This window comes from Mixia osmundae, assembly GCF_000708205.1.
Source record: "Mixia osmundae IAM 14324 unplaced genomic scaffold scaffold_6, whole genome shotgun sequence".
Lineage (NCBI taxonomy): Eukaryota > Fungi > Basidiomycota > Mixiomycetes > Mixiales > Mixiaceae > Mixia > Mixia osmundae.
Genome location: NW_014575558.1, coordinates 1 through 121802, shown reverse-complemented (window position 1 = coordinate 121802; position 121802 = coordinate 1). Strand labels below are relative to the sequence as shown.

The window sequence follows — 121802 nt, the reverse complement described above, 5'->3', positions numbered from 1 at the left end:
CTGCCAACGCCGAGAATGATGCCAAGGAGACTGACTGACATGTCCTCAAACCCGACGCCGAGGGCGAAGCCAATGCAGACGACGCCAATAGACGCGATGGTGGCCTTGCTCGGGACAACTGTCAGAAAGTGGTATGACAGGATAGCCGTGAAGGGCAAAACGAGGCCCCGGGCGATCTGATAGAACGAAGCGTCCACATACTGCAGCGTGAACGTGTTGAGTGCCAGTCCGAGCGTGTTGATGGTCAGAAAGGGCGCGAGACCGCGGAGGACTTTCTTGTTCCACGTCGCCGGGAGATCGTAGTAGCCAAAGAGGGCGGTCATCCAGAGCAAGATGACTGCCACCACGAGCTGGAGGAAGAGGAAGTAGAGGGGCAGTGCGACGGCGTTGAGGACCCACTTGTTGGCGACAATCATCGTCAACGCGGCCACCATGTAGAACGTCACCGCGCCGGCCACCTGCAGGTTCGTGCTCTCCCTGGCCGGCGGACCTGCCTTGATGGAGGAGAAGCCATTTGCAGATCCGTTGGCTAGCTCGGCCTCTCGCAAGCCAGCAGGCGAGCGCGAGGGTGAACGAGACAGTGAACTTGACAGCCTGCCAAGATTGTCGACCTCGTCCACATCGTGATTGGCCGGGCTGAGGAGAGGGATGGCAGCCTCCGTGCCATCACCGGACGGTCTCTGCCGCATCGTCGTCATACTCGTCTGGCGAGCAGCAAGCAGTCGGAGCTCAGCCAGAAAGCTGGGCTCCTCAGCGCGTAGAACCGCGTGCACCGCGCCACAAACAAAAGTCAAGGGTGACAACAATTAGAGCTATACATCTGCCACTTCGGGGAAGGCAGCATGGATGACCTTGGAGCTGATCAGTCGTGTTCGACCAACGCGTGAAGCAGCGACTCACATCGTCCAGGATAGAGTAGATCAGATGCTGATTGAGGCGCCGATATTGGACGGCGGCGAAGACGCGCCTCGCTCCCCTCCGAGCATTCGACCTTCCAATGACGTTAGCCGCCACGTCTGCGCTCGCATCGTCAGCCATGATACACACGCGCATCAGCGCTCCACTGACCCGGCATGAGAGTGGAGAGCTTCCGGTAGGCGGCGTCGCGTGTAGCAAGCCGTTCGCTTGGCGTCCGCGGTACGCCTGGTGCTTTGAGCACGCCGCCCGGCCACATCATTGACTTGACTAGTCCGATCGTTGCCAACAGACTGTCTTCGCGTACAAGCGCAGCGACGGCTTCGCGAAATTTCCTGCGCTCATGTCAGACTTGCGCTGGGTTCTCAAATTGACGACATACCGCTCGATGGTCCCGCCAAGCACCTGCTGGAGTAAGATAAGGATAGCCTGTCGCCTCAGCCAGCTATTCTTCTCCTTCAGATCAAAGACCTCGATGAGGAGATCGCAGATTGGCGCGGTGAAATACGTCAGGCCTTCGCCATTGCTGCTTGCAAGGCCGACAGTGTTGCTGCTCTGCGTGACTTGCAAAGCATGTGCAATCATGCCATCTTCGTCTGCTGCAGATCCGCTCAAGCCCGCAAAGTCGGCTGCCTGTTGACTGAGACGATGGACGATCATGTCGATCATTGACGGGCCACTGAACAGTTCGTCGATGCCGGTCGTCACTGTCCGCACGATCTGTCTCACAACGCCTTGGCTTGCTGCACGCACCGGTACAGCCGCCCCTTTCTCCAGGTTCGGCAAGCTGATATGCTGACGAGAAAGGAAAGACTGCAGCTCGGGACTCTGACTGACCTGCTCATCACAGACGAGCGCTTTGAGGTATTTCTCTAGACCCGCCCGTCTCGTCTCGACAAAGGCGTCAGTCGCAGCGAGCGAGGAAACGACTTTCTTGCTCGGAAGCTCGATACCGCGCGCGGACGCATACTTCGCTCTGAGCGTGGCATGGAGCGTGACGAATTCACTGTATCGCCGAGTGCACAGCCAGCCCGATTCGAAAGATCCATCATTGGCTAGCTGTCGTACCTCGATAAGGTACAGTACGAATGTGCTGCCGTTAGCTTGGCCTTGCGTCACGCTGCCAATGCTTATGCTCGTCCGATCTGGTCTGATCCGGCTCTGCGAGCGCTGATTCTCAATCTGCTGAAGGCGATAGTTGAGTTCGCGGAGCTCACGACGAAGTGCGTCGCCCGAACGTGAAAGTATCTTCATTTCGGATTGATTCCCGGTCAGCTCTGCACGCGCCAATAATGTCTCGATGAGGCCGGATTGGCTTTGGAGCTCTTCAATTCGGGCCGTGATGCGATTGACATCGGGTGACGAGGCCGCTGTGTCGTCTGCCGAATTCACGAGCACAGCTTCCTGGCTGGCATCCGCCTCTTCGCCGTCTTCCAGATCGCTATCAAAGTCTTCAAAGACTGCTTTGCGTCGTGCCGGCGCCGATGCTGCTTCTGCATCGCGCCTAGACATCATATTGGTCGTATCGGAGATAGTCCGCTTCTCAGCAGGTCGAGTTGGTATGCTGCCAGGCAAGCCAGCGACGAGGAAAGTGTCTGGTCGGCTGAGAACTGATTCCGTCGATGCGTGACTGCGTACCGATGCTGGTCGTCCGCGCCCACGCTCGGCTTGTTTGGAAGACTCTGAGGAGGCTAGGATACTTGTGAGGGCATCTTGCACATCGCGCATTGTCTGTGCTTCCGCTGCAGCCTGTTCTGCCTTCTCGTCAGTAAAGAGCGGCGGTCGTTGCTGAGTCTCGGCCGATTCGCTGGATCCGATCAAGAAATCGATGCTGTCCGACATGCGTGGCGGTAAAACTGCTGCCGACAAGCGCGTAGGTGAGGTATCAGGCCTAGCAAGTCCGTCACGGCGTTCGTCGCGCTTTGCATGTTCGCTATCTGGACGGTTGGTGAGAGGTTGCGAGACCGCTCGGGCTTGCACTGTTTGCTGCAGCATCGATAGGGGCAGCGTGGACGCGGAGAGGGCGCGTAGAATGGGTGTACGGATGCCCGTTGATGGTTGCGATAGCTCCGCACTCGCTTCTGTCGGAAGAACGAGCTTGACGTCGGGCGTGGTCGGCTGTGCAGCCGACAGAGCGTCGAGGGCTTTGTAGTAGAGCTCTGAGCGCTGAAAGTCGGACAGGTCAGACTCTTCCATCTGCGAGAGCACGTCCACCTGCAAGCCCACGACAGCGTCGCGAACCTTGAGGAGGCGAGATGAATCTGCGAGGGTGGTCTCGCTGTTCGCAAACGCCTCGAGCAGATAAAGCTTCTGGATGTCGTCCGAGCGCACTTGGTCATTCGCGAAATAGGTTCTATATATCATCTCGAGATCCTCTGCGAGCGTGCTAGATTCTTCGCCGTTGACGTGTGCAACATCGACCTCGGACAGTGGATCTTTCAGGCCCTCGACAGATAGCCAAAACTGAACGAGCAGGGCGCGATGTCGACGATCCATGAACTCCATGAAGTACGAGACGGCTGATGCTGAGCCAAGTATTTGCCTGAGCCGCGGACGAGCTGCGTCATTGAACGCAGCACTGTGCGTATTCGAGATCGCGCGAGCCAGAGTATCGCCTCTGTGACCTTCCACGCCACGAACGGCATCATCAACTTTGACCTTGACCTGGTATAGACGGTCGATGTGGGAGCGTAAGAGGTCGATCTCGGATTTGTCCGTGCTGCTCTGTAGCAGTAGTTGTGATCGTCGCAGACCTAGAGCGACATCATTACGCAATCGCTTGAGTTCTGAGAGCTGCTTGATACGCCCAGCACTGCGCGCAAAGGCGTCGAATTGAGCCTGATTTGTGAGATGGGATATCTCATCAGCTGCCACGCGATGACCGATAGGAGCCGCATCGAGGGCTTGTCGAAGTTGTGAGACCATCTTTTGCTCGCGCAGTGCCGCGCCAGCACGATCGTCGATGAGCCTATTCCATAAATCTGGGTCTGCAAGCATCTCGAGCACCGGCAAGACGATCGAGCATGCTACGATCTCTCTGGCCATGATGCGCACTGTAGGCGATTGATTCGCTCTGTTGACGTATCAGCTTCGCTATACGGTCGCGCGTGAGGTGACTGACGAGTCTGGCAGGATGCTCCTTAGCAAACGCCCAACGACATCACGCAAGTGAGCTTCCTCGGAGGGTCGCGTATTAGTCGCAGCGACATCGATGGCTTTGTGAAGCCCTTTGATGCTATTGTGAGAGTGGGCGCGCGTCGTATTCAGATGACTCGCGTAGCGTTTGGCCATCAAAAGCTCAATATCCTCGCTGCCCGAGTCAGAGGTATTGAGCGTGAAAGCTTCGGCATGCTTGATGTTTCGCTTGCGAGTGCGAGTATCCGATACATCTCTGAGGTCGCGCTCGGCCGCCTTGCAGGCCTCGATATGATCTGTCGTGCGCTGTACGACGGTGCTTGCGATGAGCTTGGTGATGTTGATGGTGTCTATTCGCTGCAGTATGCTCGTCAGGCTGTGTCGAATGATGTCCTCTATGATGCGTGGGAATGTCCTGCCGGGTGCAGAGGCGGGCACAATGTCGTCGTACCATTTGAGGACGAAATCGCGTATGACGAGCTTGATGACGGTATCGATCTCCTCAGAGACTTTGCTCGACAGCTGCGGATGGAGCGGTCTTCTCGTCTCATCCGGGTCTGCCCATGCTAAGCGTGTCTGGAGGGCAGACCAAGCGGCCGGTGTGGTGAATGCTAGCGGCGGGATGTCGTATCTGCCATCCGTGCTGGCCTTGAGTCCTCTGGCGACTGCTTGCTGCCTGACCTGCGTTCGTCTGTACTGTAGCAGTATGATGGCAAGACCATTGAGGAGCAGCCAGCTCAATGCGGCAAACGTCGACCAGCGCAAGAGGGCAAAGAGGAGTTTGAAGGGCCCCAGCAATGCTGCAAGCACTGCGAGCAGGCTCGCCGCAGCCGCCAGTGCTTGCGTCGGACGCATCACATGGTAGACCGGAGATGGACAGACTAGTTGTGAGACATCTCGACGCTACGCCACGCTCAGTCCGGTGACCATGACCACAGACACGGACCGGTCGGTACCAGCGCGTCGTCGAGCTCGTCGAAAGTCGACATTCTAGCGATGCATATGCCTCGATACGTGACGCATTCTGCCCTTCCTGAACATTATCCCTTCATCTCATTAGTATCTCTCACGATGACGATTGCTGCTCGTCGATCATCCAGCCGCCTGTATTCTTATACCGTGTTCCCACTCCGTCATCAGCTTTGTTCGACAACAATGCTGATCACCCTCTGATACAACGATACAAAGCTCTCGTTGACCGGTTGGCTTGCTAAGCCTGTCAAATGAGCGGTATCAGCGCTCCAGTCTCCGCGCAACTCGAGATCAACTGACTGTGACACACATTTCATGCGTGCAATGCGCTCGCAATCGCCGTTAGATGCATCACACTCGGTGAGTCTCCTCATCATACTGTCCAGACAGGCAATCATACCTTACATCTGCGATGGATGTAACAAAGCAAATCGTCACTCGCACGTTACGCCTGCATCTGTCGATGCACCGACTACTGCTTATGTCGTTCCAGATTCGCTGTCGCTCATACTTTCGACCTCTCGTTGAGTACGACTATCGTCAAAGCTGCCGGCGGTAACTGTTGACGTATGCAGGGCCCCATTGCCGCATCTGATCGATCTTGGCACGCAGCAATCGCTAGTCTTCGCTGTAACATGCTGCGACTACTGTAGCAGCGATAAACAAATGAAGCAGACGAGAAAGAATTAGCGAGAATCATGTCTGCAACATCGTTCCTCTTGCTCTCTCTTGCTGGGCTCACGTTGGAAAGCAAGTTGTCTGATAAGTGAGACAGACCATTGAGCAGCGCAGACGCAATGTCATTTCGAGAGTGAACTGCAAGGAAGCCCGGGGTTTCATAGCACAAATCAGTTCGATCTGTCCCATCAGGCAGATATACAGCTATCTCGAAGCAAAATAGAACGGTCCTGCCGCAAGAACGCCCGCGGCAAAAAACGTCTGACGTTGACGTGATTTGAACACGTGAGGGATCGCTCCCAAGAGAAAGGCACAAAAAGCCTAAGCTTTAAAACTTGAACCTCTCGCCATAACCGCTCGGCCACAACGCCACCTGAGGAGCGCGACTCAAACTGTACTAGATAAACGCCACTAGCCAGCCCTGCATAAATGGCCTCTGTGCGAACGCAGAAGCCGCATGAGCGCAGAAGACCGTGGCAAGATCAAGCCGCTGTTTTATCAGCGATGGCTAGGTCAGATAGAGATCGATAATGAAGGGTCGACCGCAAGGGACTACCTCGGTATGACTTTCTCACTCGTTGACACTCTCGCTTACTGTACTGCTAGCCCGAGAGCGAAACTTCCTCGGCTGGCTCAAGCTCAGCGTGACACTCGTCGTCATCGGTACTGCATTCATCTTGCACTTCAACCTCGGCGGCTACTCGAGCGATGGCGGCGTGATGCTCTCTCGAGCAGAAGGCAAAGTCGTGAGCCGCGTGCTCCGTCCCTGTCGGCAGTACTGATGATGGGAACAGCTGAGTATCCTGTTCTATGTGCTTGCCTTCGTCTGCGTCGTCGCCGGGGTCAGCGGACATCTCAAGATCACGAGCGATCTTCGAGCGCACAAGGGCTTTGCACAGAGCGGCGCACTTGCGCACCTTGTCTTTGTTGCCGTCGTCGTCGCTGTGGCTACAGCGTCCATCTTGATCATCGTGCGCAATCAAGGCTCAATCTGATTGTCAATGTAAAGTGGATGCATCGAGGTGTCAACAATACTACAACGTGAGGCAGACAGATGTTACACAAACAGAGAATTCCCGAAGAATCTATGCTGCAGGGGTGGGCTTGCGTTTGGGCGTAAAGTCGGGACCATTGCCGAAACTCCACTTGAAGCAATCGACACAGTCATGCTCAGTGACAGGCTTGGGCACGCCTTGGCTCTGCTTGTGATCTCCCTCGCTGCCATTGCCACGACGACCCCATCCTGGCCAAAAGGATCGCCAAAAGGACCGCTCGCTGTCGAGGTGGACTTCCTCCGTCTGGATGTCCCAGTCTGGCCGGAGTAGCTTGTCGATGACCTGACCTATCGAGTGAGTCCGGATATCAACGCTCCAACCCAGCTCGCCGACGGTATCGTATACGACCTGTTGACCGGTATGACATTTGCTCTCCAGGGCAAAACCTGCCAATGCGCACGACGCCAGAGAGCCAGTGCAAACCCCTTCAGGTATAGGATCAGCTGTGTGGAAGACGTGCGTCGTTGCAACGCCTGAAGGATTGCTCGGATCGGGTGACGAAGGCAGAGCAGGTGGCAGAGGCAGATGAAGTCGCTTAGCGGCCATGAGATCACCTGGCGCTTCGAAGGTGACGCACGGCGTGCCAAATGTGATTGAGAGCAGTGACGCGAGGCTGCCTCCCAGCGAATGACCTGTCAGCCATATCTGAGAGTTGGGATAGATCTTGGTGACATTGTTGTATAGATCCTGCGCGAGCATGAGCCAATCCGCATGTACTTACGATTTATCTGACGTACAGTAGCAAGCGGGAAGTATACACTCTTGTCGGTCAGGGCCTGCTCCACGCAGTCCTGATTACACTTGTATGCGCCCGCAAAGCAGTCACACACGGTCGCCCATGACCAATCGACTCGGGCGCAGCAGCATGAGAAAAGTAGATTGTCCTGCGAGAGATTTAGCTTGAGCTGGCGTCGGGGAACGGTCGACCTACATTGAGCTTATCGTTGCGACCAGTATTGCCGCCTCCGCCCACGAGACCCGCAGACGTGCCCTTGAGCGCGACGACGACCGTAGCATTATCAGGCGTAGCGAATACGTGACCTCGCAGTCCATCTTGCTCCCATCCAAACGAGTTGCTCTGAGGCCGGGGTGTCAGCTCGGTCACGCGCCCACAGAGCAAGGGCTTACGAGATTCCAATGCATGCCGGGATCGATCCAGCCGGAAGTATCTTTAGGCTGAGTGTAAGCGTTGCTTGACATCTTGCCCAAGCTATTGAGGGTCTCCCAATCGCTTGTATCGGGCCCTTGCACGGTAACAATATCCCAGCCCATGACTTCTATCTCGTGCTCTTTGCCTTGTCGCCTTGCTTGTGCGAGTGCTCGCCTTGCTCGATCGTAGGCGGGCGTGCCACCCTTGATGAGCGGCTTGTAGACAAGCTGAGGTGTCGATCGTAGTACAAGATTGGAGACATCGTACGGTGCCTCATCGCTCGATCGAACGTCTATGCGATCCTTTCCGCTGAATTGGCGCTCAAGATGCAGGCCAGGATAGGCGTGGCCACCAAGATGAATGCCGTGGCTAAGCGAGAATGTCTGTACATTTGGCCGGTGGGGCGCCTTGAAGGCGATCTGATCCCTGGCTTTGACAACTGGCGAGAGTAGTAGAGCAAGCCACCAGCCACAAAGGGTCAGCATCCTGAGCACCATCGTAGGTCAAGGTCACTTGCTTGGTCGGTTGCCGCGTGTCATTTATCATGCCAGTGACGCGGCGCCGACGTTCATCGCGCATCCACGTTGGCCGATGTCAAAGCAGCACACAAGACTTGATGCATGTCATGCCGAGACACTTGAGAACAGATGCATCGACTCGGGGTATTCCTGATCCTACATGACTGCTGGTAAGGGTTGCTCAGATGTCCATTCATCGACTGCCTAGCCTGGTCTGCTTGAATGATCATTTTGACTTGCCACTGCCGAACAGCTTCTTGAGGAAGCTAGGCTTCTTCTCACCGCTCGAGGGACTGGTATGGGCAGCCGAAGTCGTTGGTTTGTCGGGCACTTTGCCATCGGGAGGTCCAGCGAATTTGGGTGTCGGCCCTGTCTTGTTCTTGCCCCCGTAGTTTGTACCTGCGGTCGAGGCGCGCTTGCTCGGATCAGCACGATTGTTCTGGACGCGCGGAGATGCCGGCTTAGGTGAAGTGGGCTCTGCACGCGAGCTGCGCTTGCCCTCATTTGTCGATGTGCGATGCTTCGACTTGCGTGCCTTATCCGACTCGGCGGTAGCGAGTGCAGCCGAGCTTGTCTTGATCGCTGCGGGCTGGTCCTGGCTGGCATGAACGACTGATCCTGGCAATGCTGGGTGTGCATGAGCCTGCTTGACAGCTTCGGGCGGTGTCGCCACCTGAGCTTCGAATGCGTCAGGATGAGCATGGCGAGGACTAAAGTCAAGGCTCTTCTTAGGTGCAGAGTCTTGCGCTAGGCCACTGACGGGCGCGGACTCTTGCTGAAAGCTTTCGTGCTGAACGGATCCACCAGGTACGCTGGAGTGGGTGGCAACAACGGCGGCAACGCCTCCAGTACCGGCAGCGAGAGCAGCAGCGGCCTCTGCTGCGTGCCTGGCTTCATGGTCCGGTCCAGCTGTCAGGCCCTCGACATGACCCGGCTCAGCCGCTGAACTCGGTGCAGCAATAGCGATAGCCTCCGGCTCTCGTGCAGTCAGCTGCTCTGGCCTTGGCTCCGACGTCACCGGTTCAGATGCGACGCTGTGTCGTGCCAGCTCGTCGTTCGGGATGTCGACGTCGTTCGAAACGTCGTTCGCAACAAGAGGCGAGGCTTCCGTCAAGGGAAGGCCTGTGGCTTCGACTGAGGATGAAGCACCGAGCGGCGCCTGATAGGGTGCGTCGGCGAGTGCATCCTGGATGTTGACGTCCTCGGACTCTGGTACCGGATGGGCTTGCATCGCTTCGACCGTTGTGGGATCGGCGCGCGCAGTGGGAAGGGCGCTGAACATGCCGATAGCACGAGGGAGCTGGCGCGGTTGTGCTGGCGACGAGGTTGGGTTGGCCGCTGCAGCGCCGGTCGCGAGTTGAGCGGGCTCGCTTGCTGCAAGAGCAGCGGGCTCGACGGAGGACGTAGGCTCATCGATAGCATCAGTTGCAAAAGGCGCCCCTCTTACGGCTTGTACAGATGTCGCAGGTTCTGTTTGATTACCTTGAGACTTGAGGTCCGATAGTAAAGCGCCATGTGGGGACGTCGGTTCTCGTGCATCACCGTCGAAAAGCTGATTGGTCGTAAGACCGCCTCCCACGACAGCGGCAGACGCTCCTGCAGCCATCAACCCACGCTTCGCATCATGCGAAGCATCCTCGGTCTCGACAACTGGCCCAGGTGCGGTTGCAGCATTGCTGAGCGGCGACTCATCTGCGGTGCGGGCTGATTCGCCCAAGACATTGCCAGTATGACCGGGCGAGCGAACATGCTCTCCTAGACTGTCATCATGCTCATCGATCTGGGCAGGTAGACCTCGCTGGGCTGATGTTGCCTGAAACATGCCGAGACCCTCCGCGGCAGGCTCAGGGACGCCTTCAACGCCCGGCACAGCACCATCCGTGTTAGGGGTATGCCCAAGCGTACTTGTCTGGCCCAGATCTTCAACGTTGCCAGCATGTCCCTCTGGCTGCACGCTGTCCGTCTTGAGTCCATGATCACTCGTGAGGGCAGGCAGTCCCCTGCGGTCTGGAGTGGCCTGAAAGACGCCAAGGCCCTCTGCAGCGGCATTGGGCGTTCCGTCAACGCCAGATATAGCAGTGGCATTGGACTCCTCTTCGAGAAGGGGCGCATTGATGACTGAACGGCCTGCACCCTCCAGAGGACCCTCATTTTGGCTGTAAGGTGCGGATGAGCCAAATCCTGGCGTGTCTGGAAATGCGCCCGGTGGATGCGGCTACTCGGCATGTCAGCACCACGCAGACAGGTCACGAGCAGCACTTGCAGTCGGAGGTACGGCGGCCATTGTTGTATGGGTCCGTGTTCGCTTGACGCTGTGCGCACGCGATCGATGACATCACCGCGTCATCACTCCCACTCGCAAGCTCAATATGGGGTCGTCGCATTTCCAGCGCATTGTCCAGGTCCCGCTGCAATGTCCTACAGGCTGTGATGGTAGTGCACAAAGGGACTGCTGTCGAGACAGATTAGTGAAGGGCATGTTCGCATTGTTGAAATTCAGGTCTTCGAGAATCAAGATTGGTATCGTCTACTTGGCTTCTGCGGGCGCAGTTGCGTCCTTGAGCGCATCCCCACCGAGCGCAGCTGGTACATAGTCGGCGGCTGTTTCGCTGACTGTCAGCATGTTTACTGTCACGGGGATCGGAACAGACCTTTGTTAGCGAGCGGACTGAGTACTTCTGTCGCCTTCGTGGCAGCGCCATTGACAGCGCTTTGCGTCTTGGCAATGTAGCTGGCATTGGCTTGCTGCTGCTGCTCTTCCTCTTCGCGCTTCTTAGCAGCCTCTTCTTCTTCCTTCTTCTTCTGCGCGGCAGCCTCTTCCTTCTTGCGCTTCTCTTCAGCGGCCTTCTGCTTCTCCTCAGCAACTCTCTTCGCTTCGGCTTCCTTTTCTGCATTTGAAGGTCCAGGCGTGACGATGCTGACCGCGTTAGCTGTCTTCGATTTAACCTTGGCAAGCGTGCCATTCGGCTTGGACGCAGCAGCACCTCCCGCGCCTGCAGCTGCCGCGGCGGCACCGCCTTCGCCAGACGTAGCGGAATCACCGGTGTCTCCTTCTTTGCCACCATTGCGTGGGCACTTGCCCTCAATGCCGAGATCTTTGCGCCAGTCGTCCGCGCTTGTGCCCGCTTCCTCTGTCTTGCCATTATAGACCCATTTGACTCGCCCGTCGCCTACCTCGGTTCCGTCTCGACTGTATGTCGTGCGGCCGCGCACATATGGATCGGCTTCAAGACATCGGATAGTGTAGAGCTTGGTCAGAGCGCCACTGCGTTTCTCGCCCGCCTTTTCGTCGCCGTCGATCCACTTCTGGGTGGTCTCTTCCCACTCCTGTATCGAAGTGAGAGCAGTATTTAGTAGAGTGGGATGCACGCACCTTACAAATCTCTTTCCATTTGCCAACGCGCTCTTTCTTTCCAGTCTCATCTGACTGGGCTTTGTTCTCATCTGGCAGAGGCGGATTGAAGTGCCAATCCCAATCCAGCTGCCCGCCCATGGCAGTCTTGAGATGGTCAGCATCAACATATTTCTCGAGCGCTGCCTCGTTCTGCAGACTATGTAAGCATGACCCTGATCCAGTGCGGCAAAGTGACTAGCCTTGGTAAAATCGATCTTTGATCGTACGACTGGATCAAGCAAAGGTCCTAGAATCTTCCAGATGCCTTGGAATACCCACGGTGCTTTGTGGATGAGCGCGAGACCCAGTGTCTCCTGCGTAAAGCGACCGGTAATTCGAATGCGCGAAATGACGAAGGAAAGAAAGGATTGCTGATTCAGCTTTGAACCAATACTCGATGCAAGCTACGCACTGGATAGTACGCTTCGAAGCATTTGACGATGAACGACACGCATGCTGCGGATCAATTGAGTGAGCACCGACGGAGCTGAAAGCAAACAACGATGTGCGCACCCCAATCCATGTTGGACAGGCCAAAGCCTGTCATATCGAAGATGAGCGTGCCCTGGAAAGTCTCGCTCGATGCCATCAGAGTTCTGCCAGCAACACTTCAGTTCGTGATGGCTGTCGTTGCTAGGTTGTACCTTGCAGTCTCCATATTGAAGATCTGTAGCCAAAACATCAGCTAAAGCGCAGTGTCGAGAAATGGCAGACTGACCGTAAATCGTTCCAGCGATTTTTGTGACTGTTCAGAAGGCTTATGCTTGGCGACATGGATGAACACGACAGGTCGGCCTAATACCATCGTCAATACTACCCAGCGTGAAGTGTGAAAACTTGCCGTTCTTGTCTGTGCCGTGTATGTACGACTTTCCTTTGTCGTATTGCAGCTGGAAGCCATCTTCCTTGCAAAGTCCCTCCTCGCCAAGACGTCGGATTTCCTCGACGCCTTCTTCGATGCGCCATTTGACGGCAGCCGCCATCATCATAAAGGCGCGATCAACATCCCACTTCCTTGCACGAAGAAAACGGAGGCAAAGGGCGTCCGGATTTTCACTGAAGTAATCGGGCATCATCAGCAATAAACAGCGTGTCAATGCGATCTGGACATACCCTCGAGCAAACTCCCAGAAGGCGTCGTGGAATTTCTCGGATCCGTGCTTGCCAATGAGTGCCGAGAGCTCCTTCTTCTCCTTTTCGGCAGCCTGCGCGTCCTTCGCCTTGTCATCCTTGGCCTTGCCCCCGAACGCTGCGGCGCCACCCTTCTTCTCATCACCCTGCCCATCTTCGGCGCCTTGCTTGCTGGCCTTGACGCCGGCAATGGGCGACTCGCCTTCTTTTGCTAACTTGAGGAACTTGCTCCAGAACTGATCCCGGGACATGAGCTACGGTAGGGAAAACACGTGCACATGTGCGTACCTCTTTGAGACACTTTGTCTGTAGCCGGCATGCCAGGCTCAGCAAAGCGCGTGCAGGCGAATGTCAGGCTTACCTGTTTCTCATCCAGATGACCGAGACGGCCCTCCATGCTGACTTCGCCTGGGCCTGACATGATGTGCTATATATGAGTGCAGTCAGGCGATGGTTATTTGACGCTGCGCTTCGAGATCAGGCACCCTGTTCAAGTCTGCTGCTCAAAACGGCAAGGCAATGGCGGCGTCGGCGAGTCGCTTTCAAATGACGCAGTCGCGCTAGGCCAGGTAGATCTATATCTTGCGGGGTTCGTCGACGGGAAGATCATTCGATCGGCGGTCGGCGAACAGATCGGAAAGGCTAATGCCGCGTCGCCGCCGCGCGTACGTGGAAGCTGATGGCGGAACATGACATGCAATGTGCTACTTACAATGTATCGCTGCACGAAACGTGACTGTCTACTGTGCAAGGCAGGACGCTCTGTGTGCGCGCATGTCGATCTTGCGTGGTAGTTTAGCGAAGGAGCGGTGACCATTCCCACTCGTACGCAGATTTTCCAGGCTATGGGCTGCGTAGGCCGCGACCGCGGAGCACGAGAGCCAGTGGACGGCATCACACTCCGATGTCTTCATTCCAGACATCAGGGTGAGCCTTGATGAATGCGGCCATGATGTCTTTGCACCTCTGATCATCTGACAGATCAACGATCAGCGTGGACCACTCTTTCGGAAGTGGACCACTTGCTTGCGTTGACGAGAGAGACCCCCGCTTGCTCGAGAGTCTTCTCGCCCCCCATGAAGGTCTCGTTCTCGCCGAGAACGCAGATTTTGATGCCAAAGAGGATGATTGCCCCTGAACACATTGGGCAGGGCGACAGCGTCGTAAACATGGTGCAATCTCTGTATACGGAAGCAGTCAAACGACCGGCTCTCTCCAGACAGTCTATTTCGCCATGTCGGGTAGCGCTACCGAGTTGGACACGCTGATTTCTGCCTTTGCTGATAATCTCGCCGTCTGAACGGATCAACGCGGCGCCGATCGGGATACCACCTTCATCGAAGCCGGCTCGAGCTTCGGCGAGCGCGACCGAGAGTCCGAACTCGTTGAAGGTCTCTTTGCTCTTATCCCAGCTCGTCATCTCTTTTCCAAACAACGCAAAGCAGGCCACGCGCCCTCTGGAAAAATCCGTCTGCCTGCCTGGCTTGCTGCAGTCAAACGGGCCAGCGCATGACGGCAGGCATACGTCTCATCCTGTTTGACGCCTTTGGAACACTGCTCAAGCCTCGTACTGCGCCCCACTCACAATATGTCAGCGGTACACTGCTACTACCGCACCGAGCAATGCTCATCTGTGCACTCGTCAGGCGGACGAAGCACGTCGGCAGAATCTCGTTGTGAAGGATAACGATGTGCAGAGGACTTTCAAGCAAGCTTTCCGTCGCACGAATGCCGAATATCCAAATTACGGGCAGCCGCAACTCGATCCCTCCAGATGGTGGTCGCTCGTCATAGAGCGCACTTTTGAGGATCTGGTGACCGGGAACGAGCTTCAGACGGCTTTGCCGGGTCTCACATCTGCTCTCATCCAGCGATTCTCATCATCACGAGCTTACGAACTGTATGAGGATGTTCGACCCGCGCTCGCTACAGTCAAGTCTGGATGGCCAGGCATCGAGCTGGGCGTGCTGTCGAATACGGATCCTTGCCTACATGATGTTCTCAAGTCGCTTGGTTTGTCGGACGAGTTCCTTGCTGTTCAAACGTCCTGGGCACTCCGGGTCGCAAAGCCAGATCCGCTCATCTTTTTGCGTGCGATTCAAGACAGCTTCAGGCCCGATCAAGTACTCTACGTGGGCGACGATCCTGAGGAAGACTATGACGCTGCTTGCAAAGCAGGTCTTCGGTCAGTCTGGCTCAAGAGGCCGGGCCTTGGCGCGAAAGGCTGGGACGATCAATTCGACGAAGAATGTGCTCGTGAGACCATCGCGAGCCTGGCTGATCTGTCTGACTGGCTTCGTCAACATTCGAGCTGACGCTCGCTCGATGGGGAAGCGTCATTTCCGGATCGGCGCTGCTTCAGGTTGGGGCCTCTCTGCAATTGCGGCTCCAAGCGGATCCGGCTCGGTGCGAGCTCGTGCCTGATGCTGACGATGTCTGGCACATGCACACTCCGTTGTGCTAAGGCATCGCTCGACGAATACTCAGCTGACTGTCTCGCCTGGAGGTACAATGAGTGACTCTGCGGAGCCGCTCACGATGTTCGCATCTCGCTCTCAGGTGTCGCGTTGTTGCATGCGCTCGTTGATGGGTGCAGACCTGCATCGACGGACAGAGCACAATGGCATACACTGGTCGCTCACTGTGCCCAGTAGCTATGATGATGTCTGTGACTAGCAATGACGATGACCATGACTTATTGACCATGACTGTGACTTTCGCGTGCGTCGAACAATTTTGATATCTCGGTCTCGCCGCCGCCCGACCGTCGGAATCGTGAGTGGTCGCATGCGGCGATCTGTCGGCAGACCGGTGCCAATATGCGACTGCCTGATGTCCCAACCGTCTGCTGCCGTGCTTGCTAGGCAGCGGCGACGACTGGCTGCTCGGAGGAAAGACTTGTCCACGAGCTCTTCACGATATGCGAGCAGATCAGCCTGGACGAGCGCATGGCAGGCCATCGGACTCGCTGGTGCAGACGGCAACAGGGACGGCCAATTCACGGCGCAAGTGCGAGAGAAGGCAGCTTTCGTCGATCCTCTCAAACTCGTTGGACATGAGCTAGGCTCTTTGCGGTCGAGCATCAAGCAGTTGCTCGGCTCTGGCCATCCAGCGCTCGACACAATCGCAAAGTACTACTTTCAGGTCAGTATCGGGTCATTGCACCCACTTTGAAAGCTCAAGTCCCGCCCACAGGCCGAGGGCAAACACGTGCGACCGCTGATCGTCTTGCTCATGTCCCAGGCTATGAATGGCTTGTCGCCCGTCTACGAGGAGCGGCGGCAGACAGCGATATCGACAGCTCATTCTCCAGGAGGTGCTCAAGGTATCAATGAGCCTCTCTCGCCTTCAGACATCTTGAACGATTATAACCCCGATGAAAGCGAGTCTATACCCAGCGCGACTCATGGCGCAATCCTACCCACACAGCGACGCCTGGCAGAGATCACTGAGATGATTCACGTCGCTTCTTTACTGCATGACGATGTCATCGACGAGGCGAACATGCGCCGTAACGCTCCTTCAGCTCCGTCACTGTTCGGCAATAAGCTCTCCATTCTCGCAGGCGATTTCCTGCTTGCCCGCGCTTCCGTCGCATTGAGTCGACTAGGTAGCAACGAAGCCGTCGAGCTCGTCGCCAGCGTTCTCGCCAACCTCGTCGAAGGCGAGGTCATGCAAATGAAAGGAGCCTCATCAGGCTCGAGAATGTCGCCGGAGCTTTTCGAGCACTACATGCAAAAGACATATCTCAAAACTGCAAGCTTGATTGCAAAATCTGCCAGAGCGACTGCTATACTCGGTGGCGCTGGCACACGTCAAGGCTGGCCAGAAGGCGAGTACATCAAGGATCTGGCCTATTCTTATGGTCGCAACCTGGGTATCGCTTTCCAGGTGAGATTTTTCGCCTGCCGAGGGACGGCACCTAGAGCTGACATCTACACAGCTCGTGGACGATATGCTGGACTATACCGCGCAGGATTCCATCTTAGGCAAGCCAGGCCAAGGCGCGGACCTCAAGCTCGGGCTGGCCACAGCACCGGCTCTCCTTGCGTGGGAAGAATTCCCGGAGATGGGCGAGCTTATCAAGCGCAAGTTCGAGCATGATGGTGACATCGACCTCGTGAGTCCCCTTTGTGTCTCTGCCGAACGCGTCCTGATGCGAAATGATAGGCAAAGCATCTTGTTGGAAAGTCATCAGGACTCGCAAGGACAGCCTCGCTCGCAGCAGAATATGCAGCAACAGCCAAAGGAGCGCTCGCTCGTCTACCTGATTCAGAAGCGCGTCAAAGTTTAGAGACGCTCACGGATCAGGTTCTGCATAGAGCGAAATGATGTACGGCGCAGCGCAATGCACGAGCGTGCGCATACTCTCCACATACTCGTCAGCTCCCCGGCGATAGCTACATCGGGTCTGGCTGTCGGCCACGTCGCTAGCCAACTTTCAGACCGGGCTCGACTCAGCCTGTGAGTCCGTCGTATGAGACTGCGGTTGGGCAAGACGTCGCATCATTGGTCATTGCTCTGCGCATTGTAGATCTCTTGCAGACTCCTCTGGGCTTGCTGGAGCTCTCTATCGAGGTACTGCCCTCGGTGGTCAAAGGAGTCCGCTTGACGAGAGCCTGCTACATACAGCTTGTCGCTTTCGCAAGGCAGCCGTCTCTGACTCGGCCTCTTTCGATCTGGTCGCTAGATTCTGGTCGATTGCTTTGCGCGGCTCCTGCATGAACCTACTCGGCAGTCAGCACAAGTCATGTCATACTGCATAGGCGCACATCTTGCCCACTCCCTTGTAGTAACGCGTGCCCTCGTCGCTCAAAGGTATAGTCGCTAGCTCGCGTTGAGTGAGGGAGACGAGCTTGGTCTCTCTGCCAGCACTGTCAGCTCCACTGCGGCGGCTGAAGTGCCGAATCGTACTTTTCGAGAGACTGGATCGTTCCCCGGACGACTTTGAGCTGTCGACCTGTCGACTGAGTGGTCGTGTGGAGCTGCTCGAGCATCTGTGAAACGCCGTCAGCAACGCCCTCTGGCCACCACTTCGCTCGCACATTGCGCAGTGCATCGTTGTCGGCCATCATGGAGCGTCACTGCGTCGATTGGAGTCCACTGGCGTACTTGCAAGGCACGCAGAGCTGTCGGGAGCTGTCGCGAACGAAACGATCTCTCTCGCTTCCTCGCCACACTGCCAAAACCCCCGAGTCTATGGCTACTCCCTCTCTTGCTCAGTGCAGCTCTGCTAACCGATTGCAGTCGCCATCCGCCTCTCATCAACATGCCGATGTGTACTCGCCCTGCGCAAGACTGTTCGCGATTCAGATCTGACTCCTGCCCTAGGATCTGCCTGCCTGGCATGCGCTTCATCTCGTGAATCGAAGCAAAAGATCCGCTGGGACGTACTCGTTCCCACCAGTAGCACGTCAAGCGGAGATGAAGCGCTCGGCTCGACGCACCCACAGATAGAGTGAGTAGTGGTGACTGAGCACGTCCTTGAATCGTCCTTCATTGGAGGCAACAGTCACACCGCAATCCGCCTGAACCGTCAGTTGACGACGGAACGCTTTCTGCGAGCGAATACTCGCTTGTACGAGTGCAGCAGGCATGCTCGTTTGCCGCAGCTGAATTTTCAAGGCCTCGACGATGCGAGGCTGGTGCCCGCTCCTGAGGGTCATTCGCAGGCTGCCGTCTGAACGAAACTCCTTCCACAAACCAGCTGATTCTCTGCTGTGCTACGCTCGCTCGAATGTTCTGCCTTTCGTTGGAGATGACTTCGTCAAACAAAAGGGGACCAGTCAGGCGACAAGGCGAACGCAACGAGGGCACAGTAAGGAAGCGGCTGGCTCAGAGCTCGCCCGAAGCAAGCGTGAGAGGTCCAACCCATTCGCCGCGAGCTGCCGTTCCACATGCCTTACACACACCTTGCCTTACTGATCTTATCGACTAATGTCATCGACATCAGACCGAGTCCCGCCTCAGACAGTCTCTGGTTCCGCGACGGTCCGAGCAAGCGAGGGTGATCAGGACAAGACCGGATGGTGCGTCATCCGGACTATCTTAGCAGCGCTCGTCAGGACTCATCTCCAAGGTGTGTACAATCATCATCAGCAACGCATCTTCCAATCTTCGTAGCTTTGTCCGGTCCCTCGCATGCGTCAGCCAGGCTCTCTGTTGACTTTACACCATCATTGAGCAACGATGTCTCTGACGGCGTGTCATGCTCCTACGAATATGACATGACATTCGAGCTTAAGCAGGAGCATCATGATCGTCAGTGATGGATTCCTAGACCCGACAGTCGGGCCTTTTCGATCGGTTCACGAAACATTCCTGATGATGAGCAATAGCGGCCCCTCGCCTGACCTCTTCACGCATGCATGAAGACCACTTGAAAGTCTTCACACAGCTTTGAAATCCGACGTAGTCTCCTCCGGCTAGCATCACTAGCACTTCTACAATCCCGCTCGCAATCCCTACCCAAGGCGAAGTCACGCAGCGCAGGCTGTCAAGATCAAAGTTGTCCGAGCGCAAAATTGCCGAGCTTGGAAAGCGTTTGGACTGCCATGAAGACCAACTACGAGGCATTGTTTTATCAGCACGCTCTTCGACTTCGACTCTAGGCCGCTCGTCACCGTGTCCTCAATGACCAAGAGATGCGCCTTCGTCGCGAGCATCGTCAAGAACTTGACCCTGCTATCGCTGCTGCCCACGAAGAGGCCGAAAGAAGTCAAGGAAGAGCTCGTTGCAGGCTGAGAAGTCGTCGCAGAGCTCATGAAACGATCGCACACCTTACGGAACAACGCGAGAATCTGCAAACTTATGACCGACAGGCCCCCATTTCATCGCCAACTGACTCTTGCGCACGCCCGGACCACAATGAAACCGCATCGCAGCGACAGCCAGCTAGTGCACCATACCGAGAACGACCTCGCCTTCTACCTCCTCCTGATCCCGTCAAGCCTTCGACATAAGGATATTGCCTGTGCGCTGATTCTGGCTGATGCGTTTCCACAGTGCCGGGGCAGAAAAGAACGCATCAATAGCTGCTCAGATCGTCGTCCGAGGCCAGATGAAAGGCTACGCCCACGCTAGTCATGGTAGCGATCCAGACGCCGCAGCCAACGCCGTCCATGCATGGTTTGCTCATCAACAGATGCCTCGCGGATCCAGTGAAAGCGACAATTCTTGGTAAGGGAGTATGTGATAATGAACAAAGAGATTTGTGTGTTTCCTTGCATGCAATCCGGCGATGCACAGCAAGCAATATGAGACGAGGTTGTTTAGCGTGTGGTGTGTAGCAGCTCAACCGAGATGGACCGAGGGTGAAACCAAGTCGCGCGAAGGCAATTCCGCCCGCTTGCGTGAGTAGGCGCTCGCAAGGATGGACAACATAGATGCGCAGACGCTGAGCGCAGCGCAGAGCATGCTCACCTCTGCGGGCGTGCTCAGAGCAGGCGAAGACCTGAGCGCAGCAGGGCACGGCGAGCGAGTGCGAACGCATAGCTCGACAGATGCCAATGGAGCGCCAGTGCTCGGCGAGCATGCCGAGGCAGAGCACATCTTCTTCAACCCTGCTCATGGTCTGTGCTGTGCGCTTCAGAGCACTTGAGGAGCTCATGTGACCGGCTACAATAGGGAGTGAAGAGATGGACGATCCTTCGATAGCAATGGCAGGTGTCGTCGGCCTAGGCCCAAACTATCGTCCGCTCAACGTCAAGGATGCGCTGAGCTATCTCGATGAAGTCAAGCTACGCTTCAGGTAAATCGATCTGCTGACCAGATCGCCTTGTCTAACTTGAGCCATGGCAGGGATGCGCCCGAAGTCTACAACCGCTTTCTCGACGTCATGAAAGGTACGTACGCCCTGGATATAGGCCGGACAGCGCTGACATCAGGAGCTCGCAGACTTCAAGACGCAGGCGTCAGTGCTGCTGGCAGGTCAAGTATAGGCCGGGCTGACGAGCTCGCAGAATCGACACACCAGGCGTGATTGACCGTGTTTCGTCGCTCTTTCGGGGCCATCCTGCACTGATACAAGGCTTCAACACCTTTCTACCACCTGGCTATAGAATAGAATGCTCTGCGGCCGATCCCTCTGCAGGTCAGGGCGCCAACCTCATCACGGTCACCACACCGACGGGCACAACCACCCGCACACAAATCGGTGGAGGTCCTATCTTTGGCGAGACTTCCGGGGGAAGCTCGCCCCTCGAAGCTGGCAAGAAGCAAGAAGATGCAGCAATACCGCCAAGTGGACTCATGTCTTACGCACAGCGGCCTGTGCTCCTCCCGCCGCTGCCCCAGAATCAGCTCACAGCTGGATTGCATCTTAATCAGCTACCGATGCCAGGCCCGATGGACGCAATGGGCATCATGGATCCCGCCATTGCTACTCCTGGAGCTGCCAGCGTGTTGGGCATACATGATCCCAAGCGCCCTCCTGTCGAATTCAATCACGCTATCAATTATGTCAACAAGATTAAGAATCGCTTCACTGGCGATCCGGAAACATACAAGACCTTTCTCGAGATCTTACAGACCTATCAAAAGGAGCAGCGCCCGATACAGGATGTGAGCCACGTCGAGAGCCACCTGCGCCAGGAGCTGACATCCAGGCAGGTATACGCTTCTGTGACCATTCTATTCAAGCATGCGCCAGACTTACTAGATGAATTTAAACAATTCCTACCCGATACCAGTCAGCCCGGCACAACGTCGTCTGGCTTATTCGGCATGCTCAACGCCCCTGGCGGCATGCTCAATGCGCCTGGCATGCTTGACGGACCAGCCAGCGATCCTTACGGCAACACAGGCTACGGTCAAGGGTTTGGAAACAGCGCCTATCCCGGCGATACGTACAACAGTGCCAGCTTCTCGCCTTCGAAACGATCCTCGAAAAATGCGACCGGATCTGCATCTCGATCTGATCCGTCTCGTTCAAAGAAGCGGAGGCACCCTGCATATGATATGGATGGCATGCCGGTATCGCACGAGCCTCGGTCAAAGAGCGGAAAAAGTCGACGGCCGAAGCAACGTTTGCAAAGTCCCCGAAGCACGTCGCCCATCCAGCAGCAGCTCGATGTAGATTATGCGGCGCAGCCGTTTGACCCTTACGGTACCTACTTGCAGCCCGTACAGCCTCCGCCTCCACCTACAATCCCTCCAGCACCACCGTTGCTATTCCCAAATGGTTTCCCAGGTCAAGCCCTTGTCAGCGCCGAAGAGCTAAGCTTTTTCGACAAAGTCAAAAAGTTCATCGACGATCGACAGACTTATCACGAGTTCTTAAAGACACTCAACCTCTACTCGCAAGAGATTGTCGACGAAGAGACCCTCGTGTCGAAAGTCTTCGAATTCATCGGCAGAGACGAAGATCTGTTCGACTCGTTCAAGGAGCTTGTCGGATGGGATCCTGTCAAAAGTGGCTATGTCAACGGAGAGGAATGGTTCATAGACAATTGCGCTGCTCTCGAGAGACCGAAGTTAGATCTGCAGTCGCTCGAGTCATTCGGCCCGAGCTATCGCAAGTTGCCACGCGACGAGATCGAGCTTGCTTGCTCCGGTCGAGATGCGCACTGCTGGAGTGTCCTCAACGATCACTATGTCGTCTTTGCGACGTGGGCATCAGAGGGCACAGGCGGTCACAAGAGCAATATGTATGAGACAGCTCTAGCGAACTCAGAGCAGGAAAGACATTGGTATTCCGTCCAGGCAAGTCAATCTGGCTCGATACACCGGTAATATGGCTGACCTGCACGAGCAGATCGAATCGCTCCAGCGCGTGATCGCGTTATTGGAGCCCATCAACGACCGCATCACGACAATGAACGCGGACGAGCGATCCCGGCTCAGATTGCCACCCGGCCTGGGTAGCACAGGACGTAGCATCGTCGAGCGAATCGTAAAGAAGATCTACGGCGGCGATATGCCGCAGACTCGCAACGAGCACGGCACGGAGGTGCTACGCGCTCTGTCAGACAATCCTGCCGTTGCAGTGCCCATTGTACTTGCCCGACTGAAGCAGAAGGACGAAGATTGGAAGAAGGCTCTGCGCGAGTGGAATCGAGTATGGCGCGAGGTCGATGTCAAAAATCATTACAGAGCACTTGATCATCAGGGGGTCGGCTTCAAGACAAATGACAAGCGAAATATCAATCCTAAGGCGCTCATCACCGAGATAGAAGTCTTGCGACGTGATAGGCAGCAGAAACGAGTGCTCATACCGGCCGAGACTTCCAGTCTGCGACCAAACCATCAGTTCGAGCTGGGCATGTCTGATCGCGCCGTGCTGTTTGATGTGTTCAAATTGGCTTTCTCGTACCTCGATCGAGCTCAAAGCGGCTTTAGCGGGCCCGAGAAAGAACGAGTCGAGAGTACGATGCGCATACTTATGCCAATGCTCTTCGATATCGATGATGAAGAAATGACGCTCAACGTAGCGCCTGCGCCTGCTACGGAATCTAGACAAGAAGATGACGGCGACGAGGATCTCGATTCGGATGTTGGAGAGGGCACTAACGGTTCGGGCGCTGAGGAGGCAACTCGCCGTGCACTCGTTACCTCTCGCAGCAAAGCGAACGTTGGTCTGCGTCGTAAGCTGCTCGAGCAACATGTCGCCATGGAACGGAGGGCTGCAGGTAGTCGTGCGGTCACCCCGCAGCCTACCGAGTCTCGAGAAGGTTCTCCAGACGATGTTGATAAGCGCAAAGCGTTCTATGGCGCATCAGGCGACGCGACTTGGATCACGGCAAGTCTAGCGCCGGTGCCGCTGTCCCCTACAGCTCAAGGCAAGCGGCCTGCTGTTAGTAGAGACATCGTTGGCGAGGCCAAGATGGACAGCGCGCTGGCGACCCAGGGAGCAGACACAGGCAAGCGCCCACTCTGCTGTTACGGCAATTCTGTCTTCTACTGCCTGCTTCGGCTCGTCAACCTGCTCTATTTCCGCCTGACAAGCTTGAAGCAGACCGCGGCTGCGCTGGCTGATGCGCCGAAGCACGAGAGGCTGAATCCATTGGCTGTCGACCTCGGACTAGCTACGCCTGTGCCTCAGATTGACGAAGGCGAGAATCCTGCGGTCAACTTCTATGGCCTGTTGCTCGAGTGCTGCGAGCGTCTCTTCGATGGGGAGATTGACCAATCGACTTTTGAAGAATCTTTGAGATACATGTGGGGCATCAAGGCATATCTCCTCTTCACAGTCGACAAAGTTGTAAGCGGGATCATCAAGCAGGTACACGCCATCAACTCGGAGCCCAAATGTCAGGAGCTTGTGGCGCTCATGCAGCGAGATCGCCGGGCGACACAGACCACCCGGCGTCAGCAAATCGCTTATCGCATGGAAGCCCAGAGCATCATCGGTACTGAAGAAGACGTGTACAAGTTTGAATGGGTATGTTCTCTGCATACAGGCCTGTACAGCAGGATGGTTGAGTCAGCGGAGCGCAGATTTCTGATCCGGGCGTTCTGACCGTTCAGCTACTCGATCCGGTAGAGACGACGGTGGACAGCGCTGCTTCTGCCGAGGCGCAATTCGAGCATTACGTGGACTCGTTCGTGCTCGTTAACGCAACCGAAGGTGTACCAAGGGACGTCAAGTTGCCCTTCCTCAAGCGGTGCGCGCACAGCCTTGTTGCACTACAAGCTCTGATGATGCTTCTGCAGGAACCTATCGCGCTCGCCGCTCAAGGAAGTCAAAATAAAGCAATCAGGCGGGCTTGAAGCGCGAGTTGACCCGCAGTCTTATGCACTGGCTTTTGTCAGCGACACTGGCGATTCAATCGTACGAACGTCTCCCACACGCTACGCCCAACATGATGGCTCACCTGCCGAATCCAAGAAGGCCGCTTTCGACAGCTGGCTGACCGAACGCGTACAGTAAGACAGTGTAGCTATCGGACTCTGTTGCTTTTGTTCGTACAAGCATGGGACAACACGTGACAGTCGCCAAATTCTTGACTGGCTCAGCGGGCGCTGAGCTCCTCGCGCCCCTCCTAGCCGTCGAGATGCGACACATGTCGTCGCAAGGCTCCTGTCGAGCCCCTTCCTCCTACTGTTGCTTCCTCTTCTGCTCAACAACGTGCAAAGCTGATCAAGATGGGCAAGATGATCAAGTCTGTACTCGCCTCGATCGCCTTGGCAAGCGTGGCGGTCGCCGTCAGCCTTCCCCAGCAGGTGAACGAGCGAGACCTCTTCGAGCGTGCGCCCGCCGACCAAGACATCCCTTGGGAGCTGCCCGCTGCACCTATCATCCATCGCGATGCGAATGGCATGATCACCGGAGGAGTGACGACATGTTTTCTCAACCTGACCGACCCTGCGATCACACGAGACACTGGCTTTGTTGGTGGCTTCAAGACGATGGTAAGTCTGAGCCTTAGCAACTGCAGACGAATGCTGAAGAAGGGTCGGCCTCGCTCAGTTCAACTTGATCTGGGATGGCGTACGTGCCACTTGCCTTGTCGGTACGAGCGTGTGTTGACATAGCGAACGACCTGGCAGAGCGCCTTTATGGGCATGTTTGGCATCAAGCCTTTTGCCGTCGCTCAGATTTTCCCTCTTGGCGGTGACTTTGACGCAACTTGGACCGACTTTATGGGTAAGAGATTCTGCGTCTGCAGAGCGCCAATAACAGTAGTGACAACGGCTTCCCGCGCATATAGTGACCAACTCGGCCTCCGGTTCCCATCCTCAGTTTCCGTACCTCTTCAATTTCATCGCAGCTTCCGGTAAGGGCCCTCAGGCCGCTATGGTGACCAACTACACCGTTGAGATGCTCACCCTCGGCGGCACGGGCTACCAAACTTACCAGCCCTCCAAAGATGGCAAGACAGCGCTAAAGAACTACTAGTGCGTTTCTCCTGTCCTGGATCACCAGAACGACACAGACTGATCTTCTCGCTTGTCGTTAGCTCGCTCGTCTGCAGCGGCCAGCCTGATCCCACCCAGATCCCAAGCTTCAACCGAGTTTACGGTCAGGATGACTAAAGAGAGTGGCCACGAGTCCGTGCATATAGTGTCGACGGAGATTGCAATTTTGCTCGAACCTCCTCCTGCTTCGCAACTGCGCCTCTTGGGCATGGCAGGCTCCGAACGTATGAGCACGAACGCATCATCGTGATCAACCATGATCATGTGTAATGTGCCACGTCAGCACGTCAGCGCGCGACCGAGCAAGCTCGAGCAAGACTTGATCGAGTGATCATCAACCGAGCTATGACAGGTGGCATGTCTCTTCGTCTGACTGGGGATCTCACTCCAACGTCTTGAGTCAGAGTCGCATAATTCAGAGCTGCTGAGCTTGCAGCACACATGGATGACGCCGGAGAAGGAGCCTCCGGATTGCCTACCAAATTGTCAGGCAGTCATGCGACTGCATTCGCCCCTGTGCGAGACTACGAGCCCATGATCCGACCTCAGTGGAAGTACCATGCTCGTCTACCCATCGACACTGAAGCAGACGACGATGACTGGGAGTGGCAGACAGAGGAAGTCAGCTTCGTCATCATGGACAATGAGACTGCTCAAGGCAAGGACGCCGTTGGACGATCCGAAGAGCTCCAGATCTATGTCCGTCCCTGGCCACTCATGACAGCTCATGCGGACTCAAGAGCGACCCCGCGCAGGATTTTGATCGAAAGGAACCGCTCGTCGTTGTCGGAGAGGACCGCTACCTTGCTATACACGAAGAGCTTACAGGCGATGAGATTTTGTTGAGAGAGCTCCCAGGCAAGTCGACAGCACGTTTGACGCGCTCAGTTGATCACACCATACCTTACTGCAGTCGGACCGGGTAGAAAACCGGACCAGAGCGAAGATGACGATCACGATCTGCCGAAGCATCTCAGACGGACCGCAAAACGCAAGACGCGCCTGCCCACGACATCACTTCCAGCTCGACCGACTCATAATGAGCCCATGCTCATTCCCGCTGCAGTCACGCTGGCTCGGTTCAGACTGGTCCCGACTGAAGCCTCTGCTCGACCTATCGTCAAGAAGGTATCCACAGAAGCGCCGCAATCGACTCCTGCACCCGCCAGGACAAAGCCAGGGACAAAGCGCAATCGGAGAGCACGCGATAGCTCGCCCGGACTGGACTGAGATCAGCCGACGAATCATTGCATCTGCAAGCGAGCCGCTAAGCTCTGTCACGACCCGTGTTGAAGACCATGTACGGGTCCTGAGTCCGGCCGAGCATGTCGACCCACCTGCTGTCTGCGATCGACTTGTCGAAGCCGAGCTGGATTGCCGCAAGCTTACACAGATCCCCTTCCTGTCGACACAGTACTGCCTCCGGACTCGGTCTACTCGCATCCCGTTTCTCTCGATAATACTGGTGACCTCCCGCCTCGTGCGCAATCTCGAGCAGCCTGTCCGTCCCGGTCTCCATCTCGACTCGCTGCGCACGACCGACGCCGAAGCCGCCAGCCAGCATCGCCTGGTCGAGCATCAGTCCGACGAGCGTGCGATTTTCGCTCAGACCGCGCAGATCCTCGTCATGTGATTGCGTGAGCGAGAACCGTCGAGTGTTGTTGCAAGCGACTTCGAACTCAACGATCGCTCTCTGGCTGCCAGCAAGCCATCTGCGCTCCGCAATGAGGGTTGCCCTCAATTTTCAATAGTGCAGGCTTACAGCACAGGTTCCGGCGAAAGATCTTCGAAATCTTCTTCTCTGAGATTAGCCCACAAATCTCTGATGCGATGACAGGTCAACTCTGGCGAATTCCACACGCGTCGTTGGCCAGTCGTCTGATGCTCGTCGAGCAAAACGCCCAAATACGGTCGATACAGCTTGCCGTGATGACCCATCTCGGCTGTTGCCTTCGACACAAGCCTTTGCAACTCTCGAGAGGGCTGCAAGACGGTGTCCATACTCGAAAAGGCGCGCTCTGCGATGGGCCTGAATCGGTACGCGCCGCGTGCGTCAGGCCTGCCGAACCGTCTGATGTACTCGTCGCCAAAGTACCAGTCCAGGCTTTCTGGCGTCAGCATCAGATGTCGTGATGCGCTCGGACAGCCCTGCATCTCTTCTGATGGAGGTGGAGCGCACGTGGGCAACCAGTCCACCTCGAAGAGCGTCGACCAATTCGAGCGATGGCTCTGCGACTCGTCAATAAAGAACGCCCTGTCCGTCTCTTCTGCATACGCAAAGGCCTGTAGGACGGCATTGACATTCATGGCAAAGTCGAAGCTGTCGTCGAGCAAGAATGTCAGACTGCGATCGCAGATTGTTCGGCCAGCCACGTCGACGTCAGTCGTGTTCTTCCGACCGCGTAGATAGGCCTCCTTGCTCGGCCAGTGCTCATTTGCCTCGATCGCATTTTCACACTGTTCTCTGACCGCGACCGGCCATTCCGGAAAGATCGAGTTGTCACGCATGACGGTCAAGCGCGGATGGAGCGGCCGATCGTCTGCGTCTTCGGGTCCATTGAGAGCCAGACTTAGGAACAGCATCCCGGCAAGCGTAGTGATCAAGAGGATCGTCAGCCATGTCAGCTTTGCTGGATCACGGTACGGCGTCGAGAGATCAAGATCCCACTGGGCCTCTTCCGTCTTGAGCGGCACATTCTCTTCGATGTTAGCCGTCATCTGGCTGTAGGCAAGGCCAGCAGCGATGCAGTTATTCCGCTACAGAAGGCTCTCAATGTCTGTGCGCGACAAGTGCGCGGTAGCCTCTCGGCTCATCGACCGTAAAAAGCGCGCGCGTGCGATCTCGCAGCACCAATACGTCAGAGACCTTCTTCCTGACCTTACACCGAGGCGCCCCCATCGAGCAGTACACTCGCTAGCTTCGTTGACAGACTATGCATTCCTTCCGCGGAGCTGATGAAGGGGGATGCGCTTTGACCCCGAAGACGCGAAAATGCATCTTTGGCGCCGTCGACAACGCTCGCGGCCAGTCTTGCTTCCCGTGCTAGCGTCGGACTGCACGTGGAAAGAGGGAGAGGAAGGAGACCATGGTGTGTGGTGGTGCTCATCCACACGTTTGCCCTGCCGTGCCGTGAAAAGATCGCTGACAATTCGCGGTGAGTTTGTCTTGGCCTGTCAGAGCAGACAACCTCCCTCCCTGTCCTTGGCGGCATCTCTTCACGGACTGACTCTGCGGACTCCTCCTTGTCTGTACATGACAGGCTACTCGATCTCGCTAGATGTCCAGTCAGATGACGAGCTGGATGAAATCTTTCAAGCCAAACCAGAGAGAGCCAGACAGCGTGCGTGCCTCCCAAACAAGGTCGCACGATCATTCGTACGATTGCACGCCGTCTGCATGGCAGAAGCAGTCCGCACGAGCCGAGTGCAGATCGAGCTCTCGAACGCACACTCTGACTGCACCGCAGCAAAGGGGTGCAAGCAAAAGTGGCACGACAGCTAAGCCTCAGCTCGGATTGGCCATCACACAAGAAAGTCCTATCTATACGGCCATGATGAGCTCGGCACGCACTCCACAGAGCCCGCCAGAACTGCACGTTAGGATGCCTCTGACCTGTTCGAACGCAAACGATCGCATTGGCTCGGTCCAGGTGCCGCGAGCGCCTTCACGGAGTAGTACGAGGACAGCAGAGCAGGAACGTCAGCGGTCCTTAAGCAACAATGATGCCGTGCTCCTGTTCGGACGTGGACAGACAGCGACCGGACGCTCTGACTTGCTCCAACAGAGCAACCGATTGGCCTCTCGAAGCTATACCGACTTGCGTGCTGCCTTGGATCAGCCTGCGTCTGCCTATCGGCCCAGGAAGCCTCTGCCGCCTATCCCGATGACACAGTCGCGTGCCGTCGTGATCAGATCGAGCGTCTCGAGAGATCTGCCGCCTCTGCCCGTCGAGCTGCCTGTCCTGCCTCGAAGTAGGCGACACTACGACTCACTCGCGACGCGCCTTACCAGCGCTGTCTCTCACGCGGACCAGATAGCAGCTTCTCGTCCCTTGCTCGAGCAAGGACTGTCTGGGGCCGATCGCGCAATGCAGGCCGCACGCTCGCCCAGCGTCACTACGATCAGACAAGCTTCGACCTCGAGCACTGCGTCGCGTGCAACCACGACGAGCACGGCAGCCACCTCGACACGCTCCGTCAAGCTGACGAACCACGCTGCTGCCTCTGCGATAGACGACATGGTGCAAGCTCTCGATAGTATCCTTCCGGTCTACGCCCAGGATGATACCGTGCTCGCGTCCAGCAGCTGCAGCTGGTCTTCCAAGCATCCCGCCAAGCTCAAACGACGTACCAAGTCAACAAGCAGCGCTTCCTATAGAACACCGACAGTCGCGTCCAGCCTCTACTCGTCCAGCGACCGTCAGAGCCAGACTACCGTGTCACCCGGAGGACCCTTTCGTCACGCGCGCAGGCTCAGTACGCTTCTCTTGACATCGCCCGAGCAGGCTCTAGCGACTTCGCCTGAGAGGACGCCCCGGGTTCGCAAGGTTCAAAATGCTGGGCTGGCCGGCAGCATGATATCTGCCACTGCGCGAAGCACGCAGATGCACGACGATTGCGACAGCTTGGACGTCACAGCGCATGCTGGGAATGCAAACAATCTGGCGCCGCATCGGACGCGATCACTGCGTTGCAAGCCTGACCGCGTACGAGCTGTGTTGCGCAACTCCTTCTTCTTGCCGCCCGCGCCAGCTGTTAGCACAGGTCCGTCCGGTCAAGCTGCTCTGACGAGCGCAGCGCCGCTCGAGGCTGCCATCGGGTTCAGGGAGCAGACTGATCTGCCTGGTACTGTCGCGCCGCAGGCGTACGCCGATACTGCTACGATCATACTCGCCAGGCGCCCGCAGGACAAGGGATCCCCTTCGCCTGGCCCACAGATACCGTGCACCATCAACGGCCGCCGAAGGAGTTTCCTGGCTGGGCTGCGAAGGACACGCACAGCATCAAGCGATCCTGCCCCGCCGACTGCTGCACTCCTCAGTAGCGTCGCTAGCGAAGTTCCCAGTCCTGAAATTGCGCACGAGTCGTCCGATGTCTCGACAGCGCAGGTGCAGATGATCCCAGCAGTGGCTGAGAAGTATTTCGCTGCGCCTCTCTCAGCAGAGAGCACACAGAACCCTTTCGAGCGGGGCAGCCTCTCGAGTATTGCTCCGGCACAGCGGCCATATGTTCTGGGCGCGCTCATGTGCATCAAAGACGACCAAGACTTTGCAGAGGCAGTCGAGCAGCTCGGTCAGAAGTTCGCGATCAACGAGACACCCGATGTCGACGACTGGCGAATGCACATGCGCGTCCTCTTTGTCTTACGCGAGCTGCGAGAATCGGAGCGCACGTACGCTATGCATCTCAACTCTATGATCAAGGTACTTGCTAGCACAATTGGCACGGTCTTTGCTCATGCTCGCCTGTAGCTACTCGACAGCAATACTGCAGCACTCAATGATGCGGCCGAACATGTTCAGATCGACTCTGAAGACGCGGTGCTACTCGACCAGTGCAAGTTCCTCCGGCAGTACCTTGCACCCTTGCACAGAGTCTCTGTGCGCTTCTCCCGTCTGCTTGCTGCCAATCCGACCGCAAGCGGCGCTGCCGGTGCGCTGTTTGCATCACAGGCGGAGCTCCAGACCGCCTACAATGTGTGGTCGCACGTTGCAGAAGAAGCAATGCAAGCAGCTCGCTCCGTCACCTTTCACACCGCTACCACTCTTGGCGAGCGGTCTGGTACACACGTAGCGGGACGCAATAACTCGAAACGGCTCAGCAAGCTCACTTCGGTCCTGTCGCCCAGAGCACGCAGCAGACGCTACGAGAAGATCGGTGCGACTGCCGGTCTGTCACGTCTAGCAATGACAGACGTGGTCATTATGCCCATTCAGCGTATCACGCGCCTCGCGCTTTTCTACAAAGGTGCGCGTGCAATCTGCTCATCGGCCTGGCCTGACGTGCCTCTCAGAGCTCCGCGCGCTCCTTGGTCCAGACGATGAAGCCGCGGCTGTGCTGCAGGAGGCTCTCGTCGCAGCTCGGTCCCTCGCGAGCATATGTAACGAGGCCAGGCACTCGCTAAGCAGGCCGTCTTCGACTCAGTCCACACACTAATGCAGCGTCATCGTAACACTCTTTTCTGTTGTACAACATGTACAGGTCAACTGACTGTCCGGCTTCTGCACAGTAGATGAGTACACGCCTAGGCGCCCTCTATGACAGCGACTCACTCATTCCTGCACTTCTGTCCAGCGAGTAAAGTCGTAGCCCGAGCTTGCATCAGCAGGCGTAGATTCTCCTGCGAGGTGCTCGACCACGCGCTGCCGGATCTGCTTGATGTTCTGTAGGCGATGACGCCAGTTGGACACATACTCGATCTTGTGCGTCGCGCCGGAGCCAGGCACGCCGTGGGTCTCAAGGAAGATCTGAGCAAACATGTCTGCGTGCAGGCTCAAGTGCCTGACGAACTGCGCCAGTGCGTCGGCAGAGACCATCTTGTATTGACCGAGTGGCCCGAAATCGGGCATGTCTTCGCGACGCTGTATAGACACCTTGAAATACTCGGCGTTGCTCGACATGCCGGGTCGACGCCAAGGAACACCCTGTGGGGTGTGAGGTACAATGACGACATTAATGAGGTTGAACTGTCCGTCAATGGTGTCGAAGCTGTATGGTTCACCAGACTCGTTGAAGATGATCTTGACAAAGTCGTTGCCGACGTGTCGCTTCTTGAGCGTACATTGAGGGTCCCGCTCGCGATCTGTCGGCATCATTGTTGTGACATGATACGCTATCTGTGTGCCAGAGTTGCCCCAAGCGTACGCATACTGGCCGTCAATGTCATGCTCAACGTCGAGTCCCCCAACGTAGGCGTCTCCACGATCTTTGAGATGAATGAGATCGCCGAGCTCAGACAGAAAGCGATGGTAAGACTTTGAGCCGCGAACGTTCTGCAGAATCTCGGCTTCTCGCGTCTGGCGAGGCGCGACATAGACAACGCCAACCTTGTGGAAATCGACGACAGGGATGCTGTCTAGCACACTCAGCGCCCGTTTGAAGCGATCATGCTTCGGTACGCCCAGAGGTGGCGTGGACTGGTCTACAGATGGCGAACCAGAGATCTGAAGCATCAGAAAAGCCGGCAAGAGAGCCTCAGCAGTATTGTCTCGTGTGGGCACGTGGACCGTCAGCGACAGATTGCCGGAAGGGCGCCGCAGAATTATCTCAGCCGTGCTTGCTTGTTGAAGCTGGTCGATTGTGAGGAGCGTGTTACCAATCAGCCAAGTCTGAGATAGCGAGTCCGCGTTCGGAACAGACCCGCGCGTCAGTCGAGCATCGGCTGAGTGGTGAGCATAGCGAGCAAGCATGTCCATGCAAACTTGAGAGGCCTCGTCGAGCTCTGGCCCATCTTGATTAGCTCGATAGAGCCTGCCCACGATGAATGCCACGAAGAGAGGTCGCATGCTAAGCCGGATCGACATGAACCATAGGTCGATGACATAGAACGCTAGATGGAAAACATATTGAGAAAAAGCATTGACGAGGCCATCGCGGAGGCTGTCTAGATGCTGCGGCGATGGAACTGCATCCCGCTGACTCTGCATGTGCGTGGCAATGTACTGCAAGCTGATCGCGAACACTAGCCGGTAATCGGTCTCCGTCAAGTTGGCGTATAGACTCGGGATAAGGCCGATGGAGGCGATGAGCTCGAGTATATGTACGGCCATATCGGTTGTGGACATGATGCGTGACAAGAGTTCGAGGATCTTTGGCATCGCCTTTGTCACAGCGATCTGCATCTCATGGCAGGCCACCGCGAGCGCATGGATGCATGGCAGCGCAACGTCTTTTCCGCCACCGAGCCCATTGCAGAACGCCAGAACGAGTTCATCACGCTGAGCTTGGCTCCAGATGCTTTTGTACGCGACCAAGACGGACAATGAGTGAAAACCGAGCGCACGTATCTCTCGCCGTTTGACAGTGCTTGGCAGGTCAACGCCTTCCAGAAATGCGTCCTTCGTCAGGCTTTCGCATAGGTATTTACGTAAGGCGTTGAGCTGTACCGATACTCGGGGACCGCATAGGAGATGCTTGTTCGCTAGCTGTACTGGCAGGTGAGACAGGACAAGCGCCAGTATTTCAAAGTCGGATTCCGTCTTGAGCAATCGCACCACCGCTCGTAGATACAGTGAGACTTGGAGCACAGAGACCCGTTTACTGAAGTTTCTACGCTCTGCATCTTCGGGGACCAGCCCGGCAGTATCGTGATCGAATGAAAGCAAGCTGTCCGGACCAAGCCCGCCAAGCACTTCGGGCGTCGTGAACGCCAATTCTTCGGGATACAGCCAAAGCCTTTCTTGCGACTCTGCGACTTCTCGACCGCGACTTGTGCTCCTTCCAGAGCGTCTCATGCGGCTCGCTGCACGTGCGTCGCTCCCAGAAGTCTGAGACTGCCTTTCTCGTCGATCCGGCGAGACAGCATCCCGTCGAGCCGTACGGCCTCGAGTCTCACGTCGAGCGAGCGGCGAATCCGTCTGGATAGCGGGCAAAGCCTCGGCTTTGTTGTCATCGAAACCTCGATGTAGCAATGGCAGCGCATAGTGAGCATTGCGTGGCATGCGACGCAGAAATATGCGATGATTCTGATCGGCACGCAGCCGGACAAGCCATTGTGCAATGACCAGACGTCCACGTCGAGATGCGAGTAGCTCCTTCTGCATACCTCTGCCTTGTGTATCGGGCAGATCTTCCGGCTGAGCAGATGGCGAGGGCGCGAGCAGCTCAACAAGATCTCGGAAGAGCGCTCGGCAGATCTGACTGGCGTTATACGTCGGGCTGACGAGCAGTCGATTGAAGCAAGTGATCAAAGCGCAAGGTGCGAGATCGATCGCGTCAGAGCCACAGAGATATCGCATGTCACATGCAGAGATCATAGGCTGCTCGGTTGTAGACAGCTGAGGAGCTTCCTCGCTTTCGAGCTCGCCTCTCACACTCAGCGGGGACGGTTGGACTGCAAGATTGACAAGCCAAGTCTGAATGACCTGTACCGTCAGAAGAGAACCTGGCAGAAGCAAATTGCCGGCCTCGTCAACTTTGACATCTGGCGATGGCTTCACGCTATCGCAAAAGGCATCGATGAGCAAGCGCATAAGTACCAGTGCAGCTGCTGATGGTAGCTGGACACCATCGATAGCTTTGATGACGGGCAGGATGACTTCGCTGACATATTCTGATCGCTCATCGTCTGTCTCTCGGAGATGGCTGTACGTATCTGCACAGACCCGCAGAATAGCAATCTGGCCTTCGGGATCCGCTTGATGGCGAATATCAAGAGTCTGACACAGTCGCTGAGTAAGGTCGAGCCATCGTATACTTGCCGGATTGAGGCTTGTCAGCTCAGTGATGGCAGAAGCACGGGAAAAGGGGGAGCGGCCGGCGGTTGTGGGCAGCGATAGTGCAGAAATAGAGCACTGCTTGAGCTTGTCTAGAGGCCCGTCGAACTGCCCTCTCTTGAGAGCGGCTGCCATTTGCGCGAGCAACGAGTGGGTCGCTGCTAGTACAGCTGATAAGGATGCAGCATCTGCAACAGCCGGGATAAGCATCAAGTATATCACAGGCATGAAAGTACACTTGCCAGCGCCATGTTGTCGCGTATAGTGCACTTTGCAAGACGCAATGATCGACTCAAGCAAGTCGAGAGCTTGATCGGCATCGTCATAGCTCGCAGGCGCCTTTCCTTCAGACGGAAATAGGCAGTCACGGAGCAAGCCGACGATCTCGAACAGGACAACTGGACCACAGCGCTCGACTACGAGGACCAGGTTTGCGACTACGAGCTGCAGGCCGACACCAAGCAGACTTGGCAATCCACCTGTTGGTCGTGGGTGACCATTCTGAATGTCTTGGGATTGCGTGGAAGCATCGAAATCAGAGAATGCGTGCCTGAGCGAGGCGATGGCGCCGGCAACGAGGACGTCATCGCAACCGGTCAAGGAGACAGCGGGCGTGGACAAGATAGAAGAGTGTGGCGTGTTGGGCGAAATGGCGTCGCATAAGAAGCGTAGTGTTTGATTGTGAGGCGACCGAAGTAGATCGCTGATGATCTGGCGAGCTCTGGAAGGCAGATCAAAGCTCGGCAACGATGAGCAAGGCTGGACTACGATTTCAGTAGCGTTCGAGAGCAAGGACTTGCGTTTTGTGGCCAAAGAGGTAGATGGCGCACTGGCAATGGCGATGCGGCCATCAAGAGCCACAACGCGGGCAACGAGCGAGACGACTTCTGCGCGGTATCGGGTAGGCACGTAGCCGTATCGATTGACAGTGTCCACATATGCCAGTCCTTGTTCAATATCGGCAGGAGACGTCGTTATATGACAGAGTGCCATGAGGAAAGCGCAGGCGCGATCAATTGACGCCTGCGTCAGTCGAGGAAATGACATCTTATGAAGAGTCACCAGCAATCGGAGTGCGGCCGTCGGGCCAAGCTTGCTGGTTTCTACAAATGGTGTAGCGAGATGTGGGTCTGTGAGCGGTGAAAGCGGGTCTTCAACGTTTGCACTGACGAGTGTGGCACGCGCAATCTGAGCTCGTCTGAACATCTCACCGGCCCACTCGCAGACAAGATCGGGTACGTCTGTAAGTGCCGATACATCCCGTCCGCCACGAGTGAGACTACTGAGAGCATCGGTCAGCAGGTCGAGTTCTCTGTCCGTTCGGTTTTCGAGGGGCACGTCGTAATCCCGCATGACGAGATAGTAGAATGCCCTGTCGACGGCACCCGTGCTGTGACCGAGGCTTGACATTGAGGAGACGATGCAAGCGTCTAGCACTTGCAGTGCAGCGCAGCGTACATCGTCTGGCTCACTAGGGATTATCGAGGGACTGCAGGCGTGCCAATATGAGATCTCTTCGTCCGACAGTCCATCGTGCACTAGGATGGACTGTGCGATCCGGATGAGCTCACTTGCACGAGCCGCGCCACTGAGTCTGCCGGCATGACGCTGATAGTCAGAGATGAGCACCGCGGGCGGCATGGCGTCGTAGGGACCTATGGCAACCTCGTCCGATGCAGCGACAAGCATACCCATTGTCGGCGTCTTGGGGCCTGGCGTCGTTGCGGGCGAAAATGCAACTTTGCCGTTGGGCGAAGAGAGGATGGAGCCCGTGCCGCTGGCGCCCGCTGCGGGCGTGCTAGGGGCAGATTGCATTGGACCGAGCGAGGGAGTGGGTAGACTGCTCAAGACGGGATGCGCGTGCGTACTGCCGCTTGCAGATCGTAAGGCAAGAGTCGAGCTCTTGTCAGCTCTGTAAATGCGCTCTGTCTGGGCACTCGCAGCCGTGATGGACGTAGATCTTGCGCGGGCGGCGACGGGCGACGTTGCTGATGATGTGGATGGTGCAAGCGGCCCTGAAGAAGCGCTTCCTGGCTTGGCGAAGGTGTTTTGACCGCTCAGCAAGCCGGACAGACTGTCGGAAGCCGTGAGAGCGGGCTTGGAGAGCGTAGGCATGGGCAACGCAGACGATGTCTTACGGCCTGTGATGCTCTTTAGAAAGCCGAGGGGAGTGCGTATGCCGAGTGAGGAGGCGGTGGCTTCACTCAGCTCGCCTGCGGCTGTCGTTGTCGTCGAGCTGGCAGGAACAGCAGCCACAGCGGGGGCAACTGTGAGGGAGGCACCAAGCGAGCTCTCTCGCTGCTGGACATGCTGCGAGCCATCTTGCATCTGCGAGCGTGGGGTAATCATCACGATCTGGTTCAGTCTTACGCTCAGCGATTGCTCTGACCTTGCTGAAGGCTTCGCTGTCGGATCCGCCAACTGATGTCAGACCGTCCACGGCGATTCCTCAAAATAGCTCGAGCGGGAGATGGCAGTGAGAATGAAGGGCGAGCTGTGCGACGACATGAATGCTGCTCCGAGCGCTTCAGTCTGACATGCTCTGCTTGCGAGATGACCTCTCTGGCTTGTGACAACGTGGCTCGTGACTCGTCGACGTTGCAAGGTCAGACGGACGCGACGATGTCAAAGGGCAGCTTCAACCGCTCAGCGCTCAGCTGGCGAGCTCCTGGATCATGACCAGCAGACCGCACAGAGACAAAGAACATGCAATTCCGGAAGAGCGTTGAAGCTCTGGCTAAGCTCACAGTCCTTGCCGATCTACGCTTGTCGTTCTTGCGTGATCTCTTCTCTTTGTTCGTCAGTGTTGAACTTGGGTCGGACCGGGCTGTCAGACGAGCTTAGTAGGTCTCGTAGGCAGCCTCGGCCTTCTTCTTGGCGTCATACTTGAGCTTCTCGCGGTCGTAAGCGTCCAGGCCCTTTGTCTCAACGAGGCCATCGACAGCAGCAGCGGCGAGAGCGGCAAGGGCGGCGACTGCCTTTTCGTGCTTGATCGGCTCNCCCTTTGCGGCTTGGTGCTTCTCGTAGCTACGTGTAGCTTCGTAGGCAGCCGCGGCAGCGATACCTTCGTGGGTCAGGCTCGCCTTGTGCTCGTGGAACTNATCACCGTACACCTTGGAGTGTGCNTGAGCTTCCTGTCGAGATGGCGTCAGGTCAGCGACTGCGCAAGTGCGCTGNATATAGAGCNGGNGAGGCTTGCTGAGGCACCCAGAGAGATAGNAGANAGTCTTGCTGCTCACGGCAGGCGGCAGCCGCNGGGCCCGACGAGGGACCAAACGAGTGAACGAGAGCCATTGGTCGGCTTGAGCATGCTGGACAGACGAAACAGCACGGTGAGGCCAAGAACGAAGACAAGGAGAGATCAGGGTAGAATGACAGCCGTGAAAAGACTTGCATCAGAGTCGGACGAGAAGAATCCCTGCCAAACACGGGTCAGCGATCGATTTGACGCTTCATGAGAGCAGCGTACCATGGTTGGATGAGTGCTTGCTAGAAGAGATGAGAGACGCTCTGCTGTGCTTGTCTGAGTCGTTGGCTGTCGAACGAAGCGGTCAAGTGACCCCAACGAACCTCGTTCGGGTTCAGCACGCCACAGGGGCAAAGCGGTGCCTGAAGCATAGCAACGGAGCCATCCTCGAGACGCGCGCGCACAGAGGAGATGTTCCCTGGCAAACGGTCTGCAGAACGAGGCTGCAGGGATCATTCGAGGATCATATGCGAGCAGTGATGACATCGGCGGACCTCATTCGGGCATCGGTCGTGACAGATTGACTCTTATTTCTTGATTGGGGCGGAGAGCCCGGCGATGAGCAGACCTTCTCATAGCACCCGACAGCGGAGCCCACGGCCTGATGGCTCTTGTGAGTAATTGTCCGAATGCTCGCACTGTTGGCGAGATTGTACGGTCGCTATCCAATGCAAAGCTGGTATTGTCGGAAGAGACCTTGCTGCGTGATGAAGCTACCCAGTCAGAGGAGGATGGACTGCATGTAGCGGTGTTGTGGAAGAGCTGGGTCGGCAGGTATGAGTCAGGAAGTGGAAGTCATGCAGGCCATGAGGAGCCCGACACGCTCGCGATAAAGAGATTGCGCGAGATTGGCGGATCAGCTCAAGCGGTCAAACATGGCGAGTCGCTGCTCAAGCTTAGCCACGAACTGGCTGACATGATCAGGTACACAGTCGCTCTCGAACAAGCTCTCGATCAGCGACGTTGATCTCAAGGGCAAGCGAGTCCTCATCAGGTGGGCTCTTCTCTTTGCCTGAGCTGCTTGCCTGTTTCCTCAACCTTGCACGCCCCTTCAGAGTCGACTTCAACGTCCCTTTCGGTGACGGCAAGATCACCAACAACGCAGTACGTCCCTGCGCTCGCCAATTCGGGCTCAATCTCATCCAACTTTGCAGCGAATCGTCGCTGCTTTGCCCACCATCAAGTATGCCATCCAGAAGGGCGAGCCGGCAGCGTCATCAGGCTTGCAGACCGCTGACTTGTACATGCAGAGGCAAAGGCGGTCATATTGATGTCACATCTCGGCCGTCCGGACGGCAAGGTACAGTCAAAGTACTCGCTCAAGCCTGTCGCAGACGAGCTCAGCAAGCGTAAGTGAAAGCAAGGCTCGCGTATAATTGACGATGCTCAACTAGCCATGCAGTTCTCGACGGCAAGCATGTCAAGTTTCTCGACGACTGCGTTGGCGACAAGGTCGAACAGGAATGCGCGTCCGCCCAAGGCGGCGAAATGTTAGCGTCGCCCGCATTTGTTCGTAGCCTGTTCGCGCTGACCAATTACAACTGCAGCATCTTACTTGAAAATTTGCGCTTTCACATCGAGGAAGAAGGCTCATCCAAAGACAAGGACGGCAAGAAGACAAAAGCTGATCCCGAAAAGGTCAAGGAATTCCGCAAGTCTCTCACTGTGAGTCTTCATCGCCTGGCACAGCGCATCAGCTAACATCTCCGCTCGACCTCATCAGGCTCTTGCGGATGTCTGTCAGTACAGCTCAGGACTAGCCGCTAAGCGTGCTGACACTGCGCAGATGTCAACGATGCTTTCGGCACAGCTCACCGTGCCCATTCGTCCATGGTAGGCGTCGAGCTGCCCCAACGCGCATCCGGCTTCCTCGTCAAGAAGGAGCTTGAATTTTTCGCAAAGTCAGTAACAACTTGCCTTCGCTCTTCAAAGCTGACACAGCATCGTCCAGAGCGCTAGAGAAGCCAGACAGACCCTTCCTGGCCATTTTAGGCGGTGCAAAGGTGTCCGATAAGATTCAGCTCATCGAGAACTTGCTCGACAAGGTCAATTCGCTCATCATCTGCGGCGGCATGGCTTTCACTTTCAAGAAGACACTCGACGGCGTGAGGCAAGGCTTTGCCTGATCCTCAAAAGTTCCGGCTGAACCGTGTGTTCAGCATCGGCAAATCACTCTTTGACGAGGATGGATCGCAAAAGGTCAAGGCACTCGTCGAGAAGGCAAAGAAGAACAACGTCAAGCTCGTCTTTCCCGTGGACTACATCACTGCGGATGATTTCAAGAAGGACGCCAAGGTTGGCAAAGCGACAGACCAGGAAGGCATTCCAGATGGTTGGATGGGTCTCGATGCGTAAGCTCTACTCTGCCTCCCATGCTATAGCATCTGATCGCGCAAGCTGTCGGCAGGGGTGAGAAGTCACGCGAGCTGTTCAAAACGACGATTCTCGAGAGCAAGACCATCCTCTGGCAAGTTTTCTCTCGGCTCGAATGTCACGCAGAGAATGACGCAGCGTCGCAGGAACGGTCCAGCAGGCGTTTTTGAGTTTGACAACTTCGCCGGCGGCTCCAGAGCGACATTGGATGCTTGTATCGAAGCGCAAAAGAACGGCGCAACTGTCATCATTGGGGGCGGCGATACTGCGACGGTCGTTGCTAGTCAGTACAGCGTGCGCTCTCACAGGACACGTCTGATCGCTCTGTGCAGAATACGATGCCGAGGACAAGCTTGCTCACGTCTCCACAGGCGGTGGCGCGAGTCTCGAGCTGCTCGAGGGTAAAGATCTGCCGGGAGTCGCGGCACTCTCCTCAAAGTAAGGTCTGTTGCGGTCTAGCCAGCTAGTCTCGCTAGCTAACCGCCGCACTGTCTCAGGAGCGGAAGCAGACTGTAGAAATACAATGCAGTTTGACACAATCTAATATGCTGCCGGTCATGAGAGCAACGTGCGTGCTACAAGGGACGTCTCCTTGGGTAATGTGCAATATGAGTGACTATGCCCGTGCTTCTCCGACTACTCTCGCGATTCGAAACGTCTTTGCCTTTTCGCGTGCGCTCCATTGATGATCGTTCAGACCGCCATGGAAGGCTTTGCTTGCATCCATATAGCGACCCCTGTCGCCAGGCAATTCCAGATCGCGACCTTTGATGGCATGTGATCGCAGGACTGCGAAGCCTCCGGGATGCAGCGAGGCATATGACGCAACGTCGAGCGCATAGCTATCGACGATAATGACGAGCGGTCTCTTCAGCGAACCTCTGGCCATCTTGTCGGCGGTGAGAAGCCTGACGTGCTCGGTGACTTCGTCGACTCGCCAGATTGGCAGGCTGTCGTCACTCGGTATGCGCGAATTTGGCGCTTCTGAATCACTGCTGAGATCTTGCAATCGCGATGCTTTGGAATGCAAGACGTGAGCGCGCGCTTCGAGGATCTCATGCTCTGGCGTGGCGTAGATGACAGGCACCAGAGAGGTAAAGCGATGTAACATCCAGATCACCCACTTGGTAGGATCGTAGTCAGCAATGCCGGGTCCGTTCCGAAAATCTTTAGGAAAGGCTGTACAGCGCACTTAGCCTTCAGCGTCAAACAGAACGCAAAATTGACAGCTCCTACCATGGTGATAATCATGATTGCCCTCGCCAGCAGTTAGTATAGCAAGAATCTGAATAGCACATCAGCGGGACCTCTGCGATCTGCGATACCTTACCAGCGTCGTTCTCGCAGTGACCTCCTCAGAATAATTCTGCTCACCAATGTAATGCGCAAAACTGCAAGGCCACTTTGAGCTAAGCGGGCAACATGGGAGATAAGACGGACCTGTTGATGAGAAAGGTGGTATGCCAGATCATGATGCGTGCTAGGACGCCGCCGTATATGTAGCCACCCATCGCATCGCCTGTGAGATCATCTCAGCCCTGCCGGGTAGTCGAGCCAACGAGCTTACCCCAAGACGCGCCGAGTAGTGTCGGAAGGGCGAGACCGAAGAACAGGGTCAGTGGCAAGTAGTATTTGTGCTGGAATCGTACGACTTGAAGAAAGCCAGGCATGAGTCGAGCCGCGCAGGATCGGGTAGGGGCATACCAGGATCTGAGTCGAGGTCGCGGCGCTCAATGAGCGGCATCTTAGGATAGCTCGGCTTGCGAAAGATCCATCCCATGTGACTGAAGAAGAGGCCCTTTTGCGCGTCGTATCTGCGCAGGCAGCTCAGCCGGGCGTCTTTCGAGATGTTCGAGCACGTACGGGTCGTCATCGCTGTCCGTCCAGCGGTGATGTAGACGATGACGCAAAACCCACCAGCGGATGCTGCCTTGGAAGCCGAGACATCCCATGCCGGCTAGCACGATTCGCAAAGGCAGACGAGCTTCGTATGCCTTGTGAGACCACAGACGGCTGCAGAGGTTCATTGTTTAGCCTGTAGCATGTCTTCTTTGGATCCAGACTGACTGATAGCCCATGGTGATGCCGTAGATCGCAAGCTGCCACGAGAAGAAGCACAACCTGTTCGTGGTCTTGAGTAGGAGGCACGGGACAGCCGGACGAGCTCACATGGCCGTCTTGAGCTTGAGCTCCCATACTGGCGAGAGTACAAGGATGCCGACGAGCGCAAAGAGATGCAGGCCCCAGAAGAGGATACAGTTGGCCCACCAGATGGGTGCTGTGTTGCTCGAAGAAGACTGCCGAGCTTGCCGACGATGATCGTTGGGCTCTTCACATTCCGATGCGCGATCCTCCTCTGACCCGGAGCTTGAAGATGTGAGCTCGGGCGAGTCCACTAGCGATGTCGGAGTCGAAGCTGACAAGGCCGCATGGAGTAGCTCCATTGCCGCCATCGCGTGCTGTTGAGGCGGCAGGAGCAGTCTAGCGCACGGCAGGTCAAGGACGATCGGAGTTGCCGCGCGCGCTTCGGCATATCAACGAGCATCAACGCGTCAAAAGTTATGTCTAATGTCTGCGTGAACAGCATGAAAGTGCATGAATATGCATCGAATGTGGAGAGCTTTCATGAGAGTGTGTTACTTGTGCTTTCGTTGTCTGTCGCCCTTTTGTAGCTCGCTAGGCTTTTATTGTCGTTTATGTGACGGAAGCAAAGAGTGACCGCTCAGTAGTTGTCGTACTGACGCTCAGCACGGTTGCGTGCCTCATACTTGACTTTCTCACGGTCAAACTCGTTGAGGCCCTGCAGGGAGACGCGTCAAGCAGACATTGCAGCTTGGTCGCATAAGGGCTTACCTTGGTCTCGAAAAGCTTGTCAGTCTCGGCGCCAACGATACCGCCAATCATCTCCTTAGCACTGTTCGTCTGTGTCAGACTATACGTCATGTGGACGAGAAAGGTCCGGACAATTCGTGCTTGACGGGCTTGCCCTCCTACAAAGGTAAGCGATCAGCGCTCGCTTGACATACAGGCAGGCCAGACTGGATTGACCTTCTTCTGGCGTTCCTCGTATTCGTGAACAGCTGCAAAGCTGACGGCCGAAGCGAGCAGCTCGTGCGAGAACTTCGACTTGTGCTGCTCGCCGCCTTGGTAAACCTCTTGGTGAGCGCGCTCTGCGCACGTTTGTACCAGTCAGTAGCGGATCTGTGAAGCTCATATGGGCCAAGCGCTACAATCAGGTGGTGGATCGCGTGTCTCGCCCCTCGCCTGTGCCGTATGACTCGACGGGCGATGCGGCAGCGCAGGAATGTATCTTTGGGGGCTCGAGGGAGGGAATGAAAGGGGGTCACCTACGCTCATCGCTGTCGTGGCTGAAGAATCCCTGCAAGACATCGTGACTCGTCAGCATACTCCAGCGGAGCTCGCGACAGACAGCAGCACCATTGTAGCTTCTGTTCTCTTGTTGAAGTCGATACGTCGAGTGGACCGCGGTGCCGACGACTGCGCGCCTAGTATCGTCCTATTAATAGCCGCGCGCTGGGCGCTGCGGGCCACCGGCCCCGCTACGCCACAACGCTCACACAGTAGCATCATAAATCACGCGGACATTGCAATCGCTTGGTCCAATCAAACCGCAAGCCCTTCCTCGAACATGTCTCCTCTTCATCTTGACTTCGGCTGAACTTTGCATCTGCTGCGCTGTGCTTGCAATCGTCGAAGGAGCCCTTGGCCTCTGCCATCATCAAATCCACAACTGTGTTCGATCTTGCTTCCCGCGCGGATCCGATCTGTCCTTGGTTCTCCTCTTCATTCTGCAAAGGGAAACCCCCTGTGCGCGCGCGTCTCGAGGATGGCTCCGTTGCTATGCTTCAGGCACCGCTTTGCCCCTGTGGCGTGCTCAACCCGAACGAGGTTCGTTGGGGTCACTTGACCGCTTCATTCGACAGCCAACGACTCAGACAAGCACAGCAGAGCGTCTCTCATCTCTTCCAGCAAGCACTCTTCTAATAATGGTACGCTGCTCTCATGAAGCGTCAAATCGATCGCTGACACGTGTTTGGCAGGGATTCTTCTCGTCCGACTCTGATGCAAGTCTTTTCACGGCTGTCATTCTACCCTGATCTCTCCTTGTCTTCGTTCTTGGCCTCACCGTGCTGTTTCGTCTGTCCAGCATGCTCAAGCCGACCAATGGCTCTCGTTCACTCGTTTGGTCCCTCGTCGGGCCCCGCGGCTGCCGCCTGCCGTGAGCAGCAAGACTTTCTTCTATCTCTCTGGGTGCCTCAGCAAGCCTCGCCGGCTCTATATTCAGCGCACTTGCGCAGTCGCTGACCTGACGCCATCTCGACAGGAAGCTCAGGCACACTCCAAGGTGTACGGTGATAAGTTCCACGAGCACAAGGCGAGCCTGACCCACGAAGGTATCGCTGCCGCGGCTGCCTACGAAGCTACACGTAGCTACGAGAAGCACCAAGCCGCAAAGGGNGAGCCGATCAAGCACGAAAAGGCAGTCGCCGCCCTTGCCGCTCTCGCCGCTGCTGCTGTCGATGGCCTCGTTGAGACAAAGGGCCTGGACGCTTACGACCGCGAGAAGCTCAAGTATGACGCCAAGAAGAAGGCCGAGGCTGCCTACGAGACCTACTAAGCTCGTCTGACAGCCCGGTCCGACCCAAGTTCAACACTGACGAACAAAGAGAAGAGATCACGCAAGAACGACAAGCGTAGATCGGCAAGGACTGTGAGCTTAGCCAGAGCTTCAACGCTCTTCCGGAATTGCATGTTCTTTGTCTCTGTGCGGTCTGCTGGTCATGATCCAGGAGCTCGCCAGCTGAGCGCTGAGCGTTTGAAGCTGCTCTTTGACATCGTCGCGTCCGTCTGACCTTGCAACGTCGGCGAGTCACGAGCCACCTGTCACAAGCCAGAGAGGTCATCTCGCAAGCAGAGCATGTCAGACTGGCGTCCTTCTGGGCAGAATTGGCCATGCCTTCATCAAAGATCGTTAGCCGATGATCATCAATCATCGGCTTGCACGCGAGCGACAGCTTGTGACTTGAGCCGCCTCGCAGCGTGGCTGTTGACTGCTGAGTCATCCTGCGAACGACTGTATTTCTCGCATACTATCCCTTTCACATCGTCTTCACGGCTCATCCTCGTAGCCGGCCATGCATGGGGCCTGCATGCTACGCAGCTTAAGTGGCTCATCTCGCAGTCAGCTTCATGGCCGACACCACTCAGCAACGCTTGAACGTCCTGAACGATGCAGGAGCATGGTATGGCCATACTCAATGTTCCACTCGGCAAGAAAGATCAGCCTAAGATTTGTACGCAAGATCCGACGCTGTTTTCGGAGCGTACGGCCGCCTCTTGCTGGAGGTCGCAAGCAGATAGCTCGCACTGTGCTCAGCGAGCTGAGCAACACTGTGCTCGATGACGTTTGCGCTTTGAAGGGCATCATTGCGTCTAGCATCGCCTCGTCGTGAATAATACTGATCATGCCAACGACTGATCAGCTCCGCCTGAGCCTGCTCGGGCCTCGCCGCCCGTCCTTTTGAGCTACTCGATTGCAATGCCGGATGCCAGCTGCATAGACGGAGAGACTGATCCTCATTTTCGCTCGACAGTCCCTTCTGAGGAGCTCACTTCTTCCTCGCCATTCAAAGATGCAAAGGTTGCGTCCAGGCCAGCTTCTTCTTCGATTCAATCCTGGCAGGATCAAAGTATACGTCGATGGCTTCAAATACGTTCGCAGAGACTAGGTCATTCTTCGAGCAGCCATTGTGAACATTGTTCCGCGAGGACGGGCCTTTGATGCAATGCATAGTAAGTGACGCCAAGACCGAGCCAATGTGAATGCGAGTGAGTGTAATGTCAACTGATACATCCGTGGCAAGTCTCTTCAATACTCATCCTCCTCGACCGAGGCATTGAGTGATCGCTTTGCGGGCGCAGCTGCGGCCGGAGGCGCAACCATGACACAGCCACCGAAAGGACCAGCACGAGCGGCATTTCGACACCGGACCATCGCCGGGCCGTCTGGCAAAGTGGTAGCACGAGCGACGAGTGGGAAGTCGGTGGCCTTGGCGCGAGAACGAGAGTTTTCGCCAGGGATGTTAGTGACGACTTCCATGTCTGTGAATGTAGCACCCATGTCGACCGACACTGAGAGGCATGTGCGTCAGCGACAATCAGCCAGCAAGGGCCCAAAGACATACTTTGACATGTGTAGGGGCCACCACCATCGCCGTTGATCTGATGTAAAGTCATTTTGACCGTGCCATCCTTGAACATGGTAGGCATCTGACCGCCATCGATCATGGCCCGGACTTGCGTGAGCTCCGGGTTCGCGTTGTTGCCACCCGCTAAGGTTCTGCCACAAACGCCTGCCGTGCCTGCGGTTATCTCACGGTCTCGAATGATACTCGTATCGGCTTGGAAGGGATCGCGCCGTGTGCCATCACGCGGTGTAGAGTCAACAATGCCTATGCCTTTGCCCGTGACGCCGTTCTCTCCCTGGACTGCAACCAGTGCACCGTGGCCGAGCGCAACTGAGGCGAGTGCGAGCGTGACAAATGTGGAGGTGACGAACTTCATACTGTCAAAGTGTGTCTTGTAATGTGCGTGACTAGGTGACCTGCACCGATGATTTGCTTGGCTGGTAGTAGCTGGCTGGAGAGAAGCTGAGAGGATGGAATGCGGTGCTTGACGCAGGCCTTATGGGATTTGCTAAGCCCCATCGGGAGCCTCTGCCGCGAAGGGAATGATTCACATGCGCACACGCTAACGAGTATCGTGGCTTGACGAGGAAGAGGCGTGACTTTCGCCGAGAAGCGGCCCAAGCGCTGTCAGGCAGGGTGGCGGCGAAAGATAACGTGACGTGACATCGCGTCCAATGAAAACCTTAAAACAATAAATTCTACTGACGAGCCGCGGCCTTGCCTTGCCAAGGACAGACCGAACGAACGTTGGGCGTCGCTGGTCGACAAGAGATTGCCTACCGCTCCGTCTGTGACGCTCGATTAAGACTGGCGAGCTTGGAACCTCTCACGACGGAGGCGCACGGGCTCGACGCCTGCGTACTTCTCACACCTCTCGCCGGCCGAGGAGTGCGCACAGGCCGGGAGAGGCAGCATCATACCTCGAAGCTGCGCCAGTAGACCCGCAAACTAGACGTTCCCGACAGCAGCACACGGTCTGCGGATCAAAAGCGGCCCGCCAACCCAGGCTGGGTGAAGCAGAACATGGCGAGAGATAGACTCGCAGCCATTCGCGTGAGTCATCATGGAGCGACGCACTTCGTCTACCAAGCTGACTCGCGTATCTTCAGGCTGCCCAGAATGGACCGGCAAACCAATTCAGTCGCGATTACCAGGACGAATATGACTACGGCGAGCGATCTTATCCTGCTCAGACGCGACAGGCCTCCTCCAGGAGCCGACAGCCGGCCGAGGAGGCTCACTACAGGCGCGAGAGCTACTACGAGGAACCATCGCCGAGGAGGCCAACGCACAATCGTAGAGAGTCGGGCAGTTATCAGGCCTCCGGCAACTTCTCGAGGCCTTCCCGTATCGCCTCCCTCGCGCCTCAGCCAGCAGACTACGCACGGGCGCGTCAGGATGATGAAGAAGACCTGTATCGTCAACATCCACGTGGCAATGAGAGCACTTATGCTCGTGGCATGCAGCCAGTGAGCTCAAATTCGAGGCGGCAAGATGAACGGTATCGGTCAGAGGAGCGATCTCGACAAGCCGAACGCGGGCGGCCATCCTATGAGCGCTACGACACCGGCGCTACGGATGACTCCGAAAACGCAGAGGACGCGCGTGGCCGACCAGCCCAAGGGTATTCAGCAAGGTCGAACTCGCAAAAGCAATCGCGTCGCGCACCAGAGAACGTAATGCCAGAGACGGCGAGGCAGCCCGAACGAGGCTTGCTTGCGCCACAATCTGCGTATCGAGGGGCGCAAAGGCAATCCTCGATGCGTTCTGAAGCGATGAGCTATGCGTCTGGCTCGGCAGATTCGTACACTCTTGCCAGTGGCAACAAATCAACCGCAACTCTGCCTGATGCGCCCAGTCTGCCCTACAACGGCTCAGCCAGGGCACAGGGACCAGAAACGAAGCCGCTGCAGATCGTCAAGATGAGCCCGCTGGAGGCTCGAGCACTAGAGGCAGCCTATGGCTCGATGGAGACTTTCTTCAACGAGCTCACAGAAATTGATGGCATGAATCAGACCCTCGCCGAGCTGGTTGATCAGGTCGAGAATTTGCATGCGCGTCAGCTTGATTCGACGGGCCTTGATGCACAAAGCGAGGTATGACGGCTTTTCTGGGCTTCCTGCTCTTGCTGACAATACGGAGTCAGGCTGTCACACGCGATGTGGACAGGACACAGATCCAAATCCGCGCGCTCAACGCAAAAACATCGGCCAAGATCAAGATTCTAGAAGCACGCAATGCCCGTCCGGTCAATGTCGCTCAGAACGACATTGACACTCGGCGCACTCAGACTGCTCGAATCAAGGACAAGTTTATACAGACAGTTCAACGGTACCAGCAAGTCGAGCTTGTCCATCGTCAGCAGAGCAAGAACAGGCTGGCGCGTCAATACAAGACCGTCAACCCAGATCTATCGGATCAAGAAGTCCAGGCTGCGGTGCGAGATGCCTTTGAAGGCGGCGAAGGACAGCAGATCTTCGCTCAGGCCTTCCGCAATACGAACCGCGTCGGTGCCGTCCGCAGTGCTGCCGCGGCAGTCGAGCAGAGGCATCAGGATATCCAGCGTATCGAGAAGACGCTCACCGAACTCGCACAGCTTTTCAACGATATGGCAACGCTGATCGAACAGCAAGACGTACAGATCGTTCAGATTGAGCAGCAAGCCGAATTCGCGAGCAAGGAAGTCGAGACCGCCCAGCAGGAGCTCGTCAAAGGCAAAGTGTCTGCGAAAGGGGCGCGCAGCAAGCGGAAATGCTGCGCCGGCATATTCGCAGCTATCATCCTTGTCGTCATCGTCGTCGTCGTCATCTATGTGCTCAAGATTCGTGGGTCGAACGACAACAATAGTAGTAACAACCAAAACCGGGCTGTCACGGCGACGACTGCTGATCCTGCCCAAGTCGTCACAGACGCGTCCGGCGAAACAGCTTCCAATCCACTGCCGGGCATCACACTCACGCCGCTTACATCGACCGCTGAAGCCGACCCCGGCACCGTCGCGACTGCCTCGGCCGACCCTGGCGTTGCAACGGTGACGGTCACAGAGGGCGCTGCAAGCACTCAGATGGCACGACTGCGGCGGCGAGCGAGATCGATCGAAGATGTAGACTAGTTCACCTTTATACACTTATAATCACGCTGCGTACCAACACCAATGCATCTTGGGTCTCATGCCGATGCGGTGCCTGCGTATGCGAACGGTCGAATCGAGGGGGCGGGCCGTTCGTAGCCTTGTATGGATTTGCCAGCGAGGTAGCCACGCTTGGCCGGGTCCTGTACGACTCAGACACATCAGCTGACGACGCTCGGTCCGTTCCGGGGGACTGACTGTATAGTAGTCGAGATCTTTCTTCGTCGTCGGCAGAGCCTGCCTCGGCAAAGCGAGACCTTTTGCCTCGAAGCGGTGGGGTTTGAGGAGAGCACGTAGGCCGAGTCTGTTGTGGTAGACAGCTTGGATCTTGCCACCTGCATCTTCGACACGCTTTATAGCGGTCTTTGACGCTCTGGAGACGTATATCTCGATGGGCGGCAGAGGTACGGAGTGACCAGGATCACCGACAGCCTGAATGACCGATCAGTCAAGCGAGGTATGTGACCTACATTGGGCACTGACATCACTGAGCAGTTTGACGCCACCTTGCTCGACTTTGTGAACACAGCCAGACTCGAGCAATTCGCGCATGGTGATGGGTCGCGTGGGATCGATGCGACCTGTGAGGATCCACTGGTGCAGTCGATTGAGTGGCAGGACTGTGTTGGGCTCAGAGGTACTGCCTCTCGAGCATCAGGACCTGCTACATCGCGTAGGACAGTGCAGATCCGTACGGGGGTGTGAAGCCTCTTTTGGGCACAGTCCTGCTGAGCGGCGTCTGACCGCCGGTGAAGCCCCGTCGAGGCACTGGCATCCGGCATGAGCTCAGCAGACGCTACCAAGATGGCGACTGACCTCCGCCCCTCGCGTTTTGCCCCTTGTGGCCCTTTGTGGCCGTCTTGCCTCGACCAGATCCAGGACCTCTGCCTACTCGTTTTCGCTAAAGACGTCAAGCCATCTGTGATCAGCTTTGCACCAAGAGACCCGATCGTGTTCGCTCACATTCTTCGTGGCGCCTTTGACTGGTGCTAGGGCTGCTAGATGATTGGACGCAGGTGTAGCGTAAGACCGACTCTGACATGGACCTGGTAAGCCGGATGGCAGACGATCAAGCGGGCGTCGCGGAGGAGAGCAAGTTGCTACGGCTGGAGCCGATGATGACGAAGAAGAGGGCAGTCTGCTCGTCGAAGCTATCGCTAGCCGAGCCAGTCCTCGCCAGCTCATCGTTATTCGACTCTGACAGGTTATCGACGTGGCGGATGAGACAGGCTAGGCTGACAGCGGCGCCGCTGCCAGGACGGCCACACGTGTCGCGGTCGCGGAGCGGCACAGCCAAACGACGACGTCGAGGATGCCTCTGCGCAGGCCGGGCAGCGATCAGGCAAGCAGGGTTGAGCCTCATTCTGCAGTCTCATGCTCACTGGAGAGGCTTCAGCGACCACCAGCATACGCTAGCGTCGTCCAGAGAGTCTACGGGCGCACCCTGCGACCCGTCATCATTTTGCAGTGCATCATCGGTCTACGTGAGCCTGCTGAGCTCACAAGCTGCCAAGCTGATCCCGAGAACGACTGTGTCAGTCTACGGAGCGATATCAGGCGCACGCTGGCTCAGAGACACCAATGATACCGGCGAGACCACCCGGCTCAAGACGTTCGACATCATTCTCGGCGTCCTCCTCCTCCGTCGGTCGTGCTCTCTTCCCTGCATGGCGAGATTTATGACCAGCGCATGCTTGCAGTCGTCGCTCTCATCGAAATGCTCGGCCTACATGCCGCCGTACTGCAGCGGGCCAAGTTCGCACGCCTCTACTTCATCGCCTCTACCGTCGCCGCCGCCCTGACACTCACCATCGGTCTCGTACGCATCGTCGTTCATTTTGTTGCAAAGAGCGACATCATCGCTCAGTGCGTCCTCGAGAACCAGGGGGCGCAAGATGACGATGGCGTCCTCTTGACCGATGCCCAGCTCACCGACGCCTGCAACTCCTCCTGGTCAAGCGGGACCTACTTCGACATCGGCTGGCTCATCGTCACCGTCCTGCTCTCTCTGCTCTGGGCATCTACCGCAGCAGGCTACTATCACGAGCTACAGGCAGGCACAAAGCTTCCGTCCGATCGCTACCAGCTCAACGCCTACGCGCCCCAGGACGCGCCTTTCCAGCCAGGCACACCCTGGACTGCCAACACTGCGCCGCCGTACACGGGCTATTCTGCCCCTCAGACGAATCCGGACGGTCTGCCGATCTATGACCAAGCAGGTTTTGACGGTCAGACGGCAGATAAGAAGGATAGATTCGGTCAAGAGGAAGAGCAAGAGCTTGATCATCAGCAACAGAGTCGCCATCTCTATGATGACCTACCAAGACGGAGTACATCGAGCAATGACTCGAGCTCTACCGTCGTTCTCAACGCCGGACGGGAATCAGAAGCTCGTGTCTGATCTCTCGAGCGAGAACGTTGTGGTCTCTATGCTCATTCACTTGACGTCTGTTGTAAAGCCAGTCTGGGCATCGACATTATGCAGAGCGCTGTCAGATTCACTCTCACTTCGTCGACCTGCTATGGGAGGTTTTACTTCCTGCAATGATTGTACAAGTGCTTCTAGCTAGCGAGCCGAACTCGCCGACCTAGTAAGAACGCGTGAAGGGCGCAACGGAGGCGCACTCCTTCTCGTCCAGAGTCTGCGACTGAACCGCACGGTAGCCGATCTCTACCTTGTTCTCGCCCGTCAGCGGGTCCCACTTGTGCGTCGAAAGCGTGTGCTTCATCCAGTCCTTGTCGTCCCGGTCCGGATAGTCCTCCCGCGCGTGCGCACCACGAGACTCCTTACGTGCTGCGGCAGAAGTCACAGTCTGATAAGCGCTCGTGAGCAGGTTGCGAAGCTCGAGCGTCTCGACGAGATCGGTGTTCCAGATCGTGCTGCGATCCTTGATGCCGACATCCTTGAAGCTATCAACGACGTTGTGCATCTTCTTGACACCCTCATCGAGCGATTCCTGTGTCCTGAAAACAGCGGCGTCGCTCTGCATCGTTTTCTGCATGTTCAATCGGATCTCAGACGTGTGTTTCGCGCCGGTGGATGATCGGAGAGCGTCAAAGTCTTCGATCGACTTCATGCCAGCGTCGGCAGAGATCTTCTTGTGTGGTTTACCCGGCTCGAGATTCTCCTTGATGTGGTTCGCGCACGCTCGTCCGAAGACGACAATATCAAGCAGGCTGTTAGCGCCCAATCGATTGGCTCCGTGCACTGACACGCAAGCTGCTTCACCAGCAGCGTACAAGCCTGGCACAACCTTATCCTTGCCGTCGGCGCCGACTGTCAAAACCTCGCCGGTGTACTTGGTTGGGATGCCGCCCATGTTGTAGTGCACGGTCGGCAGGACTGGGATGGGCTCCTTGGTGACATCGACACCAGCAAAGATGGCAGCTGTCTCTGAGATACCGGGCAGACGCTCGTGGAGAACCTCGGGTGGCAAGTGCGATAGCTGAAGGAAAGCGTGGTCCTTGTCAGGTCCGACGCCTCGTCCCTCTCTGATCTCGATCGTCATCGAGCGAGACACAACGTCCCGCGAAGCGAGATCCTTTGCAGTGGGGGCGTATCGCTCCATGAAGCGCTCGCCCTCCGAGTTGAGCAGATAACCACCTTCACCGCGAGAACCTTCGGTGATCAAGCAGCCTGCGCCGTAGATACCAGTCGGGTGGAACTGCACGAACTCCAGATCCTGTAGCGGCAGGCCGGCGCGAGCGACCATGGCACCTCCATCGCCTGAGCAAGTATGTGCTGACGTGCAAGAGAAATAAGCGCGCCCGTAACCGCCAGTCGCGAGAACGGTCTTGTGAGATCTGAAGCGGTGCAGTGTGCCGTCCTCCTGATTATAGGCCATGACGCCGACGCATTCTCCATCTTCCATTATCAAATCGAGCGCGAAAAACTCGATGAAGAAGTTGGTATTGTGTCTGAGTGATTGGCCGTATAGAGCTAAGCTGAATGTCAGCTTTCTTCAACACAGCTGGGACAAAGGACGTACTGTGCAGCATAGCATGACCGGTACGATCCGCCGCAGCAGCACATCGGTAGGCTTGGCCGCCTTTGCCGTATTTGAGTGATTGGCCACCGAAAGCACGCTGGTAGATCTTGCCCTCCTTTGTGCGGGAAAAAGGTAGACCGAAGTGCTCGAGCTCGAGGACGGCCCTGCGTACGGAAGATAATGAGCGACGGTCAGGGCGTATGGCAGATTGAACGTACTGAGGCGCCTCGCGGCACATGTAATGGATCGCGTCCTGATCACCGAGCCAATCGGATCCTCTGCATGCGAAGACTTCATCAATCAATCGGTCGCAGCTTGTAGCACGGCACTGACTTGACGGTGTCATACATGTGCCATCGCCAGTCATCCTCTGTCATGTTGCCGAGCGCTGCGTTGATGCCGCCCTGTCATTGGCCGGCGTATCAGCAGGCGCATCAATTGGCGACAACATGTATGCATACCTGAGCAGCAACGGTGTGCGATCGGGTCGGGAAGAGCTTCGTGATGGCGGCAGTATTGAGGCCGGCCTCAGCGAGACCGAATGCCGCGCGCAGGCCTGCACCACCGGCGCCGACAACGACGGCATCGTATTCGTGGTCAATGACAGGATACTTGCCAGACATGAGGGACTGTGGGCATGCATCGAGGTCAGCCAAACGCCTTCTGGGGAAAGTCACGCCATCGCCATTGGGATCGAGGCGACGCGATCGCCACCTCATCCTATGACAAGCTGACGATGGCTTCTCTGAACTTACGGGTGCTTCCTTTGCCCTCAAGGGAGAGTTGGCGATGACCTGCGCTCGCCTAGAGCTGCTCGAAAAGGCACGATGGCCGGCACATGCGACGGCAGGTACATTTCTGCTGACTGCAAATGCTCGTGTCAGCATCGTCGCAGTGCTGATTGAAGCTATCATTTGACTGACCCGCTAGCTGGCGAGATGTTGAGGCGAGTACTGGCCTGACAGCGCTTGTAGATCGAAGCATGGAGACCATGATCTCTGGCGGGATGGAGCGTGGCCAGTGACTTGATCGTCAAGTCTTTTGCTGATCGGAGACCAGGTCAGGCTATCTGCGTGTTATTGCTAGCCATGAGCCACGATTGACAGCCAAGGTGATCGAGCGACTTGCCTTCAAGCGTTGACGACCGAATCGAACAGTGAGTCGCCGCCTTGAGTAGCTGTTCTGACACTTACTGTCCGGAACTCGCCGCACCCAAACTGAACGCGTCCCATTGGCCGCAGGCACGACAGGCAGGCGGCGACGACGATGAGCTCTGCAGACGCTCATGGCCGGTGATGGTGCACTATGCAGCAGCAGACACCGAACTCCGGCACGACTGCTCCTGTGCTGCGCAAAGTTGTACATTCCGGCCCCGACAAGCCGGGGAACACTACGCCCAATCAGCGGCCTCCATTCGTGACATCTCGTTCGAGTGCGAACACCAAAGCAAGACCGACTGGCTCCCCGGGATGGTCATCTCCGTCTGCGGTGTCGAGCGACGCCGGTGTGGCGCGAGTCGCTCACACCAACGCAAGCGCGCTGAATAATGCCCAGCCAAAGGTCATCAAGGCCAGCCTTTCCCATGCCAACACAGCGACTAGGCCGCCCTTCTACGGTGCACAGTCTGCGCCCACCTTGAGAGCGCAGACAAACGGCCCGGCCACAACTCAGGATCGTCCGTCCATTGTTTCGCGCGCCACGACATCTCTTCGCTCTACTCCGACACAAGACAATCGGCCTGCTGGGATGGTCAAAGCAAAGAGCTCGGGCGGAGGTGCAATCAATTGGGCAGACGCAACAGATTCGCCCCTCATGGCAAGATCGAAAAGTGCAATCAACTCGAACGCGAGAATCCAAGTTGGACAGGATGCCGTCTTCACTACGACGAGACCACGATCACGCATGTCCACTGCATCCTCATCCGGTGGTATCGGCGGCAGCGAGTCCGCTCGCTCCTCGCCAATCGTAAATAGAACGCCCGCGACCGTCTTTGTGCCATCTGCAGGCACCCCCACTGTACTGCTACCGCTGAGCTCACCTACGAGACGTACTGCCTTTTCCCCATCAGCCAGCGCCGAGACCCTTCTGCCAGCCCTGCCAATATCTGGTGCGTCACTTGAGAATGATATGAACGGAGCCTCCGACGAGCTCGAGGCTTGGAAAGCCAAACTCAATGAAGAAGCAGACGCCAGGGAGCGAGAGCGAGAAGCTCGCGTCCATCGAAAGGTTTGTCAGCGAGATCATTGCACTACCAAGCTGATCGTCATCATCGTCACGAGCAGATTCTGGATTTGGAGATCACAAACGCTTCGTTGCTCGCCATCAACGCCTCGCTGGAGACTGCCAAGCTCAAGCAATCATCTGAGATTCGCAATTTACGCAGACTCAATAGCGACTTTGCACTCGATCCGAGCGTACTCGCTTCTGCCGGCCTGCTCTCGCCGGGTCGTCACGCTCAACATGACGACTTCTCCTCGCACGCTGCGCTAGCAGCTGATGAGCCAGGACAAAGTGACGAAGAGCAAGATCTCGAGACAGTCATGGCACAAGACCATGCTTATGCTGCCATCGTCGTCAAACTCGATATGCTGCTGCGCTCAGGCAGAGATGCGCTGGCCAAGTCGGCAGAAGCGGGTGGTAACAAAGTGCTGACGGCGCTCGAGATTGATACTTCGATCGACGACGGAACTCCTGATCTTTCGTATAGGCAGCAGTCCTTGTCTGTGGACCCAGATGAGAGCACCACGAGTCATTCAGCTTCTCCGGACGTCGGGCTGTTCAGGAACCGAGTATCTGTCCGCTTCAATGTGAGCACTCAGACCGACGATGCGGACTGGGCACAGTCGTCGCCATCTTCACCGAGCGAGACACATCCAGCCGATTATACTGGCAAGTCGTTTCTCTTTAATGCAATTGCAGACGTATGAGTATTTCTGGCTGTTGTAATCAACAACATCTGTACTGGACTTCATGCCAAGTACTGCTGCGCTTTGAGCCACTCTTTGACATCTCCGCGATCTCTGCTCAGCCATGCCGCCTTTGCTCGTACCGAGTCTAGCCCCTGCTTGAGGGCTTGATGATAGGCAGCGGTACTGCACGTATGGGTCAGCCCTATGGAACGAGAACACCCAAAGACGTACTCTTTCTCCTTGAAGAAAGCTTCGACCGCGTCCGCATCTTTTGTCGTCGACAGTCTGTGCAAAATCAGTCTAGTGCAGAGTATTTATCCTGCCACATACCCTTCGAAAGCGTAGCCAATGATGCGACCAAGCTGGAAGCCGCCGTCGAATCGACGGTAAATCAGATCGTAATTCTCTTGCAGCCATGTCCAAACCATTCTACGCGATGCAGCGTTCGACCCAAGACCCTGTTCAAGGGTCAGTAGTGCGAGGAGGACTGCCCAAAAATTGACATACACCAAAGATGTAAAGCAGATCTTGCGTCTTGATTTCGCCATCGCTGATGAGACTGAAAGTGCGTTTGAGGAGGGCTTCATCTTGAGCGAATGCCAGCGAAAAGATAGCTGCGACTTTGTGCTGCGGCGTTGGCGGGCGTCGCATGACTTGCAGAGCGGCATCGTACTGCTTTTCGGCTCCGTAGCGTACAGCAACGACAAAGATCGGGCGAAGTAGATCGCCAGGAATGGCATGATCGTCTCCATCTTGCGAGTAAGCATCGAAGCGGCGAATGCACTCATCGATGATCCTGCATGGCAAGCAATCAGACTCGTACCTCCTCGATAGCTCGGACGTACTCTTGATCATGGGAAGCTGCAGCAGAGCCGATGACGAGAGCTCGCAATTCGCGGACGTCGGGCGCATCAGACTTGCTGACCTCGAAGGAGAGCTTCCGAGCGATGGGTCCCATAAGATGACGACGGAAAGCAGCAATTCCATCTCTGACGTCTTTGGGCTCTTCCCACCACGCTGAATCGATATCCGAAACGCCAGCGTTGATTTCGGTCCAGACGAGGTTCTCGGTCTCACCGTTGAGCTTGTTGACGAGAGCGAGAGCGCCACTCGTCTCGCCATAGCCAGCACGAGCGAGCGTGAAGGCATCCTGGACCAGACCCATCCGATCGTTGAGTGAGAGAGCGCTGTTGGGCTTGGCAGCCTCTTCGCCAAGCTTGGCCAAACGTTCGGGCTGGTAGCGCACGCGGTAGACGCCAGCAGTCTCAGCATTGAGCTTGAAGGACGCGTTGGTGACGTTGTCGATCTTGATGGAAAGCTCACGCTTGTCGAGGATGGCTTTGTTGTCTACGGTCGGCTTGCTCGAGGCACCCATTGTCTTGAGCATGAGTGGTACATACCAGATGGTCTCGTCCTCCTCTGGCGTCGGATCTCCTGTGCTGAGGAAGCGATTCTGTCTGACGGTGATGCCTGTAGAAGTCTCCTCGACATTGATCACAGGGAAGCCAGTCTTGAGTGTCCAATTTGACATGATCTTGGCGACATCGAGCCCGCTTGATTCGGCAATGCCTGCCCATAGATCCTTGGTCTGGCTGTTGCCGTACAGATGAGCTTTGAGGTAAATGGAGACCCCTTTGAGGAAGACTTTTTCGCCAATGAGATTGCTGAGCATCTTGAGCACTGATGCGCCCTTCGAGTAGGAGATGGCATCAAAGATCTGATTGATGAGCTTTGGATCTGGGCAGGGCATCTCGATGGGATGAGATGATCTCTGACTATCGAGAGCGAGAGCGGCGTTGAGATGCTTGCTGATGAAAGCAGAATGAATCTTCCACTCTGGCCAGACTTCGTGTATAATGATGACTTCGCCCATGAGGGTAGCAAAGGCTTCATTGAGCCACAGGTTGTCCCACCAGCCTGGTGAGACGATGTTTCCGAACCACTGATGAGCGACCTCGTGCGACTGAACGCCTGCGGTGAGCTTCTTGCCCGAAATGCCCGAGCGTTCGTCATCGTAGAGATAGATTGCCGTTCTGCCGGTGATGAGGCCCCAGTTCTCCATGGCGCCAGCATCGAAGTCTGCAGCGACGAGGGTATCCAGCTTGGGCAAGGGATAGGCAATATCAAAAATGCGCTCGTAGACGGGCAAGACGAGCTGCTTCACATCGAGAGCGAATTGTGCCTGGTGGATGTGTTCTGGCGTCGTGTAGATACGCATGGGCACCGATTTGTTCGTCAGAGGCGACGTGAAAGCAGACTCGAGATGGACGAACTCGCCGTTGGCATAGGCGACCAGATAGGTTGACATCTTGGGCGTCTTTGCGAATGAGGTACGAAGCCATTCTGACTTTGTTTCCGGGCCTTTCTCTGCCGGGGAGCCTGACTGGAGAAAAGTGACCGAACCATCAGAAGCGATCTCGTTGATCGCGTTCATGTTGCCAAGCGCAACCGTGCCTTTCCGGTGGATGAGATCGAGGGTAAAGGTAGCCTTGAGCGCGGGCTCGTCGAAGCAGGGAAAAGCACGACGGGCGTCGGTGGGCTCGAACTGGGTGAGTGCGTAGCTACCCTTTGAGCCATCTTCCTTGTCGTAGCTCGAGCGATAGTAGCCCTGCATGGAGCCCTCAATCTCGCCCGAGAAGTCATAGGTGATGGTGGCCTTTGAACCAGCAGGCAGTGGAGTGGCAAAGGTAGCGGTGACGCGTTCCAGATCTTCGTCGACTTTGAGGTCAGTGGAAGTCTCCTCGGACGTCGTCTTGAGCTGTGAGGACTTGAGCGACGCTGACCTGACGACCAGGGGCTTCCGCGCATGGAGGGTGATCTCTTTGGTCTCTTGAAGGATCTCAACTCTGGGGCGTCACCATCAACGTGAGCAGAGAAGCGCGTGACAGGGTGCGAGACCGACTCGACCTGAGCTTTGCCCTCGAAAGCCAGTTGCTCGAGATCGCTCTTGATCACGAGATCATAGTGGATCGGTCTGCAAGCTCAATGCTGTCAGCCGTGAGAGGTCTGAGAGCTGCAGAGTCGGACTTGCTTGACAGCGGATCCGAGGCGATAGTCGGTCGATGGCTGCTGCTTGGCGAGTGCCTCGGCAGTACTGCTGGCGCTGCTCATCTTGCGATGGTACGCGCAACCTGGCAGTATCGCTCCGAACAAGGTAGAGCAGGACCGTCGGTGAGTGTGGCCGAGCTGTGCAGGAGCGAGAGGAGCGGAGAGCGCAGTCCGTGCAGACTTCTGATGGCCCAGCAGGACAGCCAAAGCGAGCAAAAGGGATGAGCTCAGGATCCAATAGGGATGTGCTCGTCCGAGTCGCTGACCAGTAGTAGTAGTGCGCTCCTGCTTGTTGCGAGCAATCTTGTCGGCACGAGTCTGCTAGCCTGCCGTACAGGCCTCACGAGCATGCGCTGGACGCTGAGAAGGGACCAGGCAAGCGGCTCACTCAACCGGTGATGATCAAGCAAGTTCGCCCTCAGCTCGTGGCCAGCTCGTGATCGTCCGTTGCCTCGATCGCGACACAGCCGGCAGCCAGCCAGGCAGAGGCAGTCGTCGGCGCGCCAGGTCATCCTAGAGCCATCATGGAGCAAGAGGAGCTCGAAGCCCTCAAGACGGCGCTGCTCGACCGGCTCAGGGAGAGTGGTGAAGCCAACAGGTGCATCTGCAGCCTACTGAACAATTTGCCAGCGCTGACCTGTCTTGCTGCGGGCACGACAGACTGCTCAGGATACTCAAGCAGAGGCTAGTCAGCGTCGGCTGGGACGAGGACGTTCGACAGCTAGCGCTCGACGATCTCGCGAGGGCAGACACGCTCGACACTCGCGCCTCCATCTCACGTATCAGTGAAGAGGCTGCTGATCTCGTTCCCGATGCTGTCCGCAACGAGCTCGTCGACATGCTCAAGGCGTTCATCGATGCCAACGTCGAAGCCTAGATCGACAGCCGGCTCGCCTCGTCATCGTCGCTCGAGACCCTGGACACCAGGCTAGAGAGACCGACCGGTCAGAGATCACAGACAGAAGCGCGAGCAGATGCCAATCCTGACTGGCATCTCCACATGCTCGTCGCACTGCTGATCCGGCAGTCACTCGCTGGCCTAGCGAAGCAGCAGAGCAGCCGCGAACTATCTGATCCCGCAAAGGTGGTCAATACACGGTCACGAGACTGCTGAGCAGGCCTGTAGACCTCGCCCATCGCTATAGGCTCGCGACTTGGTACAGAGCGTGTACATGATGTTCAAGCTGCCTGGATTGCATCAGCTGTCTCGACTTTGACCCTGAGCATACTTCCGCTGCTATACATGCCCGTACAGTGCGCTCGGTTGCCACAGCATCGCAAGCGCATCACTATGCCCTTGTCCGCACAGAGGAGCACCTGCCTGCCTGACTTGAAAGTGTGGTACATCCGAATCCTCTGACTCGGCATGACTTGACTCGAGGCGCGGCGCGACTTTGGCCACACAGCAGATTGGCGCCGGGTAGGATGGCTGGTCTGTCGGTCGACGAGCAGTATGAGCTCATCACGCGGCGGCTGCAAGAGGTTCTCGGCGGTGCTGCCATCCGGACCAAACTCGAAGCCTCGCGAGAGTCAGGTCAACCTGTACGACTCTACTGGGGTAACTTCCTGCCGTAGCTGGGCAGCTCCGTCATGCATCCCTCTGACGCTGCTGCGCAGGTACAGCGACGACGGGACGACGTGAGCAGTGATTGAAACCCCCTTTGGGTACCCATGGCTAACGCCCACAGCAGCCCATGTCGGCTACTTGGTCCCTTTGGCCAAAATTGCAGACTTTCTCAGAGCAGGCCTCCATGTCAAAGTCCTCCTCGCAGACGTCCACGCCTTCCTCGACAACCTCAAGGCGCCCATCGAGCTCATCAACCACCGCGTAGACTTCTACCGCCGAGTTCTTCTCTCCGTCCTGAGATCGATCGGCGTCGAGACCGACAAGCTCGAGTTTGTCACGGGCTCTTCCTACCAGTATGGTCCAAAGTACAACATGGACAAGTACAAGCTATGCGCCATCACTTCCGAGCATGACGCCAAGCGAGCTGGCGCAGAAGTCGTCAAGCAGACCACCAGCGCGCCACTGAGCGGTCTACTCTACCCACTCTTGCAGGCGCTCGACGAGGAATACTTGGGCGTGGATATCCAATTTGGCGGCGTCGATCAGGTTGGCGCTCTCTGTCGAAGCAGTCTAGGCTCACCGCTGATGTATCCTTTGACAGAGGAAGATCTTCATCTACGCCGAAGAGCATCTGCCTAAGCTGGGGTATGCGCAAAGGGCACATCTCATGAACGCTATGGTGCCAGGCCTGGCAGGCGGTAAAATGTCCTCGTCAGATCCAAACAGCAAGATCGACTTTCTCGACGGGCCGAAAGATGTCGCAAAGAAGCTCAAAGCAGCTTTGGCAGCGCCTGGCATTGTCGAAGGCAACGGCGTCCTTGCCTTCATCAAAGCTGTCGTGATGCCGATCAGCTCACTCAAGCTTACTCAGCTTGGCAAATCGCCTTTTGCACATGCAGATGCACCTCCTGCAACTCTCCTCACCGTCGAACGTCCAGACCAATACGGAGGCACGCGACACTACTCAGACTACGACGCCCTCGAAAAGGATTATGCAAGCGAGGACTTGCATCCGAAGGACATCAAAGATGCCGTCACTGTTGCGATTAACCATATCCTCGAACCAGTCCAGGCAGAGTTTGCGACAGACAAGTCGTGGCAGGAGATCGACGCGCTGGCTTACCCTCCTCCTGTCAAAGTGGTCAAAAGCAAAAAGCCAAAGACGACGAAAGAAGAATACGAGCGACTCAAGTCGCAGCAAGCTTCTTCGTCCACAGCTGATGACGGTCAGATCACCCTTGACAGCGTCAGAGCTGCAGCAGATGCAATCAGTGATGTACCGATACCGGACAGCAACAGCAACCCTTAGACGTAGATTGTGATGTAGCATGCGACTGTAGACTGCATTGTTCGTTCTGCAAACAGACAGACATACGGATACGAAGCTTGCCCTGCGTGATCGTCAAGACTTGAAGAAACCCAAGCCGAGCTTCTTTGTCGATTTGAGTTCCTTGTCTAGCTGCTTCTGCTTAGCTTTCAATTCGACTTTGCGTTTCTTTTGTTCATCTTTTTCCGCTCGTTTTGCTTCTTTCTCATCTCTCGGCATCTTCACCGCACTCGCCGTTGATGCAGACCGCGGCGCTGCTGTCATGCTCAGTTCTGAAGGTAAAGCTTGGGGCGTGCTGTGCTGTTGTGGCGTTGTGCTGCCCGAACGCATCAATTTCGACAGCCGCTTAGGCCCATTGGAAGCCTTTGTGCTCTTGCTGCTCGTCTCGGATAACGCAATTGAGCTTGTGGATGCTGCTGGACTCGAACCGCTTGGATAGGTCTTGGGTGAGGTGTCAGTACCGAGCAAATTCGTCTCTGGGCTGCTGGAGGTCTTCGACTGCTTTTCTTCGCTTTCACTCCGCTTGCCTCTGAGTGACGAGATCCAATTGCGTGAGCCGACGGCGCTGTTCGAGTTGCTAACCGTAGAGGGCAGCAGTACACCCGACGCCGATCGATCCCGCCCGCGTAAGTCCCTGCTTGGATCGGGCAAAGGTGTGTCAGGGGCGATGGCTGGCACGATAGCGGGTGTCAACTCGGGCTCATTTGGCTGAGTCGGGAGGCTGGGTGTCGAAGACAGAGAAGCCGCGCCAATATCGAACACTATGTCTTTGCGAGGCTGCTGGGCATTGTCGACAGCATTGACAAGCTCCTCGCCGAATGTGCTTACAGCCAGAGCATGGACGTCGAGTTCTGCTGCTTGGTAGAACAGCACGTATGCACCACCCGATGCCGTTCCGCCCCCGAAGAAGGTCTGAATCTCTGCTTCATTGACCAGGGTGACGCTGTCGTCATCAAACAGAAGCCAACGTGAGCCTGTTCGAAGAACTGTTACGTAATGACCATGATGAGGTCCGATGCCAATGTGAACCACGATGGCGAAGAGCTCGTACAGCCTGTCGGCATCCTTTGCATCGTCGGCTGTATTGAAGAGTCTCAGCTCGAGTGGAAAGACGACACGATAGCCAAGCTTGACATGTCGACCTAGATTTTCTTGATATTTGAATCTCTTGAGATGTAATGCCAGTACGTTTGGTAGTTCTTTGACTTTCATCCTGCGCGTCAGGTGGAGATTCAGTGACTTCTCTATGAACCCGTCCCGGGCTAGCTGACCGTTTCTCTGCCTCTTGCAAGCTGCCGCAGTGATCGCAAGAGAATTTATTCCGCGAGCAGAGCATTTCCGACGCGCTGAATTGCCGTAAGCATGCAGAGATCGAGCTATTCTGTTCAATATCGATCGAGAGATCCAAAAAGGCCTCGTCACGGCTCGTGACCTGCGGCGTGTGTCAGCTCCGATCATGGTGTACCGGATGCCGACTGACAGTCTCGCAAGTCAGACACCGAGTTTCGTTGGTCAAGAGGCCCGCAAACAGGCTGTGTATGAATGTCGATGATCGATTAGCCAGCTCGCCATCTGGCCGGGTGAACCCTGCGTTCGTACTATGTCAGCGCATGTGCCCATCGAGTGCTTCAATGGCACCTTTCGCTCGTTCCTCAACATCTTCCGAGACGGTATTGATGAGATAGTTGAGGAATTCGTGGGCGTCTTGGTGCATCGTGCTCCGGAAAAGCTCGTTCTCTCTCTTGAGCTGGGTGATGAAGGCTTGGGGCGCGACAGTACCTAGGGCTTTAGGCTGCGAGGATATTGCTACAAACAGATCTCGCAATGCAGTGTAGAGTGTTGGTGCTTGAAGTACTTTCTGATCTGACGCGGCTACATTCTGAAGAGCTTGGCTGGTCAGAGGGACATTCAAAGACGATCCACTTGGCTTCGTCGGTGAGGCCGGCGTACTGGCAGTGGCATGAGCGGATTGCGCTGCGGTCGACAGACTGGCGAATGAGGGCGCTGTACTCGGTCGTGGCGTGCCTGATGACGATTGTTTTGCTAGGTCCGTGCCGGACGCTGATGACTTGCGCGCGAAAGCAGCAGATAGAGCAGAGCGGCCAGAGGAGGTGCCTGGCCGGGCGAGGGCGGCTTTGCGCTGGCGCTCGAGCTCTGCTAAACGCTCGCGATCTACAACGGACGCGCTCGACTGTGACCGTTTGCCGAACGAGGCTTCCGAGAAGGCAACGTCTGCATCGTTTGTCAAGGTACGGGCTCTGCTTGGGTCGGAAGACTCTGCGTCGAGCTGGGACGTTACGTTCAGTGTCTCTTGCGGGCGTTGTTTCAACTGTACTTGATATTGCTCTAGACGGGCAAACTGGATGAGGAGCTCTCTGAAAGGCTTGCAGAAATAGAGCGCTTGTAGCACCGAATTAGCGTAACTGTGGGTGTTTGAGCGACTGCTACATTGCCTGTCCAGATATCACTCACCAGGTGTTACCAAACTGCAGTCGCCAGCCGGAGACAGCGCACGTCAGCTCGAGCCTTTCCTTCAGAGCCAGCGCAAGGACTGACGTTCTCCATGCCAAAGTAGGTTTCACCTGTCGTCTCCCACCATTCCCTCTTGCTCTCGTGTTCGTCTTGTGCAGCACTCCCAGCGTCCTTGCTGACGTTCATCCATCTTAGTACGTTCATCGCTGGGGTCCCTGTCCTCCTTCGCTGGCATTTCTCCCATCATTTTCTCCGCAATTGGAGAGAACCTGTGGGGCACCTATGAAATCTGGCTTTTGGCACTGGCTTACTTTGCAATTGAATCCCATCATCTATCCGTCAGAGACGAGTCTGATCACTGAGCTTCGGCAATCGACTGTCAACTCAAACCAGGGTCCCGACGAACATTCGCCTCACTCGAAGACATCTTCGTCTGCCCTTCAGTCCCAGAATCGCATCGGACGCAAACGAACACGCTCACAACCATCGGACTGCCCTGGCCGCATTGAAAGCAATGGCACCGAACTACATCCTGGTAGCTGCGCCTGGTTGCTTAAAGAGAACTTAGGATGAGCTCGACGGCACATCGACCGGATTCTATCCACGAAAATCGAGGTTGCAGACAAAGTGGACGAGGGTGTCATCAGCATCATCCCGCTCACGGGAGCCACCCTGCGCGACCTCAAAAACCGCCTCGAGTATTGAACTTCAGGCGAGCCTGCGAGGCGATACCCGAGACGCGCAAAGAAACACATAAAGAACATAGTTGAGCTGCAGAGCAACTGCTGTAAGCCGCGGTAGCTCAGTTGGGAGTAGCACTCCGCTGAAGTCATTGAGGAGGCAATACGGAGAGGTCACAGGGTCGAGACCTGTTCGCGGCAAATTTTTGGCCCTTCTTTTGGCATTCTTACGTGCTCGTAATGACGAGAGGAAGCCGTTGGAGAACTATGTTTTCAGCAAAGAAGCCAGCGCCAATAAGTGCCCGTACGATTTCAAAGAATAATTGATAAGTAAACATAAACGTAAATTTTGCGAGAGCAAGATTTACCACCTGCGTTCGGTTCGCGCGTGGGCAAAAGTAAAATGAAGTAGATTCTTTGAGGGGACATCGCGGCTCGCTGCCGACATACTCAAGGGCAAATTTGGCTCGCGAATCGACTCTACTATATCCCAAAAATCTACCTTTCGAAATCGTACAGGCCCTTATACCCCAAACGTTCAACTGTCGACATCGTACCGGCCCTGATAGGCACGCGCGAAATGGGAGGAAGTGGTGCATGGCTTGACATCGATAGCGCTAATCGCACACAAAGGCAGCTGTCGAAAGTGATGACTCGCAATCCCACTTGCCTGACCTTAGTATGCCCTCGTCCGCTACAAATGTACTACACGACGGCGCTCGTTTTCGAATTGCTGGTGTCTATGCCGTACAAATCGACGAATATGCCTCTAGAGAGCTTTGTCGCTCTGACTACTTTGTCTGGGCTGTATGTCTGCTCAAGCGGTCGGGGACTCAGGCTTGCCAGCATGGACAATTCTCTATAGCTCCCAGCGTGTCCAGAGCTATCGAGATCAGCTGCCCAATTTCGAGACGACACACAGCAAGAGATCGACCTAGTGGCTGACATCGACTCGCGTCATGCTCTTTCGCAAGAGATTTAGGAACATGGTGCTGCGATGCGAGAAGCTCTGATTGCGATTCGAGGACGTGCCAGTAGCAAAAGGCCGAGCAGCAGGTCGCCAATCTCGTCGGAGCTGCCGAGGTCTGCTGACATTGATGTTATGATCTTCTAGTCCTGCCAGCATTGGTACGATCAGTCTATCCATCCCGCATCGTGGGCTTATACTCGAAAGAGCCTCAACGCTGCAAAACATGCTTATGCTCGCTTTGATGAAAGACTGAGACCCTGCACGATCAATTTCTGCCGGGCTTGAAACTGCATATTCGAGGCACACTTGCTCCCTATTGCAAAAGTCTGTCAGCAGCATAGGTGAACAATAGACTTGCGGCAGGCTCGCAATGCCGCCATCCGACTTTCTTCTGCTCTCACCAATACTTTGCGAGCTCGCGTCGTCACAAGGTATTGAAGAAGAGCTAGAATCGTGTTTGCAAATCTTGATCAGACAATCTCAGCCAAGACCGAAAGCGTCAGCATCAGACAAGTCCTGAACGACGTTGTTATTCAACATTAATAAGCATGAGATCTGCTCTGCTCGTCGGGTCAAAGAGCCTCTGGGGTATCCCTGGCCGGACCGCCACGTAGGCCACTCACATTGTGCCGTCGATGGACTACGCTTGCTATGAAATTGTCGCAGTGCCCAAGACCCTCTATCGCGTTGTTGAAGGGTCGATTGATCTCTTCATCTCGACAGACAGTATTGTTACAATATAGAGTATCAGTACCGTCAAAGACACGCGCTCATGCATGCACAGACTATGCCAAGCCTGCAGCACCTTGCCAAGACTGCAGCGCCTTGAGCCTCGGCGTCACCGCGACCGAGCTGTAACAGTATGGAGACGATCGAGATGTGCTCCACATCATCGGAAGCATGCTCTGACTCGCCCAACCTATTCTCATTGCTCCTTGTCCTGCATACACTGCTCGCGCGAGACGACCATCACTGTTAGTATCCGCTCCATCCGAGACAGTGCCCAAGAGCTGTACAGACAGCGTCACATTGCCTCGTGACCGACAGAGATCATGCTCGGCGTCTGAGCAGCTTATCAAATCAATCAAGCAGTGCATGAGGCTCCAGCAACCCAAAGTGACTGCGCTCAAAGTATAGTCGGCTCGCCGCCACAGTCTCAAATCTTGAGTCTCGGTCATGATCACTTTAAGAGACTCGTTCAGTGCGACTGCATCCTCAAATGAGCGCCAATGAGCTCTAGTTCATCACTTTGCCGAAACATGCGCTGCAGCCTACTGTGTCACTCTTGCAAGTGCGCGATAGAATTCACTAGTTACGAAACATATTGGCGTCAATTTCGCTCAAGCACCCTTGACATAAGTATACTGATGCATCATTATTTATTGTCGGCCAGAACGACATGCACCAAGCCATCAAAACAGCCTAAGCGCTCGTGAAAGAACGTCAGATTACCCAAAGCCTTGTCCTTCAGCTACTCGCCATAACCGCAAATTGCGTATGCTGACCGTGATTCAGCTCAGCCCTTCTGTGGCGGACAAATCAGACGGATAGACGCCCGCTTGTTCGATGTCACTAGTCCCAAAACTTTCATATTTCGGTGACCAATTCTACATAGCTATGTATGCTTATGATCCGAGTGGCGAAAGTGCCCGTCTAGCTCAGGGGTAGAGCGCGCCACTCGTACCTGGTGAACTATGGTGAGGTCTGCTGTTCGATTCAGCAGACGGGCATTTTGCTGCCGCTCCAGGCCTATCCTTTTGCTGCCCGCCTTCGTGCCAGGCATGTCTTCTTTGTCGCTACATCCGCTATGTGTCGCCAGCAAGAGAGCGGGGCACTTTGTTGGACCTGAGCAGCTGACGACGGCCGGCGACCGTACGCGCAAATATAAAAGCTGCTAACTCTGAGCGCCGGTTAGACATGTCAGCGAGTGCGGGTTCGTGGGAGACGCTCAAGCCGGCGTTGTCACCATGGCTGTGTGTACATACGTGTCAACCAAGCTTAATGCTGAGCAGGCATGGCAGGCGAGATGCGGTGGGCGCATTGGGCTTCGAGCAGATGATGCCAGTGCAAGCGTCTGTCATCCCACTGTTTATGCAGCACAAGGATGTCGTTGTCGAGGTCATCATCCCTCCCAAGACCACCAACGTCTCAGCTCATCATTCAGGCATGCAGGCTGTAACGGGCTCTGGCAAGACGCTAGCGTTTGCGATACCGTTACTCGAGGAGATGATGCAGCATCAAGCGATGCTCAAGCCAGGACAAATCGGGGGATTGATCATCTCACCTACTCGGTCAGTCGCGTGCATATCAGCCCTACAAGTCTGACACGCCAGACAGCGAGCTTGCTGTACAGATTCATCAGACAATTGACAACTTGGTCAAGACGCAACCCTCTACGAGCTCAGCGGTTATACCATCTCCTTTGCTGCTCATAGGTGGCATTAAGACGCTGCAAGAGGACCTGTCAGATTTCAGATCACTGAAGCCATCGATCCTAATTGGCACCCCTGGTCGACTTGAGGAATTTCTGCTCGGCTCATCCTCTATTCAGTCCATTAAAGGCAAACCAGCTCGCAAATCTTTCGTCCCGATCGTATCACTTCGAAATCTAGAGATGCTCGTACTTGACGAAGCTGACAGATTGCTCGATCTTGGCTTCGAGGCTGTGTTGACACGACTGCTCGCCAATATGCCGAAACAGCGCCGGACCGGCTTGTTCTCAGCAACAATGACAGACGCACTCGCTGCACTCGTTCGAGTCGGTCTCAGAAATCCTGTCAAGATTGTCGTCAAAGTCGAGGCAAACTCGACCCGAGGCAGCCAGCAAGTCAGGATGCCAGCAAGGCAAGTTTGCATCGTAGGTGTATATGACTGTGCGACTTACAGGAGAGCAGTCTCGAGAACACTTACTGCATCATGAAGCCGTCTCAGAAGCTATGTCAGCTTGTCAGGCGCCTCGCTCGAGCAGACGTCGAGCCTGGCCAAAAGACGATCGTTTATTTCGCTACTTGCGCCTGCGTCGACTACTTTTACAAGGTCCGCTTCCTCCAGTGTGCCTTCCTCACGAGCTCAACTGTCTTTTCAGATTCTACGAGAGCAGGTCGAGCTACAAGAGCTGGCCATCTACTCGCTGCACGGAAAGCAGACTGCTGCCAGGAGAAGCGCGACCTTTGCAGCCTTTGTCGACCTCGACGAAAGCAGAGCAGGTGTCCTGCTCTGTACAGATGTGGCTGCACGAGGTCTCGACCTCCCGCAGCTTGATCAAGTCATCCAATTCGACGCCCCTCAAGATCCAAAGGTTTACAGTCATCGTTGTGGTCGCGCCGCTCGCGCAGGTCGACAAGGCATTGCCTGTATATTTCTCACTACCGGGCGTGAGGAAGAATACATTGGTTGGCTGCATCCCCTAGACTACATCAGGCCCTGATAGGCTAGCAGACTTTTTGCGCGTTCGCAAGATGCCAATGTTGAATTCGACGTATCTGGCAGGCCCTGATAGTGACATCGATAGCGATCAAGCCGCCGATGTATTCAACGAGTCCGTCCGTGCGCTTGTTCGAAAGGATAGAGCGCTACACGAGCAAGCGGTGCGAGCGTATGTGTCCTTTGTCCGCGCCTATTCGAAACACGAGGCTTCATTCATCTTCAAGCTGTCCGAGATCGACTTGCCCGGACTCGCAATGTCGTACGGCCTTTTGCGTCTACCGAAGATGCCCGAGCTCAAGGGTTGCGAACTTGCGTCATGGCACCCGATCGAGCTGGATGTGCGTGCTGCCATTTGCTTCTGCAGTCGTCCTGACTCGCATACAGTGGGATCATTACGCTTATGCAGACAGGGAGCGCGAACAACGCCGTCTCGAGGAGCTCAAAAGTGAGAGCAATAGGCGGCAGCCGTTGCGAGCTGCAAGCGGGCGCGTAGACAAAAAGCAACAACACGAGCCATGGTCGAAGAAGCTAGCCAAAAAGGCAAGGCAGCTGCCGAAGCCAGCACAAGGGGGACATGACGAGCAGGTCCAGCTTGGCGTCACGCGTGCCGAGCTCGTCGCTACCAAATCACCAGGGGCTGACTCGAAGCCTGCGATCAAACGGAAGACAGACGCTCCTTCGAGTGACAGTGCCTCGGATGACAGTGAGGGTTCTGGGGACGAGCCAAAGCGGCGTTTGCTGGCTAAGCGCAAAGCCAAGAAATCGAAGAAGCCTGCGCGGGCCTGCTTTAACGATCTCGAGTAGGAGCAGCAAACAATGCATGCATCGCGTCAAAGTCGAGCTCCGAGCGCTATGAGCTATTAGCTATCAGGTACATTTTCAGGCTCCGAATGCCGGATCCTGATTTGTGCGCTTCAGCTTGTGCGCGCAGAATTTAGGCGAGAGGCGCATCTGAGATGGGCATCAGGACCGGAGTGCTGCTGTTTGCTAGCTCCTTCCTGCTCGGTGCATTCTTTACACACTGGTCAGGTACAACTTGAGCTAAGGCAGCCGACTGTCGAGTCGTTGATGATCCAAGACAGTGGATTACAAAACACTCTGGACGAGCAAGCTGCTCGATTCATCAGTCAAGTCTGCACACATCTACTATCATGACTTGGTGAGGGCACCAGCATGGGTCAGCCTCATCCTATACGGCGTCTCCGTGCTCGGCTTGGGCTCCACGCTCGCAAAGATGGTAGAGATGAACCAGTCAACGCTCCTCTTCGACGGAGCCAGCCTATGTCAGTCGATCTGGCGCTCGAGGAACTGATGCTCAACAGACTCGTGAGCAGTCCTCCAGCTGACCACGCTCGCCACGTATCACTTTGACATCCGCAACGGTAAGTCTAGTCTCGATCCTCTGTGAGCTATAATCTAACAGACTGCAGCCTTTGACTTGCTTCCGCCGCTCTCAGCAGGATCAGCAGCGAGTGCAGCCCTCGTTGGCGTACTCAAGGAGCTAGCGAGCGCTCATACCATCATTGCAGTCGCTCTGACGGGCGTCATCGGGCTTCAGGCGGGTCAGTTTTACGCGGACAAGGTACCCCCGACGGTGCCTCAGTCGACAGCGTCATCCGTGCCTACTTCGCCCGTCCAGCCGAGTACACCGAACATGCCCTCTTCGCCGCGAAAACGAAAGTAGACATTGTAGGGTCATGCATTCAGGACATGCTCATAATAGACCTCGATCTTCCTCGAAGAAACGCTTTCGGTGGTCGGACAGGCGCCGACATATCTTGATACTCGAGCCAGACGCGCAGCTCCTCTCTCGGTACAGGCTTGATATCTCTCGAAACGATAAGTAGTACGCCCATGACGATGAGCACGCCGGCAAAGCAGCCTGTCGTTAGCACTGCTCAATTCCCGTAGCCTCTGCCTCGCGTTGACTTACTATGCCCAACACCACTGGCCCATGCGCGTGAGCCCGAGCCAGGAGCGACATCCCGCAACTCGCCTGCCGAATAAGGGCGGCCTCGCATGCGACTTATACTGTGACCGTTGCCTAGTATATAAGTTTAGAGCCCTAGCGCCGCAACGGCATACGTTTCCACCAGCCTTGTCACAGCTGTGGCGAGCAGAGCAAGCCATGCGCCAGCAGAAAGTACGACGATTGGCTGCATCAGCCATATCGGTCGATTACGCCCACACCAGTGACTGATATCTGACCGTAAGCCGAGAATCAGAACGAGCACGATGACTTGCGCGACTGTGCTGCCGAGTGCTAAACTTGCCGTCGTTCACTCGTATGTGGGCAGTCTGGGTGGTCGCATGGACTGTTCCGCGAGTAGATGGCCATACAAACAAGGCAGAGGTGCAATTATGGAAGCTCGCAGCCGACTCAGTAGCAGCGCATTATCACATTGACCTGTCGGACGGAACCGAAATTTGGCGCTCTCTTTCTGTGCAGTCGCTGCCATGCTTTGCAAAGACCGAACGATGCGTCGGCAGCAAGCATTCAGAGCAGGTCCAGACTGGCTCAGTCAGACAATGCGAGTTCAGGCTGGATCAGATCAAGCAGGTCTAGACTAGCGAGCTTCTCTCGGCAAGCAGCGAGCATTGGCGCAGAAGGTAGCTTGCATGCATTGGGTGTACAGAGCACAGACATGATCGATCAAAAGTCGCCGAACCAGGACGACTTCAGCCGATATTTGTAAGGGATATTGCGCCTCATACGGTCTGCAGCATCACGAGGCTTACCAAAGCGCCCGTCTGCTGCATATGCGCCTCTCTTGCTCGCCTCCTTGACGTCTGAAGCCAACTTTTGTATCTGGCGATCGGCTGCCTGAGCGCGCAATCGACGAGCGCTTTCACCCGATTTGGCGTTTTCGCTGCCGTTTGGACTCGTCTGGAATGTTTGCTGACTGCCCTGATCTGCGGCCGGCTGAACCTCGTCCAGTTTTGTGTCATGGGGGAGCTGCTCTTCGAGCGGTTTCGAAGGATCAGTTGGTGGCAGACCTTGGGCTTTGAGATCAGCATCTGCTTCTGCTCGCTCAATCGCTTCATGTCTCGTAAAGTGTTCCAGGTCCTCTTTGTGAGTGTAAGCGCCCTCTTCTTGGGTGTCCGGCGTGTTGTGGTAGAGCTCCTCGTGGTGTAAGTAGTACTCGCCCTCGACATCTGCCCGGCGCGTCAGCAGAAGGTACAGCTCGGGCAGCCGTCAAGCAGACCATAGTGATGCCCGAGACCTTCCTCCTTGAAGTCAGGCAAGCCCTCCTTGCCGACGCTGAGGAATTCTGCCTTGGTGACGACGCCGTCCTTGTTGAGGTCGAGAGTCGCCATGACTTTGTCCATGATCTCCTTCGCCTTGTCATCGTGCGACCGCTCCTGTTGCTTGCTGGCTGACTTTGATGTCTCATGATGCACGCCATAGAGTGCAGTCAGCTCGTCCTGGTCGAGTATGCCGTCTCTGTTGAGGTCGTGGAGGTGGAAGAAGGATGCTGCCCTGCCAGATCAGTCTACCGTGCCAAAGTGAGTGCCGAGCAAGCCACCTAGATCGAAAGTGTCGATATGATGCTCAGCTGAAGAGCTGCTCGTCAGCTCGCACGTCTGCAAGCATTGAGAGGGACTGACAAGCCATATGTCTTTCAGCATAGCTCGCGTCCCGTTTGGTCTCGCCATGACCTTCTCCGCCGTGGGCAAAGGCTTGCTGAGCCAACACGAGCAGGCATGTGCAGACACACCATCGCGGACGTCGCATCGTCGGACAGCCGAACAAAGAAGTCCTGGCCTAGAGATGCGCGAATGGCGCGAATGGCGCGCGGCAGCTCGACTGTGGGGCCATCGCGGCACTTTGCGTGGGGACGGCCGTCTCGTTGTGACGCGCTCGCGGCTGCATCCAATCGACGAGATCTGGATGTCTCAGATCCTCGTATGGAGAGTACAACATGGCACCGGTGACAGTCTCACTGTTCGGAGTCTTGCATCACCGTGCTATTCTGCTGGCCCGCTCGCTCGCCTCGACTTGCGACGTAATCTGGAGTACACAAAGCGATCACCGCCGACGGAGCGCCTCGAAGCGCTTGGCAAGATCGTCGAGCTTTGCCTGTGCTTCGTCTGGCTTGATTGTCGGCGATGCTGCAGCAGATGGGAGGCTTGTCTTGATGGTGATGGTGGGCCCTTCATCTGCTGGCGCAAGCGCGGGCACCTGCGGCAACTTGACGGCATCCTGGCTGACCCGCGAGGCGATCGAGGGCCTCCCTGGACTTTCCAAAGCAGGCGGCTCCAGAGCCGTCTCGATACCGTATGCCTTGGCAATCTCGAGCAAGTACAAATCGACAAGCTCTCTGCTTGGCGTTTCTACTTTGAGCTTTGCTGTGACCTATCGACGTTTGTCAGATCACGCTCGGCGACTTGTGTAGCATCGCTACGAACACGCTCGGTGACAATGCCGTCGCGATTGTCCATGACGGCCATCGAGTGCTCGCGGCCATATTTCGCCATGAGCAATTCGCGCAATACATGCAGCTCTCTGAGCTCCGTTCTATGAGAAGTCATCAGACTGGCGGTGCGCGTCGTGCGAGATGAGCACGCACCTCGGTGCAGCATAGATGATGCCATTGACTGCCTCTGCTATGCCCGCGTCGACTTCTCTGAGCAGGTCGCACACTAAATCAGCTGAATCGCGCGCGTCCATGCGAGATGTACCGCTGAGTTTCGAGAAGTCCGAACCGAGCAGTGAGAAGCTCGCAGTAGAGGTCCATAAGCTCAAGCAGCTCTATAGAGATGTCGTTGGCGATGACGGTCTCTGTGCGTATCCCTAACGTGCCAGATTGAGCGAACACTCAAGCTGAGCGAACGCTATCGTACTGGCAGACTCCATCTTGCCTCTCTCGAGCAGCGTCGCAATCTCCCTCCTCGACTTCTTTGACAAAACTTCCTGCTTGGCCGCAAGCATTCTCGAACGCTGACTAGCCAGTCTGCAGGAGGGATGAGCGGTCTTGCATGCTCCGCGTATGGGGGGCTTGCTTCAGCTGTACTTTCGTCCTCGCCGGATTGAACACCATTTCGCTTGCTTGACCACTGACTCGTCGCTGCAGAGGCACGATAGCTGTGACGTCACACGTCGCTATGAGGGATCAGGTCAGAGGTAGAGACGTCAGCGCATTGGGCGGCAGGACGTGAAAACTTTAGACGCGCTCGTGTGATATCGCGCGCTTATCAGCCTTGATCGGTATGCGTGAAGCGAGCACCAATCCTTCTGATGAGGAGAGTGCCTTTGCACATGCGAATGAACGGGTTCTGTATTTGAGACTTAAAACAGCCTGGAGAGAGGTCTAGCGGGCAATGCCCCGCATTGCTTGTGGTTCGTCGAGCTTACATTGTCATGGTCATTTGCATGGTAGACAGGTCAGAAGGCTGATATCCAAAGATCATCCTGGAAGCGACACATGCCTAGGCGAGGGCCTTCGTAGGCTTTGTCCAGGGCTCGCACCGGCTGAGATCCACTGAGCGCGTCAAGCAAATCAGCGCTACCATCGCGATCACGCTTCGTCAGGGATCAGCGCTTCGGCATCGCGGCCAGGCACGCTGCAGCACAGGCAGGGACAATGCGGCGACAGTCTGTCAGGCTACAATAAGGAGCTTGCGCCGAGATTGACCCGATATGGTGGTCGCCTCTGTAAGTAGCCTCGATGTTATCTCCAGAGAAGAGCCAGTCGAGAGACTGGTCAAGCAGGGAGGCAGCGTCCGACTGAGGTGACGGAGGGCTTGCAGAGAGCAGACTTTTACCAGTCTGCCAGCTTACTGCATCCCATCATCGTGGGCGGACCGGCCATCGTGTTTGTGTTTGTGTACCTGCGATTGGCCAGCAATAAGACCCTCGCACCGACGACGGTCTTTAGCTTGCTCGTCAACGTCGCCCTAGGCTCGACGCTGTCTCGCATCATCACCCAGCCTGCCTTGGATCTCACGCGCGGCATCATCAGCATCATCGTCATCTTATTATTCGAGTATGCGTCCAGCTGGCTCATCTCCGTCACGCCGGCATTCAGCTACATCTTCAAGAGTCCTCCGCTTCTCTGCGTCTTCAAGGGTGTCATCCAGTCAAAGGCCATCAAAGCGAACAGGATAGCGCCCAGTGGAGTCTACCAGGGCTTGCGATCCCAGGGGTTCGCACGGCTGTGCGACGTAGAGGCGCTCGTGCTGGAAGGGTCGGGATCATGGTCAGTCATCAAGCGCCTGCCCGATAATGATCCACCATCGGACACATTGTTGAAAGTGCCGGGCTATGCGGAAGCCTTTGCGGCCTACGAAGCTGCTCTGGACCGTCCTGACCCACAGTACGTCTAGTGCTGGGCTCAGACGACAGAAGATCTGATTCGCTGTCGGACAGAGTACTAGAGGAAGCGAGAAGGAACGTTGCTCTGCCCGTAGGCATGCGCGAGACGGGTGGCAAAGTGAGCCAACTCGTCGCGCCTTCAGCCGGCCTAGTCGACGGTCAGTGAGTGCTAGCACGCGCAGTCACTTGCCCGCGTAGCAGCGATTGGTGCATGATGTTGCTTATACACGTCCCCTTCGACAACGTCCCTGTGTATCTCGTGCTCATTGCAAATATTTGCCTGCTCCCTCCATTCGGGCGACTCAGATCTTTTTGACATCGCGCTGATCGCTGAGCGCTGATCATTCATTGGCGCCCTGGCCGGCGTATGGCGACGGATGATGGCTATGTGCACGAGCTGGCCATCTCGCTCTCTCGGGAGATCAACCTGGTCAATCCCAACGATCTCCTCGCCCGACGGGTCATCTCCCTCGCTCACACGCTGCCAAGTCAAGCCGAGTTTGTCAAAGCAGCTCAGACGTTCGGCAGGTTCAACAAGTCGGACTATCTCCACACTCTCTACAATGAGATCAGGGGCCGCAAGCAGATGAACATCAACATCGCCTCGGACGATGATGCTGATGTCCTCATGCCTCCCCCTGCCCGTCCTGGTGGACTGTCACTCCACGAATCATCACCGCCCTCGACGGCCTCAAGGTCAGGCCTTGTCACCGGCACCGGCCTCAAGCATGCCTACCAGCCCAACACACCCTCTGGACAATCGAGGCTGGGACTGGAGAGGCTTGCAGCAGAGAAACGGAGGGAGAGAGATCTTTCTGCGCTCTTGGGTACCAATGCCGACGCTTCATCGTCCGCATCTGCCCCCTCGGTCAACAAGCGAGCTCGCGTGGACTCCGACCACCTGAGGCGCAGACTGGACGACACGCCTTCGCATGGTCCAGGTCTGTCCGACAAGGCCAAGCGAGTTCTCGAGGAAAGAAGACGGAATCGGTCAGATCAGTCCGGCCCTGCTCAGCAGTCCTCTCACGGCAAGTCTCCGTGACTGTGCTGATGCATATCGAGCTCATGCGTCTTTGTACAGATCTCGTGGCGGATTCCAAAGACGAACGCAAGAGGCTCGGCCAGGCTCGGCAAGAACTTGCATCATTCCAGAACAGGCTCAACAGAGAGACTTATCCCGACTCGCGCAATCGACAGCGACCGGCAACGAACGGTGACTCGCAGTCAGGCCACCACCACCCTCGAGCTGGCCAGCCCGAAAGAATCGCCAGGAAAAGTCCAGGTCGCGACAGCACGGTCAGGCAGGGCCGCCACGATCAACCCGATGCACCCACGAGAGGTGGCGATACGTCCCGGCGCATCGTTCGCGGCACAGTGGATGATACTCCTTCCTCACTTGCCTCGACTGAAAGCAACATGGCCGCTCTGAACAAGCGCTCGTGGGATTCAACGCCGCTGCGTCCTGGGAAGCGGAATCCACAAGAACCTCGAGAATGGGACACACCCAGGCTGACAACATTGTCAAGACAACGACCAAAAGGCACATCGAGTCGATTTTCGGGCAGCGATTATCCCGAGGAGCAGATTCACGATCGCACCGCAGGCGGACACGAGTGGGAGGAGGAGCAGATGCGTCTCGACCGCGACTGGTATTCTTTCGACGAGGCGGGCGTCACTGCAGGCGATGAGGCCACCAACCCTTTTGCTTCTTACGAAGAGCAGGAAGCAGATCTTGAGAAAGAAAAGGCATCCCAACTCAGCGCCAAAGGTCTTGCCAAGCGCATGAGTGCCAAGCAGGCTCAGTATCAGCAAGATAACGAGGCTTGGGAAAGTAACCGACTTATGCAGTCCGGTCTTGGCGGCAGGCGTAAGATGGACCTCGATTTTGATGACGACGAGGAAAGCAAAGTGCACCTCCTCGTTCACGATCTCAAGCCACCCTTCCTCGATGGTCGAATGGCCTACACAAAGCAGCTCGATCCCGTCAATCCTATACGAGATCCGACATCTGATATGGCCGTATTCAGCAAGAAGGGCAGCTTGCTCGTCAGAGAGATCAGAGAGCAGCGCGAGCGACAAAAGGCAGCTGCAAAGGCAGCTCAGATTGCAGGAACTACACTTGGCAACCTGACTGGCGTTGAAGAAAAGGCGGAAGAGACAGACGTTCAGAAAGGCGTGTGCCTCGTTCTTCTTCCGTGGCTTTGGGCTGACAAGGGATCCTGACAGTACAAAAGATCCTGGACGAGAAGCCAAAGAACGTTGTCAAGCAAGGTCATGGCGGTCCAGGACAGATGAAAGTCGAGGATGAGGCTAGCGATGCACGCAACTACAAGAAGGACAGCCAATTTGCTTCTCACCTCAAGACCAATGCGACCGGCAGCAGTGCCTTTTCGCGCAGCAAAACTCTCAAGGAACAGCGGCAATACCTGCCAGCGTTTGCTTGTCGAGAAGAGTTGCTCAAAGTCGTTCGAGAGAATCAGGTGACCATCATCGTTGGCGAGACAGGCTCTGGCAAAACGACACAGCTCGGTCAGTTCTTTCACGAAGAGGGATACACCAAGTTCGGTCGTGTAGGCTGTACCCAACCTCGGCGAGTGGCAGCAATGTCGGTCGCAAAGCGTGTCAGCGAAGAGATGGAAGTCGAGCTCGGTAGAGAAGTTGGCTATGCAATTCGATTCGAGGACTGTACCTCCGAAGATACAGTCATCAAATTTATGACCGATGGCGTTCTCTTGCGAGAGTCTCTGAACGAAGGCGACCTCGACAAGTATTCGGTCATCATACTCGATGAGGCTCACGAGCGATCGCTCAGCACCGATGTCCTAATGGGTCTCTTGCGCAAGATACTCGCCCGTCGACGCGATCTCAAGCTCATCGTTACCTCGGCGACAATGAATGCCGAAAAATTCTCAACCTTTTATGACGGTGCGCCCTGCTATACCATTCCCGGCCGAACGTTCCCTGTCGATGTCCTCTTCAGCAAAACGCCCTGCGAAGATTACGTAGACAGCGCGGTAAAGCAAGCTCTTCAGATACATTTATCTCATGGCAGCGGTGACGTCCTCATCTTCATGACTGGCCAAGAGGACATCGAAGTCACTTGTCAAGTTATAAGTGATAGGCTCGGGCAAGTCGACAACGCGCCTGATCTCGCTGTCTTGCCAATCTATTCTCAGATGCCTGCTGATCTACAAGCAAAGATCTTTGAGCAAACGAATGACGGCCGTCGCAAATGCATCGTCGCTACGAACATCGCCGAAACCTCGTTGACCGTCGATGGCATCATGTTCGTCATCGATAGCGGCTACTCAAAACTCAAGGTGTACAATCCGCGCATCGGCATGGACGCCCTGCAGATTACACCCATCAGTCAAGCCAACGCGAATCAGCGATCTGGCCGTGCCGGTAGGACTGGCAGTGGCACCTGCTTTCGGCTCTACACAGAGACCGCATTCCGCGACGAGCTGCTGGCCAATACGATCCCGGAGATTCAGAGGACGAACCTGGCGAATACGGTCTTACTGCTCAAGTCACTCGGCGTCAAGAATCTGCTCGAATTCGACTTTATGGATCCGCCCCCTCAGCAAGTCCTGACGAATGCAATGTATCAGCTCTGGGTGCTGGGCGCCCTTGATAACGTCGGCGATCTTACGCCGCTCGGCCGTAAGCTCAGTAACTTCCCGATGGAGCCTAGCCTGTCGAAGATGCTCGTCACATCCGTTCATTACAAGTGTTCGTCCGAGATGCTCACTATCGTGTCCATGCTCTCGGTGCCCTCAGTCTTCTATCGGCCGAAAGAGCAGCTGGAGGAGTCAGACGCAGCTCGCGAGAAATTCTTCGTGCCAGAGAGCGATCATCTGACGCTGCTGCATTGCTACACGCAATGGAAGAACAACGGCTTCCGTGACGAATGGGCCTCAAAACATTTCTTACACGCCAAGCTACTTCGCAAGGCCAGGGAGGTGCGAGAGCAGCTTGAGGACATCATGCGGACTGAGCGACTCGAGATCATTGCGTGTGGTACCGACTGGGACGTCATCCGCAAGTCCATTTGCGCAGGTTACTTTCACCAGGCAGCCAAAGCGAAGGGTATTGGAGAGTATGCAAATTGTCGGAGCGGCATACCGATGAATCTGCATCCGACATCGGCGCTCTACGGCCTTGGCTATCAGCCGGAATACATCGTCTTTCACGAGCTCGTCTTTACAAGCAAGCAGTACATGCAATGTGTCACTGCTGTGGATCCCTTGTACGTCTCTCCGATTGCTCTCGGATGAGGGCTCACAACACGTGCACAGCTGGCTTGCTGAATTGGGTGGCATCTTCTTCTCGGTCAGGCAGCAGAACTTTGGACATCGAGAGGCTCGTGTCGCTGACCGCGAGTTCTCCAAGAAGAGCGAGCTTGAGCTCGCAATGGCAACAGAGCGCGACCGTGCGGAAGCAGAACGCATGAGGCGTCTGGAAGCGTCTTCAGCAGCCTCTACACCGCGGATAGCAGAGATTGGCGCCCGGACGCCTCTGACGGCGCGAAGAACACCACGGCGCGTCGGCTTGTGATCCACATAGTGAAGCCTGCAATGTTACATGCTTGCGACTTTTTGGATTTGCACAGACTTGCGGCGTCCTTGGAACTCTTCAAACATGACCGGATCAAAGTCGCAATCTGTAATCCGAGGCAAACCGACGGGCGCGATCTTCTTGCAAGCTTCGAAATCGGAAGCGTAATCTGCGATGCTGTCAGCCCTGCTGCTGCGATGCATACATGACTACCCACTCGGTCCGCATAGCATGCGAAAGAGAGACGTCGCATCGAGGAGCGAGTGATGGAACCAGCCCATAGGAACCCTTGCAACGCGCATCAGTCTTCGGCGTCATTGCTGCCCGATCAGGCCTGACCGTAAAATGAGGAATGCAGAACAGCACTCGGCGTCTGCTAGGCTGTCAGCTCTCCTCGCGGTCGGAGCGTGATCCGGCGAACAGATAGGCTCGGCTGGCACGAAATGTGTCATGATCTCCACAGTGACCGTACGGAAGGATGTCGAGTGTTGTTCAGCCGACCAAACCAGATAATCGTTTTCCTGCTGTCCAGATGAGCAGTGCTCGGGTCTATCGAGCAAGACCGACGAAGTCGACGTCAATTCCGATTGGTCCAGAGATGATGACATCGACATGAGCTGGGTCTATCTCTGGTATCAAAAAGTCGAGCTCGGTCTTGTCGACGATGCACTTTGCCTGCCAATCTGTGAACGACGGACAAGAGCATTGCTGGCTGGGGAACGTACAGCGACATACCCTGTTGCGAGCAGACGCCTGTGAGCTTCGAGCGAGCCTGTCAGCTCAACCTACACGAAAGCTGGAAAGTATGCAGGGTGATTTGTGACCTGCAGACAGCTGCCAAGAGCGTCAAGCACGCCAGCAACTGGAACATTGAATGCGGCTTGTTGCAATCAAACATGGAAAGGAAGCGAGGAGACAGTGCCATCTCCTCCTAGCGCCGTCGCAATGCGCCCTATCGATCGAACGCAAAGGGTTGCCGTACCTGGACCAAGCAAGACTGTGAGTGACCGCCGTTGGAATGGCATCGAGACGGACATCGGCCTCCAGGACGGTGCACTGAGTATGCGCAGGCGGTCTGCCGGGCACGAGCGCGCAAGCGCCTTCATAATCTTCGTACAACGGCGTGCACATCTGGGTCGCAACGACGTTTGGCTTGCTGCCCTCGTCTGACTGTTGAGCATCAGTCAGTGCTGATCAGGACGCTTACTCGATCACATCTGCCGAGGAGGTCAGTGTGAGCGAACGAGTGCGATACTGGGTGCCGACTTGCGTTCGTCGAGATGTAATCCAACGCTAGTGGATGCCCATGAGCGATGACCTCGATGATCTGCGGGGCCAAGACGGGACGCACTGAACTTCCATCCAGCCTTCGCAGCACGAATGATAAAGCGGCAGATTGAGCGAGCGAGCCGAGACGAGAAACGTGATGATTGCAATTGGCCATCTGAAGGTGGACAGCGAGAGGTGGCTCATGCCTTTGGCCATTCGGAAGTCTGCATCAATGAAGCCACTGTAGTCGAGCACCACCGTGACTGATGCTGGCTCAAGATCGTCTTGCGCATATTCCACAGGATCGGGACCTGCACCCCGGGTCTTGCAGGCGGCCTGCTCGATCTGAGTATCTGGTGATTCTGCCGGTCAGAGTAGCCAACAGACCTCGTAAACGACTGCATGCGGATATCAGTATTGCCATGTCATAGAGGCGCATCATCGGGCGCTTGCATTCGATGTCGTATGCTTGATGAAAGATCCCCCGGGTTGTCAGCTGAGATGTAGCGTTGGTGGCAGGGAGGGCAGCCACCAGAACAGCAGCAAAGATGAAGAGAATCATACCCTTGAACATGTCAGTACTCGAAACGCTCTCGTAAACCTCGAAGACGACGAGAGGGCGCATCGCGATTGATGCACTCGTCGCTGACACACTGTGCGGTCGTGAAGGAGTGCAGTTGCTGTTACAAGAGTCAAGTGGCGTGCTACTGCAGAATTAAGTGGCGAGACGGATGGCATGCGATTAGACCATAGAGTCATTGGGATGAAGGCGATCTGAGGATGTAGCATTGATCTGCTTGCCGCTGGCGTCCTTCTTGGAGGTGACGACGACAGACTCGGTCGTCTCTTGCGTCTCTGGGTTGTCCGACTGACTGCGAACGACGTCTAGCAGATCTGATGGCGCGAGCAGGTCTGGCGAGTCATCGACATTCGAGCTGTCCTGGCCTGGATTGAGCTCGTAGAAGTTGACGCTCTTGAAGATATAGTAGATCACTACAGCGATCAGGGAACCGATGCCATCGCCGACAAAGTAGATCCAGTGATCGGAAGAGAATCCGGTGACGACAGACGGGCCGAACGCGCGCGCCCAATTCATTGCGGCACCCGTGTAGACGACAGCCCAGAGATGCGATGCAAAGAGAGTCTGTGCGTAATCATCAGCGCAGGCCTTCTGATGAGTCTCGCAACACGGACCAAGCCGATGCCAACGGGTGCAAGTGGCGTGGTGGCATGCTTCTCGACTGCAAGGAACATGACCACGAGGCAAAGCGCTGCTGTGATGAAGGCCTCGATCCAGACGCCCTGCGCGTTGCTTGTCCCTGCGCCTAATGCCGGAGTCACCGCGAGAGGACCGGGCAAGAGGCCGTCTAAGATTGCAGATGCAGCAATCGCGCCTGTCGTCTCGGCGAGGACGTAGAGCACAAACCGGAAGGGGGACAGGATTCCCGTCATGGCCAGAGCCAGACCGACGTTAGGATTGAAGACACTCCCTGTCACTCTATAGAAACACCAAGCCGCGATGAGCAAAGATAGGCCCTGGCATGAAGATCGTAAGCCTCCCGAGGCTGGGCTGACACTGCCAGTGAGCTTACCATCGCGGTCGAGATATAGATGAGCTGTTCGACGCTGGCCACAGTGTTGATCGCTTGCGCGCCAGAGCTCGAGTCAGACTGTCCCGCGCTCGATGCCGCTGCGGCCAGACTGGCGGAATTGCTCGTTGCGGCTGCCTGTATGCCGCCAAGGCCGAGCAAGAGGAAGAGGACGGTGCCCAAGAATTCGCCGACGGCGGCGATGCAATCATTGCGCCAATTGCCGAGCATGCTCTTTGGATGTCTGGCGGCTTGCTTGGCATCGCTAGCCTTGTGCTTGACATCATTGACGACATTGCGCTTCAGAGATCGATTGTCAAGCGATTTTTCGTCGGCAACAGCTCTCTGACGGAGCGAGCCTCCTGTTGGATCCGACATTGTGTGAGCCTCTGTCGGAGCCTCGAAGACCGACAGGCAGAGGGAAGGCGCGCGCAGTCAATCGTTGATCAATCCATCATCGTTCGCTACTTCCATCGGGAGCGGAACAAACGATCAAAATGATCGCCGGGATGCCCCGCCTGCTTGGAAATTATATAAGTCATCAAAGTTTGGCCGAATTGTGCGTACGTCCTGGCTTGGCTGCTCAAGAAGGCGGACATCGCTGCGGCAGGACCCATGCACACATCTGATGCTGTGGCAGTGGCCCCTACTAGCCCAGCTCCTGCTGCAAGCGCCACGGCAGCTGCTCCTTGGGCCTTATACGCCTCATCAGCTAACAGCGTGTTCGTATATAGCAGCGCCCAGCAACTGCGTGTTGGAGCAAGTAAACGTGCTCGTCAGACACGGCGCACGCTATCCGACGAGCGCCGCAGATGAGCGCATCCGACAAGCTTTGCACAAGCTACAGTCAGCCACGAGATACGAGGGCGAGCTCGCCTTTCTTGCAAACTATACATATGATCTGGCCGTCGACGACCTCACTGCCTTTGGAGTGCAACAGTACGTCGACTCGCTCATGCGAGCCACCCATCACTCAAGTCCCACAGAGCCAAAGATCTGGGTGCTCTCCTGGCTCGCCGCTATGGCCATTTGAACGAGCGTACAGCTCCATTTGTGCGCGCGTCATCAAGCCATCGAGTCGTCCAAGCTGCTCGTCACTTCTCTCGCAGGTTCACAGACAGCGACTCCCGTCACCGTCCTATCAGCCCGCTGCTCATCATCGACGAGAGCACGAGCAACGACACGCTCGAGAATAGCTGCCCAGCGCTCAACTTGTCAGAAGCTCGTCGCGCTACGTCACGTTGGCTCGACCGTTCGCTCTCTCACACCGCTCATCGATTGGCCATGCGCGTACCCGGAGTACATCTAACATCCCAAGACGTTGTCGAGCTCATCAGCTTATGTGCATTCGAGAGCGTCGTATCCTCAGAGATGCCGATCTCGCCTTGGTGTGACGTCTTCAGCAAGAGCGAGCTGGCCTCATTTGCCTACTATCACGATCTCAACAAGCACTACAGCTATAGCTGGCCAAACACGCTCGGTCCACCCCAAGGCGCCGGGTGGGTGAACGAACTGATCGCTCGCCTCACGTGCACGCCAGTGCGCGACGCTACACAAGTCAATCACACGCTCTTCTTTCCACTTGATCGTGCCATCTACGTCGACTTTACCCATGACAACCAGATGATCGCGATCGGCTCAGCGATAGGGCTCTGGCAAGAGACGCTCGACCCGCTCAATCCAAACGACACGCGTCGCTTCAAGAGCTCACACATAGTCCCGTTCGGGGGCCATTTCATATTCGAACGCTATAGATGCGCCGGCACAGACCAGAAGAGCATTCGACTCTTGATAAACGACTGCATACAGCGCCTAGATAGCGCAGACGACGGCATGATCGCACTGTCGGGCTGGCTGGCCAAACAAACCTTTGCTAGCAGAGACGCCCGCATACTGTATCAGCAATGCTTTGCCACGCCTCCTTTGCCAAAAGTCACTTCGAATGCATTCCCGACGTTACAGACCAATCATGAGCAGCAGATCCCAGGGACACATCTATAGACCATCGCTTATCGACCAATATACCGCTTCTCGATGTAGCGCATAGGAATAAATGCGACCAGCGAGAAACCGCACGAGAGTTCGAAGCCGAGATCGCCTCCGTACGGAGCTGTGATGTCAAGAGCCAGGCGGCCCACGTACCTGTGAGCCGAGACAGACTGTTAGCACATGCGCCTGTGCGGCAGCGTGCAACGCACCAGACCGTAGACATGCCGACGACTGCTCCAGCGATAGCTGCACCAATAGCGAGGGTGCCAGCTAGACCCATTGGCAGGATAGACCAGTCGCCGTACGCATCGGCTTCATAGTTCGAGAACTTGCCGCCCCGGAAGACGTAGTGCTCCGCAAGCAAGACAGTGGTGAAGCAAGCAAGCCAATAGCTGAGCAAGACGAGCAGGGTATCTAGAGCCGTCTCGAAGTGGGAGTAACCGACGATGCCGAGGACGATGTAGATGATCGTGCCCAGGAGTGTGATGAAGGGCCTCGGGATGGCCTGTGCGTACGGTCCAAGTGTCTGGAAAGTCAGACTGAGTGAGTACATGTTGGGAATGTTGTTGGCCACGATCGACAGTGCGAGAATGACAAGCAGGAACTGGCCGAAGCCACCGAGCTTGCTGAGCGGGCCAGACAACAGACCGCCGGAACCATTGGCGAGGTAGCGATCGTTCCAATCGGCATTGGCCGTGATGGTAGTCATCATAGCAGCGCCTAGTGTTTCCACAAGGATCAGTGGGACATTGAGACCGGCGTATGTCCAAGCAAAGATCGCAAAGGCAGAGGTATCTTCAGGCAGCTGCACACTGTAGTCTGCTGCAAGGCTAGTCCAGCCGAGCGCGAAGCCCGCAATGGCAGCGCCAAAGGACAGAATGGATCCAGTGAGCTCGCGACTGGCAGGTTCAAAGGGCGGCGAGGACATTTCGGTGTAGGCTTCGCCGAAGACGATGAAGAAGATGATCGCAACAGGGATCCAGGACCACTTTTCGTAGATGTGGACGACTCTGTAGCCCATGAAGCTGACGACGAGCGTTATGATGGCGATGATGACTACGGCAGCCCAGACAGGTATGCGATGTGTGTCAGAGACCGCACGCAGGCACTGAGCACCGGCGATGGCATTGATTGTCGACCAACCGACGCAAGCGATACAGTTCAGCACCACTGGCGCCAAGCTGGCTCTACCGAAGGAAAAGCGAGATAGACAGAGTTGACGGAGGCCGAGACGGGCGCCCCATACCGAGAACATGGCGACAGGGATCGTACAGAGCAAGCTAGCCGTCGGCCTGAGCGCGTGAACAACCAGGAATGGGTGGCAAACTCACTTGAAGAAGATGATGACGAGAGTGGCTTCCTTGAACCCGAGGAAGAAGACGGAGGATCCTAGCATACCACTGCACGCGCGACGTCAGATGGCGTCTCCAGTCCAGGTGAGTGGCGTACAGTGCGAAAGTGCTGATGGTCGTGTCGGCGGCCTGTCCAGTGGTTCGTCAGCATCTGATGTCCTTCAGAAGGGATGACTGAGACGAACGAGCCACATCGTGCAGAGGTCATATACATGCTTCTGCTGACGTTCTGTCGGTGGCACACGCTCGATGCCTCTGGTCTCTACGCCGGCAGTGCGAAGGCGATCGGCCATCCGCCAGAGCGGCGCAAAGGGGCCGGTCTTGCGAGGCACATGATCATTGAGGTCGTCAACATAGTCTGCCTGCTCGCCAGATACAACGAAAGCCTCTGCAGGCGTCTTCTCCATATCAGGCGTCAGAGTGCCGGTCATCTTTTCATCTTCGGAGTGCGACATTTTGTCCGGCTCGAAAGAGTACTGGCTTGAAGTTTCGTGTAAACGCAAAGGTGGGAAGCCAGTCAAGGGCCCTTTGCGCGGTGGCAGTGGTGGTCGTCTGGACGGAGGAGTGGGTTATCAGGCAAAGAGCAGAAAATGGGTGGCTCTTATCGCAGACGGGGAGCGCGCAGCTGGCCGGCTGATGATCGATCAGGATCGACAGCTACTCGCGGGCCGCATGGTTCGAGCGCTCTAGCTTTCTGATCTCGAGCATGTGCAGGCCCAGATCTCCGTCTTGTATTCGACTTGGCAATGCTGGCTTATCTCTGCCATCTGCGCAGACTAGACAAGTGCTATGCAGTGCACGACGGAACAATTGAGAACTATGCATTCAAAGACTTTCCCGGTCAAGTCTCCGTTGCGTGCGACTGCTGAAACATGGATATCAATTTGATGTGCGCACGATAAGGCTGTTGCTGATCGTGTCGAGGTCGTGCGACTTGTGTCGGAAGAAAGAAGCTAATTCTTTCTCTATCGGTCTACGCAGCCAGCGCAAAGTCAGAGACAGGGCCAGCTCATTCCAGATCGTGGAGAGCGGCGGTCTCCACTGAGTGGGGAGGGGGCGCGTGGGCGAGCGGGCAGACCTCGTGGTGCCACTTTTTCGCTATCTATTCGGCAAGGAGCCACCGACCGGTTTACTCTCGCAGAATTTTCATCCTCGACAGTTTTCATTAAGGAGGCAGGAAGGTCGTTCTTGCCATCTAGTGTCAACCGGCTCAGTCGCGACACCTGGCCTGGTACGCCTGCAGATCGCCCGTCTCTTCTCCTTATCGCCACTGACCCTGTCTTGACACCACAGCAGAGAACACTTCAACGATGACAAGCATCTCCGACGAGGAAAAGCACTACAGCACCGCCGATCCGTATGCGGCGGGCAGCGAGCCGGAGAAGCTAGGCAGCAATACGTACGATGTCAGCGAGAAGAACGATGATTCGCTCGGTCATCATGTCGAGCGTGAGGTCAATGAGGACCACGTCTTCCATGACCACGGCGATGGTCACACACAGCGTAACCTCAAGTCGCGCCATCTCCAGATGATCGCTATCGGCGGCACGATTGGAACGGGTTAGTCGCCCGTCACGCGACCCCGCTCGCCTTATCACCAAGCTGTGCTGACTTGGCTGACTCGCTCCAGGTCTCTTCCTCGGTTCGGGTGGTGCACTCACGAGTGGTGGACCGGTCGGTCTTCTGCTAGGGTGACTTTCAGGTATTGCTCATCGACGATCGCTGACGCCGCCTGGGATTTCAGATACTGCATCATGGGCTCCGTCGTGTACAGCATGATGGTCGCATTGGGCGAAATGTGCACGCTCTACCCCGTCAGCGGAGCCTTCACACACTATGCAGCCCGCTTCGTCGATCCGGCGCTCGGCTTTGCGCTCGGATGGAATTACTGGTATTCTTATGCAATCACCTTACCTACCGAGATTACCGCTGCGGCTATCGTCATCTCCTACTGGGATGACACCACCAATGTCGCCGTCTGGATTTCAATTTTCCTCGTCGTCATCTGTGCGTTTCCATGACCTCCCATTCTCACGCAAAGGTTCTGACAAGTGAGGCTGATGCAGGCTCGATCAACTTCTTTGGCGTTGTGAGTCATCTGCCTCTCACTATCTGCGTCTCACCTGCTGACCGGCTATGTTCAACTTGTAGCGCTGGTATGGAGAAATGGAATTCTGGTTCTCGCTTATCAAGGTCATCGCGATTGTCGGCTTGATCATCCTTGGCATCGTCATCGATCTCGGTGGTGGTCCCAATCACGATCGACTCGGCTTCCGTTATTGGAAGAACCCGGGACCGTTTGTTCAGCAGAATGACATTCCGGGCGCATGGGGTCGTTTTCTCGCTTTCTGGACCGTCTTCGTCCAAGCTGCCTTCTCTTTCCTGGGCACGGAAATCGTCGCGCTCGCAGCTGGCGAAGCGGCCAACCCTAGAAAGACGGTTCCAAAGGCTATCCGACGAGTGTTCTACCGTATTCTACTCTTCTACGTCGGCGGCATTTTGGTCATCGGACTGACCGTCCCATCCAACTCGCCCGAGCTACTGCAGCCGACCGGTCAAGCAGGCACAGCAGCTCAATCTCCCTTTGTCATCGCGATCAACAATGCCGGTATCAAGACTTTGCCGTCGATCATCAATGCGGTCATTCTTGTGTCTGCTTTCTCGGCCGGCAACTCTGATCTCTATGCAAGCTCGCGTACGCTGTACGGCCTCGCCTGCGATGGCAAAGCACCCAGGATCTTCCGCAAATGCACCAAGGGCGGTCTACCGATCTGGTGCCTCATCATCACCGTCATGATCGGCCCGCTCGCCTACCTCAATGTCAGCAACAATGGAACCACTGTGTTCAATTGGTTCTACAACATCAGCTCGATCACTGGTCTCCTCACTTGGTGGGCAATTCTGCTCACCGCCATCCGATTCTACGCGGGCATCAAAGCCCAAGGCATCGATCGATCCTTGTTCCCATACAAGGCACCGTTCCAGCCATACTTTTCGTACTATGGCTTTGTCATGCTCAACCTGATCATTTTGTTCAACGGCTATCCCGTCTTCCTAGCGGGTAACTGGGATGTTCAGAACTTCATCGTTGCTTGTCAGTCCTACCCGTCGTCCATACATGAGCTCGTGCTGACCTTTGGCGGCTTTCAGACATCACGTTGCCCATCTTTGCGATCTTCTACGTCTTCTGGAAGGTCCTCAAGCGCACCTCTTTCGTTCGTCTCCACGAGATGGGTATGTCGCAAGCTGTGTGCGCCCTCTCACAAACACTGACGTGATGCTACAGACTTTGAGACTGGCAGACGCGAGCTTGACGAGATGGACGTCATTGAAGCAGAAAAGGCAGGAGGCGAGCCAACGACATGGTATGGCAAGATCTGGGCCTGGCTTATGTAGACACGCACGGGCACATTGATTAGATGGTCACTTAATGCAGATGGGATGCTTGTCTTGACCTCGATCGCTCGTCGTGAGTCTGGCTGATTGGCTCTGTACGAATCCTGCACGAGTGATACAACAATGCTGAGCTGCCTACGTTGTCGTCTATCACTTTTTGATAAGCACGTAATCATATACCTCTGACTTGACACGGCCGCCTCGCATGGCGGTCTTGACGTTCTGCGCAAACGTCGTACGATCTCGCCGCAGCTCTTCTGCTGCCTCTGGAGCCGGACAGAGACAGATCAGCTGATGACGCACGTGGGGAGGCACAATCTTGCTCGCCTTTATTGAGAGGATCGTCTGCGTTTGGCTCAAGGAACAGGAACTGAAGGCCGACCATGACCGCGTTGAGATTGAGGACGGGTTTCCAGTCTTCTCGCAATAGGTTCAGACAGACATTTCCCTGATGCATCGATGCACGATCAGCGTCATCGAACGTCTGTCGAGCGGTCGTCTCTGACCTCTAGATCGAGATTGGGATGATAAATCTGCTCGCGCAGTCAGTCCCGGGCATGGCTTCGCACGCGCCAGGGTCAACCACCTTTTGTGTCAGCTTGACCTTGGGCGGCTCATGTGGATAGTTGGTATTGATCGCAAAAGTGAACTTGAATTCGCCGCCCTTGTACATGCCCTCGTCAGGCGTGATGCTGAGCAATCTCGAGGTGGTCAATGCCTGTCTGGCACAATGTCTGACATGCCGAGCGCACCTGAGCTTGAAGTTAAGCAGATCGGTGGGATCCGGGAAGTCGGTCTTCATCGTCGAGGACAGGTCTAGCTCGGTGATGTCTTTTTGAGCTCGCAGTTGGGCCGCAGATACCCGTGGCTTCTTCTTTCCGGCCGCCTCGCCCTCCTTCTTCATGGACCATATCTGTCATTCCGTGGGGTCCAGCATCAGCCGCAGCGAGTACAGACTCTCTCTGAACACATGCTTTGATCATTCCGGCCAGACGACTCGAAGACGGCAGCGCAGGTTTTCTAGCTTCAAGCTATCACGCTTCACGCGTAGATTACGCCTACGCGTCAGAGCAAAGGAGACAAGACACGCTAGCCTGACTCTACAACATCGCCATGGCAGGAAGAGCAAGGAAAAACAGAGGACGGAGCTGAGCAGCTCCCGCGGTCGGTGTCGGCGGCTTGCTCGTTGGCGTGCTCGCGGGCGCCTTGAACGAGGAAAGACCGGTCGGCGTATGCACATCGATCGCTCCGGCCGCGCTCAGCTGGCCAGAATTCGTGAACGCGAGGTATGCCTCATGTCTGCATGTCCGATCAGATCGTTGCCTTACCACAAGGGACGGACGTACGCAGCGGCTGCCGTCGTTTCGTCAGTTGTACTCGTCGCCTTCAAGAGACCGTCGAGAACATGCACGACACCGTTGGCCGCAAAAAAGTCAGTCTTGATGATCTTGACAGCAGGCGCGCCGCCGGCTGCGACGAATGTGCCACTCGAATTGGATATGAAGAGCATTGCTGTGCCTGCAGCAGATACGGCTTTCATCTGATCGACTAGCTGCGTCGAGTAAAGCCTGTCAAGCTGGAGCTGTCAGTGGAGATGGAGACTGTACACGGCAGGTGGACCCACGTTGTGCCGTTGATAATGTGGTTGCGGATGATGGCCTGCAAAGCCCCGTCAGGCTGGGAGGCTAGCTCCTTCTGAATAGACGCGAGCGATGCACTGCCAGATCTCAGACCAGGCTCTCTGACAGTGCACTCGCGAGGAAGCTCACTCTGATGGCGCAAACACGGTGAGCGCTTCCGCGTCCTGGATGTCAGCGACGAGACTGCCAGAAGGAGAGGCCGTCGCGAGCAGGGTGGCGAACGAGCTGCCCTTCACCGTGGGCTGATTGATCGTCGTGACAATGTCCTGCGGCACATCGAACCATTGATCGACGCTATAGATAGAGATACTATCCTTTGTCGTGTGATCTGTCGGCCAGACGTTCACCTGGGCACCCGAGACGGGCTGAGGAGCCGCAAAGGTAGTATCGCCCGTCTTGTTGATGATGATCGGGCTGGGGATGCCGGTGCCGAGGTTGAGACTGAATGTGGCGGGAGGAAGCAGACTGGTGCGGTAGATCGCCGCGCCGTCCTGCTGGATCGCAGTGACGTTGGTGCGGATGACATGGAGCGGCAAGAGTGTGTCGCCAAAGAAGGTTGCGTTCAGCTTGGTAGGGTCGATCGAAGCCCAAGCCTTATCGCTCGGAGATGCAAATGTGATCGCACCGAGCGAGGTATTGAAGATGCCCGAGAAGAAGCTCGGGTTCTTCTTGAGCCAGTCACGAGTTTTGCCGTGTCCGATCTGGCCGAGCGCAAGGTTGACGTCTTGCTGGACGCTGGCCGCAAGACTCGATCGGAGAAGGACGAGCGCTGCATAGCTCAGCAATACCTGTCTCATAACGGCCTTGACTCCCTTGGCAAAGGTTTGCTTTGGTTGCTTGAGACGACGGTAACCTGGAGGGGAAAAGGAGTCACCACGTGACCAATTGCATTGCGACAGACGACAACGGTCTAGCTTCCTCTGCCTCGCGATATCATCAGCATGCGCAAGCAATCAGTTCACACGGAAACGCACCGGTAAGTGGAGTAGGAGAAAGGACTGAGCAGCAAAGGGATGTGATAATGCTCCATTGGATCCTTGACCTCAAAGGTGATCTCCACAAAGGGATAGAATCCGAGGACGCCGCGTTTGGTGAAGTAAGAATTGGTCATGAAGGTGAGCTTGTAGATGCCAATCTCGGGCCGGAAGCCAGGTTCGAGGAGGGTTTGGCATCGGCCGTCTGCATTGGTGGAGGAGGATCGGAGGAAGGAGAAGCCTTCCTGGGTCAGCTTGTCGAGTCTCACTTCCATATCCGTGCCTGGCTTGCCCGTGGTAGAGTCAAGGACTGCGCGATACCCAGTAAGCTCGTGAACGGGTGCCTCTGATGGAACGACCTGCCATGACAAGTGATCGCCGAACGCAGGGGACCGCTCAGGATGGGCACGCGCGACGTCGAGGCTGCTGGCGGTCCGTTGTGGCTGCACGAGACATCCAGTTCGGCTGAGAGAACAGCAGATTGTCAGGGACTGACCTAAAGAGCGCTGGATCGGCCTTGACACGCTTCTTAGCAGGCGTGTTGGCCTCCGTCGGGCTGTCTTCATCATTAGTGACGGCGCGACGCTCGAGCTTAGTCGCTTCGCGCTGTGCCTGAAGACGTGCAATTTCATCCTTTGTCGTCTGTGGTGTCTCTGGGCAGCTTGAGATGTGCTGGCGAATGCGAAAGGCCTTTGGCTTCTCGGTCTGCCATCCGCAGTTCTTGCATGTTGCCAACTCGCCATCATCGGTCGCTGCAGGCCCCGAGATCAACTCCATCATCCTCTTCTGCGTCCGCGCAGACCGACATACTTTCATAAAATGTCCACACGTAGTCCTTGGGGCGACCGCCAGCTGACTGACCAAGCCGACCCGATATGAGCTATCGCTGACGTCCGGACGGCAGCCTGTGTACCTTGCGAGCGCGTGTAGCTGGCGTATCAAGCGGTGAGTTGTTGCTCAAGTCGGCGGCCATCTCTGCGGAACGGGTGCCCGACGATCAGAGTGAGCCGTGGCCGTCGAGAGAGGCAACACACCTGCACTGTTGGCACGCTCTACGCCAGGCAAAGAGGGATCGGTCACCGGAAACGCGTTGCGAGCGGCGGGCACGGTCACGTCGGTCGGAGCGTTCTGTGCAGGCGTAGGCGCTGGATTCGCCGGGGCTGCCGGCTGGGCGGGTCGCTGAGGGTCTGCTGCGGAGGAAGAAAAGTAGGAAGCATGGAACCTGCGCATCAGGGAGGACAGGATGAGGACGACACGAGGGCATTGTAGGGCATGGATCATACACTGACATAACTCGGGGCTCTTCTATGGCCTTGTTTTGACTCGAGCGAAGCGTGGAGATAAACGTTGCGAAACTGAAAAGAAGAAAAAGGGGATCAGATATATCACAAGACTGCCACGTAATCCCTTTTTGGCTCAGCAGGTCCATGGTCTGGTTGGTGTGCTATGGCCAGCTCATGGCACATGCCAGACTCCAGAAAATCCTCGAGACCAAGGAGCAGCACAAGTCAGCCTACGTGCTCGTCCAGCAGACCTTCCTGTGTAAGCTGCCACAATTTGGGTCGTCCGGCTCGGCTCAGCGTCAGACGCAGCGTTTGACTACCGAGGCTTCCCCTACGTCACGCCGGCGCAGCCGACATGCATCGTCCAAGGCCAAAACGACGGCCCGTGGTGCGAGCTCGATGTTGAGCAAAAGCAAGATCAGATCGCCTACATTCGCTATCTGCACGAGCGTTGCATCCCCGGCGTCCCCTTTGATGGCCGATCAGAGACGTTTAAAGAGCTAGAGGGCGTTGCGTATGCGCTATCCGAGCCCGAGCTCGAACGGGTCCTGGCGGCCTATCCGGCCTACCGTCCCCTTCAAGTCTCGTTCCGCACGTTCACCGACGGAGACCTATCGACGCTCACCGCCGAGAGCCACAAAGCCGTCATCCTCGCTGCCAAGGAACAATACCGAGCACCGCGTCTTCAGCCATCTCTGCAGTGCGTTTGAGCCCTCATGCATAGACATAAGGCACGGCTAAAGCGCGAGCAGAGTCTTCTTTGTTTCTATGCGATCAGCCCTTCTGCTCCCTCTGTCACAGCCTTATCTGGGCCATCTGATATGCCTGAAGCCGTACGCGATTCCGCCAGATTATCATCATACGAGCCAGCGCTGGCAATGGCGGCGAAGAAGACTGGGTATTGCGCTTTTCAAGCTTACCTTTGTGCCGCTCTTCCTCTTCTTTCACCTGCCCGTCTATCTTTTCAGCTCCATCATCATCCCAGTAATCACACCGATCCTGGGCAGGAGCATTGCCAATCACCTGATCGCCACAATTGAACGCTATCGTGTCCTTCTTGCAGATCTGACTTGGCGGGCTGCGATCGTTATCGAAGCGCTGATCTGGTCACCTCTGTTTGGCAGCGGCTGGACAACGACAGACATTGTTTAGACGGGCATTTACATCTACACTCACAACATGTTGTTGTCGTCTACGCGTATTGGCAGTCTCGTCCATCTAGTTGTACGATAGTATCACTGGCCGGCGCCCTACTTGGTTTGCGCATTCAGCTTGGCCTGTGAGCGCCGTAAAGCTCCTTGCAACACTGGGCTGAGCGCGTGCTCGACTGAGTGATGATGCCGTCGTTCGGCGGAGCCGCGCTTCTCGACATCCGCCGCGGGCTTTGGGTCTGTGGCACGTCGTGTAGGCATGGGTCTCTCCTTGCGAACCTCGACGAGGTCCCATTCGTCCTCCGATCGGTCATTGTGCGCCAGGTCACGACCAGTCTCACGACCAGCTTGTGCAGTGGCAGCGGCCGTCTCGACGGTTGGCAGGAAGAGTGAGAGGACGCTCGAGTAAGTGACACGAGGATGCTCGCTGACGTGCAAGTAAGAAGAAAGAGTCGCGTGTGAAGGATGTCCGAGGGTCTTGCTTTCGTCCGTGCAAAGGCGGGCCAGATTGGAGAGTATAGCGTCGTGCGATTCTGGCAGCACGTCGATCGCTTGGCTATTCGCGAGAAAGAGGATATCGTATGCTAGCATGGCAAGAGCGGGCGCGAGCTGGTTATAGCTCTCTGCTCGAGCAGGTCTGCTTTCTTTCGCGAGACTGGCCGGCTTTGCCTTCAAAAATGGTAGTCGACTAGCGCTGGGACTTCGTTGCAAATCGTCATCAGGCGTCACTGCTGCTGCAGAGGACGCGAGATAGAGCGCCTGTCGTCTGCGATGCATGTCAGCCACGATCACCCTGACGGCAATGCCCGCTCACTTGTGGGCAGGGTCTGATTCTGCCGCCCTGCTTGGCCGGATGAAGGGCTTCGGCCCCAAATTGACGCGATAGGGCAGCCTGATGCCGAGATACATGGCGATGAGGCGAACAGCATGGGCTGTATAGAGCAGTGCAGCATTGATCGCATCCTTGTCCTGCAACGCCGTTGCTGAGACGCCCGTCGTGATGGCAGACGATGGCAAGGCGAGGCCGACGATGGCGCGCTCGTCGAGATCAAAGACGAGTAGAACGGTGCGAAGGAGCGCTCTGCGGTGGCTCGCAATCTCCTCCGCATCCGTCTGCCATCGATCACGCAATCTGAGCTCTTGTGCGCTCATTGCACGCTCTTGTTCTGCGCACAAATCTGCTCGTCGTTGCGCTGCTGTTGCTAATACCTGTCTGCGATGGCTCAAGGCCGCTCTGCGCGCCTGAACTTGTGTTTGCACTGGCACCTTGTCAGCGCAAACGAAACGATGTGACGCATACGCACGATCGTCGACTCGATCTCGGAGGACCTTGCTGCGCTGCTGACATTGCCTGACGGTGTCGGCCAGTGCGCTCGCTCTTGCCTGAGCGTGTCGTACGACGGGCAAGCTGCTCGATGCGTAGGCGGCATCTGCCCGAGCCTGTGCAGTCACTATGGCTGCCCTGCTCTGCTTGAGGTGGAGCCTGTAGGACGAAAGCCTGCGGAGCCTCGGATGAGCATCCGTCGCTTGACGAGATCATGCTGCAACGTGCTTGGCTGTGAGGCAGGATGAGCAGAGGAGCCTGCTACGATCGTGTCTATCGCAAGAGGGGCACTGCATGAGGCCGGACTGACGCTCTGCATCGCCGAGATGGGTGGAGAGAGGGTGACGCCGGTGACGGTGCAGTGCGTCGCGAGGAGTAGCGAGCGAGAGTCGACTCGGACTCGGTCAGCGAAGCAGTCACTGCGCTTGCTCCGCTGGCGGATGCAAAGGGCACTCCTCACGACGGCAAGAGCGAGCTTAGAGGAGCTCGAGAGCCTGCTGCTGCCTGCACTGCTGCCCGAACTGCTGCTCAATGCGTACCCTGCCTATGCAAACTCGAGCAGGAGTCCAAATGCTGCCTCAAAGATCAGCAGACGACCCCAATCTGCCTGCTTGCAAGCCGCACGAGCTACAGACAAGCTCTTCACGAATGCTTGTCGCAGCCAGGCGAGTGATTCCGTCAGGCGAGCGCAACCTTTTTGCTCATCCGAGACTTCAACGCAGCCGAGAACAAGCGCACAGCCTACTGGGAGCGAGATCCCTCTCGAGCTCTTCTCAGAAACTCCTGATGTGGCTTGGCATGCCTTCACTCAGCTCAACGCCCTCGCTCGCGCCAGGCTGCCAACATCGATCTTGCTTGGACTGTTCGAGCAGACCAAGTCTCATGCGCACAAGGCAACAGCATTCGCTCAATCCCACCAGATATTCGCCTGCCTGCCGTCAAGTGCCAGATCTGCCCTTCTCTTGTCAGACCTGCTCGCACTCGGCATCGATGCCGCACCAGATCCGCCCACCGACCAGGCGGCTCACTATGGCCTCCTCGTGTCACTTTACCAGGCGCTACTCGAACGAGCCCAGGCCGAAGGCACGCAGTGTCCCGTCATCATGCTGCAATGGGCGAATTATCTAGTGTCCCGATTCTCGGCTTCGTCGCATGTCATGACTGCACACTTTCATCTCCTGACGTACTTTCAGAGCCTCCGTCATAGCTCCTCGCGGGGGTTAGGCATACCATCGGAGACACGACAGATTGTACTCGAGACATGTGATCAGCTCGTCCGAAAATTGCTTGCGCTTCGCAAAGAAGCACAGGATCAGCTGGCGTTCGAGCTTGTGGTCATCATGCGCGAAATGCTTCTCTATCCCGTCAGCTCTTCTCTTGCAGAGCTCGTGCCAATCCTAGGCAAACGCCACCTGAGACGTCTGTTCGAACGACTCATGCCAGCAGGCGACCTCGACAGGCTTGACACAAACCTCCGGACGCGCGCTGCGCAAAGCATGGCAATCCTGCTGAAGCGCGCCCTCCAGCTCGACGATGCCCAGCTGACGTCAGCTATATTGGTCACTGTTGAGTCCATCCACCACTGGCTCCCGTCAGCCACGCAGCTCGATCTAGCACATTCAATCGCCGCTCTCGGTACCGAGACCCGCTTGACCATGTATGCCGCCAGATCTTTTGATGCCTTCCTGCAGCAGAAACGATTAGACTTGCCCTCTCTGTCTGCCTACGCAGCTTTGCTCGCACGATTACAGGATTCTGCACTCGATATCCCCCAACAATGGCTGAGACGCGCTGCGTCTGGCGCCACGACGGTCTCTCGCATGCCTATGGAAGTCTATCGCGTTTGGCTGCACATATTTGCAACAAGCCCAGATATTCATCTCGCGCGTTCCTGGTTGACCATGCGAGATGCTTGGTTCCAGGACGCAGACGTCTGGGGGAACTCTGCAAAGAGCATACTTTCTTTCAAAAGCTTGCTCACCCGAGCGCTTGCCTTGCCAACTCTCGCGCCAAGCCTGGACATCTATTCGACCTATGTGTCATCTTCCCGCGAACTGCCCCTCGATCTCTGGCAGGCTTTCACACAGCGTCTGGCCGCCGCACCCACATTTGCTGCTAAGCAGCTTGCAGACGTTGTGCTTTCTCGCGCGCAGTCCAGAGGTGACGTAACGAGCGAACACGTATATTCACTCGTACACCATATGGATGCGAGCGGATCCAGCATCGCGTTGCATCAATTTTCGCAGCGACTCATCCGCGCGCGGCCAGAGCTCGTCTCACAGCAGACCCTCTTTCGCGCAATCGATCGTCTGGCGATCTCAGAGCAAGATCGTCTGACAAGCGCGCTGAAAATGGCAAAACTTGCAGACGCCGCGGGCAAGGGCTCGCCATGTAGAACCCTGCTCGCAAAGATCGGGCATCACGCCACACGACCAAAACCGAATGAGATCAATCTAGGCGAAATTGAGCTCGCTGCTTCAGAACTCGAAGTTGCTGGCTTCGGCAGCGAGCGATGGCTCACGACATGGCGTATATATGCCTTCTCTCGTCGGGCTTGCTATCGGCAAGCTTACAGTATCTGCTCACAGTCGATCGCCAGAGGCATTCTACCGTACGAGATGGCCATCGGCCAACTCACTCGGCGACTAACAGAGCACGGACATGAATACGATGCAAAATTACTTCTTGCTAGATGGCAAGACCTTCGCAAACATCGCAACCAGTCAGAGCGTCCCGACAAGGGGACCACCACTCCTCAAGCCTACACGCCTTTAGTGGTGGCGCGTCTTGCCCGCGAGCAGCGCTATTTTGACCCGAGCTTGCCTCTTGATAACCGACCTGGCGTTGGTTTCGAGCATCAAGCAAGTGACGCTAGTCTTCTGCAAGCCTACAAGATCCAAAATGTTCGGCACAAGCCGGACCGTCTGCGGAAAATGCTTCGGTATGCTTGTACGAGCTACAACGATACAACACAACTCATTGATAAGCTCCGCGTCGATCTTGGCCGATGGGGCGGACGTCTCTCTGCACAAGATCTTCATGCGATTTTGCTCTTTGAGGCTCAGCGCACCTCTGTCGATCTCGCACGTCTCCATGCTGCGCATGCCGACCTCTGTCAGATACAAGACGCAGGCTCAGACGAAATGGTGTACGGTCTGACTCGCGCGGGCGAGCTCAGCAAAGCCATCAAAGCTGCAAAAGCACCGACAGCGCCCGTGGCCTCGCACGTGATTGCCTTCCTATCCCTCCATCTATCTCGCGCCGGACGATTTGAAGACAGCAACGCCATCTTGAATCTTGTCGAAGAAGATTCCCATGTGCAACAAGCGCGAATCTATTCTGACGCATTGGAGAACAGACGCCAACTCAGCGTTGCAGCCTTTGGAGGAGGCAAACACGCGAGCGCTGCCGTCTCTGTTCTTTGCGCCACAACTTGGCATCGTGCGGCGGAATATGCGAGCCGGATCCATCTGCTGCCCCTCGAACTTGTAGGCACACGTCTCAAGGGGGGATAGCTCCTCGCGTCCGGAACTAGCGTCGCCTTTGACGACCGATTCGCGATCTCAGCGTGACCTTGCGAGCGAGCTCGTCAGAGAGTGATACGAAAGAGATCATTATGCTTAAAAGCAAGCTTGTCGCAGGCGCTGTCATCGCATTTCATGCAGTGTTTGCGTAAGTGCGCTCAAATGAGCAATCTCACAATTGACCATGCGTGTCATTGCCAGAGCTGCTTACGTCGAGCTATGTAGCAATCATCTGCTGCTGCCCGAAGGCTGTCAGAGCTGTTGTGTATGTTCCTTAGCTCTTACAGCGCGTGGCGAAGATGCTGATCACAGCATGCAGATCGCCTGCACCGAGGGATTCATCTGCTACAACCCAGTCACAAATGCTCAATGCTGCGCACCCGTCAATGTCGGTCATTAGCTCAGCAGTCACTCAGTATTGGCATGAGTGCAGCTTTGCGAGCTAATGCATCATTGTCTCTTTGACGATGCTTGAGGTTAGAATTTGCATTTACATCGGCTGCAGTGACGGGACCATTCTTGTTGCTAGAAACATAAGAAGACTCGACAGAGCAGCAACGGTATCTGTGAGCTGCCACCTTCGCGTTTGAGTATGTGATCTTTGAGCAATCGCAGTTCGGATCGCAAATTACCGTCTACGATTGCGACCATCTGCGCAGGGATACGCCAGAATGATCAGATGCCACCTGATCGCCTTTACACTGGCAGCTAGCGCTGCATGGTTCACGACGTGCGTAGCTTTCTGTCGCCAACGCTTTCGCTGAAATCTTTCTAGGGCGGCGGGATTTGTAGTCTGTAATGAAAGCCTGGGCATGTTCACCCTCCCGAATGGGTGCGCCAGCTGCTGTGTGAGCATCACGACCGACGAGGAGTGTCTTGACTGACGTACTATAATCACAGACTGGCTGCAATGCTGGTCGTCCATGCTACATTGGATCTTTCCATGCCGACGTGCCTCGGATCGTTTGCTGTGAGTGATAGCTCAGCGTGCGACAACAAGCAGTCTATCGGCGTATAGTCGCTCTCGTTTATGCATCGCAGACTACCGACTTTGATCGTCGACATGATGATGAGCAAAGTGCAACAGATCGAGGAATGGCAAGTATGTGCGCTTCTATGGGAGAAGAGCGAGATGAGCGAGATTTGCGCCGCTTGCGGCGTTTCGTTTTTGCGACCCCCGTCCGGCACGCATGGATCTAGCATCTAGCGTGTCGCAGTAACCCCATGCGTGACCTAACTCGAGTCGTTTTGGACGAGCGACGAGAGGCTGTAGCCAGGGTCCAACCGCCTATGAGTATGTCACGCCTGCGCCGCAAACTTTCATGACAAACATGAAGAAAGCAATGATTCTGGCAGGCTATCTCTTTGCTTCGGTAAGTGCACTTTCCATGTGGCCGCCGCCTTACGACGAACCACGATGACACAGTTTGATGGTATCATAGCGGCGGTGGACTGCGCTGGCGGGTTCACATTGAATGATGGATGCCAACACTGCTGTGTAGGTCAGATCGTCGACAGCGTCGCAATGCTGAGGATAAACACAGGATGTGTGCGACTTTGGCAAAGACTGCAGCCTTGGCGCGACATTCTGCTGCAAATTCTTCTGAGCTTTGGTACAGCAGCACTGCTATCGCTCGCATCTGTGCAGCGGCACCTATGACGTTTATAGGATCTGTTGATGCATTGATCTCGCGCATGTTGCCCATACACATCGCATTGACAGTGTATCTGTACCCTCGACTGGCCATGACGGGTGGACACAAAAGCAGGACTGACTCGCGCTGGAATGAGGCTTGTGCGTACAAGCGCTGAGATGTGACTGTACGATCTGCTCGGCCAAATATAGCGCGCAATGCTCACATCAGCGTGTTTTGCAAGGACATCGCCACTTTCCGCTGTTCTCTGTGCCGTGTGAGTATGTCACTTGACAGTCTCCTTGAGTGACTTTTGGGCTGACTCGAGACATAAGATCCGACGGTCTTTTGTCGATGAGGGAGGTATGCCAGGCCGAGGGTAGGTATCGAGTAAAACAAGGCTCAAGAGCTACGATGTCGTAGGACGAACACTGACGGGCAAGTCTGCGCTGGCTCTGTTTGGGATCGAAGCGGGGCTGTCGTCGACGTGTCACCGATGTCATCGCGTCATCCTATCGTGTCCTCGTTGCCGCGTGGCCTGCCTGCACCGACGTTGGGCTCAAAATGGCCAGTATCGATTACATTCTCAAGGTGGACTCGTCCGTCAGCCCGAGCACGCCTCCTCAGTCCGGCGAAGTCTCATCGATCCGTCGATTTGGCTTCGCAGCCGACTTCGAGAACCCGGCAATCTGGAAGGTCAGTCGGCATGCGCATGTACACCATCTGCTCGCTCAGGACTGTCCGATAGAGTCTCCAAGACCGCCTACTCGCCAACTATGGTGTCCAGCCGTACACTTACGTGCTCGTACCCCAGCAGACAGGCCGCAAGACGTCCAGTGCCAGTCAAGGTCAGCGCTTACGACTGCTTATCACGTTCATGCTGACTCTGCCGTGAACAGACAATCATGGCATTTTGTCACACTCTGACCTCGTCTCTCATCTCAAGCATGTCGACGGTCAAGTGAAGCAGGGCATTGCAGGCACCTCCGATGCCCTGGTCCGCGTGGACCGCAAGGGCCGCAAGGTCGTTCAGGTCAAGCTCGTCTCACTGGCCACTGCCGCATCTGCAATCCCGATAGCGTCCATGCCGTCCAAGGAACCAGTCAGGCCTGTTCGCGGTCCCATCCATGGTCTGATCCGCTCCAGCAACGCCCCCGAAGCCTCGACGGCGATCAGCGAGCAAGAACGCGTCCCAGGTGGCTATCCCCTCGCCGAGCCTGTCGTGCCGGAGCTGCTCGCCAAGTCAGCCAGTACGCCTGACGTCGATAACGATTCGCCTCCCTCGACGAGTCTCTTTGACGCCTTCCTCGACACCCGCGGCAAAATCCACTCAGACTTTGCTCGTGCCCTGTCCGCACACACCGACGAGGAGCTTCAAGAAGCAACCGCCAAGGCTCAGCAGAACATCGCCGATGCCGCACGCCGTCTCACAGAGACCGTGCCCTTTGTTCGTCACTTCTTGCCGCCTCAACAGTCTGCTGGCTGCGCTGCCCGCGCGCAAGCATTCACGACAGCAGCTGACTCAAAGGGCTTTTCGCCGGCGCACTCACTTAGCAAAGTAGAGCCAAAGAGTGATCTGGTAAGCACAGTCAAGATCATGCTGTCACAATTTCTCGAACGTCTCGATATCGTGCTCGCCGAGAACCTGGGCGATCATGGCATCAGAGTCAAGCTCGAGAGTTCCTCTGAAGCCGCCGTATCTATCGATGCAGCTGCAGTCACACCGAATTTGACCGAGCAAGCTCGTCCTGCATCTCAACCTTCGGCTCTCGCCGCCCAAGTACCCACTCGTCATGCTGCGACTTGCGATCTGTGCCAACGTGCCATCGTGGGCTCGCGCTTCAAGTGCCTCGTCTGCCCCGACTGGGATGCTTGCAGCGCTTGTCATGCCAGCGTATCAGACGTCCACCCCGGTCATGACTTTGTCAGGATCGACAGTGCGGATGCTTTGATACGCCATGCCCACCCTCATATAGCAGCGGTGCAGCATCGCGGAATCCGATGTGACGGTTGCAACTCAAGCGTCCGTGGCGTTCGATACAAATGCGCTATCTGCCCCGATTACGATCTCTGCGAAACTTGCGAGGCGTCCCCGATCGCTGTTCATGACGCAACGCATCTTTTTCTCAAGATGCGCAAGCCTACTATCGTCGACGTATCACATTTCTGGGATGAGTCTACTTCTCGCGTCATGTCTGCGGCCCCACAACCAGCGCACGAGGAGTTTGCCACCGAGGCCCTCTTCAGCAAATCCGCATCGGTTCCGGTCAAGCCGGAAATCAACACACCAGCTGCTCTCAACCCTACCGCTGCTTCCACACCAGCTGCTCTCAATCCTACCGCTGCTCCTCCCATTAGATCCATACAGGCGCCTGCTCAAGCACCCTCGGCTCCGTCCACACTGACTGTTGCCGCACAATCGGCCGCTGATACCTGGGACGCAGCTTTCGTTGCCGATGTGACGATACCTGATGAGACTGTCGTTGCCGCTGGAAGTTGCTTTGACAAGATCTGGCTTGTGCGCAATACTGGCACTGCGGCCTGGGACGATCACACCGCGCTTGTCCAGCTGAACACGTTCACCGACGAGACAGTCAAGGTCGTCTCGCGACATTTTGGCTGTGCGGCGCCCGGCGAAGTCGTGGAGGTCGCTGCTCGCAACTTGATCGCGCCTGCAACAGCTGGACGACATCAAGCCCTGTTTGCAATGCGCTTCATCTCGGAAGATGCGCACGTCAACGAACCCCTTGCAGAGGGAGATTCGCTTTGGTGCCAGATCGTGGGTCTCCAGAATGCTCTCAGACTTCGATGGCTCACGAGTGCATGTAGATCGTCCAATCAGACGGCATCAAGTCAAACGAAGGCTCAATGCATGCCTCTTCGTCGTTCATCGTACCCTCTCGACACGCCAGCCCTCTCGAGCAAGGCAGCGTCCATTCAGCTCTGATGAGCCCTGCACCGTCTCACCGAAGCACCGTATCCGGTCTCTCTGTTTCTGCACCACTCACGTCGACTGCATCGACCAGTGGCGACTCAGCTTTCAGCGTACTTCACTCTGGCGAGATCGTCGACGAAGATGATTACGATTTGCTGAGCGACGAGAGCGAATAGGCGGCCATGATAGTCTCATCAAGTTCAATGTCTTTTCCTATTCTGTCTGGCAACTGAATTGCAACGCACTCCCTGTTGATCTGGCCTACATGCCCCGAGACTTCATGAGCAAGACAGCCCCTACTTTCTCAGACACGGCGGCACCGAATCGTCTGCGATGGCGCTCGCTCTTCAGTCTCTGGCGAGTGAACTTGGGCTTCTCGTATCTCTCCTGGAGCCTGAGCTCGGAGCGGATATCGCTCTTGTTGAGAATGCCTCGCAGATTGGCATACGTCCTGCTGAGATCGCCTCGCACTTCAACGCTACGGGAGGTGGCAGGCATGACGGGTGAGATCGCATGCTGGACCGTAGAGGGTGCAGAGGCTGCCTTCCATAGCTCGTCTGGCGTTCGTCTGGTGAAGCCGCCCGACCTCGAGCTTTCTTGCGCTTGCAGGTGGGCAGGCTTGTACGCCTCTATCCTTGGGCCTCGCCTGGGCGCGAGACCGCTGAAGCTGGGCAGGTCACTGTGCGCATCTATTATTCAGCTGGGTCTAGCTCGATCGAAGGACCGGCATACCTCTCATCGCCTCTGATCGGCACCTTTTGCTCGCCTGGCGCGCTCGCTCTGACCGTGTCAAGCACTTGTTGGGACGTCAGTCGTGGCGCTGGTGATACTGGCTGCCATACGCCAGAGGTCGCCTTCCATCTGGCTATGCACGAGCATCTCATTTTCGGGCCTTTCGACGAGCGGCCAGAGAGCGCGACAAAGTCGACAAAACTGGTCATCCAATACTTTTGACGCCCAGAAGCCGCTTGCATCTGTACGAACAGCAAGCTACTCAACAGGTCTGACGATCAGTATGTCTGGCATCATGATTCAGCGGATATCATTCCATACAGAACTGCAGATAGCTTGCTGATCGCTTCCAAGAATCCCTTTCCGACAAGTTATCACCGACGCCAATCTCAGTCATACACAGATGCCGACTCGTATTTGAGGCTATGAGCAAGCTTGGGCTAGCGGCTGATCGCCCTACAAACCTCTCACGATCGTCATATAGCTATAGCTAGCATATGGCTCTGATCAGAGGTGATCGCCGGTCATAGATCATTATCACGTGATTCTGATGTCAGATCGAGTTTGCCACAGACCACGAACGTGCTCAAATATGTTCATCGGAGCGACCGACGATCCCTTCAACCTACTCCACTTTCCACGAAGATAGAGCGCAATGTCAGACATCACTTCAGACCAGGTTAACAGCATCGAGGATGTGCCCGGCACGAATTTGGCCGGAAAGTCGAAGCTTGGCGGTGATGTCTCACTGAACAACGCCGGCGGAAACTTTGGCAAGTCAGAGACGCTCAACAAGCTCGTGAAGAACGTCTTTGGCAAAGACTTGGTCAGTGTCCTTCAAGCTCAGGAATTCAAGCCCTGATGCGTAATGTGTCAACAACAGGACAAAGATCTACATGGTGACCGCGCTGTCGTCGCCGAAGCTGCCGGCTTGAGTGTCGACGATCCTGCCCTGAATCAGCCCGGCCGATTGCTGGCAGAGAAGACCGAACGGGACGCATGAGCTTGTCAGAAATGCACGGAATGTCTATTGATTGATCTGGCAATGTTCAGAGTCCGACGGCGGATTGCCCCACCAGGCGTAAAACGATAGGCCTAGCAAAAAGACTGACATTGCATTGATGCTTGTTGCGGCGTCGAGCGCTGCAGAGAGTACGTAGTTGAACTTTTCGTGCCATTCGCGGTGATAACGAGCTGCCCAAAATTGCGAGAGAAACGCAGCTGCGAAGCCGACGGTGATCGTATTAGTCGGCACGGCAGGCACGACGACGCAGCCGTGCAGAAAAACTGGCGCGGACACGTACTGCCAGTAATTCCGAGGCCAGATCCGATTGAGCAGCCATGGCAGGATCCCCATAATCGCGCCGCCGAGGAAGCCCCAGTAAAGTAGAGCATAGTCACCCGAAAAGAAACGCGCAGGTCCAAGCAAACCCCAAATGACAGAAGCAGAATAGAAGACTTGCGGCGCTCTTCCATCCCATTGTCCCTGAGGATCGACGACGCTTCCGTCTAGATACTGACGCTTCGAATCCAGGACGATTCGGATGAAGACGTAGTTCACGATTGCTCCGAGTGTCGTGCCGAGCAGCTGAGCGATGAAAAGAGACCTGGGCGGAATCTTCATGTACAGTCCAAACTTGAGGTCGCCGACCAATGCTAAGCATTGACTGTAGACCATGTAGGTGTATACCTTGAAGGTGATCACTCCAATGGGCAGGCCTGGTATGACAAAGCCAGCAACGAGCTCCGAGATAACGTTGAGACCGATCGTCGTGTTCGTGATGCCTGCAACGATCCCGAGTGGCACGAGAAAGACAGCTGCGATGGCGACAGCAAACACCAATGCCCAGACCGGCAACTGCATCGGATAAAGGAGCACAAGGCCGCAGCTTGCCGCCAGTGTGATGACACCGGTAGAGATGTACCACGCGTGCGGCACGGGCGGATAGTTCTGCTCGAGCAGCTGCACGTGAATGTCATCCGACGGTGAAGACGACACGGCATCCTTGATGAGGTCGAGATTCCAGCAAATGACGCTGGTAACAGCAGCGGTCAGGATAGCAAAAGAAGCCGCATATGTCATGGCAAAGAAGGGCGTGAGCAGGATTGCTCCTGCGCAGTAATTGATCAGCGACTGGTTGAGCTCGATACATCTCAGCCTACCTTGTTTCTCGTAGGCAGCGACGTCGAGCGAAAGATCAGTGGCATTGATGATCGCAGTGACGTTGTAGCGACTGAACGACGTATCATACAGGCCTGATCCGATTGGCGAGCTGAATTTGGAGGCATTCCAGAAATCTGTCAGCCACATGCCAGGCCCAAAGACCCAGCACATGAAGACGAGGCCAGCGAAGAAGTTGACAGAGGCGAACCAGGGCGTAAACAGTCCGCCGAAAGCGCCCACGACTGACCAGTCAAGACTGAGTGTACCGAGTCCGAAGCCTCGATATCCGCTTCCGAACGTCTCGACGACCTCTGACCGCGGCAGAGCGATGCACAGAACAGCAAGAGAAGTCAAGGTGGGAGAGAGCACAGCGGGGACAAATTGCCAGAGGAAGCAGCCGACGAACGCGATCGAGAAGAAGCGAAGGCGGACTTGAGTCAACGTCTTTGTGGTCTCGTCCGCATGGAGCGTGAGGAAGAGCGAGACGAGGACAAGTGTAGACGGCCAGACAAGCTTGGTGGGTCTGACTAGCAGCCTATAGACGCTGCCTGCGAGCGCAAAGCCCAAGACCTGAGTTGTGACAAGGAGTCCGATGCCAGCGATGGCGCCAAGGTTCTGATGATAATACAAGTCTTGGACAGCCAGAATGTCGCCAGCGTAAGCAGAGGTTGCACCTGATCCGGCCAACACGGTGATGAGGACATGTTCTTTGACTGAGAATGGCCCAGGATTGAGTGGCCAACCTTGGATGGGTTCGACGTTTGGCAGAAGAGCTGCGCACCATTTGCCGAGAGGCAGGGTCACGAGGATGATGAGGAAGACGGAGAACTTTGGTGCATTGCTCTTGAAGTAGAATAGCTGAGAGATAGCTGCACCGACGATGCAGAACAATGTACCGATAAGCAGGACCCGTAAAGTCAGATGTGGCAAGGCAGGATCATCAACCGTTGGCACGATCGACAGTCCATCCGGTCCGTGACGGTCTGTTGGAGCGCTTCCCTTTGTGCTGACGCCCTTGCCCGTCGCAATCTCGTCGTCGAGCAGCCAAGCATCCTCGGAAACGTCGCTGTCCCCTGGCTCGTCAGCTCTGCTCAACTGCGCTAGCTTGATCCCAGGGTCTTGCAAGGACATGCGTGTGATTGCATTCCTCACCGCACTTGGACCGCTCAGACGATCACGCCGACGCACGCACGCTAAGCCCGGCAGCTAGCTGGCGCGAACTGTCAATCGCTCCATCACACGCGCGCGCGCGCGAAGTAACCGCGTCAGGGCGCCAGGGAAGCGCATGCACACTGGGCTGAGTCTACAACAGGCTTCCAAAGGCTCGCGCAATGTCGAGCGATGAGCGGCTGTTGAGCAATCGCGCTTGCTAGTAAGCCGCGATTGTCTCGCCAGCGCTAACGACTTCGACGCTGAGATCGGCCCAGTTGTCGACGAGGACGCCTCCGATGTACAAGCTGTTGATATGGTAGTAGGAAAGCATCACCTGACCGTATCTGTGATGGACTACCCAATCAAGCTTGTTGCCATTGTTCTGGTCGACTTGGGTTGGGCTTAGCATGCGCGCGAGAGGACGCAATACGGAGCACATACTGATCATGCGACCACTTACACCTCCACGGCCATCACGGCCAGTCTCCTTGAACGTGAGACTCCACCCGGGCGGGACGTTACCATACAATCCCTGCCAAACAAGGGATCAGCCAACGTCGCAAAACCTCTGACCGCTGCTTGTACATTGTCATGTCTGCGGACCTGGAGTTGCACAGTCGCTTGAAACTCTCCTGGGCCACCACCGCCCATCGAAACCGTGACCGTTGTCGCGAACCAAGGTCCGAGATCGTTGGATGCCACTGCAGGGCTAGGCGTGGCAACGACGGCGGTCGAGACAAAAGCGCACAGCAAGACTGCAAGCTTTGCGGGCGTAAACATCATTGTTCGTCTGAAAGCTGTGCACTGCTCAGAAGTATGTCTGTGTGCGTTGCGACTTGCCGGGGACCGAGGACGAGAAGCAAGCGAGCACGGAGGTGATGCTCGGGGTCGATACTCTCCGCTGCTCCTGTGAGACCCCTTTTAGCCGGCTTCGGTCGTGGATTAAGGTCAATCGAGGGAGATGAGGGCGCTGTAGACGACAGTGAGGCATGCCCATGGCGTTGCATGCAGTCGCGCAATTGCTCGATCGAGCAGTCGATGCGACCCCTTCGACCCCTTTGACGACTCCGCCCTCAGCCTATCACGCAACCGACGATAGCGTTTCTGGGATGACTGACAGGCACAAATGTGTCACAGGCGCCGTCAGGGCGAGCTGCGAGTTCTGCAGGAAGCGCAAGATCAGATGCCTGCCCCCTCCACCTGAACGGGCTCCCTCACGAGCAAGACAGGACGACGAGCCGGGCGGATCACGTCCTTCTTGCCAGGCTTGTACGGAGCGTGGACTGTCGTGCCTCTTCCTGACGATTCAGTCAATGGGAAGACCGCGGAAAGATGCTCAGGCAGTCAAGGCACCGGCTGCGCCCGCTCTGCGACATCATGCCAAGCGCAAGGCGGATCCAGCCTGGGCACCTAGACCCTCTCGCGAGGCAAGCAAACGGGCACGAGTGACGTCCAAGTCAGGACCGGCATCCGCCGCCAGACCGCCAGCGAGCACGCATACGGGCTCATCAAGCAGCGAATCCGACGAGCTTGAGCGAATACACCCAACAGTACCCAGTCGACCTGATACGCCCACGGATCACTTGAGGCATCCCAGCGGCTCATCTTCAGGGCTTGTCTACGGTGCGGACAGCAGGATTGCTCAGTGGTCTCGAGGCGTAGCATCGGCACAGCGCCTACCAGGTCCATCGACAGCCTCCTGGCAAAGAGAGCTCGGCGTCCTTGAAGCGCGAGAGCAACGTCACCGCTACGTAGCTATGCCTAGATACCAGCTCCAATTCCAAGCCGGCAAAGGCCTTGTCGGAACAGGCAACCTCATTCCTTCAGGTCGACCCGCTACCCTCGCCTCTCCCGCCCGAGCGTACGAGGAATCTGCGACCCGCTTCTCGCCATACTCGCCGGCAGCACACCTGCCGATCTTGTCGCCAAACAGTCTCGCATCGCCACCATCTACCGCGCCAGGGCTCGCAAGCTCGGATGATACGACTTCAGAGACCAGTGCGGAGCCAGATCTGCCCGTCGATGCACTAGCCGAACAATGTCAGACATCTGCGCGGCCGGATCTGCAAGCAAATGTATCTCGTCTTCGACAAGTCCAGAGGCTCAATGGCGTCTGGGAGGCATTTAGCAGCGATACAATCGGTACAATGACAGAAACGTTCTTTGGTCTCGTCACTGGCGGACATACGTCTGTTGCCCGCGCGAACGGGCAGGAGACCTCTAATGCGACCCGTGCGCTCTATGCCGCCGCGCTCAGTGCCCAATCAAACCGACGTAAGCTTGGTAAGGGCAGCGCCAGCGAGATTGCCGTCTTCTCGCGTGCCATGATGACCTCGCGACTATGGCCTCTCATCTCCGTCGACCTTGTGTCGCTTGTCACAACGGGCACAACCTCTCCATCTGCCTACGCTCCACCCGATCTCGTCGGCAAATCGAGTAACATCCCACTATTTGTCCGAATGTGGTACAACGACAGTTCAGCGCCATTTGACCAAGCGGGCTCGGCAACAGCCACGCCCGAGCCGTCCAATCCACTGCTTAAGATCTCAAGTGAAGAAATCAGGACGATCTTCAGTCGATGGCATGACAAATTTGCGCTCAATCTGTGCTTAAAGTGAGCCTGCTGTGCGTGCACCAGTGTCATAGGCTCACGCGTAGATGCAGCGATACCTCATTCCTGTCAGATCTGGAGGAGGGCATATGTGATCCAGCGCTTGTCTGTGTCATCGTCGGAACTGCCATCAGCCGCATCATACCCGGCAACCACTACGATTGTCTCGGTCAACGGACGCCAGCGGACAGTCATTCCTGCGCTAACTTGCACGCACTGCCTGACAGTTCATCATTCTTCAAGTATGCCGAATGGCTTCTATTCGGTCGCGCAGGCAGCGGCAAGGTGCATCAAGTTTCGACCATTCAGGCACTCATTATCTGGGGAGGTCATGAAATATCAAACACCCGGCCTAAACGTGCTTGGGCTCTCTTCGGCACTGCGCACGCTCTTGTGCGCGCTATCTTACCTGGTCGTCTTGCCTCGAGATCCTCTCAGCCTCAGCATTCGGTTGCAGAGCCTACGCGCGCAGACGTGGAAAGCGAGACATTGATTTCTGCTTGCTGGTCAATCTGTGAGCTTACATTCTCTTGCGCTCTGACACAGCTGATCGCAGCACGGCAGCACTACTTGCAGCATGGACCTTTCTGTGCCTAAGGATGCCCTGCGATTCACTTGCTGAGCTAGCGCAAGGATTACCGCTGCCGCCGGCCAGTCCATCCGAATCAAGAAGCTGGCGATACCGCATGCGACCCAGCAGTAAGCGCCTAGCGAGCTGTGACGACAGCATCACAAAGTCGATGGCTGTCTTCTCTGACGCTTGTCGCACTCTACAAACGATTGTTTCAAGCATGTCCAAGCCCGAGCGTTCCGCGCACGGGCAGGAGCAGCAGTCAACGCTGACACTCCCTTGCTCGACCTTTTCGCAGGCAACAATGGCAGACCCTCGCTTGTCACACCTCGCAGTGTTCAATAGCGCCGTTGCATCGTATATGATCGACACGGCTACGAGCCTCATTGGCACAGCCCCGTCAGCACAACACCTGCCGACTGACTTGCTCGCCGGCCAATCGAGGCGGACAAACCCATTTCTTGCAACAGTCCTCGCAACACTGGCACTCCATCGGATCGTTCCATTCAATCAGAAACAATCTCAGCTCAACCTGCCCATCGTTGCTGTACAATGCGCGCTGCGAGCCATTGAGATTCTCAATGAAGCATCAGCACGACCGCTTGCCGCGTTGCATCACGATATAGCGAAGGACAGTGACGGACTCGATGATCTCCGGCTTCAACCAAACAACGAGCATCTTGGGGTATTGCGCATTGTCTCTGACGCTTTGCCACAATGCTTGAAGCTCATGGACAACCTAGCCGCCACCCCCGACGCGAGTGAAGTCCTCAGCCTATTGACCGACGAGGAAGCTCGCATAATGCGCTTACTCGACAATCTGACAGCGTTTGTCCGTCACGCCATGAATCCAGCTGCGGTTCGACACCTTGGCGAGCTTCAACTCAGCGCAGTCAGCCTACAGTATCTTCGGCGAGCGGCCATCGGTTCTCCGATGCAGTCGCCGCTGGAGCTTCCCGAAGGCATGCGGAGCGAGACCGACCAGGTCCTCTACGAGCTGCTTGACAGCTTCATCAATCGGAGTCGCGAGGGCACTCTAACGCCAACTCGTAGCAACACTCCCTTTGATCTCGAGCTAGTCTAGCCTGCGCATGCGATATTTTGCACAAGCTTGCGATCTCATTCAGACATGCATCTAGACATTTCGCACGTCATGTTGGCAGAAGCACGCCGAGCGTCTGCCTCTCGCAGCGCTAAGTCAGCTTCTCTCTGGAGCAGACGTCGCTCCATGCTGGTCAAGAGAGCGCGGACTGCTTCGAGCGCACCCGGATCGGCTTGAGCCGGCTTGCGTACTTGTGACTGCTGTGATCGCTGTGAGAGCGTCTCCCGACCGAATTCTGTCTCTGCTGCCGCAGCTGCCGGGTCTGCTCCATCATCGCGCTCTGACTGTGCAACAGGAACCGGCGGACTTCGAGAGAGCTGGCGTCCAGCGGAGAAGAGCACAGCGGGTAGCTCATGGGCCGGTAGGTGGCGAGCGCTCGGTGTTCTCATCACTTCTGGCTGAAATGACTTTGCGGACGATCTGCCGACGAGCTCCATCTCCCATTGCTCGCCGTGATATTGGCGGAGCAGCTCTTCGACGAATCTAGTCCTGCGAGTAGGATCAGCACCGGTGCTGCGTACTGCAGGCACGATCTACCTCTTACGGCCTGCTTCGTAGTCGACGGCTAGTCGCTCGTTCTCTCTTGCATACCCGGCAAGGAGTCTCTCTTGCTGCTGCACCTCTTTCCCAAGAGCCTTGCAGACATCGCATTCCAGCGTCGAAGCTGCAGTGCGGCCAGCGAGCTCTGCCTGAAGTCGAGAGATTTGCTGTGATAGACCTTGGTTCTCGCCCTCCAGTCGTTTGATCGTCCGCAAGTGATCCTCGCTGCCATGCTCAACTTTAGTGAGAGAGACCAGAGCCTGTCCAGAGGAGTTTGCAGAAGAGCCGACCGATGCAGCAGAGGGTTTCTTGGGCGTCATTCCCAGCGAGGTCATAATGTCGAGCGCCTCTGATCGGATCGTCGCTGGACGCTTGTCATCTCGTCTGACGGTCCCAACGGTCCCAGGGGTACCACCAGCTGGTCTCACGCTCACATCGCTGCGCTTGGGAAGCCTCGAGCGAGCCGTCGGCCTCCCGCTCGTCATCTTTGCTTCGTTCTTTGACGTGCGCGCGTTGACACTCGACGCGCGTGTTCGATGCGATCGAGCTGATCGAAGGGAGCGCCGCTTTTAATTAACTCAAATTAGAGATGTCAACGACAAAAGACGCATCCGGCTAGAAGACAACAAGCCTGTCAACAGACACCTCGAGATGCGGACATTGCCCACCCTGATCAGTTGCAGATAAAAGCGCGGACCTCGCGCCCTAGCTGCGCTCAGCCGATTAGCTAGCAGCGCCTTCAAGCATGTATCTACTGCTAGCGACGCTGCTCCTGACAACTTCCACCCATGCCTTTTGGAGGATGCCCTGCAATAATTTGCTTGTCGAGCGAGCCGATCCAATCGTGTCGCCCGGCAAAGTTGCTTCGCATGTTCACACTATCCAAGGCGGATCCAACTTTGGGCTCTCTGCCAACTTTGGCAGCTTGCGACAATCAAAATGCACATCCTGCCTCGTCACGCAAGACATGTCGAACTATTGGGTACCTAGCTTGTACTTCCAATTCGCCAATGGTACCTTTCAAGACGTCCCGCAGGTCGGGGGCATGCTTGTCTACTATCTCCAGCGTCGGGCGAACGATAGCGAGCAACTGTTTGCGTTTCCAGACGGGTTCTCCATGGTAAGGCCTTATGTGGATCTGTCATTAGGTAGTCTAATACCGACTTCAGGTTGCTGGCACACCTTCCTTGCGCAGCTATGCAGACACCCTCGAGCAACGTGCAATCTCGTTCGTTTGCTTGGCCTATACTGCCGGCAAATCCTACCCGCAGACTAGCTTCATACCGCCCTACGACTGCCCTGACGGACTCCGAGCACAAGTCTTCTTCCCATCCTGCTGGGACGGCATAAACGCCAACTCCTCGGATCATAAATCGCACATGGCTTACCCAGACGGTATGGACAATGGTAAGAGGCAAGCGTGGTACCGAGTCTTTGCTGACTTGGCACGCAGGCGCTTGTCCTTCCACACATCCTGTTCGCTTGGTATCATTATTCTACGAGACCACGTTTTCGGTCACTGCTTTCACGTCTTTGCGAACTCAAGCACGGAATGCCACCCAGCCATTTGTCTTCAGCACAGGCGATGTCACTGGTTACGGCTTCCATGGCGACTTCCTCAACGGATGGGACAAGACAGTCTTGCAGACTGCTGTCAGCAACTGCAATGCCAGCAGCGGCGTCATCGAGGAATGCAGCGCTTTCAAATTCAACGATCCCAACGCGAAGTGTCATCATTCGCCTGACGTGAATGAAGTCGTCACCGGTCAGCTCACTGCTCTACCTGGCTGCAATCCTGTTACGTCTGGACCTGCGCCAGCAACGAGCTGCACAGATCCCAAACCGCCTTCAACATTCAATGGCGTCGGCTACACGGGCGGCGTGCCACCAACTGGTGCAAACGTTACTGCAAATCAGCCAAGTGTCGTCGCCTCTGCGTCAGGGTTCAAGTATATTGGCTGCGGCATGGACGGTGTCAACGGCAGAAGCTTACCGAACCAGCTGATCTCTGACCAGAGCGGCTCAATGACCATCGAAAAGTGCATGGCAGCTGCAGCCTCGTCAAGCTACAGATATGCGGGTGTTGAATATGCTCGCGAGTGCTGGGCTGGCAATGTCACTCAGCCAGCGCAAGCTCCCGAGGGCGATTGTTCGTTCACCTGCACGGGCAACTCTTTGGAATACTGCGGCGCCGGCAACCGTTTAACGCTTTACAACTCTACGCAATGGACTCAAGGCGTATTTACAAATCCGGGACCCGCTGGCACGACCTTTGTGGGCTGCTACACGGACAACACGGCTCAACGAACATTCTCGACCAGCGCCACTGTATCGGGCGCAATGACTGTCGCCAAATGCGTTGCAGCTTGTTCAAGCGCCAGCAGTGCAAACATGTACGCCGGCGTCGAATATGCCGGTCAGTGTTATTGCGACAGCACTGTGCGTAATGCGGCTACTGTCGCCACGCCCAGCAGCGATCCCATTTCTGCCGGTTGCAACATGTTATGCTCGGGCAACTCAACAGAGTATTGCGGAGGAGCCAATAGACTGAATGTATATAAGCTACCCAGCAGGGCGAGCGTTGTCAGCGCGCCGGCATCGTCGACCACGACCACAGCCAAGGCGAGCACGAGCGTGAGCACGAGCGCGAAGTTGAGCACGATCACGAACGCGAGCACAAGTAGCAAAGGCAAGAAGAAGCGCAGCAAGAGCAAGAAGAGTAAGAAGAGCAAGAAGATCGCAAGGCGAAAATCTGACAAGTCCGGCAAGATTTGAAGCCAATAGAGCATGCATAGCACAGCACAGCATCGTACGCGCAAGTGAACACACCCTCTGTACGATGTGTTAAGGCGCTGGTCGCCCGCACGAGTCAGATGTATGAATCGAATGCAACTTGAACATGGAGAGAATAATACTTTAGCATCTTCTGAGGTGGTTAAAACATTCGATCTAGCCTGCAGCACGCCCTCGATTACTTCAAGTCTTGCATGCGTCCTGCTTGCACGCGCGGGTGTGCGCTTGAGCTGATTGCAGCTTCTGCTTGTACCCCAAAGCGTATTCCTATGCACTTTGACATGATCTACTTTGAGACTAGAAATGGAGTAATTTTGCATCATACAAGACTGTAATCTATGCCCTGCAAGTCGATGTATTCATCAGCTGTCGCTTAATGACAGAGAAGAACGAGACTCATAGAAAGTTGGGGTGGAAAGAGACGAGTGCCTGATATCGCAGACTCGTCTCTCTCGCATGTAAAAGGGTAATGAGCAAATACATTGCGTCGCATACTCGTCTATCTGGCGCGGATCTGCTTTTCTTGACGTCCGTCTTGAGGCTGCCAAGTGTTGCTGTCGAGCCACGCGCTGGTCCGACGAGCGAGCAAGCCTCCAAGGCTGGCCGCATGCGGCAGAGCACTTGTCGCAGGCGGATACTCCTTGCTCGCTGCAAATACCTCGTCTGAAGTTACCCGTCGCTGATAGGTTGCAAAGCTACCTCCGGGCTCCAGTGTTCATAGGCGAAGCAAGATCCAGAGGCAGTTGTCGTCTTCTTGCTGACCAGCTTCTCGTCTGAACGACCGAGCGCGCCTCAACTTGACNGCCGCGAGCACAGCAGGTCAAATCTCGTCGGCTTGCGCTCGTCCGCTCGAGTCACCTCACGCGCAATTCCCCATCAGACGACAGTTCACCACCCCTGCCTANNGNCCGCGGTCCCGGGCATGTTCCCAATTAGAGCGTCTGAAGCGGCTGTTGTCTTCTTGTTGGCCACATTCTCGCCTCGACGAGTGAAGGCGCCTCCCCCTGATACTCGTGAGCTTCTTCAAGATTTCCAGAATGGTCACGGGCAGTCCTTCTGTCGCAGCTAGTCGCGTAGAAAAGGAGCTCCCCGTCGAATCAGCCAGTTTGCGAGTCTGGCCTCGAGCTAACTCCAGATCATCACAGCTTTCGCAAAGGGTCTAAACGGGCATGTCGAGCTTGTTTTGTGGTCGCCAGAGCGTCGTTGACGAGCGAGCAGGCCTCCAAATGACAGCGTGGAGCAACCACGACTAGCCAAATGTTGTCGACCAAGACTCTTCGTTCGCTGCATCTCCCTGCATAGACTACNCGTCCTCGAGCATGCTGATCTCTGAGTGCTATCAAGGATCCTCGCAAGACAGTGTCGGACTTGTATGGTCGTGCTGGTTGAGGTTGGCGCGCAAGGGAAAAAAAGCACTGACGTGCTAATTATCTCTGCTCGGGTAAGTTCGGTGATCTGCGCGCCTTGTCCGATTGATCACGCGCCTGCAGATCTGCAACCAATGGAGTCGTCTAGCATCATAGCCCTCACGTCTCACCACCAGCTCGCTATCAGATGCCAGCTTCAGACTGATGGCGGGAATGACGATCATGCCGACACCGCGTGCATTTGACATTTCTCACGACAGTCTGGCGCATATTGTCTAGGCCTTGCGCTACTGTTCTCGTACTTATCGGCAATCATGTTTGATCTTTCAGTGTTATCTCTGCTATTTGATCTGCATGATGAGCCTCCATGAATACGATCCGTCCCTGCGAGAACTCTCGTCTTTGCATTCGCTGCTCGATATTGTCCAGCCACGCGCTGTCATCAATTGTTGGTCAGAAAAGAGCAATTCAGACTCAGCCGCCATCAAACCTTTCGCGCGAGTGAAGTGGAGAATACAAGCTGACAGATCACGTTGTCATCATCGTCAAGCGGATGCATACTAAGCAAATTTACAACATCGATCCGTTTTCTGGCGCATATGATTTTCATTGATACATGTTCCTTTCTTCACGCACATCAAAGAACAGCTCAAGCTGAAGAATTTCCGCTACAAGCAATCATAGTCTTTGATCTCATCCATCTCCTCAATGGTACTTTGAAACCGAAAGGCAGCTAGGACCTGTGAATATGCCATATAACAATTTAGCAACAAGTGAGCACCTCATCGCAGGCAAAGGAACGCCCCAGGAAGTGACAGCAGTGTTCGAGGCGAGCAGTCAAACCTGAAGACTATCCTTTGGAAACGGTTAAGTGCACAGTAAAGACATGGCGAGAGGTCATCACAAGCAGCAAGCCGTTTGTCAGCCGTGCAACTCGCCGTGTCACATATCGAGCACTGTGGCAGGCCCTTCTTTGAGTCTTCAAAGCTAGTGGTGGCTTACCGCTTGCAATGATCTGATGGAGCATATCACTTGGACGAACGCAGCGATGACCATCATGACCACATTTAGCACGCATCTCAGCAGCAGAAAATCATCTACTGCTGTCGACATCCGCTCGAGCAATATTGCATCAATCGTCCGCTAGATACTGTTTTGGTGACTATTGCTTTCTGCGACCGTCGCAAGATACTGCTTCAGCCGTACTGCCGGCCAAACAGGCAACATCGAGCATTTTGACTGAGCTGGTATTGCGAGCGAAGATACTCCAGTGTGCTCTGAAGCACAATCTCATGGATGTCACTTGTGTTAGGGCGCAGGCTGACTCTCCGTCCCTTTGAACCGTCGTAATTGGTGCAGGGAGGCCAGACGATCTCTCAAAATGCAAGTTATGTCGCATTATAGTGATGGCGACTAAACGTGTACCAATGAATCGCAGCAATGCGACCGGGTGAAGAGTATGAGTGGCTTCGCTAAAGTCGCTGTGGTCAACCTAATGTCCTGCCAACGCGCCTCGATAAATCACGCCAATCAAATACACGGGTGATTAACAATTTCCCCATAAATTCCGCAATATTGAGTTTTGGCCAGGCAAATTGAACAAATCCCCTGGCACTTCACTCTTCGCCAATGGCAGAGCGGTGCTATCCTTTCTGATCGTCGACATATATCATCAAAATCGATCGGCTCTCCGCTATACCTTCCCTTCGCAACTTCTCGCTCAGTCGTCCAGTCCGATCATGCGTCGTCGAGTAACGCATACCTTCCAAAGTCCAGTCGACACGACTGCCACGAGCTGCCAAATCAGGCTAAGTCGCGTCGCTCATCTTCCTTCATGCCGCAGACAGCAGCTGTGGAGACTGCGAGCTACATTCACTGATTATACGCTTAGCCATGGTCAGATCATGCATAACCACGCCGATAGTCAGAAAGCGTGGGACGCTAGCGAGCAATCATCTTTTACTGGCGACTAGCTACGAGCCAATACGTCAGGCTGGAGAACTGCCAGCAAGACCATCTTATGTACCGCAGTGAGAACAGCAGCGCTTCGAGGAACAGACACTCTCGCCTGCCAGTATATGCACCACACTCATCGCACATGCACACCACATCGATTCATCGTCGAGCAAGGCCACTCGACAGACATGAGCCACTTTTGTCATACTCGAGCTGACGATCTCAACTCACTCAGCGGGTGTCTATCGTGCTTGCATCACATGATAGCTGTACCGTGTGGCTCGTCAGACTGTTCGACTTGTCCGCAAGATGACAACCTGGTCTATCGACGCCCTACCAGCTTGGGCTTGTCTATCTCGGCAGTGACTCTGACCAACTCGCATTGCCGGCAGTCCCGCGATGGAACATGCACCGCTTACCAGATCTGGTCAATCCTCATCCTACTCTCAACAGCTGTCCCAATGTGTTCTCGTCTTTCAATCGTACATCTCTGAGCTGCCTGCCTTGCACTGCACATTGCACATGATCAGAGTAACTTCTGGCTAGACTATGTCAAAGATGAGATCAGATGCATCTACACTTTCACACTGATGGCTGTCTACCTTGGACTCAACCTCTTGGCAATGACACGATCTGACTCACACTCGATGTCAGACACACACCAGATCCTCTACCAGCTCATATGCTTCGGCGACTTGCAGCCTGCTTCCTGCGACTGTGGCATTGAAAGACTTGCTCACAGCGGCAATCATCTCAACCTGTCAGCCATCCAGCTGGCATCTCTCATCGCACCGACATTCTATTGCACAGTCATTCGAGTCAGTGTGTCGAGCTATGGTTGGCATCATCAGACCAGGCGACTGCTTGACTAGAGCAGACGTCGATGCCACATGATCACTGACGAGAAAGAGCATGGGGTTAGGGTTAGGGTTAGGGTTAGGGTTAGGGTTAGGGTTAGGGTTAGGGTTAGGGTTAGGGTTAGGGTTAGGGTTAGGGTTAGGGTTAGGGTTNCCACATGATCACTGACGAGAAAGAGCATGGGGTTAGGGTTAGGGTTAGGGTTAGGGTTAGGGTTAGGGTTAGGGTTAGGGTTAGGGTTAGGGTTAAGGGTTAGGGTTAGGGTTAGGGTTAGGGTNTAGGGTTAGGGTTAGGGTTAGGGTTAGGGTTAGGGTTAGGGTTAGGGTTAGGGTTAGGGTTAGGGGTAGGGTTAGGGTTAGGGTTAGGGTTAGGGTTAGGGTTAGGGTTAGGGTTAGGGTTAGGGTTAGGGTTAGGGTTAGGGTTAGGGTTAGGGTTA

General features: G+C 55.9%; 55 protein-coding genes across 55 annotated transcripts in view; 25 read left to right on the top strand and 30 right to left on the bottom strand.

Moving 5' to 3' along the window:
* The window catches only part of L969DRAFT_50530 (uncharacterized protein), a gene marked incomplete at both ends in the record, with an annotated part of 5483 nt that extends 578 nt beyond the window's left edge, over positions 1-4905 (bottom strand). Inside the window, 6 exons of the mRNA XM_014711783.1 lie at positions 1-749; positions 828-851; positions 901-1016; positions 1069-1250; positions 1298-3988; positions 4037-4905. The exon at positions 1-749 is cut by the window's left edge and continues 61 nt beyond it. Of these exons, the coding sequence (XP_014567269.1) occupies positions 1-749; positions 828-851; positions 901-1016; positions 1069-1250; positions 1298-3988; positions 4037-4905 (4631 nt within the window). The remainder of the gene's footprint in view (positions 750-827; positions 852-900; positions 1017-1068; positions 1251-1297; positions 3989-4036) is intronic.
* Positions 4906-6146: 1241 nt separating this feature from the next.
* On the top strand, positions 6147-6730 carry L969DRAFT_103692 (uncharacterized protein). Its single transcript, XM_014711782.1, has 3 exons — positions 6147-6260; positions 6307-6446; positions 6495-6730. The coding sequence occupies exons 1-3, from the start codon at positions 6158-6160 to the stop codon at positions 6693-6695; spliced, it is 444 nt and encodes a 147-aa protein (XP_014567268.1). The 5' UTR covers positions 6147-6157; the 3' UTR covers positions 6696-6730.
* Positions 6731-6785: 55 nt separating this feature from the next.
* Positions 6786-8390, bottom strand: L969DRAFT_17732 (uncharacterized protein; the record flags this gene model as incomplete). The annotated part of the gene is made up of 4 exons (XM_014711675.1): positions 6786-7442; positions 7493-7639; positions 7687-7833; positions 7884-8390. 4 exons carry the CDS (start codon positions 8388-8390, stop codon positions 6786-6788), a joined length of 1458 nt encoding a protein of 485 aa, XP_014567161.1.
* Positions 8391-8649: 259 nt separating this feature from the next.
* Positions 8650-10707, bottom strand: L969DRAFT_94853 (uncharacterized protein; the record flags this gene model as incomplete). The annotated part of the gene is made up of 2 exons (XM_014711781.1): positions 8650-10638; positions 10687-10707. The coding sequence occupies 2 exons, from the start codon at positions 10705-10707 to the stop codon at positions 8650-8652; spliced, it is 2010 nt and encodes a 669-aa protein (XP_014567267.1).
* A 243-nt stretch (positions 10708-10950) lies between these two features.
* On the bottom strand, positions 10951-14368 carry L969DRAFT_94852 (uncharacterized protein; the record flags this gene model as incomplete). The annotated part of the gene is made up of 15 exons (XM_014711780.1): positions 10951-11024; positions 11075-11750; positions 11797-11967; positions 12018-12131; positions 12230-12273; positions 12331-12413; positions 12462-12484; positions 12536-12612; positions 12659-12873; positions 12931-13184; positions 13237-13254; positions 13310-13375; positions 13661-13798; positions 13849-13922; positions 13975-14368. 15 exons carry the CDS (start codon positions 14366-14368, stop codon positions 10951-10953), a joined length of 2421 nt encoding a protein of 806 aa, XP_014567266.1.
* On the top strand, positions 14151-15499 carry L969DRAFT_475276 (uncharacterized protein). The gene is made up of 3 exons (XM_014711779.1): positions 14151-14339; positions 14394-14538; positions 14595-15499. The coding sequence occupies exons 2-3, from the start codon at positions 14458-14460 to the stop codon at positions 15261-15263; spliced, it is 750 nt and encodes a 249-aa protein (XP_014567265.1). The 5' UTR covers positions 14151-14339; positions 14394-14457; the 3' UTR covers positions 15264-15499.
* A 281-nt stretch (positions 15500-15780) lies between these two features.
* On the top strand, positions 15781-17416 carry L969DRAFT_94850 (uncharacterized protein; the record flags this gene model as incomplete). The annotated part of the gene is made up of 5 exons (XM_014711778.1): positions 15781-16092; positions 16144-16839; positions 16892-17068; positions 17119-17230; positions 17271-17416. 5 exons carry the CDS (start codon positions 15781-15783, stop codon positions 17414-17416), a joined length of 1443 nt encoding a protein of 480 aa, XP_014567264.1.
* Positions 17417-17454: 38 nt separating this feature from the next.
* Positions 17455-18020, bottom strand: L969DRAFT_94849 (uncharacterized protein; the record flags this gene model as incomplete). Its single annotated transcript, XM_014711777.1, has 5 exons — positions 17455-17529; positions 17579-17675; positions 17721-17813; positions 17863-17945; positions 17994-18020. 5 exons carry the CDS (start codon positions 18018-18020, stop codon positions 17455-17457), a joined length of 375 nt encoding a protein of 124 aa, XP_014567263.1.
* On the top strand, positions 17866-18285 carry L969DRAFT_87866 (uncharacterized protein). Its single transcript, XM_014711776.1, has one exon. It carries the CDS (start codon positions 18022-18024, stop codon positions 18265-18267), a length of 246 nt encoding a protein of 81 aa, XP_014567262.1. The 5' UTR covers positions 17866-18021; the 3' UTR covers positions 18268-18285.
* Positions 18286-19048: 763 nt separating this feature from the next.
* Positions 19049-19617, bottom strand: L969DRAFT_475072 (uncharacterized protein). The gene has a single exon (XM_014711775.1). The coding sequence runs from the start codon at positions 19522-19524 to the stop codon at positions 19225-19227; it is 300 nt and encodes a 99-aa protein (XP_014567261.1). The 5' UTR covers positions 19525-19617; the 3' UTR covers positions 19049-19224.
* Positions 19618-20320: 703 nt separating this feature from the next.
* L969DRAFT_94848 (uncharacterized protein) lies at positions 20321-27036 on the top strand (the record flags this gene model as incomplete). Its single annotated transcript, XM_014711774.1, has 16 exons — positions 20321-20519; positions 20575-20698; positions 20910-21510; positions 21559-22650; positions 22703-24328; positions 24385-24551; positions 24601-24813; positions 24942-25299; positions 25358-25378; positions 25438-25534; positions 25599-25785; positions 25848-25909; positions 25953-26030; positions 26243-26505; positions 26562-26664; positions 26720-27036. The coding sequence occupies 16 exons, from the start codon at positions 20321-20323 to the stop codon at positions 27034-27036; spliced, it is 5508 nt and encodes a 1835-aa protein (XP_014567260.1).
* On the bottom strand, positions 26998-28637 carry L969DRAFT_62789 (uncharacterized protein). The gene is made up of 2 exons (XM_014711773.1): positions 27569-28637; positions 26998-27518 (listed from the first exon to the last, which is right to left on the bottom strand). The coding sequence occupies exons 1-2, from the start codon at positions 28522-28524 to the stop codon at positions 27074-27076; spliced, it is 1401 nt and encodes a 466-aa protein (XP_014567259.1). The 5' UTR covers positions 28525-28637; the 3' UTR covers positions 26998-27073.
* A 134-nt stretch (positions 28638-28771) lies between these two features.
* Positions 28772-31962, top strand: L969DRAFT_49757 (uncharacterized protein; the record flags this gene model as incomplete). The annotated part of the gene is made up of 5 exons (XM_014711772.1): positions 28772-28961; positions 29067-29182; positions 29274-31229; positions 31278-31773; positions 31820-31962. 5 exons carry the CDS (start codon positions 28772-28774, stop codon positions 31960-31962), a joined length of 2901 nt encoding a protein of 966 aa, XP_014567258.1.
* A 2-nt stretch (positions 31963-31964) lies between these two features.
* On the bottom strand, positions 31965-37837 carry L969DRAFT_87857 (uncharacterized protein). Its single transcript, XM_014711771.1, has 3 exons — positions 37630-37837; positions 35483-37568; positions 31965-35428 (listed from the first exon to the last, which is right to left on the bottom strand). Exons 2-3 carry the CDS (start codon positions 37566-37568, stop codon positions 32079-32081), a joined length of 5436 nt encoding a protein of 1811 aa, XP_014567257.1. The 5' UTR covers positions 37630-37837; the 3' UTR covers positions 31965-32078.
* Positions 37838-37953: 116 nt separating this feature from the next.
* On the bottom strand, positions 37954-38868 carry L969DRAFT_87856 (uncharacterized protein). The gene is made up of 3 exons (XM_014711770.1): positions 38710-38868; positions 38635-38658; positions 37954-38374 (listed from the first exon to the last, which is right to left on the bottom strand). The coding sequence occupies exons 1-3, from the start codon at positions 38710-38712 to the stop codon at positions 38081-38083; spliced, it is 321 nt and encodes a 106-aa protein (XP_014567256.1). The 5' UTR covers positions 38713-38868; the 3' UTR covers positions 37954-38080.
* Positions 38869-39319: 451 nt separating this feature from the next.
* Positions 39320-41395, top strand: L969DRAFT_62784 (uncharacterized protein). Its single transcript, XM_014711769.1, has 14 exons — positions 39320-39365; positions 39420-39481; positions 39543-39591; positions 39642-39687; positions 39738-39836; positions 39890-39977; positions 40035-40152; positions 40211-40226; positions 40274-40388; positions 40439-40597; positions 40647-40838; positions 40895-40954; positions 41007-41143; positions 41193-41395. The coding sequence occupies exons 1-14, from the start codon at positions 39363-39365 to the stop codon at positions 41300-41302; spliced, it is 1254 nt and encodes a 417-aa protein (XP_014567255.1). The 5' UTR covers positions 39320-39362; the 3' UTR covers positions 41303-41395.
* On the bottom strand, positions 41359-43662 carry L969DRAFT_87855 (uncharacterized protein). The gene is made up of 9 exons (XM_014711768.1): positions 43030-43662; positions 42928-42981; positions 42724-42873; positions 42565-42674; positions 42428-42511; positions 42301-42379; positions 42191-42251; positions 42097-42145; positions 41359-42039 (listed from the first exon to the last, which is right to left on the bottom strand). Exons 1-9 carry the CDS (start codon positions 43311-43313, stop codon positions 41477-41479), a joined length of 1434 nt encoding a protein of 477 aa, XP_014567254.1. The 5' UTR covers positions 43314-43662; the 3' UTR covers positions 41359-41476.
* L969DRAFT_94843 (uncharacterized protein) lies at positions 43583-44668 on the bottom strand (the record flags this gene model as incomplete). Its single annotated transcript, XM_014711767.1, has 7 exons — positions 43583-43660; positions 43714-43774; positions 43825-43850; positions 43909-44030; positions 44212-44239; positions 44299-44377; positions 44610-44668. 7 exons carry the CDS (start codon positions 44666-44668, stop codon positions 43583-43585), a joined length of 453 nt encoding a protein of 150 aa, XP_014567253.1.
* A 43-nt stretch (positions 44669-44711) lies between these two features.
* Positions 44712-45626, top strand: L969DRAFT_87854 (uncharacterized protein). The gene is given in 4 exon segments (XM_014711766.1): positions 44712-44865; positions 44882-44886; positions 44922-44945; positions 45206-45626. The coding sequence occupies 3 exon segments, from the start codon at positions 44884-44886 to the stop codon at positions 45497-45499; spliced, it is 321 nt and encodes a 106-aa protein (XP_014567252.1). The 5' UTR covers positions 44712-44865; positions 44882-44883; the 3' UTR covers positions 45500-45626.
* A 1009-nt stretch (positions 45627-46635) lies between these two features.
* L969DRAFT_87852 (uncharacterized protein) lies at positions 46636-47694 on the bottom strand. The gene is made up of 2 exons (XM_014711765.1): positions 47067-47694; positions 46636-47013 (listed from the first exon to the last, which is right to left on the bottom strand). Exons 1-2 carry the CDS (start codon positions 47443-47445, stop codon positions 46751-46753), a joined length of 642 nt encoding a protein of 213 aa, XP_014567251.1. The 5' UTR covers positions 47446-47694; the 3' UTR covers positions 46636-46750.
* Positions 47695-47798: 104 nt separating this feature from the next.
* L969DRAFT_50175 (uncharacterized protein) lies at positions 47799-50181 on the top strand (the record flags this gene model as incomplete). The annotated part of the gene is made up of 4 exons (XM_014711764.1): positions 47799-47957; positions 48009-48122; positions 48179-49165; positions 49216-50181. Coding segments are annotated over 4 exons (2226 nt in total), but the record flags the coding sequence as incomplete, so codon positions are not given.
* A 56-nt stretch (positions 50182-50237) lies between these two features.
* L969DRAFT_50016 (uncharacterized protein) lies at positions 50238-51384 on the bottom strand (the record flags this gene model as incomplete). The annotated part of the gene is made up of 6 exons (XM_014711763.1): positions 50238-50342; positions 50398-50631; positions 50683-50839; positions 50895-50967; positions 51016-51100; positions 51163-51384. 6 exons carry the CDS (start codon positions 51382-51384, stop codon positions 50238-50240), a joined length of 876 nt encoding a protein of 291 aa, XP_014567249.1.
* Positions 51385-51511: 127 nt separating this feature from the next.
* L969DRAFT_94840 (uncharacterized protein) lies at positions 51512-52600 on the top strand (the record flags this gene model as incomplete). Its single annotated transcript, XM_014711762.1, has 4 exons — positions 51512-51541; positions 51596-51683; positions 51739-51843; positions 51900-52600. 4 exons carry the CDS (start codon positions 51512-51514, stop codon positions 52598-52600), a joined length of 924 nt encoding a protein of 307 aa, XP_014567248.1.
* A 187-nt stretch (positions 52601-52787) lies between these two features.
* L969DRAFT_94839 (uncharacterized protein) lies at positions 52788-55181 on the bottom strand (the record flags this gene model as incomplete). The annotated part of the gene is made up of 7 exons (XM_014711761.1): positions 52788-54139; positions 54189-54352; positions 54407-54466; positions 54522-54592; positions 54650-54817; positions 54944-55053; positions 55112-55181. The coding sequence occupies 7 exons, from the start codon at positions 55179-55181 to the stop codon at positions 52788-52790; spliced, it is 1995 nt and encodes a 664-aa protein (XP_014567247.1).
* Positions 55182-55427: 246 nt separating this feature from the next.
* L969DRAFT_87850 (uncharacterized protein) lies at positions 55428-57524 on the top strand. The gene is made up of 4 exons (XM_014711760.1): positions 55428-56414; positions 56471-57280; positions 57329-57382; positions 57428-57524. The coding sequence occupies exons 1-2, from the start codon at positions 55494-55496 to the stop codon at positions 57113-57115; spliced, it is 1566 nt and encodes a 521-aa protein (XP_014567246.1). The 5' UTR covers positions 55428-55493; the 3' UTR covers positions 57116-57280; positions 57329-57382; positions 57428-57524.
* L969DRAFT_94837 (uncharacterized protein) lies at positions 57157-60495 on the bottom strand (the record flags this gene model as incomplete). Its single annotated transcript, XM_014711759.1, has 8 exons — positions 57157-57280; positions 57329-57382; positions 57428-57555; positions 57605-57893; positions 57943-59943; positions 60000-60071; positions 60129-60328; positions 60412-60495. The coding sequence occupies 8 exons, from the start codon at positions 60493-60495 to the stop codon at positions 57157-57159; spliced, it is 2952 nt and encodes a 983-aa protein (XP_014567245.1).
* A 174-nt stretch (positions 60496-60669) lies between these two features.
* Positions 60670-63021, top strand: L969DRAFT_49979 (uncharacterized protein; the record flags this gene model as incomplete). Its single annotated transcript, XM_014711758.1, has 8 exons — positions 60670-60743; positions 60806-60977; positions 61023-61232; positions 61272-61486; positions 61570-61703; positions 61763-61783; positions 61837-62258; positions 62314-63021. 8 exons carry the CDS (start codon positions 60670-60672, stop codon positions 63019-63021), a joined length of 1956 nt encoding a protein of 651 aa, XP_014567244.1.
* A 93-nt stretch (positions 63022-63114) lies between these two features.
* L969DRAFT_49782 (uncharacterized protein) lies at positions 63115-65715 on the bottom strand (the record flags this gene model as incomplete). The annotated part of the gene is made up of 6 exons (XM_014711757.1): positions 63115-64252; positions 64311-64471; positions 64520-64626; positions 64678-65462; positions 65512-65525; positions 65596-65715. The coding sequence occupies 6 exons, from the start codon at positions 65713-65715 to the stop codon at positions 63115-63117; spliced, it is 2325 nt and encodes a 774-aa protein (XP_014567243.1).
* A 3128-nt stretch (positions 65716-68843) lies between these two features.
* Positions 68844-71612, top strand: L969DRAFT_87837 (uncharacterized protein). Its single transcript, XM_014711756.1, has 8 exons — positions 68844-69134; positions 69183-69279; positions 69334-69452; positions 69499-70005; positions 70056-70197; positions 70247-70553; positions 70600-70925; positions 70972-71612. Exons 1-8 carry the CDS (start codon positions 69079-69081, stop codon positions 71389-71391), a joined length of 1974 nt encoding a protein of 657 aa, XP_014567242.1. The 5' UTR covers positions 68844-69078; the 3' UTR covers positions 71392-71612.
* L969DRAFT_94833 (uncharacterized protein) lies at positions 71544-72271 on the top strand (the record flags this gene model as incomplete). The annotated part of the gene is made up of 4 exons (XM_014711755.1): positions 71544-71616; positions 71670-71870; positions 71922-71969; positions 72018-72271. 4 exons carry the CDS (start codon positions 71544-71546, stop codon positions 72269-72271), a joined length of 576 nt encoding a protein of 191 aa, XP_014567241.1.
* Positions 72272-73240: 969 nt separating this feature from the next.
* On the bottom strand, positions 73241-76400 carry L969DRAFT_94832 (uncharacterized protein; the record flags this gene model as incomplete). Its single annotated transcript, XM_014711754.1, has 12 exons — positions 73241-73743; positions 73794-74063; positions 74115-74144; positions 74197-74353; positions 74429-74531; positions 74622-74944; positions 74998-75106; positions 75159-75215; positions 75271-75382; positions 75433-75542; positions 75592-75691; positions 76370-76400. The coding sequence occupies 12 exons, from the start codon at positions 76398-76400 to the stop codon at positions 73241-73243; spliced, it is 1905 nt and encodes a 634-aa protein (XP_014567240.1).
* A 4031-nt stretch (positions 76401-80431) lies between these two features.
* Positions 80432-81974, top strand: L969DRAFT_473643 (uncharacterized protein). The gene is made up of 3 exons (XM_014711753.1): positions 80432-81152; positions 81202-81281; positions 81617-81974. Exons 1-3 carry the CDS (start codon positions 80470-80472, stop codon positions 81667-81669), a joined length of 816 nt encoding a protein of 271 aa, XP_014567239.1. The 5' UTR covers positions 80432-80469; the 3' UTR covers positions 81670-81974.
* A 121-nt stretch (positions 81975-82095) lies between these two features.
* On the bottom strand, positions 82096-83354 carry L969DRAFT_49685 (uncharacterized protein; the record flags this gene model as incomplete). The annotated part of the gene is made up of 5 exons (XM_014711752.1): positions 82096-82232; positions 82324-82630; positions 82705-82753; positions 82812-83082; positions 83129-83354. 5 exons carry the CDS (start codon positions 83352-83354, stop codon positions 82096-82098), a joined length of 990 nt encoding a protein of 329 aa, XP_014567238.1.
* Positions 83355-83471: 117 nt separating this feature from the next.
* On the bottom strand, positions 83472-84696 carry L969DRAFT_50253 (uncharacterized protein; the record flags this gene model as incomplete). Its single annotated transcript, XM_014711751.1, has 3 exons — positions 83472-83873; positions 83924-84265; positions 84322-84696. 3 exons carry the CDS (start codon positions 84694-84696, stop codon positions 83472-83474), a joined length of 1119 nt encoding a protein of 372 aa, XP_014567237.1.
* Positions 84697-84933: 237 nt separating this feature from the next.
* L969DRAFT_50088 (uncharacterized protein) lies at positions 84934-86319 on the top strand (the record flags this gene model as incomplete). Its single annotated transcript, XM_014711750.1, has 3 exons — positions 84934-85040; positions 85099-85257; positions 85305-86319. The coding sequence occupies 3 exons, from the start codon at positions 84934-84936 to the stop codon at positions 86317-86319; spliced, it is 1281 nt and encodes a 426-aa protein (XP_014567236.1).
* An 8-nt stretch (positions 86320-86327) lies between these two features.
* On the bottom strand, positions 86328-88114 carry L969DRAFT_17698 (uncharacterized protein; the record flags this gene model as incomplete). The annotated part of the gene is made up of 5 exons (XM_014711674.1): positions 86328-86460; positions 86517-87587; positions 87639-87707; positions 87757-87788; positions 87845-88114. The coding sequence occupies 5 exons, from the start codon at positions 88112-88114 to the stop codon at positions 86328-86330; spliced, it is 1575 nt and encodes a 524-aa protein (XP_014567160.1).
* A 291-nt stretch (positions 88115-88405) lies between these two features.
* L969DRAFT_62736 (uncharacterized protein) lies at positions 88406-91097 on the top strand (the record flags this gene model as incomplete). The annotated part of the gene is made up of 9 exons (XM_014711749.1): positions 88406-88499; positions 88774-88890; positions 88953-89219; positions 89290-89350; positions 89404-89666; positions 89726-89748; positions 89811-90753; positions 90810-90893; positions 90946-91097. The coding sequence occupies 9 exons, from the start codon at positions 88406-88408 to the stop codon at positions 91053-91055; spliced, it is 1962 nt and encodes a 653-aa protein (XP_014567235.1). The 3' UTR covers positions 91056-91097.
* Positions 91098-91142: 45 nt separating this feature from the next.
* Positions 91143-92095, bottom strand: L969DRAFT_87820 (uncharacterized protein). The gene is made up of 6 exons (XM_014711748.1): positions 92030-92095; positions 91808-91968; positions 91642-91747; positions 91562-91588; positions 91383-91503; positions 91143-91321 (listed from the first exon to the last, which is right to left on the bottom strand). Exons 1-6 carry the CDS (start codon positions 92036-92038, stop codon positions 91206-91208), a joined length of 540 nt encoding a protein of 179 aa, XP_014567234.1. The 5' UTR covers positions 92039-92095; the 3' UTR covers positions 91143-91205.
* L969DRAFT_472159 (uncharacterized protein) lies at positions 91860-93775 on the bottom strand. Its single transcript, XM_014711747.1, has 6 exons — positions 93670-93775; positions 92825-93615; positions 92680-92772; positions 92402-92623; positions 92030-92354; positions 91860-91968 (listed from the first exon to the last, which is right to left on the bottom strand). The coding sequence occupies exons 2-5, from the start codon at positions 93490-93492 to the stop codon at positions 92156-92158; spliced, it is 1182 nt and encodes a 393-aa protein (XP_014567233.1). The 5' UTR covers positions 93493-93615; positions 93670-93775; the 3' UTR covers positions 91860-91968; positions 92030-92155.
* L969DRAFT_87814 (uncharacterized protein) lies at positions 93532-95096 on the bottom strand. Its single transcript, XM_014711746.1, has 8 exons — positions 94953-95096; positions 94704-94891; positions 94583-94644; positions 94480-94525; positions 94166-94421; positions 94033-94112; positions 93670-93979; positions 93532-93615 (listed from the first exon to the last, which is right to left on the bottom strand). The coding sequence occupies exons 1-8, from the start codon at positions 94958-94960 to the stop codon at positions 93606-93608; spliced, it is 960 nt and encodes a 319-aa protein (XP_014567232.1). The 5' UTR covers positions 94961-95096; the 3' UTR covers positions 93532-93605.
* On the top strand, positions 94917-96104 carry L969DRAFT_24205 (uncharacterized protein; the record flags this gene model as incomplete). The annotated part of the gene is made up of 3 exons (XM_014711716.1): positions 94917-95211; positions 95262-95652; positions 95705-96104. Exons 1-3 carry the CDS (start codon positions 95097-95099, stop codon positions 96102-96104), a joined length of 906 nt encoding a protein of 301 aa, XP_014567202.1. The 5' UTR covers positions 94917-95096.
* Positions 95782-98090, bottom strand: L969DRAFT_24204 (uncharacterized protein). The gene is made up of 4 exons (XM_014711715.1): positions 97656-98090; positions 97408-97601; positions 96918-97362; positions 95782-96869 (listed from the first exon to the last, which is right to left on the bottom strand). The coding sequence occupies exons 1-4, from the start codon at positions 97721-97723 to the stop codon at positions 96203-96205; spliced, it is 1374 nt and encodes a 457-aa protein (XP_014567201.1). The 5' UTR covers positions 97724-98090; the 3' UTR covers positions 95782-96202.
* Positions 97810-101287, top strand: L969DRAFT_87811 (uncharacterized protein). The gene is made up of 3 exons (XM_014711745.1): positions 97810-101099; positions 101153-101216; positions 101271-101287. The coding sequence occupies exon 1, from the start codon at positions 97868-97870 to the stop codon at positions 100940-100942; it is 3075 nt and encodes a 1024-aa protein (XP_014567231.1). The 5' UTR covers positions 97810-97867; the 3' UTR covers positions 100943-101099; positions 101153-101216; positions 101271-101287.
* L969DRAFT_87809 (uncharacterized protein) lies at positions 101012-101517 on the top strand. The gene is made up of 4 exons (XM_014711744.1): positions 101012-101099; positions 101153-101216; positions 101271-101427; positions 101481-101517. The coding sequence occupies exons 1-3, from the start codon at positions 101044-101046 to the stop codon at positions 101349-101351; spliced, it is 201 nt and encodes a 66-aa protein (XP_014567230.1). The 5' UTR covers positions 101012-101043; the 3' UTR covers positions 101352-101427; positions 101481-101517.
* A 750-nt stretch (positions 101518-102267) lies between these two features.
* Positions 102268-102951, top strand: L969DRAFT_469198 (uncharacterized protein). The gene is made up of 3 exons (XM_014711743.1): positions 102268-102324; positions 102378-102862; positions 102921-102951. The coding sequence occupies exon 2, from the start codon at positions 102434-102436 to the stop codon at positions 102761-102763; it is 330 nt and encodes a 109-aa protein (XP_014567229.1). The 5' UTR covers positions 102268-102324; positions 102378-102433; the 3' UTR covers positions 102764-102862; positions 102921-102951.
* Positions 102952-103149: 198 nt separating this feature from the next.
* L969DRAFT_17691 (uncharacterized protein) lies at positions 103150-105696 on the top strand (the record flags this gene model as incomplete). The annotated part of the gene is made up of 4 exons (XM_014711673.1): positions 103150-103281; positions 103334-103433; positions 103485-105364; positions 105415-105696. 4 exons carry the CDS (start codon positions 103150-103152, stop codon positions 105694-105696), a joined length of 2394 nt encoding a protein of 797 aa, XP_014567159.1.
* An 85-nt stretch (positions 105697-105781) lies between these two features.
* Positions 105782-106404, bottom strand: L969DRAFT_49845 (uncharacterized protein; the record flags this gene model as incomplete). The annotated part of the gene is made up of 2 exons (XM_014711742.1): positions 105782-106199; positions 106253-106404. The coding sequence occupies 2 exons, from the start codon at positions 106402-106404 to the stop codon at positions 105782-105784; spliced, it is 570 nt and encodes a 189-aa protein (XP_014567228.1).
* Positions 106405-106824: 420 nt separating this feature from the next.
* Positions 106825-107255, top strand: L969DRAFT_50197 (uncharacterized protein; the record flags this gene model as incomplete). The annotated part of the gene is made up of 3 exons (XM_014711741.1): positions 106825-106846; positions 106927-107078; positions 107136-107255. Coding segments are annotated over 3 exons (294 nt in total), but the record flags the coding sequence as incomplete, so codon positions are not given.
* L969DRAFT_87803 (uncharacterized protein) lies at positions 106900-109637 on the bottom strand. The gene is made up of 3 exons (XM_014711740.1): positions 108416-109637; positions 107136-108364; positions 106900-107078 (listed from the first exon to the last, which is right to left on the bottom strand). Exons 1-2 carry the CDS (start codon positions 109545-109547, stop codon positions 107280-107282), a joined length of 2217 nt encoding a protein of 738 aa, XP_014567226.1. The 5' UTR covers positions 109548-109637; the 3' UTR covers positions 106900-107078; positions 107136-107279.
* A 148-nt stretch (positions 109638-109785) lies between these two features.
* On the bottom strand, positions 109786-110351 carry L969DRAFT_17687 (uncharacterized protein; the record flags this gene model as incomplete). Its single annotated transcript, XM_014711672.1, has 3 exons — positions 109786-109958; positions 110010-110100; positions 110154-110351. The coding sequence occupies 3 exons, from the start codon at positions 110349-110351 to the stop codon at positions 109786-109788; spliced, it is 462 nt and encodes a 153-aa protein (XP_014567158.1).
* A 206-nt stretch (positions 110352-110557) lies between these two features.
* Positions 110558-113834, top strand: L969DRAFT_94817 (uncharacterized protein; the record flags this gene model as incomplete). The annotated part of the gene is made up of 3 exons (XM_014711739.1): positions 110558-112182; positions 112233-112693; positions 112744-113834. The coding sequence occupies 3 exons, from the start codon at positions 110558-110560 to the stop codon at positions 113832-113834; spliced, it is 3177 nt and encodes a 1058-aa protein (XP_014567225.1).
* Positions 113694-114877, bottom strand: L969DRAFT_623616 (uncharacterized protein; the record flags this gene model as incomplete). The annotated part of the gene is made up of 2 exons (XM_014711738.1): positions 113694-114341; positions 114390-114877. The coding sequence occupies 2 exons, from the start codon at positions 114875-114877 to the stop codon at positions 113870-113872; spliced, it is 960 nt and encodes a 319-aa protein (XP_014567224.1). The 3' UTR covers positions 113694-113869.
* A 127-nt stretch (positions 114878-115004) lies between these two features.
* Positions 115005-117479, top strand: L969DRAFT_62718 (uncharacterized protein). The gene is made up of 3 exons (XM_014711737.1): positions 115005-115512; positions 115562-115799; positions 115846-117479. The coding sequence occupies exons 1-3, from the start codon at positions 115138-115140 to the stop codon at positions 117165-117167; spliced, it is 1935 nt and encodes a 644-aa protein (XP_014567223.1). The 5' UTR covers positions 115005-115137; the 3' UTR covers positions 117168-117479.
* A 638-nt stretch (positions 117480-118117) lies between these two features.
* L969DRAFT_87798 (uncharacterized protein) lies at positions 118118-118282 on the bottom strand (the record flags this gene model as incomplete). The annotated part of the gene is made up of 1 exon (XM_014711736.1): positions 118118-118282. A coding segment is annotated over one exon (165 nt), but the record flags the coding sequence as incomplete, so codon positions are not given.
* Positions 118283-118772: 490 nt separating this feature from the next.
* Positions 118773-119111, bottom strand: L969DRAFT_50150 (uncharacterized protein; the record flags this gene model as incomplete). The annotated part of the gene is made up of 2 exons (XM_014711735.1): positions 118773-118988; positions 119043-119111. The coding sequence occupies 2 exons, from the start codon at positions 119109-119111 to the stop codon at positions 118773-118775; spliced, it is 285 nt and encodes a 94-aa protein (XP_014567221.1).
* Between the last annotated feature and the right edge of the window lie 2691 nt (positions 119112-121802).

Bases quoted from the DNA above. Each gene is read 5' to 3' on its own strand.
- L969DRAFT_62789 (XM_014711773.1), bottom strand. From the start codon at position 28,524: ATGACGGCTAACATCGAAGAGAATGTGCCGCTCAAGACGGAAGAGGCC. The intron at 27,519-27,568 runs GTAAGCCTGCAC...TGCGGAGCGCAG, and splicing joins CTTTCGCCGGAACCTGTGCT to ATGGCTTGCTGGCAGCCAGA.
- L969DRAFT_87857 (XM_014711771.1), bottom strand. From the start codon at position 37,568: ATGCAAGATGGCTCGCAGCATGTCCAGCAGCGAGAGAGCTCGCTTGGT. The intron at 35,429-35,482 runs GCAAGTGTACTT...CGGCTGTTGCAG, and splicing joins TACGCGACAACATGGCGCTG to ATGCTGCATCCTTATCAGCT.
- L969DRAFT_469198 (XM_014711743.1), top strand. From the start codon at position 102,434: ATGCCAACACTGCTGTGTAGGTCAGATCGTCGACAGCGTCGCAATGCT.
- L969DRAFT_87820 (XM_014711748.1), bottom strand. The intron at 91,748-91,807 runs GTGCGCTCGGCA...GAGATTGCTCAG, and splicing joins CTGCTTAACTTCAAGCTCAG to CATCACGCCTGACGAGGGCA. The intron at 91,322-91,382 runs GCGAGCAAGATT...GTCCGGCTCCAG, and splicing joins AGACGATCCTCTCAATAAAG to AGGCAGCAGAAGAGCTGCGG.
- L969DRAFT_472159 (XM_014711747.1), bottom strand. From the start codon at position 93,492: ATGAGACAGGTATTGCTGAGCTATGCAGCGCTCGTCCTTCTCCGATCG. The intron at 92,624-92,679 runs GTGGGTCCACCT...CCAGCTTGACAG, and splicing joins CACATTATCAACGGCACAAC to GCTTTACTCGACGCAGCTAG. The intron at 92,355-92,401 runs GTACGTCCGTCC...TCGGACATGCAG, and splicing joins GAAACGACGGCAGCCGCTGC to ACATGAGGCATACCTCGCGT.
- L969DRAFT_87855 (XM_014711768.1), bottom strand. From the start codon at position 43,313: ATGGCGGCAATGGAGCTACTCCATGCGGCCTTGTCAGCTTCGACTCCG. The intron at 42,874-42,927 runs GTCAGTCTGGAT...GAACCTCTGCAG, and splicing joins GGCATCACCATGGGCTATCA to CCGTCTGTGGTCTCACAAGG. The intron at 42,040-42,096 runs GTAGGAGCTGTC...TGCGCTGTACAG, and splicing joins CAATCATGATTATCACCATG to CCTTTCCTAAAGATTTTCGG.
- L969DRAFT_87814 (XM_014711746.1), bottom strand. The intron at 94,645-94,703 runs GTGTGTTGCCTC...CCCGTTCCGCAG, and splicing joins AGAGCGTGCCAACAGTGCAG to AGATGGCCGCCGACTTGAGC. The intron at 94,526-94,582 runs GTACACAGGCTG...CGGCTTGGTCAG, and splicing joins CAGCTACACGCGCTCGCAAG to TCAGCTGGCGGTCGCCCCAA.
- L969DRAFT_473643 (XM_014711753.1), top strand. From the start codon at position 80,470: ATGGATCCGCCCCCTCAGCAAGTCCTGACGAATGCAATGTATCAGCTC. The intron at 81,153-81,201 runs GTACGTCTCTCC...ACACGTGCACAG, and splicing joins GTCACTGCTGTGGATCCCTT to CTGGCTTGCTGAATTGGGTG. The intron at 81,282-81,616 runs GCGAGTTCTCCA...CAAGCTTCGAAA, and splicing joins AGAGGCTCGTGTCGCTGACC to TCGGAAGCGTAATCTGCGAT.
- L969DRAFT_475072 (XM_014711775.1), bottom strand. From the start codon at position 19,524: ATGCCTCGTAGTTGGTCTTCATGGCAGTCCAAACGCTTTCCAAGCTCG.
- L969DRAFT_87809 (XM_014711744.1), top strand. From the start codon at position 101,044: ATGCTTAAAAGCAAGCTTGTCGCAGGCGCTGTCATCGCATTTCATGCA. The intron at 101,100-101,152 runs GTAAGTGCGCTC...TGTCATTGCCAG, and splicing joins GCATTTCATGCAGTGTTTGC to AGCTGCTTACGTCGAGCTAT. The intron at 101,217-101,270 runs GTATGTTCCTTA...CACAGCATGCAG, and splicing joins AAGGCTGTCAGAGCTGTTGT to ATCGCCTGCACCGAGGGATT.
- L969DRAFT_62784 (XM_014711769.1), top strand. The intron at 39,592-39,641 runs GTACGTCCCTGC...CCAACTTTGCAG, and splicing joins GCAAGATCACCAACAACGCA to CGAATCGTCGCTGCTTTGCC. The intron at 40,598-40,646 runs GCAAGGCTTTGC...CCGTGTGTTCAG, and splicing joins AAGACACTCGACGGCGTGAG to CATCGGCAAATCACTCTTTG.
- L969DRAFT_103692 (XM_014711782.1), top strand. From the start codon at position 6,158: ATGAGCGCAGAAGACCGTGGCAAGATCAAGCCGCTGTTTTATCAGCGA. The intron at 6,261-6,306 runs GTATGACTTTCT...CTGTACTGCTAG, and splicing joins GACCGCAAGGGACTACCTCG to CCCGAGAGCGAAACTTCCTC. The intron at 6,447-6,494 runs GTGAGCCGCGTG...TGATGGGAACAG, and splicing joins CTCGAGCAGAAGGCAAAGTC to CTGAGTATCCTGTTCTATGT.
- L969DRAFT_62718 (XM_014711737.1), top strand. From the start codon at position 115,138: ATGTATCTACTGCTAGCGACGCTGCTCCTGACAACTTCCACCCATGCC. The intron at 115,513-115,561 runs GTAAGGCCTTAT...TACCGACTTCAG, and splicing joins TTCCAGACGGGTTCTCCATG to GTTGCTGGCACACCTTCCTT. The intron at 115,800-115,845 runs GTAAGAGGCAAG...CTTGGCACGCAG, and splicing joins CCCAGACGGTATGGACAATG to GCGCTTGTCCTTCCACACAT.
- L969DRAFT_87837 (XM_014711756.1), top strand. From the start codon at position 69,079: ATGTCAGCGAGTGCGGGTTCGTGGGAGACGCTCAAGCCGGCGTTGTCA. The intron at 69,135-69,182 runs GTGTGTACATAC...CAGGCATGGCAG, and splicing joins CCGGCGTTGTCACCATGGCT to GCGAGATGCGGTGGGCGCAT. The intron at 70,198-70,246 runs GTCCGCTTCCTC...CTGTCTTTTCAG, and splicing joins GCGTCGACTACTTTTACAAG to ATTCTACGAGAGCAGGTCGA.
- L969DRAFT_87850 (XM_014711760.1), top strand. From the start codon at position 55,494: ATGCAGCAGCAGACACCGAACTCCGGCACGACTGCTCCTGTGCTGCGC. The intron at 56,415-56,470 runs GTTTGTCAGCGA...CGTCACGAGCAG, and splicing joins AAGCTCGCGTCCATCGAAAG to ATTCTGGATTTGGAGATCAC.
- L969DRAFT_475276 (XM_014711779.1), top strand. From the start codon at position 14,458: ATGACGGCAGGCATACGTCTCATCCTGTTTGACGCCTTTGGAACACTG. The intron at 14,539-14,594 runs GTCAGCGGTACA...TGCACTCGTCAG, and splicing joins CTGCGCCCCACTCACAATAT to GCGGACGAAGCACGTCGGCA.
- L969DRAFT_87866 (XM_014711776.1), top strand. From the start codon at position 18,022: ATGGAGCGTCACTGCGTCGATTGGAGTCCACTGGCGTACTTGCAAGGC.
- L969DRAFT_87811 (XM_014711745.1), top strand. From the start codon at position 97,868: ATGCAAAGGGCACTCCTCACGACGGCAAGAGCGAGCTTAGAGGAGCTC.
- L969DRAFT_87803 (XM_014711740.1), bottom strand. From the start codon at position 109,547: ATGTCCTTGCAAGACCCTGGGATCAAGCTAGCGCAGTTGAGCAGAGCT. The intron at 108,365-108,415 runs GTAGGCTGAGAT...ATTACTGCGCAG, and splicing joins CGCTGCCTACGAGAAACAAG to GAGCAATCCTGCTCACGCCC.
- L969DRAFT_24204 (XM_014711715.1), bottom strand. From the start codon at position 97,723: ATGCAGTGCCCCTCTTGCGATAGACACGATCGTAGCAGGCTCCTCTGC. The intron at 97,363-97,407 runs GTGCGTATGCGT...ACAAGGTGCCAG, and splicing joins CCGAGATCGAGTCGACGATC to TGCAAACACAAGTTCAGGCG. The intron at 96,870-96,917 runs GTGAGCGGGCAT...CATGCATCGCAG, and splicing joins GAATCAGACCCTGCCCACAA to ACGACAGGCGCTCTATCTCG.
- L969DRAFT_87852 (XM_014711765.1), bottom strand. From the start codon at position 47,445: ATGAAGTTCGTCACCTCCACATTTGTCACGCTCGCACTCGCCTCAGTT. The intron at 47,014-47,066 runs GTATGTCTTTGG...CATGCCTCTCAG, and splicing joins TGGCCCCTACACATGTCAAA to TGTCGGTCGACATGGGTGCT.